We start from the raw sequence: 133,643 nt of genomic DNA, 5'->3' as shown, positions 1-133,643 counted from the left end.
ATAGGTCACGCGTTGGTGTGCGGGTGGCGTGACTTGGCTGCTGGGAAGGCAGGCGCTCTAGTGCGCCTGCGTTTCTGGTCGAAGAGGCGCCGGAGTTGGTGGTCGACGCTCCAAGAAACAAGGGAGGGAGAGGAACAGGGGAGAGAAAATGCAAAAAAATAAATAAATAAATAAATTCTGCTGCAGACTGAGGAACAGGGGAGGGAAGGGGGAAGGGGAAGGGAGAAGAAGCTGGAAGGGAGGAAAGAAAAGAAAAAAGAAAAAAGAAAAAAGAAAAAGGAAAAGGAAAAAAAAATTTGCATCTTACAAACACCCAAAGTTTTTCTTACAAAAGTTTTTCTATAACTTTTACAGTGATCTAAAGTAAAGTTTTATACCAACACCAAAAAAACTCGCCTTCCAAACAGGCCCGTAAGTTCCAGATTTCATCTTGTACGTCATTTTTCACACTATATATGTGAGGGCCACAAAATTTTGTTTTATAGTTATACTGTTATACGTTGTACAAAATGAGTTATATCGTGTGCAAAGTAAATTACATTGTATGCAAATTTGTATGCAAATTGAGTTATGTTTTATGCAAAATACATAAACGAATCCGAACGATTTTTCTGTTGGCTGTTCCTGCCCCAAATCCCTTGTCCAAACACATCCATATCTCATCACCATCTTTTCTTTTAATTTTTTTTTAACAGAGAAGAAAAAGAGAATTTGAACCCACCACTTATATTCCTGTAGCCTGACCGTATATTTTGCTGTTTGCTTCATTATCCTGACAAAGCTACAAATTCTTCTAGAAAACGGTAAAAGACAAGAGAAAGATGTGGAAGTCGTTTCTGCATATTAACAAATAACAAGTAGTAATTTCGACGAGTTATGCACTTTTTAGTGCACGGGAAACACGTCATCATGGGGTCGAGCTGAATATGAGAGTTATCGGACATGTTACCTTTAATCTATTTTACATTATAAACGCAAGTCGCGCTAGCTTGTCAACTTAGGTATTGTTCTTAATTATTTTAGATTTTATAAAATCTGATTAAGGAAATTGATTATAAATAATAATTAGAATTAGAAAAAATTATTTATGGGTGATTATAAATTTTAAATTTTTTTTATCACTAAAAAAATTTACAATCAAAATTCAAAGATAACTTAAAGCATTACAAAAATTGATTATCTAAAATAAGAATCTGCAGTCAGTCAGTGAAGATAATCAATCGAGAACAAGTTTTAAAGGTGGTATTTAAAGGTGTAAGATTTGGGAAAAATGCCGAAACTTTTAACATCAATTGAGCACTAGAAAAAGAAACCACATTAAGAATTCCAAATTCAAAACTCATGCAAAGGTTAATGTTAATTGTACAAGATATTAATGCATTAAATCAAATGTACCATTTTAGGAAAAAAATATATAGTAACAGAATTCAGGCAGGAATGTCAACGCACTAAAATGGTCCCCACGATTCTGACCCTCTTTATAGTCTCTTGCCTTCTTTTTTTCCCCTCTCGTCAAGAAAGGAACGGTGCCATGGATATGTGTTTCATTTCATTTCTAAATTTGTCCTCCAACGATGGGCAGTTGTGTTGTGGACCTGTGGTTGTCCATTTAGTACTGTATATTTCGGCTGTCTGCATTTGAGTTTTTTAAGAAAAAGAATTGTAGAACTTTTACGCCTTCCGCACGTTTGCAGCGGCTAGATTCAATTTATTCAACTGCGAAGCCGCAGGACCTGTTTAGTTGGGGCCTGAATCTTCATGGAATGGGACAAACTTTTGAACTAACGAACAATAGGTAAACAATAGAAAGTTTCATCAATTGAAAGCGGACCATTCACGTGCTTCACAATGTAAGCTGCCCTTAATCAATGTGCTTTTCAAGTTCTAAAGTGAGATTATAAAGCAAATGCCAACTTTTTGGCTATTTTTAATCTTTTCTCCTCCACAAATTCATTCCTTGGTTCGGATTTTTTTTCTTTTTTTTTGTCACAACAATAACATTTGTATAATCTACATTGATTTGGATTTCGAGGAAGAAAGGAATTCTTGTCATACAATAGTAACAGGCATACCTGGCAATTGGGCGGGTTGAGCGGGTTTTGAGCGAGTTAATATTAGGTTTTCACTTAAATGGATTGTACCCAACCCACCCAACTTTAGATTGGGTTGATTTGGGGTTAGGTCATATTGGGTTATCTCAAACACCTGACTCATCATATTAATTAATACATTTTAATACATAAACTTTTTCACATACATTTTAACATACAAAAATGATTTTTTTTCACACATATAAACACATTTTCACATACATAAATGTATTTTCACACACACACTCTTCTTAAGTTCCTTGAAAACACATCATAAATAGAATAATATTTTATATTGCTTGTATTGTGAATTTTAGATAATAAATTGTACAGTTAAATAGATTAGCTTAAAAAATTGTTTACTTTATACTTTTTAATACTACTAATTGATTGAAACTTATTAAATGACTGGAGACATTACTGTATTTTGTTTTTTGGACTCAGTAATTAAGAGGAAAAATTAATTATCTTGTTGATTCCAAACTTCTCATGAAGTTGAAGATTGGAAGTATTTGCTTCAGACGAAATGAAATCGTTGGATTAGCCATGCTCAAGTTGCCATAATTAATCAAAACAAAATAAAATCCACAAGTCAACTATATTGATTCAAAGTTAATATCATGATCTATATACATATAATATATATTAGAAGGCATTTTTTTTATTGATTTGATATAGTTAGATAATTCATCACCTGATTAATTAGAATCATCTAGGATCATACTTGATGCTATGGTCATATTAATCTTTTAGAATTACCACAACTCTGATATAAAGCAGAAAATATTTATATGATTGTAAAACTGGTATTGGTCCCCAAAAAATTGTTAAGGAAAATCCCAAACTTTTTAAGAAATAAATGAGAGGAGAATTCATGAACTATTCTGACATTTTTACCACATCGGGATCGCATTATTTTGAATTATTGAAAAATTAGGATGACACAAAGTAAGCTTTTGTTTGTAAATTTGAAGAATCCGAAATTATATAATGCTAAAAGGTTAAAAAAGAAATTTGTACAATATTATACGTACACGAAATATTAACAAACAAAAGTAAGTAGCAACTCGAGAACAATCAAAAAAAAGGGGGAAGAAAACAACATACTCTTAAAAGGCATAATAAATTATTATAAAAGTTGAGCAAGTTTAACTACTGTTATAAAAGTAAAATAAGCATGAGTTTTTATTTCAAGTTTCTTTTTTCTTTTAAATAAAAATTAAAAAATTGATTAATATATATATATATATATATGAGAATTTTGAATACAAATTAATGAATGAATTATTAACACATGTCCAAATGCAAATAATTGGACATATGTGTATTAAATCTTGTATTTATTATTTTGAATTACTTTTAAACAAGTTGGGTATTGGGTACTCAAATAAAAAATTCAACCCGCCCAAGGAATAAATTGGGTTGTTCTTACCCAACCCAACAAAACCAATAATCCAATTGACCCAACCCATTATTTAAAATTAACGGGCAAATTGGGCGGGTTTTTGGGTTTTGGGCTTGTTTGCCAGCTCTAGGTTGGAGCTTGGGGGTGGAGAATGCGAGGGAGAAGATAAACTGCTAGTCTGCTACTGTCAAAGTTTTGTATAATTAATTGTTAGCCCTCTGTTTTTCAGCTAAATGATTGTTGCCTCCAGCTTTGACTACTTTGAAAACTCTTCACAATTATTTTGTTAATTTTCTCTAATAGTGGCCTACTAAGAAAGCATTTTTTGTTAGGGTATCAGGCCAATTATTTGAAAAAGAAAAGACCAACAATTTAATAGAAAATAATATCTAACATGAACGATGAATAACGCAGAAGAATTAACGTGGTTCGGCTTAATCACCAAGCCTACGTCCACGGAGAGAAATACTTGTTCTTACTATGAGAGAAAAACACCACAAGATTACAACTTGATTCCGAAACTCCAACTCTTGTATAACCCTCTCACCCACTAAGAACTCTCTCACTCCTTTCTTGTGTGTCTTTGTAGTATGACAACCTACCTATTTATAGAAAATATTACTGCCAAAAAATCAAATAACAATTGGAAACTAATATTATTTTCTAAACTCATATAGAGTAGGAAATAGCTAGGCCTGTCAACGGGCCGGGTCCGAGCCGGAATTCATTATTCCAGACCCGGACCCGGCACACTATATCAGATCCGGATCCGACCAGTTCATCCGACAGGTCTTTTACATTATGTTACATATATTTATAAACTAATTTCTAACTAATACAAAAAAAATCAAATAAGAAAAGAAATCAAATTAACCTTACTCAAATACATCACCCTAATCAAATTATATTGATTAGGATCCAGGTCCAATTATATTGATTATTCAAATACATCATTCTAATCAAATTATATTAATAAATATATATTTTTAAAATTATTAATCCATTTATATCCAGATCCGGGTCCAATACGGGCCAGAATACTATATTCCGTATTCGACCAATTTTTTGTTTGACAAAACGGACCCGGATCCGAATCCGGGTAACGGAACTAAATCCCTACCCATACCCGGATAAATTTAACGGATCCGGTCCGGGTCCGGGTCTAGACCCGGACCGTTGACAGCCCTAGAAATAGCATTTAATTCTAGCTAAATAGGGCTTTACTTGACTACTATTTCAAGTAACTAAATCCAATTAAGAAACTAGTTACTTCCCACACCAAATAAGAATCTTAACTAAAAGAAATTAAGCCAATTTCCTAACAAATCTCCACCTTGGCGAATATTTCTTTTAGCGAACACAGCAAACCAACCAAAAAAAAAAACTCCATTTGTCTTTTCCCACCAAGTACCTTGATGCCTAACTACACACCCGAATCAAGACAGTCTTGTTTTCAACTGATTCAATCGGCAAATGAACGTGTGTAGCTAATCGAGTCCAACATCTAGTTGACTCGTGAGAGGGGTCTCAATTCACCCTCTCCCATAGCAAGACTTTTTCTCTCACCACCATTTGTAATTTGAGAGCATTCCTGGATCCCCTTCATCTCCCAATCCATTGAGGTATTCAAATGGTACAAATTACCATACTTCTTCCCCATCAACAAGACCGTCTCGTCATGTGTGATTTTCAAGACTCCACCTGCAGCGAAAAAATGGTAACCCTCGGAGTCTAACTGGCTCAAAGAAATTAAATTCCTTTGTAACTTTGGGACATAAGTCACACCACCCAAAGAACGAATCTCTCCATTCAACATTTTGATTTTCACCACTCCAACACCTTTGACTTGACAAGTAGATCCATCACCCAAGGACATAAAACCTACCTTCTTTCTTTGGAGAGTATCAAAATAGTATAACCTGGAGCAAACATGTGAAACACATCCAGAATCTAAAATCTAACCATCACGAGAAGAAGTATTATTACCTTTGGAGATTGTGAGAATATCTCCACCCGATGCATATCCAGCAACACCATCATAGTCATTCTCATCATTTTTCTTTTGATGAGGGCAATATGTTTTGATATGGCCAAACTCATGACAACCAAAGCACTGGATTTCACCCTTTTTCTTGGCCTTTGAACCACCTGCCTTAGATTCACCGCCAAATTATTTTCCTCTTTTATTCTCACCTCGAGCAAATAACGCAACTTCTTATGTCATATCCTGGTTTGCCTTCATTTGTTTTTCATGATCCAATAAAGAAGACTGCACATTCTCAAACTGTATAGTGTCCTTCCCATACAACAGGGTTGGCACGACACTTTCGTAAGAATCAGAGACTGAGGTAAGAAGTAAAAGGGCCTTATCTTCTTCCTCAATATCTACGCCAACCTTTTGGAGTTGATCCAAAATTCCGTTGAACGTATTCATGTGATCCATGAGCCTGCCACCCTCCACCATCTTTAGTGCATAAAGTTGCCGCTTTAGATGCAATTTATTGGATAAGTTTTTAGCCAGATAAAGCTTTTCCAATTTTTTCCAGAGGTCTGCTACAGAATCTTTCTCATCTATCACATTATTTATGATGTTGTCCACCACATAGAGTCAAATCGTGCTCGCACACCTTGTGTCCAACTCCTCAAACTCATCATCCTTTATGCTCTCTGGCTTCTTGTTCTTTCCATTCAACGCTTTTGCCAAGCCTTGTTGAACTAGAACATCCTTCACTCTTCTTTGCCAAAGAGTGAACTTGTAGTTCCATTAAACGGTTGAATTGGAAACTGTATAGTTCCAAACCCCATGGTATATAACCACCCACTCAATTTCAAATAATTAATCAAAATCCCAACGGAGCTCTGATACCACTTGTTAGGGTATCAGGCCAATTATTTGAAAAAGAAAAGACCAACAATTTAATATAAAATAATATCTAGCATGAACGATGAGTAACGCAGAAGAATTAATGTGGTTCGACTTAATCACCAAGCCTACGTCCACGGAGAGAAATACTTGTTCTTACTATGAGAGAAAAACACCACAAGATTACAACTTGATTCCCAAACCCCAACTCTTGTATAACCCTCTCACCCACTAAGAACTCTCTCACTCCTTTCTTGTGTGTCTTTGTAGTATGTCAACCTACCTATTTATAGAGAACATTACTGCCAAAAAATCAAATGACAATTGGAAACTAATATTATTTCCTAAACTCATATAGAGTAGGAAATAGCATCAATTCTAACTAAATAGGGTTTTATTTGACTACTATTTCAAATAACTAAATCCAATTAGGAAACTAGTTACTTTTCACACCAAATAAGAATCTTAACTAAAAGAAATTAAGCTAATTTCCTAACACATTTGTATTGAGTTTCGTACATAATTAGAGCAATTCTATCATTTTTATACCTTCTTTTATTTTTTTTTGAATTTCAGGATTACATTTGCAAGTTTTTAATCTTCTTGCACAAACCAAAAAAAAAAGTTTTTGCTTTTCTTTTTAGTTTCAAAATTTTGCCATCCCATGATCATAAAGTAAGGAACTCTATTACTCTTTGTTGTGATTATATTACTGTAATTTCAAATGCTATAATATTTAACTTCGCTCACATAAGAAAAAGATACATTCACAAACCAATTATGATTAAATTGTCAAATCATCTAATGTATTTTTTTTCATTACAAAAGAGATAATATTCGTTACAGTCTTCTTAAAAGTGTTTGTTTTCTCTTCTTTTATGCCTATTACTTAAAATCTATTACCTTAATGAAGTTATGATCCCAATCCTTTATGGCAAGTATTTGCCATGGTCTTTTTTTTTTAACAAACAATTATTTTTTAAATGTATAAATGAGAATTGGAATGATATAAATTTGAAACTCTACATTTACACTCTTTTCTTTTATATACCACCAAACTCATTTCTCCTCCAATATTATCATAGTCTAAATTTTATTTTCACAATAATTTTGATTAAAAGATAAAACTATTTTTTTGGAGTCCATCTTGTATTTTGGCTTGAGAGGTGTGAGTTTGAACATTTAAATGCAAGAACGATCGTGAAAATAGAATTTGGACCATGACATTGGCTACGGCCATCTTTTATTCTTACCCACATATGTACTAATCTTCTTTTTGTTCTGGCCAAAAAAATAAAAAATAAAAAAACCTTTTGCTTTTGTATATGGGATAATTGCAGAAACCTCCCTTAAGGTTTCTAACACTAGCACTCATCTCCCCTAAATTTCTAAAATTGCACTAACCTCCCCAAGTTAATCTCGTTCTCCAATTTTTTTTTTAGCTTAAAATTTATTTACCTAACCTATAGCTGCTTACAGACAAGATTCTAGTTTTTCAAAATTCCAAGACAAGATTTTCTTGATATTTATGGTGTGTTTAATAAAACTGAAGTTTGAAAATTAAAATCTAAAGTTTAAATTTATTAAGTTATTGAATTGTTAAGTATTACATGTAAGGCCCGGTGCAACCCAATGAGTACAAACAATTTCACAAAGATGCACAGAGATATATCAAATTTAAGCACAATAAAGAAAACTTAATTAAAGAGAAAATATAAGAAATGCAAACCAAATATCAATCCAATAGCCTCTTCAATAGATGGCGATGCTAACCAAGATGTACAAGTGAAGGCTCACTCTTTCCTCACCCCAAACACTCTTTGGTTGAGCCAAGGAGTTTTACAACTATTCTAGTTAACCCTCAACAACCTACACTTGAAAGATCACTCACCCAATTAAGAACTATTTTATACAAATGAGGCAACCTTCACCAAGGTTTTACCACTCCAAGTGATAGGTTCACCTTCACCAAGGTTTTACTCCACCTAGAGAGTAACCTTCACTTGAGCAACCTCACAACCCAACTTTTCCAACCCCTTATACAACCAACAAAGAATCTTTCTACTCAAAAATCTCACTTGTAAGCTTGTATTTTGTGTTGGCAAAAGTCCTTTGTCTTCTTGTGTTTTGGGGTATTTATAGAAGGTGAGAAATGGCTCCAAAAGGCTCTCCAACGGTCAAATATTAAATGCTGTCGAAACTAGCCGTTGGCCTGTCGGACGTTCGACAGCTTAGTCATCGTCCGATCCCATCGTCCGAAAATCAGTCAAGTTGTTGTTCGGACGTCCGATGAGATTTTATCGTCCGAGTTTCAGTGTCCGAACGTCGTCCAGAGAGTTATCAAATCTTCGTGGAAATTTTAGGACGTCCGATGAGATTGATGTGCGTCCGAAGCATGCGTCCGATCCATCCGGACGTCCGATGCTTCCTCACGAGCGTCCGACAGAATTTCCTTCTTGATGTTCTTCATCCTTTCGGACGTCCGATAGCTTCCTTTCGGACGTCCCACATGAGTGCCCTGTTTTTACTTTTTCTTTTGTGCCACAAGAATCTGTTCTAACAAATTACTCACATAAAAACATTAGCCCAAATCTACATTTTGGTTTGTTAATCATCAAAACCAAGGACTGATCAACCAAGGTCAACATTACATCTAATATATTTGAATATATATCACATTCAGTAATAAGTGAATAACTTATCACTTAGTTTTAAGAGCAAATTTTGCATGAGAAATTCAGTATCAATTAATTAATTAACATGTTCAATTTTTTATTATCAAACGCATCTGAACACGTTAAGATCTGAATCCATTAAATTTAAATGTTGAATTACGTTATCAAACAAAACCTTAAGCTTATTATCAGTCACCGTACCATCATACCAAAAATCTTGTCATAATATATAATTTGCAGAGAGGGAACCCAAAAACAAAGGTGAGGATATTTGGCAAGTGCGTGTTGAGGCTCTCCTTTTTCTTTTCATTTCAAACCCAAAGCGTTTTCAACTCAAGCCAAGAAATTACTACGAGTTTATAACCCATTAATGGGCAAACAAAATCGTGATCTTTTCCTTTCCATCTACAAGGAAAAAGGGGCAAAGTAATGTGACTCAATCAGGGCATGGCCTAACGTGGTTGGACCCTTCAAAATACAAACTCTTCCTCACCAGCAGCTGCATTTCCATTTGGCAGTGCTCTATCCTTCATTGCTCATAAAGCTTCTGCTGTTGAATCACTTATGTTCAGTAGATACTGTAATCTGGATAACTTTTCTGGTGGTGGATCATTTTTCAGGTATATGACGTACAGATCAACCAATTCCTCTGGTACCTCCCATGTTAATGAGGTAGAAGGAACAGCCTTGTCACAAGCTAACAAGTCGTTCAGTGAGGATACCTAAAACAGTAGGAAGAAGCATTAAATCTAAGACATATCGAGAGCAAATACATTAGAAAACCAGTCAAAGAGATTCCAAGAATAAGCTTCCTTACCACCCCAGCATGATTTCTCTGTCGAAGAAGTGCCACGGCTTGAATAAGTGAATTTGACAATCTACTCCGTGCAAGATCGTGAACAACTCGTTTAGCTTTCTCCACATTGATGTTTAGATCTTTAGAGATTTCATACACTTCCTCTTCATCAAACTCTCCAGACCGGATGAGAAAATACTATTGACAGTTTTTTTGAAAAGATTCTTGTCGCGCTCCATTTTTCGCGATGAAAATAAGTATTTATAAAAGATGTGATTTTATCTTAAAATAAGCGAAAAAGGACCTCGAATGGAACTTTAAAGAATGCGACAGTTTGGGTCCAAAATTTAGTCTAAAATGATTTTTAAGAAAAATTGGAGTCGTCACTTGGTATTGAGTTTGAGTGTACCAAGTCACCCAAAAATATTTTTGATAAAAATAAAATAAAATAAAACCCTTTTGGTCAACTGCAGGTCTTTGAAAAACAAGAGAAAATGAGTTCGAGAGTCACGGTTGAAGAAAATGAAGGCAAAGGTTTGATTAATTTGAACCTAAAACACCCTTTCAACCTAGTCTAAGCTAATTGCCTGGTTTAGTCAAAATTTCTCTAATCTAACTCTTAAATTTATCGCGTTTGGATGTTTCCTATATGGATGCAAATCTAAATAAAATATCGAAAGGGACAAAATGCTCATTCAAGGGTTTAATTGATATCAATCGCATTAATTGCGAAGGCTAAAATAATTCCTTAAATGTGTCACGAATATGCAAATGATGAAATTAAAAAAAATAAATTATATACATAGGTATAAGTGATCAAAGAAAATGGAATGCAACATAATAGGTACGGGAGGCAAAAACTCGTGACATAATTTTCTTACATAAGAATCGATGGGGTATTTAAACTAAAGAATTATAATAACTCATTTCCCATGTTCAAAGAATAATTTTCTAATATGAACAAGCAAATGAACTAACTTTTTTTACAATTTCTTAAATGAGATACAATTTTAAATGATATGATTAATACATATGAAGGGTAGGAGGATAGAGAATAATATAATAGAAAATATCATGCAAATGACAAAAAATTCTAAAAATAAAAATATGCATGAAAATGTAATAAATATCACACAAAAGATGAATCTAATGCATAAACAATCTAAGAGTCTAGCGTTGGACTAACCCATTTCTAAAAGTCCATACTAGCGTTGGACTAGCAAATAAACGGAGGGAAAAGCCACAACTAGCGTTGGACTAGTGTGGTGACGTCACGCATTAATAATACATAGTAAGACAAATAGGCATAAATTAAAACAAATAAACATATAAGAGCACGTAGCACATAACACATAAACATAATATCTAAATACAAAAATTCTAAGAAAAGCGGATAAAGCACATAACACATAAGCCACATAAACACGCAATGACCTATCTATTTTAGGGGTATCTCCCTTTTGCAATGGTGACTAAATGGAAGTCAAATTGCCTATTTGTACTCAAAATGAGCAAAAGAATCATGACACCAATTTAATTGAAAATAATAATAATGATAAAAATACTAAATTCACATTAATATGTCAAATATAAAGAAACTTACGAACATCTAAAAATTACAAGTTAAATATATTCAAAAGTAATATAATTAGCTATTAAAGAAAAGAAACAATCATAGTAAAAAGAGTCAAAATTCACAAGGGACTAAATTGCAAAATTGAAAAAACTTTTGAGGTAAAAACATAATTTTTTCAAAGTTTAGGGGTCAAAATTGAATGAAAGATAAAGTGCAGGGACCAAAGTAAAATTATTTTAAGGCCTAAGTGAAAGAAATTTAAATTTTTAGGGCCACAGTAAAACTACTCCAAAAATCAGGGATTAAAGTGAAAATTTTGATTTCTGATTTGGGCAAGAAAAAGCTATCGGGCCTTTCTTGTATTTTTGTCGGGCCAAAGGCCATCTGACCCATAAAAAACCCAGTGTTAAAAGATACGGGCCAACCCACTAAATTTACTAAGCTAAACCTGGTGAAAAGGGGTTGGGTTTGAATCACAAGCCCAAATACAAGTCCAATCGAAACCCAACACAAAAAAAAAATTCTTGGCCCAACCGAAAATAAAACATTAGCCCAACACTTTTTTTTTCTTTTTCCTTATTCATTTTTTTCTTTCTTTTATGTTTTTTTTCTTCTCCTCTTCTTTCCCTCGTTCTTTTTCCCTCCACTTCCGTTTCTTCTGAAACTCCAGCCACCGGCTGCCATGGCGGCCGCCGATGAATTTTTCGATCGCTAAATTTTCTCAAAATACACCCCTCACTCGATTTTTCACGTAGATTCCATTTTTGAGCTTAGTTTTTACAAAACATGAACCAAAAGTGGCGAAATGGCCAAAACAAAACCCAATTTTTATTTTTTAAAAACTACTATAGTCACCACTAAAAATCATAAAATTCATACTACAACACTCATTGTGATTTTTACAACATAAATCTGAACTGAAATCAATAGAAGCAACAACAAATATGACAAAATTAAATCAAAACAGTCCTAAAAATTTAAAAAAACTTTCAATACTTTTAAGACTCAAAACTCGAGAAAACTTGGATAACCGAATGTCCTTCAGGCCACACATTAGTTATAATCATCTATTTCACTACTTTAATTCTTTTTTTTTTTTTCATTTCGGCATTTTATCAAACATTTAGCATGCATACACAAAAATCATCTTTCTTTTCCTCAACCTAATCTTGGACTTGCCCAACAACACCACAACAATAAATCCAGCAAGAGAAAGGGACAAATCAGCAACTAAACATGCTTTAAATATAACTAAAAAAAGGAAAGAAAAAGAAAAGAAGAAAAAAAATTGGAAAAAGAAAGGAAAAAATACCTCAACTAGAATTATGTTCCGTTGGCTAAAGTTTTTTTTGACTAAATTCCCAAACTCCAATTGTCCAACCGGTTGCTACCTCCCATTTTGTGTTTTGATTTTGTGGAAGAAAATGTGTAGAGGGAGCCGAGAGGTTCAAAAGAAGAAATGAATGGAGCTTTTGTCGTTGTGTGTGTTTGTCTAGTTGAGAGAAAACAGAGAGGCGAGAGTGACCTGGGAGGAGTATGTTGATTTTTGTCTTCCTTATTGTGTCTGACTTCCAAGCAAAAAGAAGAGCAAGGCCGAGAGATATATATTGGGAGCCAAAAAGTGGAGTTTGTGTGTTAGTTTTGCCAAAATGATGATTTTCTCAGCTAATGAAAAGAAAGGTGCATGGCAATTAAGTGTAAAATGGGTTAATAGTTGTTTTGGCAGGGAAAATGATGAAAATGTGTAAGTTTAGTTTGATTTTTGATTTTTGCTTTTGCTTTTGACTTTTCTCTTTTTTTTTCTTAAGATAAAACTACAAAAATGAGAAAAAAAAAACACATTAAAATACAAGACAATAAATAACTTATTAAATAAAAAAATTCAAAAAAATATTAAAATTTGACAAAAATTTGACGTTTACAACTTGCCCCTCTTTGTCTAGAGTTTTGAAGAAACTGAAGACAAAGGCGTGAACACCAAATTGCTTACCTATCTCTTTTAATTGCACCTGAGTTAAAATAACAAGCCAACATTTGGCTAAAATTATTGGACAAAAATGATACAATAACATTGCAAAAGACGTGACCGAACTCGTGTAAAGTTGCCTACGTATCCCGCCATGAGAATAAGGTCAAACGTAGTTCGAATACAAGTGAGCCACAAGTGCATTGACCATCTGTGATCTTTGCAAAGTTGAAGAAGTCTGAGCTCTAAAACTCCTAAACATGAAATATAAAATGAATAAGAAAGCACAATTATTAATCAAAACAATCAAAATAAGTAAATTGTCATAATTTAGGAAAAGATACACGGAGAGACGCGGTTACTCTCCAAGAAGGGGGATAGAAAGGTTCGCGACGGACGCTGAGATTCACCAACAGGAAATTAAATTTGATTGTCAATAAGGAAGGTAGAAGGGTGCGCGGTGGACGCTGAAACTCACCAACAGAAAATTAAATTTGATCTTTTGATCTGTCAAGAAGGAGGGTAGAAGGGTACGCGGTGGACGCTGAGACTCACCAATAGAAAATTAAATTATCAAGATAGAGGGGTGGACGCTGAAACTTACCAACAGAAAATTAAATTATCAAGAAGAGGGTAGAAGGGTGCGCGACAGACGCTGAGACTCACCAACAAGAAATTAAATTTGATCTTTTGATCTGTCAATAAGGGAATAGAAGGGTGCACTGTGGACACTGAGACTCACCAACAGAAAATGAAATTATCAAGAAGGAGGGTAGAAGGGTGCGCAGTGGACGTTGAGACTGACCAGCAAGAAATTAAATTTGATTTTTTATCTGTCAAGAAGGGGGGATAGAAGGGTGCGCGGTAAACGTTGAGACTCACCAACAAAAAATTAAATTATCAAGAAGGGGGGTAGAAGAGTGCCCGTTGGACGTTGAGACTCACCAATAAAAAATTAAATTATCAAGAAGGGGGTAGCAGGGTGCGCGGTGGACGTTGAGACTCACCAATAAAAAATTAAATTTGATCTTTTGACTTGTCAAGAAGGAGGTAGAAAGGTGCGCGGTGGACACTGAGACTTACCCACAGAAAATTAAATTTGCATCTAGATTGTTCAATGGAGCTGAATCCAAACCCATATACCTATCAAGAGAATGAAAATATGATCGAAACCTAGATAATAGGTGGGATTAAACTCGAGTCAAAATAACTAGTGGAAGATATGGAAACACAATTGCTATCGAACTGAAAGATCATAATGCATGTTGCTTAAAAGGTAATAAACCAAGACAAACTTGGTGGACTTACAACTTTTCTTGATTTTTTGAACTTTAAAAGAAAGAAAATAATGATTTTTCTTTTCTTTCTTCAGAAATGTACAGCGAAACCTGGAACTCAATCATTCTACCATTTGTCCCAGTTTGAATCATGCTCAACTAAATCAGTATTGTGCCACATAATTTTTCCTGCAAAAAGGAAAAAAAAAGAAGAAACAACTGTGATGAAAACACCGCAGCCACCATGTCATCCCTGTGCCTTGAGAACCATGTAAACATGAGTTTCAACATCAACAAATCACTCCTTTAGGTTCGGTCGACAACCCCTTCAGAATCTTTGCAATTGTCAAATGTCAATTATCCATACTTTATTATCATAAGACCTTCAATTTCATGACTCCTTTGGGATAAATTATAAGGGATTGTCTTTTGAATGAGACCCAATAAATGAGCGATATAAACAATTGAATATGAATTATTTATTATGCAATAATGCTGATATGAAATAAACAATGATACCTAATAAATAAAATAGTAAATAGAATAGCAAAACAAAATTGTTGGATTTATGAACACGAGTCCAAGGGTCAAAAATTGGACACATACTTAGAGGACAGCCATTGATGAAGAAAAGTGCTTCATCTAACCCTTTTGACGTCATCCATTTTGAAATTCATTGTCGGCAAAAGAACAACAGTATGAAAGAGACCCAAATCAACATAGTCACCAGCTTTCAGACCTCAGCCTCTTGTTCTGCGTTCACGATCCTCTTGTATTCCAAAACCCTACCTTAGCGCCCTTTCGGGTTTTTACTAAAATTACCCCCACCCTTTTTCTTTTCTTTTTCCTTTATTTTGTTTTTTTTCATTTTTCAATTTGTTCTTCTTTTTTTTTTAGAAGATGCCCTTTCAAATTTTCACCTTGAGACATAGACAAGATGATTTTAATCCCTACTGTATCAATCCAGTCATATTTTGGGAATTTGTGGCGTCAATGAGATAATTTTCTTTGACATATTTCAGAAAAGTTATATTTACATCATTTGTCAATTGATTAAAAAAAATTTTCCTCAAACTACTGCAAAACATGAAAGTCGGCAACTTTGGACTCTTGTAACTAGGATCGGATGAAATAGTGAAAGAAATATTGAGGTTTGAAAGTGGATCATATGATGGGTTTGCAATCATTTGAGATAGCATTCTTTCGAAAAACTTGCTTTGGTCTAGGGTTGGAAAGAGATAAAATTAGCCGCTGTTTAATTCTAACCAATTTTCTCTATTTTTTTCTTTTCTTTTCTCTTTTTCTCTTTTTTTTTTCTTTTTTTTGAAACAAATTTGCCCCAGTATAGGGTTAATCATCTTAAGGGACTACCAAGCGAAAAGGAGGTGGTTCTGAAAAGTCAAAAGAAAAAAATTAGGGATAGGATATCGAGATGGAAAAATGAGAAAGAGTCTGCCTTAAATCCGTCTCTTGCAGTAATTTTAAAGAAAAATTTTTATAATCAAATGAAAATTTTTTTACACATGTCTGCATTAATTGGTTGGAAAAAAACTTGATCGTCCATTTCCATAAAGATAAGCTCTCCTTGGGATAACATTTTCTTAACAATCAATGATTCTTGTCAATTGGGAGCAAACTTTTCATTAGCCTCCTCTTGCATTGGAAGAATTTGTTTCAAGACCTTATCTCTGACTTAAAACAAACTAGGCTTAACTTTCTTGTTATAAGCACGAGTCATTCTTCGCTTATAACATTGTCCATAACAGACGGCATTCAACCTCTTTTCATCAATTAGATACAACTACTCATGACGTTCTCTGATCCATTCAACTTCTTCTATCTGAGCTTCGATCAAAATGCGTAAGGAAGGAATTTCAAATTCTGCAGGCAATTTTGCTTCCATTCCATACATAAGAGAGTAAGGAGTTGCACCGGTAGAAGTCCTGATCGTAGTTCTGTACGCCATCAATTCATAAGGCAGTTTCTCATGCCAATCCCGCTGTACTTCAGTCATCTTACGAATGATCATTTTCAAATTCTTATTTGCAGTTTCAACGGCTCCATTCATCTGAGGCCTGTAAATGGCAAAATTTTGATGTCTAATCTTGAACTGTTCATATAATTCATCAACCATATCATTATTGAGGTTTTTGACATTATCAGTGATCAATGTTTTCGGCACCCAAAAACGACAAATGATATTATTTTTCAAGAAATTTGACACTACTTTTTTAGTCACCTGCTTATAGAATGCGGCTTCAACCCATTTGGTGAAATATTTAATCGCCACTAAAATTAATCGATACCCATTCCAAGCAGGAAGGTCAATAGTTCCGATCACATCTATTCCCCAGATCGAACATGGTCACGGAGCAGTCATACTGTGCAATTCTGTAGGAGGAGCACGTATAACATCACCATACATTTGACACTTGACACACTTTCTAACAAAATCTACACAGTCATGCTCCATGGTAACCAACAATACCCTATTCTCATGATCTTCTTAGCCAATAGATGCCCATTTATGTGTGGCCCATAAACCCCATTATGCAGTTCCTTCATCATATAATTGGCTTTCTCTTCATTGATACATCTCAGAAGGCCCAAATCAGATATTTTTTTGTATAGCACTTCTCTGTTCAAGAAGAATCTTGATGACATTTTGCGTAAGAAATTTTTTACAACGAAATCAGCATCAGGAGGGTAGGATTCCGTTTTTATGAATTCCTTAATATCATTGTACTAGGGGCGAACATCAGAGTCCATTTCCATAACCAGAGAATGCGCTGGCCTATCCTGAAGTTGAATGTGTATAGGTTCAATCACCAACCCATCTGGATGTTGGATCATCGAAGACAGAGTAGCTAAAGTATCGGCAAAGTCGTTACAAGTGCGGGGAATACGTCTAAGTTCTAAAATTCTGAATTTGCTGGCCAAACTAAACAAGTTACAATGATACATCATAATTTTTGAATCCTGAGTTACCCACTGCTTAAGCGTCTGGTGTACAAGTAAATCGAAATCACTAAATGCTATCAGGTCCTTGATCTCCATGTCCAATATCATCTTCAATCCAAAAATACAAGCTTTACTCGGTCATGTTGTTGGTACAAGGAAACAGTAATTTGACAGTAGCAGGATAGAGTTTCCCTTCAGACAACACTAAAACTGCTCAATTCAAACTTCAAAAGAATTTGACGCACCGTCGAAAAATAACCTCCATCTAGGATACTGCTCACTCATGTTCTCAACTGTTTCAATGAACAGAATTTCTTCATCAGGAAAGTAGGTATGCAATGGCTGGTAATCATCATCTCTTGAATTTTCTGCCAAATAATCTGCTATGGCCTGTCCCTTGACTGCCTTTTGTGTTGTGAAGACGATGTTGAATTCAGAAAGAATCATTTGCCACTTAGCCATACGTCCCGTGGACATCGACTTTTCCAATAAGTATTTTGGACAATCAGAACGAGAAATTAGGTAAATGGTATAATCGAGCAAATAATGTCTCAATTTCTGAACTGCCCATGCTAAAACACAATAACTTCTCTCAAGAAAAGAATAGTTGGGCTCATAAACTGTAAATTTCTTACTCAGATAGTAGATGACTTGTTCATTTCTCTCAGATTCGTCATGCTGTCCCAGAACGCATACAACAGCCTCATCAAGAACAGACAAATACATAATCAGAGGTCTTCCTGACTGAGGTGGCACTAAAATCGGAGGATTTAACAAATAATTCTTGATTTTATCAAAAACTTGCTGACAGTTTGCATTCCAATTCATCGACGCATTCTTTTTCAATAATTTGAATAAAAGCTCACAGGTAAAGGTTAACTGTGCAATGAATCGGACAATGAAATTGATCTTTTCAAAAAAATTCTTCACATTTTTTTGAGTTTTGGAATGGGCATATCTCGAACTACTTTTATTTTCGTAGAATCTATCTCTATACTCTTTTTGCTGACAATAAAACCCAATAATTAGCCAGCTGGGGCTTCAAAAGCACATTTCGCAGGGTTCAACTTCAAATTATATCTTCTAAACCTTTCAAACAGCTTCTTTAAATCAACCAAATGGTCCTCGACCTTCTTTGATTTAATTATGATGTCATACACATAAACCTCCATTTCTTTGTAGATCATGTCATGAAACAGGATAGTCATGATCTTCTGATAAGTAACTCCAGTATTCTTCAACCCGAAAAACATCATTCGATAACAAAAGGTTCCCTATGAGGTGATAAAAGAAATTTTCTCTCTGTTTTCTTCTGCTATTAAGATTTGATGATATCCAACAAAATAATCACCAAAAGATTCAATTTCGTGTTCAACAGTATTGTCTAAAAGAATATGAATATTTGGCAAAGAAAAATTATTTTTTGGACTGGCCTTATTCAGATCTTTGTAATCAACACATACTCGCACCTCCCCAGATTTCTTAAGCACTGGCACAGGATTCGAAAGTCAAATGGGATAATGAGACACCACGATTATCTTGACATTGAGTTGTTTCACAATTTATTCCTTTATCTTAAGGCTCATTTTCGATTTAAATTTTCGTGGCTTCTGCTTTACAGGTGAAAAATTTGAATCAGTTGGCAACCTGTGAACCACTATTTTCACAGAGACCCCTGGCATATCATCGTATGACCATGCAAACACATTTTGAAATAATTTTAAGAATTCAATCATTTCCTCCTTCTGTTTCTTATTCAAATGAATGCTGACTTTAATTTCTTTAACCTAGTTTTAGTGCCAATATTGATGATTTCTATTTCTTCTAAATTGGATTTGTGTTTCTCTTCATACTGTTTTAATTCGCTTGAAATGGACTCAAATTTTTCCTCAGCATCGCTCTCGTTTTGAATTTCAGATTGCGTGATTTAAATTCATGGGAGATATCGAGGTTGCAACCATCAAATTCCAAAATGGTGACATCCAAAGGGTCAGAGGGCTTTATTTGTGACCATCTGAAAATAGAATAGATCATACATAATAAATAAATAGAAAATATAGGAGAAGTCTTCTATTTCATTAAATTCAAAATGCATCGAGACTTCACAAAAAGATAAATATACAGACATGATTGCTATTTAAAGACATATCTAGCCCAACCTTTATTTTCGTTTCAGCAATTTTCTTGAACAAAACAAACTATATTAATTGAAATGAGAAAAAAGGTTTAAAAAATGAAAATAATTTTTTTTAACAAAAGATCCAGACTACCATCCTATCTGGATATGATCTAGACAAAAGACAATTCTCCTAAATTTATCAAAATTTTTTTAAAGAGAAGATGATCAGCAGTCCAATTTTGGATAACTCCTTCGATAATTGAAAAAAATTCTGAATTCTCTGATGGCTCCTCCCCACAAATAGCCTCGACAAATAATTGAGATAAGTCCACATCAACTTTTTCAACAGGAACCTTCTTCTGACAGAATCACTTCTGACTGGCGAGAAAAGATGTGATATAGCGGTAGGACATTTAAAACAGTTTGTCTACCCTCCTTTTCAGCTTGTTTTCTAGTTTGCATTTCTCTTCTATCCTTTGCAGTTGAATGAAATTCCAGTCCAAATGTATCTTTTTGCATCGGGATCTCTATTGGTTTCAAAATTTCTTGCAATTCCCATTCTAGATCTTTTCTAATTTCATATCCGCCTCGAATCATCTTCCTAACTATCATAATACTGGCCTCTGGCAAATCTAATATAGTCAGCGACTTATCTTTGGATATCCATCGCACAGAAACGATGTCAGCGACATGATGAGATGAGATTGGAGTCCTTTTTCTGCCTTCACCTTTGAATTTTGCATCAACAATCATGGTACAGTCATCCTTGGCAAACACAGTATGAGCTGATCATTCACAATAAATCTCAACATTTAATGCAGAGAAAATGGCACTGAATTGGAAGCATGTATCCAAGATCTTTCAAGCAAAATATTGTAAACACTGGAGAAATTCATGACTTGACAAGTAACTTGAAATTGAGCAGAGTTTATCTCCAATACCAGATCTGTTTCACCCATAGATTCTCTTCTTGAACCATCGAATCCTCGAATCACAGTTACAGACGGGCGGAGTTTGATATCAACAAATCCAAGTTTAGTGAGAGTGTTTCATGGACAGATATTCAACGCTGACCCATTATCCACTAAGACCCTCGGCAACAGCTTTTCATTGCAACGGACTGATATATATAAGGCTTTGTTAAGCACAATCCCTTCTGTGGTCAGATCGTTATCGAAAAATGCGATATGATTAGCAGCAAGTACATTCCCCACACTATTAGAAAATTTATCCATCGAGATATCTTAGGCACTTGAGCCTCATTCAAGATTTTGAGTAATGTTTCTCTATGTAATTCGGAGGTCAAGAGAAGATTCAGAAAAGAAATCTGAGCAGGCATCCCATCCAACTATTCTACTATTTTATACTCACTTCTCTTCAACATCTTTAAAAAATCCATTACTTCATTTTCATATACAAGAGGCTTGGGCGTCGGAGATTTAACCTTGGCTCTAGACTGAACATTAATTTCGGAGTTTCCCACAATTCTCCCAGACATGGTAATAGTAGATACCTCTTCCTTTAAGCATTTTTTATCTCCAATCAACAGAATAGGTTCCTCATAGTTCCATGGCACCACTTGCAAGTTATTAACAGGCATTTGTTCTGAAAATTTGAGAATGACTGGCTCTGATATATCCCATTCAAAAGATGATAGATCGAAAATAAACGAAACTTTAGAATTGTCAACCTCGAAAGGCCCTCCTTCCACTATAAATGGCTCCTTTTTTTCACACACAAAAGATTTCAACTGTTCCTCAACATTATCATTAGTTGTGGACTCTTCAACAGACGACAGTTTTCTCATTTTCGCATGGTCAGCCTCCATTACCCCAAACACCTCAATTTCATCTACAATGTATTGAGTGGGATCGATAAAATCTTCATGAGCGATGATAACCCCCATATTACTCCCATGCTCAGGTAAAAGATTATGACTGATATTCGGTCCATGTTCTCCCTTTCTTCTAAGAAAAATATCTCCAGAATCAATTATGTCCTGAACCTTATGTTTTAGAGTCCAAAAATTACCAGTGGTATGACCTGGACTTCCAAAATGATAAGCACAGATTGCTTGAGAATCATAACCGGCAGGAGGACTTCTGGAATAGAGTTTGGGAGAAACGGTGCCAATTTTTCCAACTGCCTTTAGTTGCTCATACAATTGATCAATAGGTCGGTCCAAATTGGTGAAGGTTCGAAATTGCTTCTGAGTTTGAATTCCGCTGGTTTCAAAAAGATTTTGAGAAGGGTTATTGTTTTGCAAGGTTGGTCTGGATTGGTAAACGGGATGAGAGTGATTTTGAATGATAGATTGTGGGGTTGGAGGTAACGGTGAGGTATTCAAGTGACTTGGTCGGGAATGATAAAATTGGATAGTAGTGTGGTAGACTGGTTGAGAGTTAGGGTAATGTGGGTAATGAACAGAATAGGTGGGATGGTTTCAGATTCTGGATCTGAAAGACAGGCCTTGATCCTATATAAAAGCAGTTTCTCCTTTTTTCTTCTTGAATGGGGGTTTTTTCCCATTGTTGCTTTGATTCTGTAGAGCATCCAATTGCAACTTTAATGCCGATACATTAACAATCTTCCATGTTTTGACAAACTCATCGTATTCCTCCAACTTGTTAATAATAGCAGCAAACGAACTTTCAATCATGCGAAAGATCTCTTCAAAGTAGGATGGATCATAAGTCTTGATGAAAGTACGAACAATCTCCTCAGTCATAGGAGGCTCCACCTTAGCAGCTAACTTTCTCCATCGCTTTGCGTAGGTCTTGTGATCTTCCGACGGCTTTCTTTTCGTGCTCTCCAATGTTGTACGTATTGGTGCCAACTTACAGTTAAATTCATATTGCTTCACAAAAGCTGTTAACAGATCCAACCCGGTTTTGATCTTCTCAGACTTCAAATTTGAATACCAATCTAGAGCATCTCCCTCTAAACTTTTCGAAAATAGACACATAGGCAAACTTTCATCATCCACCGGCTTACCTAACTTGTTGGCAAACATCTTGAGATGCGTCTTAGAATTTTCAGTTCCGTCATACTTGTTGAATTTAGGGGTTTTAAATCCCAACGGTAGTTGAATATTTGGAAAAAAACATAATTCATTGTAGTCCAATCCATCATGCTTGCTCAATCCTTGATTTTTTTCATAAATTCATTGAATCGATCCAACCTTCTCAACAGGTCCTTGTCAATAGGTGCGGGTTGTTCTTCTATCGTTGCCTTTCATTGAGATGCAATATCCCGTGCAAAAGGCTCTGTAATATGGTGGTGGAGTCCCTGAGGGTTGGGGGGAATGTTCAGATTGGTTTGTGGATGGATTTGAAGGATTTAACTATTAGTTGGGTTCATCAATGTATAATTTGGATGCATATAGAAAAGGTCTGAACTTAGTAGGGTAAAGTTATTTTCAAGAGGATTAGCGAAAGGAGGAATGAAAGTTGTTTGGGTATTAGATGTGTGGGGTAGTTGATGGTCTTGTGCAGATGAGTGATTGTCGACAGGTTCTTGATCGTTCGGGACACCATCACCATTATTGCTTGCAACCAACTGATCAATTACACGCCTTTGTGCGGCTATTTCAGCACTTTAACTCATTGAACTTACCAAGTACTTCACTTAATTGAGCTCCCAATGCTGTGAAATCCGGTGACGTAACTATAGCAGATCTTTCCAAAGTTTCTGGCACTGAACTCATGTTACAGGCTGACTCAAGGCTCTACTTCGGGACCTGGTGATGATGGGGTTTCTTTGAGCAACTATTGTGAAAAATACCTGATAGTGGAGAAAAGAAACTGATTTAGGAATGGATTTTGTGTCAAATTGCTGTAATTTATTCAAGAAAAAGGAAAAAAAAATGAGTTAGTAGATATTTAAACAATTCGGATGCATGTCTTATGGGGAAGCACTTTTTATGTCAGGATCGACCTAACATGATGCAATACCTTCGGAGTAAAATCCTAATTTCAAACCTGCAAGTGAATGTAGAAATTAAAGTGAAAATCCTCATTAAATACTGACAAATTTAATCATTTTGTACAGCTTTATTGATGATTCGGCTGACCATTTTTATAGCTTTTGTGTGTGTTTTTGTCTAGTTGAGAGAAAACAGAGAGTCGAGAGTGACCTGGGAGGAGTAAGTTGGTTCTCGTCTTCCTTGTTATGGCTTGACTTCCAAGCAAAAAGAAGAGCAAGGCCGAGAGATGTATATTGGGAGCCAAAAAATGGAGTTTGTGTGTTAGTTTTGCCAAAATGATGATTTTCTCAATTAATGAAAAGAAAGGTGCATAGCAATTAAGTGCAAAATGGGTTAATAGTTATTTTGACAGGAAAAATGATGAAAATGTGTAAATTTAGTTTGATTTTTTATTTTTGCTTTTGATTTTGACTTTTTTCTTTTTTTTTTTCCTTAAGATAAAACTGCAAAAATGAGAAAAAGAAAACATTAAAATACAAGACAATAAATAATCATTAAATAAAAAAAATTCAAGAAAACATTAAAATTTGACAAAAATTTGGCGTTTACAATTCTCTCTTAAGCTCTTGGAAATCATGGTATCCAATTCAAACACCAGCCTCTCTCAGTTCCCTAATTTCCTTTATGCTAAGCCTCCCCTGTGCAACAGCCGTTTCGAGAGCTGCTGCCATTTTGGTTGTTGTAATGCCCTTTATAATCTTTTGTGCATACTGAGGCGGCAGGCCAACATCCTTCTGCAACTCGTTGAGCTGCTCAATTCGGGCTTTTGTCAATTGTCCATCTGCTAAAATCACCTCTGCTTTTTGCCTAAAGGCCTGCTCCGCTAAGCTTCTATGTACTTCAACAATCTCCTTAGAAGTCAAGCCAAGTATGCCTCCCAGTTGGTTCAGCAATGCATATTCAGAATCACCCTTCTTTGTGGTGAATTGGGTACCCAGAGGGATATTCACTACTCCAGTCATACAATAAAGCAGATATGTCTTATAAAGATCAGTTCTGTCCCTTTCTGGTAGGTCATCTTTAAGGTTTATCTCAGTCTGGCCTTTCTTTGCCAAACTTTCTTTACCAGGTCTTACTTTCCTAAGTGACTGCAACGACTCCCATTCCTCATCCTCGCCCTCATCAACCACTTTTTCTCCCTTTTCCACAGGGGGCTCTGCAGGTGGAGTATCAGATGACTCGCCTTTAATATCTGCCACTAATTCTGTCACAACCAAGCTGTTGAAAGCTATCATCTTTTTGAGCTCTTTTGCAGATTCCGTGCGGCTACCAGCTGCTCGTGCTCTTTGGATGTAACTAATAAAGATCTTACGGACCTGAACATACGCAGTGCAAATGGGAGGGCAATTATTACTGGTATTACCGTGATTGACACCAGAAGAACACGGGGCTTGTTCAATAAAACAAAAGGTTCTGAAGCAACAAGTAAAGTGAAATGTAGCCAGGATCTGATACTTACTGCCTTGCTAGCTATATTCATAGCAACCTCTCTAGGTAAGCATAAACCAAATGCAGCCTTTCTCACAGCTTTCTTGATTTCAGCATCATATCCATCGACTCCAGCGGCAATTGCTTCCTTAACAACCTGGAAAAAGAATCAGGCCAGTATAACTGTAGACATTGCAACTATATAGAAAAAAATCTTCGATTCAAGACAATAGGGCCTATATCTGGAACATGAATACAATACACTAGAAGTTCTTAAAGCTACACATTCTGAAAATTTTAATACCATTTTGAGAAAGCCACAAGTAAGCATTTTGTTGGAAAACAAGCTGGCAGTGTTTCTCCCAATAAGCACACAAAGGGCATCACTACCTTAGTCATAACATGTTGGTACTTTATGACTCCATCATTCATCAGAAATCTCAGTGACTATCATCTCTAATCAAGGTTGTAAAGATTGAAAAACACTTTACCAGTTATGAACATCAATATGTATTTTAAACGCTTGCCAGATGCACACTATATCTATTCTACCAATTTAGCAGCCAAGCCATGTACAATTAATGGAAGATCAGGTAGTTTAATCCCTGATGGAAATGGCCTTCCATCTGTTTTCCGTACTTCCAATCTGATCACAGAGAACGACACCAATGGAATTCAAACAGTGGTTACCTTCTCAAATAAGCTACCACAGATGTCTGCATGAGCTGCTTCAACTGTTTCCCTTGGAATGCAGAACATAATCTGTAACTTTTCCAACACTTTAACATCCTCGTCACTTAGTGCTCCATCAGCTACAGCTTGCTGAAGCTTTTGCCGGTAGATTTCTGTAAATCAAAAACATGATCTTGACAAGTTGCTCAACTATTATATTAGGAAATATACATTTAAGAGAACTTTCTGCAAATTGTTAATTGCGACCTATACCATAGAGCATACAGTCACTAAAGTAAAAGCATGTCATGATAGAGTTTTAAAGGAAATAGTAGAATATTTATATTTAACCAGCCCGTGCAAGTTGCAAAGACAGGAGAGCTGCCACTTATTTGAACCACTATTACCTTCATGGATCTCAACAGCCTTCTCCGCATCAAACTGCAACTCTTCACAGAGGTTCTGAAGATAAGCTGCTTTACTATCAGCAGCAGCTAAGTCACCACTAGATACAGCTTGAGCAAGTTGCCTGCGATACACTTTTGAGGTAACCTCCAGTTTAATGGATTCTGCTTCTCGCATACCTAAACCGAAAATATTCCTCAACTGGTTCAGTGCAGTGAGCTACAGTAGAAAAGAAAGTCAATGTCAATAGACACAAAAAAAAATAAAAAACAATAACATGTAATAGTGACAAACAACGTCCAGCAAAAGCTATCTTTCACTCTATCTTCCTTTCTTTTTTTCAATACTCTCCATTTGATGTTTCAACCCCAAGGGTTCTTGTCATTTCTGTGAAGGTTTGACTTCCAAATGGAAGTATACCACTCAAATAAAGTACGTTTTGACTGATATTTTACATCTGACAATTGATGTGGCCACTGACTAAATAAAATCTTGTTTCCTGAGCACCAACAGTCTTACATCTCCAGAAATAAAGCCTTCCTTTGCACCCAATCTTTAAACTATTTATGTACACAAAATATCATTGAATGTGCTCTAGCTTTGGCCAGCATTTTTGCAACATCTTACACACAGTTATGAGCTTTAATGTGCAATCCACAATTTTGTCATACATGAGCTCTGATAGTCAGCAACAAGCTTGCCAATTACCAAATGTCATGAAAGAAATTCTGGATTGTCTCAGTTGTAAATTTAACAGGTCCCCATACCCGAACATACATTTTATACTCAAGAATCTTGAGCAGAAAAGTATTTGCGCTACAAAGCAAAGGAAAGAAGATCAAAAAGAAAGAGGCAAGGATTGCAGGGGTCAGGTGGGAGACAAGCATGCAACTCGTGTTTCATTAGCAGTCAAAAATTGTTCATGAAACAAACTAGCGCCAATGCGAGGCCACATGTGAGAAATCTGTTCCGGGCATGCATGATAATGATAGTCCTCACTCCATGAGGCAGGGCATAAAGCATCATTCCGTAAAACTCAGAACTCTTAACACTACCAGGAGTTATACAAACAAAAGAATGCAGGTATGAACCATTGCAGTTTGAGTATAACAATTTATGGGTTAATCTGCATATTTTGTCTCTGTACTTACACACACACACACACATATATACAGGTTGCATGTGTTTGCAAAGGAATGAGGTTACTTAAGCACCTTATCTTCTTCCATCCGACCGCTTGATAATGAGTCCCAGACATAGGCTCTGTATAGGAGCTTTAGGTCATCTATTTTTCTGTCAGAGTCATACTCCCCACCTAGGCAATAATGTCACATTAACTTCAGCTGAAAGTTTAAACAGTATACATTGAAAGAACCAAGGTCCAAAATTGCAATCGATTACAAAACAAAAATAACAACGAAAACAAGGAAAAAGAAGAAAGCCACATTATCATTTGCGCAGACAAGTGGAAAGCAGTTAGCATCCTCGTTACCTAACAAAGAAACTGGCCCAACTCCCCGAGCAAAACGGTTGGCTTCAGGATGGTTCTTCAGCGAAATAAGCAAGTTATTAAATTTCAGCACCTTATTCAGCTCTTCAACAATACGAGTTGCTTCCCTGCAGGTACCCAAATAGGTTTTCGTGAAAATGATTCTACAAGCTGACACAAGGAAAAGAAAAACAGTGAAAGATATCACCACTGATAACCATAGTTGGCCAAACCCACATTTTCTTACTGACTTGTTCCATAAAAGTTTGAAAACTCATCTTCACTAAAAACTAGGGATTCTTAAAAGTGTGTTAAAAGGATGCCTATCAAGTCTAACTTTCTGCATAGATGCAAGTTTACCTCCTACAGACTATCTAGTTCTGACCATGCGCTTCTCATCCTTTCTATTACCAAGAATCAAGAAGGAAAAAAAATACATACGATGCTCTTGTCCTGGATTTTAATATGTTAAGAGCAGTTGATATATTCTCATCTACAGGCTTCCTTGTAAGCTCTTTAAACATATTCTCAGCAAGCTGCAAAAGAAGGGTAAGCGATGAGCCAAAAAAAGATATCAACATTCATGTGAAATACTACATGTCTTGTTTTTGTAACATGCCAGACAATTGCAGATAAGATCAAATATACAGATGGCAGTACCTCATCTGAAAGGCGATATGCAAGCTGTGCTTCTCGGAGGCCAACCAGCTGGTCAACATTAATATCTAACAAAAATTCCAACTCTTGTTAATACAGAAGAGCAGCAAGTGCAATTTGTCTAAATTACAGTATGGCAAGACAACTTGAAAAACCCAGCGGCTCATCCAATGACTCTAAAAACAAGCAGCAAAATGGAAATAACCAGACCCAAAAGCGGATAAGCAAAACTCTTAAGAAAGTAAAATTAGAGAATATATCTTGAAATAAGTCTGGATACTAGCAAACCGATCAGAGTTCAAAAAAGACCAGTCCATCATGAAAGCCAAGGACTTACAAATACAAAAGACGTGATCAAAACATTTGCATGTTTTCCAAGCCATTTCCATATGAATATGGAAGGAAATCAATCATTTTAGAATGAAACAAGAAAATACAAAGTAAATTAACCTTTTGATCCTTCCAAGCTTAGATGGCAGCCTTTGATTTCATAAGGATCAAAAGCCAGACCTTGCATTTGAAGTTGAAACAGCTTCAATTATTAGAAATTCAAAGTTTAACACAAAATATTGCATTGAAGATTATGCTAAAGCATAAAATTTTGCTTTTCTGAGCTGATTATTCACTACAGTTTGTATACACATGAAAATGAAAGGAATACACCAGTGAAGTTTACTGTATATTTCTGCTTGGGCAATGTTTGTTATACAAAGTGAAAAACATGTCGATTTGGGACATTCCCTGCCACAAATATATGTCAAATATTACAAAAGTAAAGGTACATCAAACAAGCAGGAGAAACTCAGCAGTTACCTTGACCAATTGATTTAACCTTGAAGCCATACAACCGCTGTGCATTGTCTCTAACAGCAAGTTCAACCTAATGAACAAGAACATTAAAGACATTAAAACATGGCAAATAAATTCAACCTTAGGCATGCCAGCTCTGTTCACAGTGCCTTCAGAAGACCAAATGATGCTTAATAGTAAAGCATATTGCATGAGAAAAATAGCAAAGATCAAAACTTTGCAAGTTAACAGGAATAGAACTCCGCGGAAAAACATGAACAAACTAGATACCTGTGCATCAGTGACTTTGAAAACTCGTTTCCAAGGTAAAAGGAAAGAAGATGCCTCCCCAAACACAAGAGTTGAAACATATATCAACTTCTGAAATTCCTGCACTGGAAACACTGAGAACGGTCAAGTTCCAAACCTTGTTTTATAGACCTGACCACCTGCTAACTAACTGTCTTAGTAGATGTATCAAAGCAACAACATACCCGACGCTGCTCCAGATCAGCATCACGGTCTGCAGCTTCAAGCCTTTGTCTGAAAATTCGCCTACCAATCTGAGAAATTAACAGTTAAATTAGTTCCAAGCAAAAGGAAATATGACCTCTCCATTCAAACTTAGCAATGGAAAGATTCACATCCTTCATAATAAAATCAAAAGAACAAACATACTTACCTGCATGTGCATAGCTGCTGCATCTGGATCATCGATACCCAATGCATTCTTAAACTTGATGATTGTTTCAACTTCGTCACCTTTGAGATCTTCATTTCCCGGAGGAAGGATGGAAGATACATATCTGAAAAGTTTGAATTGCATAATGCAAATCCAAATATATACTTCCATTATTTTCATATCAAAGCGACAGGTTAAGATCAAAGAGAACCCGAAGAACATACAGACCATTACAATCACTAATAGTAGTAATACAGTTTTCTCTTTCCTAACAGAAATTAATCCAAACTGACAACAGGCAAGAATACTAATCATTAGGAGAAATGACTCGAAAAGATTAATTATCACAGCTACTTTTATAGAATGAATTTCTATACTCACCTGCAATATATATCACAAAGCTCTGTATTGAAGGCTTCATTTTGTTTGCTAATACCATATCTGAAAAGATGTGCGAAATTAGAAATAAAACAAAGAACATACTATTGGGTGACTAACTAATACTAGTGACAGCACAATGTCAAAAACTGAAAAAGTGCAAAATATGCAACCAAGACAAGATAAAATTAACTAAAAAACCAAGATGAAAATAAAACACAGCTCATACATAGCACATCAGCACATGCTTTCTGCATTCCCTGAGCAAACATGACACCAGTTCGTTTCCGGCAAGGAAAGTGGATGCCAGACAGAAAGTCAAAGCAGCCTAATCTGGCCTATAAAATGCACAAGCAGCTAAGCTAATACACTCTAGCAGGGCAGCCAAAGTGCCAAACCAATGGGATAGAATACGGCTAAGCATAGCAAGGCGATGAGTACTTTCAAGCTGACCTAATTGCTGTATCTCGGCGAATTCTCTGATCTAAAATGACGGTGATTAGCAAAATGAAATCAAAAACCATTCTCAATTGCAAAACAAACTTGTGTTCTTCAGAAAAGCCTCCTTGGTTCAACTCAATCCTAACTAAAAGTAAGAAACTTTTAGAACAAATTCACCGTTCCCATTATCAGCTTTTGGTACCCCTGAAGTATTTCAATTCACAATATCTACCAGTGTACGAGTGTTCAATCACCAGATATTGTGAATTTATCATGATGTAGAACCTAAATAAACAAGTATTACTCCACAATACGAACAAAAGAAATATCAAAACTTGAGGCGACCCTTCCACAGACTGATACTTTGAATTTCTTTATACACAATTTTTGAAATAGAAATAGCTAAACCAAGGAAACAAGCAAACAAGACCATTCAAAACAAAATTTTGAACCGTCCCAACTTACCTATTTGCTATTGCTTCAATATCTTCCTTGTTCAAGACAGCAGGGTCATCAAAATCAGCCACATAATTATGCAAATTGACAGCAGCAACTTCAGGAACGCAAGAATTCAATGCGTAGGCCACTCCAGCACCAGCAGTGCCAAGAGCCACGGCCCCACCCATGGCCACGTTGCGGGACCCACCAAACTTGGACCCAAGTCCATATCCAGCAGCAATAGCACCAGCAAATATAAGGGCTGAGCTTGCAATTCTCACGGTCGGCGACATTGCATCCACCAGGGCTTGGAAGCCCGTGAGCTCTTTCTTTCCCCCAAATACATCCGGCTCAATGGCCTTGATGGGCTGGTCTGAAGATGATGACGCGGACAGTGAGGTGGGTATGCTGGCGGAGCGGATTGTGGATATACGGTAACGGCGGCGGCGGCGGCGACGGCTCTGGTGGTAAGCTAGTGTGGTGGAAAGGCGGAGTGGGTTTGGGGGAAGAAACGGGGAGAAGAGTACTTTCGGTTGGGCAACGGATGGGCTAACTGTGAGGAAAATGGATGTGTCCATTTTTTTGTTAAAATAAAAATCCTCTTTCTGTCTCTTTTCCCTCTATTTCTCGGTGGTGGAGGGTGTACGCGATAAAATTTCAAGTCTGCAAAAACAAGAAATATACATGACAAATATGTAATATATAAATTTAAAAAAAATATGTGAATACAATCTCTGGGATTTTCTCGAACTTGTGGAGAGTTTCCCTCGATTCTTCTCCTCGAACACCGATCCAAGGGCTTCGCAGCTTGTTCTTGGATCCGCCACCGATTTATTCAAATCTTGATATGGAAGATTTGAAGGACTTGGAAATATTTGGAGGCTCAAGTCTTGATATATGGAAGACTTGAAGAGCTTGAAGACCCAAACCTTTGTAGCTTGGAACGTCACCACTTTGAGTGTATGAGATGCCTCCTGGCGTGTGTCTCTGTATGTGTGTGTCCCTGATTTGGTTGAGAGACCCCTATTTATAGTTGTAGCAAGAGGTAGAGATTGAAGACATGTGTATCACTATACTTGTCTTGCAAGACATGCAGTCATATTAGAACTGTGCTAGTCAAATATTATCCCTTCATTTTATATTTATTAATAAAGAGATAAGTAATTTCTCAATTGGCCAAACTCGTGGGGACACGTGACGTGGCGCCGTTTGACTGGCCAAGCTATTGCAGTATATAAGAAATATACTTGGATTAAATAACTCTAAATATTATCCCTTTAATAAGAAATAAATATTTAGATATTTATCCAATAGACATGTGACATGATATGATTTGGTCGGTGGAGATATCCCTGCAATTTGAATTGATCTGAAACACCTCGCCTTGACACGTGGCAAAATATAATTGGCCATTTAATAACCAATTTTTCCAAGTGTACATGCCATATGGCAATATCCGATTGAATAAAAATATTTTATAGACCAATGGTAATTTTTAGAATTTAATTAAAATTCCATTGTCTACAGAGGGTTTGGAAGAGAGAAAGGGAACTGAGTGTTGGAAGGCGGGGTTAGGCAAACTGGCGGCAGTGGGGTTTTATAGGGTTTAAAGATTGTTTTGTCCGAAAGCAGCCGGGAGAAGATAAGTGAGGGGTTGGAGTATGCCTAGCAATTGGGCGGGTTGGGCGGATTTTGAGTGGGTTACTATTGGATTTTCATTTAAATGGATTATCTCCAATCCGTCCAACTTTAGATTGGGTTAATTTTGGGTTAAATCATGTTGGATTCTCTCGAACACATGACCCAAAATATTAATTAATATATTTTAATACATAAACTTTTTAACATACATTTTAACATACAAAAATGATTTTTTTAACACATATAAACACATTTTCACATACATAAATGTATTTTCACACACACTCACTTCTTAAGTTCCTTGAAAACACATCATAAATAGAATAATATTTTATATTATTTGTATTGTGAATTTTAGATAATAAATTGTACATTTAAATAGATTAGCTAAAAAAATTGTCTACTTTGTACTTTTTAATGCTACTAATTGATTGAAACTTATTAAATGACTGAAGACATTACTGTATTTTGGTTTTTGGACTCGGTAATTAAGAGGAAAGAATAATTGTCTTGCCGATTCCAAACCTCTCATAAAGTTGAAGATTGGAGGTATTTGCTTGAAATGAAATCGTTTGACTAGCCATACCCAAGTTGCCATAATTAATCAAAACAAAATAGAATCCGCAAGTCAACTATATTGATTCAAAGTTAATATCATGATCTATATACATATAATATATATTAGAAGGTATTTTTTTATTGATTTGATATAGTTAGATAATTCATCACCTGATTAATTAGAATCATCTAGGATCATACTTGATGCTATGGTCATATTAATCTTTTAGAATTACCACAGCTCTGATATAAAACAGAAAATATTTATATGATTGTAAACTGGTATTGGTCTCCAATAAATTGTTAAGGAAAATCCCAAACTTTTTAAGAAATAAATGAGAGGAGAATTCATGAACTATCCTGACATTTTTACCACATCGGGATCGCATTATTTTGAATTATTGAAAAATTAGGCTAATACAAAATAAGCTTTTGTTTGTAAATTTGAAGAATCCGAAATTATATAATCCTAAAAGGTTAAAAAAGAAATTTGTACAATATTATACGTACACGAAATATTAACAAATAAAAGCAAGTAGCAACTTGAGAACAATAAAAAAAAGGGGGGGGAGGAAAACAACATATTCTTAAAAGGCATAATAAATTATTATAAAAGTTGAGCAAGTTTAACTACTGTTATAAAAGTAAAATAAGCATGAGCTTTTATTTCAAGTTTCTTTTTTCTTTTAAACAAAAATAAAAAATTGATTAATATATATGAGAATTTTGAATACAAATTAATGAATGAATTATTAATACATGTCCAAATGCAAATAGTTGGACATATGTGTATTGAATTTTATATTTATTATTTTGAATTACTTTTAAACAAGTTGGATATTTGGTACTCAAATAAAAAATTCAACCCGCCCAAGGAATAAATTGGATTGTTCTTATCCAACCTAACAAAACCCATAATCCAATTGACCCAACCCATCATTTAAAATTAATGGGCAGATTATTGGGTTTTGGACTTTTTTGCCAGCTCTAGTAACAGGACTGAATCTTTTGACTTTGTTTCAGCTCATCAATTTTTTATTATTATTATTTTTTTGCCTAAGGAACGTCGAAATTGTGAATTCATGCAAAAGCAACTTTTCTCATCCACAACAGATTGTGGTTGTTGAATGCACTTCATTGTCTACAAGTAAGTCCTTAAACCCAATTTTATGAAATTTGCGAGATAAACATATCGCTTTAAACAAATAATAGAATCTGTTGTAATTTTCTTTTAGAAAAAAATCTAATAAAATCAAAAGTTTGTGAACTTCGAACTGTATGATTCCTAAGGGCAAATAAGGTTCTCTATTGAGGATTAATAGGAACACCTTCCGAAGGTTTCTAGGGTAGTCTGCCATGGCGGCCGCTTGGCCGCCGAACATTGGTGCTAGCACGGGCACCGTGCCGGCAAAATCCTTTGCCGTAGTGGTAGGGAATCCATGCAGCGCGTTGACGAGCCCAGACCTAGGTGGGTTGGGTGCATATCGCGGCGAGCCGGCGCTGCTCCTGTCCAGAAGCGAACTGTCGTTGCTGGCGGAGCCGCCGCCCATCCATGGAGGTGATTAGGAAGTTCTTTGTGACCCTTGGTCTGAAGGGGGAGTGCTCGGTGGGATTATTGGATACGAACCACGTGCTGATTCAACCTTCAACAGAGGAGGACTACACACGGCTCTTTGTACGGCGGACCTGGTTCATTCACAACGCTCCAATGACTGTTTCTAAATGGACGCTAGATTTCAAGTCCAACAAAGACTCCTCTATAGCACCTGTATGGGTCTGCTTCCTGGGCCTTCTCTTACCACTCTTCAATATGAAGTACCTGATGAAACTGGGGTCGCTGTTGGATCGCCTCTTGCAAGCAGATTTCGCGACTTCCTCCTTCAAGCGGCCGTCGGTGGCTCGGGTTTTGGTTGAAGTAGATTTGGCGATGGAACCGGTCAAGGGTATATGGATAGGAGATGACACCTATGGGCACTGGCAGCAGGTCGACTACAAGAGCTGGCCTGCATTCTGTTCCTTTTGCCAGCGCGCCGGCCACGCGGAAGCGGAATGCTTTAGGAAGAACCCTGCACTCAAACCAGCGAAGGTTGCCAGAACTCATGGGCTGAAACCCACTGCTACGAGCAACAAGGAGGGTACGACAATAGCTATCGAGGAGACAAACGGCAGTGAGGAGATGGGAGATGCTGTGACTCCCACGGAGAGGCCTGGGGTTCCTACTCTGACTCTGGAGGTGCAGCAACTTGGGGGCAATGCCTTAGAGGAAGCTCTGGAAAGCGCGCAGGAAGAGGGCGAGTTGCGGGTTGAGCATACATCGGTAGGGACTGTCCCATCGCCTGGGGTGCAGCAGGTGATGGATGGTGGATACTCTCCAGCGGCGCCCCCCTCGCCCCAACCCCAGCAGCCTGGGTTGTTTGTCGCTGCGTTAGTAAAGGAGACCATTGTTTCTATCGCAGGTGAAATCATTCATAAGTTGGCTGATCAAGCGTTTCGGGAAATCGAAGAGATGCGTTCGGTAAAACCTCAAGCTACGAACCAACTTGATGAGGGAGAATTCACTGATTCGGAGTCTGAGAATGGCCATTCACCAGCTAATGGAACATTCACAGAGGCTGCATCGAAAGAGAAGGCGATGAATACTAGCGACTCTTCGCAGCAACGTAAGCAAATTACGTCTAAAGTGGGAAACGATGCACTTGAGAAGGTAGACAAAAGTCATGATCCACATAATGTGGTATTAGTTGGAGACACACCCCTTGTGGGTACAAGTACAAGAACAGAAACGGAAAATTCCCGATTTGAAGATGTGCCACAGTTTAAAGATGTGTTCGAAGAGTTTCAATGGGAGAAATTACATGGTAAGATTCCTCTCATTCATCTAAAACCTTTTATTCATTCAAGTACAAAATGCAATGATAACAAAAATGAAGAGGGAAAGGATGATTCACAACGTGATAAAGACAAATATCACGACCAGAAACTAGTTTACGAGCAATTTACCCAAGTGATGTCAAAGAAAACGAGGAAGCAGCTCTCAAAAAAAGGCCAAATTTCCATGCTCGCTCACAATCCCACAAATGTGGGGCACCCTCATGTGGATGATTTCGTTCGATTGATCTGTTAATCATATATATATATTTTTTTCATATGTTTAATCCATAATTGTCTTTCTTTTTTACTTCAACAGAGGTCAGGTTTGGCCCCCCTCTAATTCGCTGTATTTTTTTTTCGATATAAATAAATTAGGGGATGGCATCCCTACCCCAATTTGGGGCTTTGCCCAAAAAAAAAAAAGAAAGAAAAAAGAACTGTATGATTCCTTAGTAAAGGCTTTGTATACATGTATTGTCACATTGTTAAGTATTTCTTTATTTAAGGTCTTTTCTTTTTGAGAAGTGAAATAAAATAACCTCATTAAAACGTAGTGATCATATGTTTGCAGTGCATTCATCAAGTGGACAATAACTCTACAATTTTAGCATTTTGGTTCCTCGTTTTATAGCAACATTGCTGGTTCGATTGTTGTTATCCCCATCGTCCATCCGTTTGTTCTTCCCCCATTCCAAAATGATCATCAAAGGCAGAGGATTTAAGACTTAAATAAAGGATCCAAAAGTTGTTAATAACGTCTTTGCTGAATTGAATATCTGTTTCTTCATTCATCTTCTGGCTGAAGCCCACAAATGTACTCGCAAGTCTCGAGGGTTTTCGGCCCATAGCAGCTCAGCCCAAGATGGAGGGATTTGCTGAGGGGGCCCCACACCTTAACGGCTACGAATGGCCGGCCTAACCGCCTTTGAAAAATTTCATTCCCGTTTTACCATCAAAGCCCGTTCCAATTTACAAAATTTCGCCCATTTCTGGCGCGCCATCACAACCTCTTTAATCTTTTCTTTTCTTTTTTTTTTTTTTTTGTTTCTACATTTCTTTGCTACGACTCAATTGCATTGCATGAAGGCTTCCATGGAAACAACAGCAACGAAGCCAAACCTCGTGAGCAATATTCTGGTACGCCTGCTTTCCTTTGGCGTTCTGGTGCTCCTGGCGCGCTCCGCTTACATCATCACCGTCAAAGGCAGAGCTTGCGACTTCGCCGGTGACTTCTGTTTCTTCCCTCATACCCCAAAGGACACGACCCCTTCCTCTGCGGCGTCCGCCACCCGTCTCCGCAATTATTACTCCTCCGTCTTTCAAGATTTGATATCCGAAGGCTTCCTTTCCCCTGACTCCAAATCTCTCTGCATCGAAACCCTAACAGGTCAGGACGTTGTCGCATTGCAAGATATTGGAGTCATTAACTCCGTCGGAATTTCAAAGAAAGCATCTCCGCCGTTGGTTCGTTATGGTCCAGCTTTTCGTCAACCGTTCCCTGATAACACCTTTGATTTTGAGTTTTCCGGCGATTCCGTCCTGGACCGCACTGTTAAACCCGTCGAATTTGCTTCTGAAGTTTCAAGAACGCTCAAACCCGGGGGCTTCTTTGTCGTCCACACCTCGTCAAAAGATCAGTATAGTCTCAATTCCTTGCTTGAATTATTCAATTCTTGTAGATTAATTCGATCACGCGAAATTAACGCTGTAGATTCATCTTCCCCTTGGATTCGTGAAGTTGTCTTAAGGAAAGAGGATGGAGTAGTTGTTAATGGAAAGAAAGAACAATTCATTCGTGGATCATCTGTAAATAGGTGCAATGTGCCAGGGTATATACATGAATTAATCTCGAATGCTGAGCCCTTGCTTGTGGAAGAGCCGTTGAAACCTTGGCTAACATTGAAAAAGAATATGAAGAATGCAAAATATCTGTCCTCACTAGTCGATATTCGCTTCAAGAATAGGCATGTGTATGTAGACGTTGGAGCTAGGAACTATGGTTCAAGCATTGGCAGTTGGTTTAAGAAGCAGTATCCCAAGCAGAATAAGACGTTTGAAATCTACGCCATTGAGGCGGATAGGGCTTTTCATGAAGAGTACAGGTCAAAAAAAGGGGTGAAACTTTTGCCTTATGCAGCTTGGGTGAGGAATGAGACCCTGTTTTTTGAGATAAACCGGGAACCACGTAAGATGAACGTGGAGAGAGGAAGAGGGATGGGGAGGATTCAAGGTGTGCAATCCTCAAGTAATTTTCTAGGTGATTCTGATAAGATTCAGGGGTTTGATTTTGCTGGTTGGTTGAAGAGTACAGTATCAGAGAGGGACTATGTGGTGGTGAAAATGGATGTAGAAGGAACTGAATTTCATCTGATCCCTAGGTTATTTGAGACTGGAGCAATTTGTTTGATTGATGAGATGTTTCTTGAGTGCCATTATAGTAGATGGCAGAGGTGTTGCCCTGGAGTGAGGAGCTCTAAGTATCAGAAGACATATTCTCAATGCCTGGACCTGTTTTATTCTCTGAGGAAGAGTGGAGTTCTGGTGCATCAATGGTGGTGACAGGCAGCGGCGCACCCTCCCCTCCGGCTGGCTACACCCCTCATATGTTCTCGTGTTTGTACATCCTTGCTACTGAAGAATTTTGTTTCTCTGCAGCTAGTCCACTAACCAGATAGCCTTGATATCAATTCTTTTATTTTACATTCATATCCATTCTTTCGAATGATTCTTTCCCTCAAATTGTTTCCTCGTCTAGTTGTTCTTCAGCTGAAAGTTTTGAGTAGAGAATATTGTTCATTCTACTTGGACCTTGGTTTTGAGCTGAGAATATTTTCCTTTTAGCTCGACCTTGGTGTAACTGTGGATGAGGTATATAGATTCTAACAATGAAATACCGAGGCATTAATAGATGGGTAGCACAACATCTGATTGACTTATCTATAAAAGAACGATGACTGGACATGCTCTTCAGCGTGCAGCATCCTGATCAAGGTATCTCCAACGGAGAACAAGATGCTAATAATTCAATTGACCCATCATGAACGTTTATTATTGTGCATTGACATTCCGTATTGTCCTTTTTGCAGCTTTTAGATATTAATGGGAATTTCTTATAGCTTTTTATGAGTTCTTTGTTAATGAAGCTGAAATTTTAAGGAAAACATTAGGAAAGCAAGGTAGGTAGCGTGCTGCTGCTCAGTTCGACCTGGTGGATATGCTGTAAAAGTGTGACGATCAATTTAAAGAGCTGTAAATACTGAACTAGTAGCAAGTTTTCCATAGGTATTGCAGATTGCATCTTTTGAACATATTCCTTTCTGCAATCGCTTGAACTGGCAAGAGAGGATCTATTTCTTGTTGTTTAACGGCACATTTGGAGATGAAGGAAAAGTAGAAACAGCAAGGGAAGCTTATACCCCTGGGTACAAGGGTTTCTTGTTTAGGTGAGAACTTTCTGCTGTGAAGTTGCCGTGCAAGACTAATCACTTTACTCTCTTCTTAAATACTTGCCCGCCGGTTCAAGTAAACATGTTTATAACCATTTTATAAAACCCGGGTCGGCCTGATAGTCAAACCGATCAACCTGGCAAACCGGTCATAGGATCGAGCTGGATTGCTAATTAAACTAGTTAAATAGACGATTCAACCAATGAATCGAAAAGAAAATATCGATTGAATTGCTAATTTAAAAATTTTATTATTTTTATAATTTAAAATAAAATTATAACTATTGTGCAATTTACGATTAAATTGTTCAACTCAATGATTCGGTCACCTCTCCACATTAAACTCCGAATTTAATAACTATGATTCTCTCTAGCATCTACTCGTGTGATGGGAAAATTGCAAAGCGAACTTCATTCGGTATTGGAATCTAAACAACCACCGTAAGACAAAAAAAGAAGTGTCCCAAGTCTAAACTCAGAAGGAACTATGGAAATAAGAAAATTATTGCCTAATCAAGTTAAACGAGAAGGTTTCACAACTGGCGTTTGATCTCTACCCTGATGTTACTGCATTAAAGTCTCGTTTACATTTGACCTTACAGATACTAATCCTGACGAGAAATTAGCTTGAAGTCCCGTTTACATCAAAGGAAGGAATTACAAGTGCAAATTGCAAAGATAATTGTAGAAAATTTTCACAGTATATTAATCGGTGCATAGTTTCTCCATCGTGATAGAAATATCTCAGCATGGTCTATGAGTTGTTATTAAATTTTTTTTTTGGGAAAGAGAGTCTGGCTATATTCACCTAACAATAGGGAAAATAATGGCCATTGTAATTAGACGTTGTCAACATAATATGAGCAAATTATCTTTTCTAGGAAAAAGATTGTTTTGATTAAGAGAAGTAGTTGTTTGTATTCGAAAGGGCTGATATATATATATATATTTAGGGCAAAAAATCTCAATAGTTTTAATTGTCCGTTTCAGCTTTTGACCATCAAATAATTGTTTGAGGGTCAAAAAATTATTTCGTCAATTAATTAGCCACTAAACTAATTAATCAACTCAACTGTGGTCATTTCGTCAATTATTGCTTTAAATCTACAAAATAATTGGAGCAAGTGTCAATATACAAGGGTGTATTTGTTTACCATGGTTATTTTTTTGTTAAAATGCGATTTTGATTATTTAATAGATTAGGAGCAATAATCAATGAAATGGCTATGGGTATGATATTACTTAATTTAGTGACTAATTTATGACAAAATTTTTTTTGATAATCAAAAATCGATACAAATAATAATTTAATAATCGCTGAAATTTTTTACCCTCTTAAAAAAAATCAAGAGGGACATCCAAATAACTTATGACAAAAGGTGAAATAGTTTGCCCTTGTGACAGTTGAAACGTAAGTAGCACTAGTATTTTATTTAGCCTAGGAGCTGCCTGAGCTTCTGTCTCCTCACATGTTCATGTAATTCCAATTCTAGTGCTCGTCCATCCATCTCTGATCTCCCAAGTTCTCGCTCTAGCTGGCTCGGGGACAGGAAAAAAATGACGTATCTTTTTACCCAGATTTAACTTTTCAATCCCTTTTCTTTTCTCCTTTCGATGCTGCAAATTAGAGCTTCAACAATATTCCAGATACTCGCAACATTAGAATAATTATGATTGCAGACTCAAATGGTGGTGGTTCTGGAATCGATGATGACAATTTTGGAGGTTTCAAGACATCCTTCCTCTGCCATTTTGTGAATCAGATCAATTCCAGGGGTGTAATCCTGGGTGGTGATCCTCTTAGCTACTCAATTCCCTTGTTACTATTGCAGCTTTCCCTCATTTCCATCATCACCCGTGTTGTTCAGTTTCTTCTTAAGCCTTTTGGCCAACCCTTTATTGTTTCTCAGATTCTTGTAAGCCTCGTTCTATCCCTTCTCTGTCTTTGTTGCTTATTTTTCATTCACTTTTGTTTCTGCCGAATTTCATGCTATGAGATGGTACTAGTATTTTCCCCTGGTCAAAAAAGATATGTCACTTTTGGTCAAACAGTCAGTTTCTTAAGAGCTTATTTTTACCATTTCTAGTATTCGAATTTCTATGCAGTACTTCTTGGTAAAAATTCAAACGGTATCATCTCAAAGTACTTCCCAGGACTAAAATGTTTTAGTGTTGAATTTTATGTACTAAGTAATCAAGTTCCTTAGACCAAGGGCACCATTTTTTATGCTACAGAAAGAGTAGATATGTTTTTCTGATACTAAGCATGAATCATACATATATAGCTGATATACTGTGGTTGGATTACTTATTTTGACCAGGGTGGTGTAATACTAGGTCCTTCAATTCTTGGGCAGAATGTTACATTCTTGGAGAGAGTGTTTCCAGCTAAAGGGAGAGTGGTTATTGATACATTATCAATTTTTGGTCTAATGCTCTTCATTTTCCTAATAGGAGTGAAAGTGGATCCAACCATGGTTCTAAGATCGGGTAAAAAAGCTATAGCAGTAGGAATTCTGGGATTCTTCATACCTTATGGACTGGCCAGTTTAGTTGCTTGTCTTCTTGATCAGTTTTTATCATTGGACACTGGAATAGCGAAGGCACTTCCTCATCTAGTAGTGATGCAATCAATGACAGCATTTCCTGTCATTACTTGCTTTCTTGACGAGCTCAACATCCTTAATTCAGAGATTGGAAGATTAGCTTCTTCTTCTTCAATTATCTGTGATGTTTGCCTCTGGTCCGTCATGTCTATACAGTTCGCTGTAAAGATATACAATACCAAACCACTGAGAGTAACTATAGGGTTATTTCTATCAAGCATTTTTTTCTCTATCTTTATAGTGTTTGGAGTTCGTCCTGCAGCTAGTTGGGCTATTCGACGTACCCCAGAAGGAAAACCTATTAAGGAGATTTATGTTTTTATGGTCCTTGTAGTGCTGATGGCCTGTGGATTCGCAGGAGAAGTTATTGGTATTAATGCTCTTGTTGCATCTCTTGCTTTTGGCCTGGTGATACCGGATGGACCACCATTAGGAGCTGCTTTAGTGGAAAGACTTGATTGCTTTGTTTCTGCATTGCTCATGCCTCTGTTTTTCACTATTTGTGGGTTACATATGGACATTTTCTGTGTTCAGAAGTTGAAAGATGTAGGTGTACTGCAGTTGATTGTTTTTGTCGCTTTCGTTGGCAAGATTATGGGGACTATGTTGCCCCTTCTATTCTGCAGAATGCCATTCCGGGATGCTCTTTCCTTTGCTCTCATCATGAACTCCAAAGGCATTGTTGAACTTGCCTTCTTAAACGATTTCCGCATATCTGCAGTAAGCCACAAAAGTTTATTCTTTCAGTTCTTGAACCAGCTCACTATATTATATTAGTTTGCACCTACTATGTTAATCAATTGGGAGGTCTCCTTTACTTCCTGTCCTTTTCCCTCAATGAAGCATTAGAAAGTTGGGCATATCTTGTTGCAAACAGAAACTTGGAATTTAATCTATAAACTAAGCTTAACAAGTGTAGCTTCTCAATGCAGGTTATTACTCGAGAATGCTATGCCATTTCAATCATCTCTGTGGTGGGCATAACTGGGGTAATAGCGCCTCTTGTGAAAGTCCTCTATGACCCTTCAAAAAGATATGTTGCTTACAAGAGGAGAACTTTACTCCATAGCAGAAATGATGAAGAACTCCGCATACTTGCTTGCGTGCATAGTCAAGAAAATGTTCCAGCAATCCTTGGTCTGCTTCAAGTCTCAAATCCCACAAAAGACAGTCCTATAAACTTGGTTGTCCTCCATCTGAATAAACTCATGGGCCGCGCTTCCTCGGTACTTGTTGCTCATCGGGAACGTGACAAGCCCTTAAATCCCACCCAATCTGAACGGATCTTTAATGCATTTAAGAAATTTGAAGAGCAATATCAGGGCCTTGTATTGATGCAATGCTACAAAGCCATCTCACCTTATGCAACTATGCACGATGATGTATGCTTACTTGCATTGGAGAAGAGAACCATTCTCATTATTATCCCATTCCATAAGCAGTGGATCCTTGGGCAAAGAGTTGAAACATCTTATGCATATAGGCATCTGAATAAGAATGTGCTGGAGAAAGCTCCTTGCTCTGTTGGCATACTCATCAACCGCGGAAACCAGAAGAAATCTCGATATGTAGCAACACAACCCTCCTTATTTCATGTGGCAGTGCTCTTTTTGGGAGGTGCAGATGATAGGGAGGCGCTGGCATATGCATGTCGAATGGCGGATAAGTCCAATGTAATGCTGACTGTAGTACGATATAGGGGCTCAAATTCGACAGGCATAGTAGGAGGTACCGAAAGGAGCAAGATGCTTGATGCTGAAATTTTAGGTGGCATCAAGCTTAAAATGCAGATCAAGAGGCAAATTTTGTCCCAAGAGTATGTGGCAACAAGTGGAGAGGATGTGCTGTCTATAACCAGAAGGGTGGGTAGTTCCTATGACCTGGTTATGGTCGGAAGGCGCCATGGGAACTCACCGATCATGTCTGAACTCAGAAAATGGAACCAATGCGGAGAGTTGGGGGCAATAGGAGAAATACTTGCTGCCCCAGATTTCAGGGGTGAAGCTTCTCTGCTGGTGGTGCAACAGCAGACCAAATTATGGGGTCTCAAGGATCCTGAGGAATCAACACATTTAAGAAGAATCAAGTTATAGGCCATGCCTCTGCTACCGCATTTGCAAGAGCAAGGACGATGCAGCATTAGAGATTGCGAATCTTTCATCTTTGGCTCGTGGGTTTTTGTCCTCCCAGAAAAGCCTTTCTGCCATGCCAGAGGAACATGCACTGTTGAACTGATGTAAAAAGAGTAGTTTTGGTAGAAAAGCAAAAAAGAGGGAAGGTCCTCACTTCCTTTTACCCTCCTCCTCTTGCCTTTCTAACGTCAAGTTGATCTGGGATGCTGTAAATTCAGCTAAAAAGCGAAAGCAAATGGATATGCAAGGGGCACCGGAGCAGCAAGAATCCCATATTTCACCTACAAGGCTACAACTGAAATGAGGAAATACTACTAGTCTATTACAAAGGCAAAACTTTTTGTATCACAGGTCCAAAAATGGACCAAAAAGCAACTTTATGCGTATCAATTATGTTCTGAATATTCCAAGAAATTGGTCTGCAATGTAAAACCCAACCTTAGTAAAAAGAATGGCTACTTGGATGAAAATTTTATGGATATCAAGCTTATTTAAATTACCATTTTACTGTCATCACAAACACGCTTTTTAATCACTTTTTTTTTTAATCTTTTAATCAACTTTTTAAAGCTTGCGGAATGGAGGCTCTTCCATGCTGGAGTCGAGTGCTACAAATTACTGAGAGGTACTAGTACTGCTGTACAATAGCCTTGAGCCAACAGAACAGTGATGGAAAAAAGAGGCCAAGAGGGAGGAAGATACTCGCGGGGTGCAGCACTTTTCGGAAAATTATCCATTTTGCATGGCTAACGCAATATATGTTGCCCATAAAATTTTAATTAAACATGTTAAGTTGTTGTTATTGTTGTTTTTGTTATTATAGTTGTGCTTAATATTTCATCTTAATTCCTGGTATTTGTGGTCAAACTATAACGTTCAATAGTAAACAATTTTCAGAAAGAATTAGTCTCGAAGTCCAAGCAAGTTTTCAACTGAAAAAAAAAATACTATATTATTGTGAATTTACATCTGAAATAATTATTTGATAATACAAAAAAGAAGAAGATATAAAAAGAGACTTACTACTGGGGATTACTAACAAACTTCCCCGTTCTTACGCTCCTCCAATATTTCCTTCATTTCCATCTTGCTCACCTTCCTCTCACTCTTTAACAAATTTCTTTCTTTCTTTTTCTCTCATTTTGATCCTCTTAATTCCTCGAATTCTCGTGTAGGAATTGTTCACTGGATTCATAGTTAAAAAAAAAATAAAATGGCACCAAGAATAGTGTCCTCCGTTTCAGGATCGGTCCCTGGAAGCTATCGTCAAGAACTGTTGGTTTGCCAGTTTACAGATATGATGAATTCTAAGGGGCTTGTGTGGTCTGGCGGTAATCCATTTTCGTTCACCTTACCGGTCCTTTTAGCCCAACTCTCTGTTGCATTCCTGCTTTCAAGAACAGTTTACATCCTCCTGGAACCATTTAAACAAAGTATGCTCAGTGCCCAACTTATTGTAAGCTCAAGCCTCTGTTCATTTCTGGCAGATGCACATTGTGTGTTTTTGCTTGATTCACGTAATTAGAATTAATGTTTCTTGACATGAAATTCTTTGCCCACCATGCGTTTGTTGGTCCAAGAGTTGAGTCTCATATATTGTCATTGTCAGCACTTGACAAATTTTTTGGCCACCCCAATAGGAGACACTCCTGAGCATTGATCCCGGTATAGGTGCTGTTGGGTGTTCCCAGATACAAAACAGGTGATGGAATATGAGCACACTGTTTTTTTTTTTTTTTTTTTCAATGTACCTTGATATCTACCAGCCCATCCCATTTTATTTACCAAACATGTGGTAACTCTGATAAAGATTACTACTAACATACTGCGTTGGCCTAAATGACTATCACCATTGGACAAAAAGTTTGACATGCATAGAATGGTCCTACGTAGATACATAGGAGGCAATTTACCCGATTAATTGTATTGTTCTGATCAATCTTTGTTTTCGATCAGTATTCGCATCTCTCTCTCTTTTTTTTTCAATGAATTTTGACTGTTTTGAATGAAATTCAGGTGCCAAGCTTTAATGTATATATTTTTTTTGTTTGATTGAATGCCAACAGGCTGGAATTATACTGGGGCAGTCATTTTTTGGACGGTCAAACCTCTCAAAGCAGCTTTTTCCTCCGGGTGGTAGATTACCTCTTGAGACTCTGGCAGATTTTGCGCTACTTTTTCATTTGTTTCTACTAGGAATACGCGTTGATCCGAGTATGGTGAAAAAGACAGGAAGAGATGCAGTAGCAATTGGGCTTACAGGTTTCGTATTGCCTTTCACATTAGGGATAATAGCGGCTTTTGTCGTTCCGCATATGATGGAGTTCGATGGATCAATTCAAGAGTCCATCTTGCGAATAGTAACCATCAATTCGCTGTCTTCTTTCCCGGTGATTACTAGCCTTCTTGCGGACCTCAACATTCTCAATTCAGATGTCGGAAGAACTGCAACCTTAGCATGTTCGGTCAACGAATGCTGCAACTATACTGTGTATGCGTTGCTTACCGTGATGAGCTCGATCATACGGCACAAACAATGGTATGCAATGTATTATGTTGCATGGGCCACGAGTCTTTTTGTGCTCTATCGATATATTGCTAGGCCATGGATGTTACATGTGGCTAGGCATATGCCGGATGGGCAACCATTGAAAGAGATCCAGTTCTTAAGTATCATGATAACAACCCTGATGTGCGGTTTTTTCACGGAGCTGATTGGTGTGCCTGCTGGGATTGGGGCTTTTATTTTCGGCATGGCGATACCCGACGGGCCACCTGTGGGATCATATTTGGTACAGAAGATTGACACAATCTGCACCGGCTTGTTACTTCCAGCGAAGTTTGCAGTTACTGGTTTGAATACGGACTTCTTCTCAATAGCAGCAAATAATTCAGCCCTCATTTACTCGGCAGTCATCATTCTGGGCTACTTGGGGAAGTTCACTGGTGTCCTACTTTCAGCTCTCTACTTTCAAACGCCCTTAAGGGATGCTGTGAGTCTTGCTTTGGTCATGTGTTGCAAAGGGATCATTGAGGTTGCCATATATATCATACTGAAGGAAGATCAGGTTTGCTTTCTCTTCACTGTTCACTGCACTTCTTTTCGGTTCCTTAGATGAAAGTTCTTTTCTAGTACCAAATGAAGAATGTCTAACCTGAATTATTGTCATGTCCACAAAAAAAAAAAAAAAAAAAAATTTGATTGCTGTTAGTATAAGAGTACTCCTGACTCAGTTAACTAATTTGAGCAACGAATAATACTTCTCCTACCGGTGACTGCAATTACAGGGAAGTCGAAATTGCCCAATTTAGGAAACTAAAGGATCCCAAGCGTCACTTGTCTCGCGGGGATTCATTGATGATCTTCTAATATTCCCTAATTAATCATCAATCCTGTCAACATCTTACTCGCTTGAGATGTGGCGCGCCAATAGGTTGGGTAGGGTTTGGATTAGATAATTTTGATCCACATTTAAATTTAGTTAAACTCAAATCTAAACTTTTATGGGTTTGAAAAAGTAAACTAGATTCGGACCTTCATGTTTTTAGGTATCCATTGGGTATTGGTGGATTTTTTTGAACATACGGTAAAGAACTAATGTAAGAATATTTTAAAATTATATAAAGTTCAAAAATAACATATACCATCCAATTTTTATTTTCAAATAATAAAATTAACATTTAAGAAGTTGAATGTAATATTGTGAACTCAAAGAACAATTTTATCAACTATTCCTAATTGTCATGAAGTTTTATTATATTCAATCCAATATCCATAGAATATTAGATTATTTTATAAATGTATTGTATATATGTGTGTGTAATTTTATACATGAATATGTATAGCAGTATAGGGTCTAGTTTAAATCTGAATTTGAATATGAATCGTAGAAAATCAAACTCTACCCAAACGCATGATTCTCTTACAAAGCACGAGTCTAGACAGGGAATGAGTTCAAAAAATTAAACCCAAACCCTATCCAACTACACTGAGTCAGTCTGAATGAGCTCTAGGTAAAATCCTACCGGTTGACCTATCTACTTAACGTGTTTAGAGTTTCCAGTATGCTGTCTCTCTAGACTTAGCTTATGGGTTGATCTGGTTGCTTATATTTTGGGACGGCATGTGCGCTACAGCCTAAGGTGCACAACTCGGAAGGCATATTTAATTAAAATTACAGTTATCATCTTGATTGTAGCTAACATTCCCAACATCACATAAGAGTTGCATTCTTTTCATCCACGAATGGTTATAACATATATTTTCCTTTTTGTGCAGATGATAGACCAGGAAGCATATGGACTTCTGTTGATTTCAATGATAGTTACAACAGGAATTGCCAGACCTTTGCTATCTTTCCTTTATGACCCATCAAGAAGGTACTCTTCATACCAGACAAACAGCGTTTTGTACTCAAATCCTAAAAATGATCTGCGGATACTCGTATGTGTCCACAGTCAAGACAACGTCCCAACGATAATAAGCCTTCTCGAATCCTCAAACCCATCGAGAAGCATGCCCATCTCCGTTTTCGTCCTAAACCTCATGGAGCTAAGTGGCAGGGCAGCAGCAGTTCTTGAGCGAAATGTGTACAGGGGCAGACTCACTTCCATGCGCAGTAGATCGGAACATATAGCTAAAGCCTTCAGCTATTTCGCGCAGAAAAATGAAGGTGTAATGAGTCTGCAGCATTTTACTTCCATTGCACCGTATGCAAGCATGCATATGGACATATGCACGATTGCCTCGGATGTAATGGCGAACATTTTGATCCTGCCTTTCCACCGGGTATGGGAAATTGATGGAACTATTGGGAGCAACTTACCTGCAATTAGGACAGTGAACCAGAACGTCATCACGAAAGCTCCTTGTTCAGTTGGCATCCTGGTCGATCGTGGCCACATAGCTGGGAATCTGAGCATCTTACCTGGGAATACCTTGTTTCGTATCACCGTGCTTTTCCTTGGTGGCGCAGATGATCGCGAGGCGCTTGCGTATGGTAGCCGTATGGTTGGACATCCGCAGATTGGGCTCACCTTGGTCTGGCTCAGATTGTGGGACCACAGGAAAGGCTTTGAGGAAGCACCGGTGAACAATGTTGAGAGCAGCATAGACAGTGATATGATTAGTCACTTCAGGGCTAATACCATTGGGTACGAAAGCGTGACGTACAAGGAAGAGATGGCAAAAGATGCCGTCGGAACAACAAGAGTACTCCGATCTCTGGAGGAAGCTTGTGATTTGTGCATAGTCGGCAGACAACATGCACCTGACTCTCCTCTCACGCTAGGGCTTACAGACTGGAGCGAATGCCCTGAGCTCGGGGATATTGGAGATATGCTAGCCACTTCCGATTTCCAGTTTTCACTGCTGGTGGTCCGACAACGACCTCCCGCCGGGACTGGCTTTTCAAATCGGTACACCCTTCAGCCCCTTGCCAGTAGTCATGGTGTAGTTACTAATTGATTAGGGAGGTTCTTCTTTGGGATGGATAAGATATATAGTATTACGATTGTCTTGCTAGGAATCTGGAAATGGATGTACATGCAGAATTTTCGCTTAGTCTCGGGGATGCGAACAAGAAGAAAAGATTCGCATATAAACATCACAACCCCCTGGTTACATGTATATACTTACTTGCAACTATTATTTTGCTCACCATCAAAGGGCTGGTTACTGCTGTTTCCTTTGCACCATTGTGGCCCCTAGTTCCTTAGAACAACAAACATCGAATCCTTGGGCATAAAGTCCAAGCCTATTTTAGTCTAGCCCAATTTCCTTCACCGGTTTATGGAGATCATGCTTGTCTTGGCTTAGCCCATAATTAAACCACGCGGGCGCCCACGCGTACACACAAAAGAAATAAATAAAAGGAAAGAGGTGGCCGTTGGTGTAAATATTTTGTGTCATTTTTTGAACTTTCAATTTTGCTCTTAAAAAAATTAATTTTTATCCTAACCACATAATCACATTTGTTAATATAATTTTCCATAACTCTCTTAAATATTGTAACTACCAAATTAACTATAACTGTATTAAAGAAAAAATTACTAATAAATTGAAATTTTTTTTTTAAGAATTTCTATAAAATTTATTTTTATAAAAATAAAATTAGTATATTTATAAAAATTAATAATTATTGCTAAAATACACACGCATTGGGTGTGCCCTAAATACTAGTATATATAAAGCGAGAATGAGGAGTTTGGTGTAAATAAGTTATATCATATAATGTATCACCTAATCTACTCTTATTCCTAAAGATAATTATATCATTTCAACTATTCACCCCTTACAAGTTACAATCACTTTTACATCCAATTGAATTAATTAGCACTTCTCTAATAAAAAAACTGAAACTTCACTAGAATACTACAATAGTTCACCTCTTTTAAACTATTACTTTCTCACAAAAAATAATTTCAATATTTTTTAATAATTGCACACACATTGAGTGTCTCCAAGTACTAGTGTATATAAAAGCAAAACCAACTCAATTGATGGGCTCAGGTAACTACGAGTGATTCGACTCCGAGCTCCCTTCTTTTTCCCTTCCCTTCCGTATGTAAGATTTAGAAATTCATCTCCGAGATCTTCCCTTTCTTTCCTTCCCCTCCATGTAAAATTTAAAGTCTCTCTTAAATCCTAATAATATATATGTATATATATATATATATATATGATGGAGTGTCTGAATATAATATTCTTACAATTCTCCAACAAATGACAAGAACTTGATAGTTTTGTTCTTCAAAACCTAGCATCAGCCAAAGATCCTACAAATACAAATCTGAATGACAATACTCAGGATGATACTGCGTTCTTAAACCAATTATCCAAGAAGACAACTAATAAAGATTATTTGATCCAAGTTCGGTTACTAATTAGTAATAATTATGTGTGTGTATATATAGGCATATATAAATATGTATCTTATTATTCTCTTCAGAGTAAAGCCTAATTAGAATTTGCTTTCTATATCTATTTCCCTCCAAACGACTCCGAGTCCTATACTTTCTTGAAGGCCAAAGCCATATCACTAATACATCAATTCTATTTATTCGACAAGGAATCCATTATATTTTCTCCATGTAATGTAGCTAGTGAAGTTTTTTTCTACTATTGAAAAAAGAAGTGATGCATCAACTTAAAACATAATGTCATAAATCCCACTTAAAACGTAAAGCCTTTTTCCAATGTTGAATGATCATTTTGACATAATTTTGGCAGGGTCCGTAGTTTCAATTTCTTCGGCTGTAGAGTTGGTAGCTTTACCATCTGATTACAAGTTGATTGTTGATGCTAATTCTTCGACCTTACAAAAATATCTTCGTGTTCTTTCATCACGAATAGTTAATTGAATGCTTGCACTAGTAGTTTTTGTCGGACAACTGTTGGTACAAAAAAAAAAAAAGTGCACACACAACGGAAGTAGTTTTAACACATATAAAAATATGTAGGAAGAGGAGTAGAACAAACACGCAATAAATACTCAATAATTTATTTAACTTAAAACTCAACAATAACAAATATCAAGTGATAGCCTTTTGTTCACAATGACTCACAAATCTCAACTAAGAAATTTTCTCTCAAAACCTATTTTTCAAGATTCAACTCAATTCTTTAAATAGTAATCTACTTGATTGGTAATATTTATAGACTCTAAAACTTTTTAAAATAAATACAATTGTAAATCAAAACTTACTTGAAAATTGACTTGAGATTTCCTAATATAATATGGAAACTAAACAAACAAGATACCAAAATGAATTAGGAAACTAAATACTAAAATAGTTTTGTTTAATTTCCTTCATTGCCTCCCTTAAATCAAACTCTTCATTGTAGTCACCTCCAGTGCCATCTCGAGTTTGAATTTTCATGAATAATTTAGTCACTATATAAACAACGTAAAACACCAACTTGTAATGAATTTTTAATTTCATCTTCACGCGTGGTAGTGGACGATATTTGTACTTCTCGAATAATTTTTTTGCTTGACCACTCTTATCAAAATATTCGAATATATTTGCCCATTCTTCTTCGCATACTACATAATTTAATTTATCCACATTACTAAGAAAACTTTCAAAAATCAGAAAATCATAATTTTTATCACCGAGGTTTTCAACATCACCATATTTTTTCTTTGATTTTTTAACACTAATAGTTGGATTAACTTTAACAATATCACAACCTTCAACTAATTCATCTACTTCATAATTGATATCAATCAATTCTATTACTTGTTTTTTCTTTTAAAAAAATTCATCAATTTCGACAAAAGTAACAATTTTTACATTGTTTCGATTTTTAATCACCTCTTAACTTTGACCAATGGTTTCACTTTCTTTCTCAATCACTTGTGAAATTTTTTCTTGAGTCACAAAATTTTCATCTTCAAGTGCATCCACAATTTCTGCAAATTTCTTCTTTCTTTGGCTCATCAAAAACTTCTTTTTCTTCTTCCTCGTCACAAATTTCTTCTCCACCTTGACTACAATAAGAATTTATCAAAAATTTTCAAGCCTTTTTTTACGTCTTTGCATGTATGAATTTATTTGCTACATGCTACTAAACTTAGGCACTGAGATAGTGGAATACCTTGCAATCCAATTGTCTATTTTTCTCTAACTCTTTAATCGTGTGCATTCCGTGAACCCCTTCTCAACAATATCCCAAATTTCAATAATTCAAAAAAATCTTTTCATCATCCAAATCCAAATTTTAAAATCATTTTTACCATCAAAGATAAAAACACCCCAACGTAGTAAATAATAAAAATCCATACTTTAATTTTACGAACAACACCCAAACCCCAATTTTGCGAACAAGCCCGAAGATCAAAACTTAGAGTTTCGATACCACTTGTTGGCACAAAAAAAAATGCGCACACATAGTAAAAGCAGTTTTAACACATATAAAAATATGTGGGAAAAGGAGGAAAACAAACACACAAGAAATATTCAATAATTTATTTAACTCAAAACCCAACAATAACAAATATTAAGTCGTAACCTTTCGCTCATGACAACTCACAAATCTTAACTATAAGATTTTCTCTCAAATCTATTTTTCAAAATCCAACTCAACTTTTCGAATAATAATCTACTAGACTGATAGTATTTATAGACTCTAAAACTTCATAAAACAAATATAATTGTAAATCAAAACTTACTTAAAAACTGACTTGAGATTTCCTAATCTAATATAGAAACTAAACAAATAAGACACAAAAAAGAATTAGGAAACTAAATACTAAAATAGCTTGCTTTAATTTTCTTCAACAACTATCATTTGCAAAATCCCTTTTTATTAATTTGTTCTAAATGATTGGTCCCGTAAAGTTTAAAATATCTCGTTTAGTCCCTTTTATTCCTATTTTCATACAGTAAAGTACTAATTTTGCTAGTTGAGAAAACGGCGTTTTGCGAGAGGGACAAGATGGAATCCATGTGAGCTCTGTAGGATAGGAAATATGTTAAAGGGGAAATGCCAGCTTGCCCCATCATTTGTTTTTGTGTGTTGCGTGCATAGGTCGGTCTTTGAGTACTCTGGATCCAAGCCATAAAACCAGCCTCTCAATGCTACTATTAAACTAATTAGTTTGAGCTCTTGTCGCCCTGCCCCGGCCCCGGCCATTAGCTTCCTTTGTTTTATTATGGCTTATCAAACCTTTACTTATCCGTACTATACATATGGTTGCAAGTGAACAGGCAATTACAGCAGCGTAATATACAAGATTATACAAGAAATATATGACATTTAGGACAAATTTTTATTTTTTATTTTTACGAACAGAAGAGATCTAGAGAGTGATAGTGTGATGCCAGGGTTGTTTTGCGAACTTTTTATATAAGCAAATAAATGGTTGTGGAAAAACTTTTACTATTTACTGATCCTGCAGGTTAATAAATAATGCACCAATTCATTTACTAGAGTTCATCAGCTTTTTTGTTTTTTTCGTGGATGAGTATGTTGCAAAATAAGTTCATGACTAACTTTCTTGGGCGAATAAAAGTCAAATGATTTCATAATTAAACAACTCTTCAACTCTCATGTTTTGAATGCAAGAACCATCTGTAGTGCTGTTAAGTTGCTTCAGTATTTACCACTGTAAAAAAAAAAAAATAAATAAAGAGGTTCTAATCGAGGACAGTAACCATTTGATCCAGTGCATCCATATGATTGGACAAATAAAACCACGAAACTATTCACTAGATTGAGCAAGTTCTGGCCTAAATTACTAAATCCAACAGCTCAGATTCCTGAAAATGATCACTTAGAAGCCACATGCATTTGAAGGGGAAAGAACGTAGGTATGCTCATCATTTATGCAGCAGTCATGACGCTGGTTTAGAGAACTAAAACGTTAGCTAGCTGGCTGGCTTGTTGCATGAGAATTATAATAGAATATACTACTAATTGCAGCCAGGAGGCAGGAGCATTATATATTTTTCTTGTTCTTTTTGGGTAATCATAAACAATGGAGGAGCAGCACAGGTTAGCACAGCTGGTTATCACAGTGTGACTGCCATCGCATCGCATTTTCTTGCTTGTTAGATTGGTGAATTCTGCTTCCACGATTGCCCTATATAATACATATGCGTCTTGTAGAAAATTATTAGTAGTAACTAATTTCTGGAATAAAAATTGTTAATTAGCAGAATTCCAAGTCAAAACTCGAGCCTACACCTAAAAGTTAAAACTAACAACCAACCCAATCATTAACATAAATGTTTTTTGCAAATAGAGATGACAACTAATATTGATACCCATAACTACTAAACTATTTGTGCGATTTTTGTGGTAAGAGAGAAACAACACTTTCTTCGTTATGAATGGATGTAGCAACCATATATATTTACCGTGTTCAAGACTAAACAATGAAATTAACTGTTGCTTAACCGATGAAAGGAGTACCGCTCAAACTGACTCGAAGAAAATAATAAAAGGAGATTACGAGATCAATCTATACGGTCGAGATTTCATTAACTATTCATTGATTATTGTTTCGAGGACATAGATCGCAAAACCATGCCGGTCAAGAACTTTACAAGAAGGTCGGTCATCAATTACAACTTGATCAGCTGACTGTAAAACAAAAAGAAATTTCTTTGTAAGGTCGACCAAATCTTGTAGTAGGATCCCTTGTGGCAAACAGACGACTATGCCATAAAAGTTTCCGGTTCTGCTATATTACATGCAGACGGAAGTAGACTACTCCTTTCTTCTTTCCATAAAGAAAAAGAAAAAGAAAAAGAAAATTATGCACAAAATCAATCACTCCGTCTAAAGGGAGGAAAAAGATATGGGTTGAACCCAATTGGAGGGAGAAAAAAAAAAAGGACTTTAGTCCTCAGAAATGCTCTCGAGATGGGGCCTCCAGACTCCAACTCTACCTCTCCGGCGATCTCGGCAGGAGGACTTTTTATCGGACGAGACTTCCGTTAAATGTTGATGGCAATCCGCCGCAGTCATAGTGGCGGCGCTCTTGCTCTTCTTGGAAGGCTTCTTAGGCAAACTGCGGATTTTGTTTTTCTCTGGCAGCGAGGACGAGCGTATCAAGAAATATATGCTGCCTCTTTTGAGCTCTGACTCCGGTGAGAGGATTAGAATCCGGCGAACCATGCCTTGAGAGCAAGGTTTACTCAAGACATGATTCGGGTGGTTCTTTAAGACTTCTCCGGCCGTCAGAGGGCCTGTTAATTCTTCTACGTACCCATTCGAGTGTACTATACGGATCAGGTCTAAGGCGCCACACGGAAGAACGCATGCCAAACAGCACCTTAGACTGTTTCCCATGTTCTTCAATCCAACCTCCCTTTCTTTCCCTTCTTTCTTCTTCTGCCTATGATGAATCTATGGTGTTTTCAATGGGATTTGAAATGGGGAAGACTTGGTTATATATACAGGAACAAGCTAGTCCGTACCATTTTGAAACAAATGCATTATACTACTAATGTACTGTCATGCTTCGATCAAAATGACACAAAGACCCCGGGATTATTTTCAACTCTTTGTTTAACTACTATTAATATACCCTTCCTTGTGACTAGGTTTTGACTTAATTAATCCGAGTGCAGGAGTATCTTGTACAGTTGGACGTACTACTGGCTGGTATAATTAAAGCTGGGCTTGGTAGCTTGGTGCCTTGTGCATGCCTTATGGAATGTTAAGCATTTCTTTTTCTTTTGAATGTTAATTAGGCATTTTTTCATTGTTTTCCACATTTCATTTAGAAAATATGCTATATTTTTTAGAATAGCATAGGAAAATTGAAACATGAGCATATTATCTTAGAAATTTTTGATGCGTGTCCAATAAATAGATACTCGTTAACATATCTAAATTATACTCAACTTACAATCTAAATACACACACATCGATATTCGATATTTATTATCTGCACTCCAATTATATGCTTTCTTAATTAACTATACTAATTTGAAACTTGAACACTTGAAGTAATTGCTCATTTGCTCTTATTTGGTGCTTGGGTTGCACCCAATTAATGCAAAAATAACTGTTGCTTCTTATATATATATATATGGATTTTTCTTTCTGGTGCTCTTAGAGCACTCTTTAATATACCTAATATTTACCTAATTTATAATATATATATTAACAATTATTATTCTCTTTTACATTTATATGCTTTTCCTATTTAATCTTGTCTATCCACATTCTTATATTTATTTATTTTTCCTAATTAATCTTATATTTTTAAAAATATAACACCTGAAATATATTTTAACGGAGGTCCATTGTATATACACACATACATACATGTATATGTATGTATGCGGGTCCCGCAACATGTAGCATAAGGAGCGATCGAGAATACAGGCAAGACAGTAGCTATAGAGACGAAGCGAAGCTAATTAAATAATAGTTTAGACCCGTATTAGGAGATTAGGTACGGACCTCAAATTCATCCATAATTAATGAAATGTCCACCGCCTAACGAAACTATCATCTATTCTCTCATCTCTATGAAAGTATCATCCATCCTCTTTTCTCTAAACTCATCTCAGGGCTAGGCTGATTATAATGTATTGGACACCTCATGCGTCTAGATTTCAAGTTTAGACTTTAGATGGCACCTACTTCTTCATATCTATAATAGTCATTTCCTTTTTCATTTTTCTGACAACACTATATAATCCACCATCAAATAGTAGAACTTCTTGACTTTCTTTAAGCTTTAAAGCTTCTCCTTTCTTGTAGGGATCATGAATTCTAATTGCAAAATATGGCAATATTATTATTAAAATGCAATAGTACAATTCATTCAAGCTTTTTATAGGTCTGTGACAGAAGACAAGCAAACCTCGGGTGAGAAATAAGTTTCCAAAATCTTGATTGCTAAATTCCAAAGAGTCCAGCTGTCTTGATCTCGGGGTAAACGAGTATTAATAGATTGAGTGTTTCTTATACTTAATTAACATTTTTTTTGCCGTGAAGCATTCCAAGGGGGATCGTGCCTAGATGCATGCGACGTACACTAGTAGTAACTATTGGTAAAATATTAATCTCTTCGTCCATCCATCCACTTTGATAGTCCTTTTTCACGTAATTTAAGAAAAATTAGTTAATTTTGTTGAAAAATAAATCTAGTCACCTGTTTCTCTAAAATCTCTTTAGAGATAATATGAGGTGTATGACTAATCATGATCTATTTACATTAATTACAAAAGCAATACTATGAAAAGTTGTATCATTCAACGTATGAATGAAAGCAATTATTAAATAAGATAGGTTATACTTACTGATAATAGAGTATATTAAATAACGATAATTTAGAGAAATTAAAAGTTAACTACACTTTTCAATTGAAAATTATAAATTGGGACGAATGAAAAGAAAAATAAAATTATCAAAATGGAACAGAAGGATTACCATAGTTTAGAAATCATATGGTATTTTCTCCTATCCAATGACCACGAGAATCGCTATATATGCACGAAGAAGAAGATCATGCAACTAACTACTACTAATTAAGGATTCTTTGTTGGTCAGTGTCAGCAAACAAGTTCTTCAATTTACTTCTGCATAGTTTAGCGTTGTCTCTTTCATTTATGTCGTTGACTTTCTTATTAGTGTTTTCATTTCATTTCATTTTATTTTATCAAAATTTATGTTCGTTTACCCAAAACGTGAAATGGCAAAGTGTCTTGTGAGCCAAATTGCAGGCTTCGCTTCTGAGCTAAAAAAGGGTTAAACTCAGCCCGATCAAAAGGTCTAAACAGGCTAAAGTACGTATTACATCATCATGACTCCACATAGATGAAACTTTTAAAAACAAAAAGAAAGTAAAACAAAAGACTTCTTCTTTACCCTTTTTTCTCCTTCTACACTCTATTCTAATATACTATGATTCTTTCCACTCGCAAGTAATTCCCAAGTGTTAAATATTTAGTAAAACAAGTGACTATGCATTTTCAAGTCAAAATCGACTATTGCTTACTTACTTTATAAGCACTTTTAAGCATTTGCTGACCGGGGTATAAGAATAGTTAATATCGTGTAAGAAATTTTTTTTTTTTTTCCAAACGGTAACATGGTGTAAGAAATTGATTGGGCAAAATACTAAAAGGTGGCTAAATAAACTACACTCATATATACATATATACATACATACATATACAAATATACGTAAATCGCATGCACTCATATATGTATGCATGTATGTATATATATATATATATATATATATATGTAAACGGCATGTACTTATCATAAATTTTTGTTTCCTTAAATTCCATTAACTGATCCCATTAATGATGAGTCTACTTTATAGCCATCTTTGCATATCTTGTTAATCTGCTCGTGTGGTTGAATGATTACAATCAATGAAATGTCTAATAACTACAAGAAGACAAAAAGATGGAGGAAGCAAATGAAGCTTCGTTGCACGTATATTATATATAGGCTTTGTACTTCGAGCATTCAAAGACCTAAAAGGGTATTTGCCAAATTTAGTTCCCAATTAACTTAACTAAAATTGACACCATTAAAGTTAAACACTTAAGTTCTGTCCTAGGAACTCAACTCACGAGGTCGATCTGTTGCACGCACGTAAAAGATTCTTCATGTAAGATTGAAACTAAATAAACCATACACCAAATGATTGCAAACTATTCATTTACCATCAGCTAACATGTTATGTTGCCAACCGGCTTCCTTTAATTTTGCCTTCCATTAAAAGTTGCCACTTAATGTGATTTCGTTTAAGATTCATATGGGTGCTCTGCACTCGTATGATCCGATGGTGGTTCAATCTCCGTGATCCTGATGATCACCCTATAATATAGGTTATAGTAGGAATAGGAGTAAGAGTAGACGCACTGTATTTCCCCTCCAACTCGAAAATTTAATTCACCAGTTCCATGATTAGGCATTTGTCGTCATCTTAGCGTTTATTTTGTCGTCAATGTTGGCATGATTATGAGGTTTGTGGTATTAAAACTCAATACGTCCAAAAGGCACTGGTTCAGTGAACGTGCCGGATCCAAATCGTTCATGTCCTTGATATTTGTACTAGTACTACGACTACGAATGTACATGCTATACTATCATGCTTAATTAGTATCCAGTACTTCACAGTTATTAAATCAGCTGGAACTGAATCAAAGTTTTGAACTCGGTTTGATTTCCGAGAATAAAATTGGCTCTGTCGGATTTCAAGATGATGAATCAGTGAATTTATATAGCGAATGACAAAAGAAGTACTAGCACAAAAACGTAAATACACCACTCATTTTTTATAAGTGGTGGATCTGTAAATTAATGAAACCCACCTATTTTCATTCTCTTTTTGCAAATTCAGTGAACTCCTCAGCGAAAATCTTAATGGGTTTCATACAGATTTGTATCTATAGTACTAAATGATATAACAGGGTTGGTCGTGGTGGTGGAGGCCGAAAGGGGTCCAGCAATCGTCTTGACCCTTACCAAACAAAATTCCTATTGTTCTTGGAATTCCATATCCATCACACGTACTTATTGATATACCCCCAATAATTCACCAATAATTTCGTAGATGGGGCCGATATAGTGGCAATTTCCAAACACCGTCCACGAACATCAATGTCTTATGGTATGGTCACCTTCCCAATTTTGCTTGGTTGCAGATGAATGCAGACTTCAAATTCCTACCTCGACTTCCTTACTTTATTTTACATATGTGTCATGTATTCAATCGTAATAATACATATATTGTCAGCCAGTATATATAAGATTTTTGCTTAAAGAAAATTGTTCAAATTCCATCGTCACGAAGAATTAGGATAAGCAAACATTCAACAAAAGGATCTCAGCCATGAGAAAATCGTTGGTAGGTGAGGTTTGTAAATCTTGTAGTCAATGGTATTGCATGGTGGTAACCAAAAACATATATTTGTATAGGTTGAAGTTAGAACATGTATTTGTTTGAAACCACCCCCCCCCCCCCCCCACAGCCCAAAAAAAAAAAAAAACCCAATACTGAACATGGTGCTTCATGTTTCCGGACATCAAGCAAGATTGCTTGTTGCAACCCAAAAAATAATTACTTCATGAAAAGAAATAATATAACCCAAGGTGTATCAGATTAATATTACATTCATCCATATACAGATACGATCGTATCTCTGAAAAATATGTCAAAAGATTTGAATCAAACTGTAGTAATTGTTAATGCTAGAATGAAAAATAGATGTGGTAGTATTATACAGCTTGTCTCACCAGGCAGTCACCATCAACCAAATCAATAATGCCTTTTTATGATGGACAGAACCAGAAGGTAACAGAAGACGCCAACTGGCTTGAAAAGAGCCTCTAGATGGAAATTTTCTTCCGCCAGCTGCTCCTGTGATCCAGTGCACCATCATTGGGCTTTCTGGGGAAATTGACATTACTATAGCCCAGCTCTAAAGAATTAAAAGCCACGTTTTCTACGGACAATTTCTTTTCTCATAGTACGTTGCTAGCTTTGGACTTCAGTGAGAGTGGGATATATGGGCTAGTCTGGTCTCCAAGGAGCAGACTTGCACCATGCATGAAGTGTACTTGGACCTCTTAACATGGCCCGCAGGCCACGACATCAACTAAAACTTAAGTTTTCCTTATTCATGGGTTGTTTACTTTTTATTAGCCCTGTTTACTTTTTATTAGTGGTATAACATGAATAGTAATACATATGTGCTTAAACTTTTATGTCGGTTTAGAGCAATTGTTCCCTGACCAATGAAAGAGTTTCACGTGAAGATAAATTCCATGTGGACATATAAGGGCTCCACTTGATTTCATTTAACATGTTAAATGGGGCATTTGTATGTCTACATGAATTTTTTTTTATTGATTCTGAATTAACTACTAGGCATATTGCTCCTGAGTGACATAAAATTTAGCATTCGTATTTTGATATAAAAAAATAAAAAATAAAAGCATTGCTAAATTTACTTCAAAAATAGCCTCTTTCTCCCGCAATAGCTTTTATTAAGAAAGAGAAAAAGATTGACAGGCTCCTTCATCAATGTGTATCTAATGCACTTAAAAGGAGGAGAGTTTCCGCATAAATATATGCTTCTTGTTGTATATGATCCTTTACTTCTCATTCTCATGTGTTCTGATGAAAAACGCATCAGAATACAATAAAACATCATTCAATGTGACTGCTTCCAAATTATCAAGAGTATTAACGCATCCAAATTTATTCTTCTGAGACGAAACTCACATAAATTGAATGAAGATGTGTGTAGTGTAGTCTTACTTACTGAACTAGTAGAGACATATAATTCTCTCTCTCTTTTTCTCATCAAAGAACGTAAATCCCCATCTAAATGTCTCATTTAATCTGCCATCTTAATAGTCTCATGCAAGTTACTACTACACCGAGTTCAATTGAACTCTCATCTTGATATCCCCCCGCGCAACTTATATAATATACGTGCATTCGTTCCATAAGTGGCTAAACCCGCGAAGAAAACAAGCTCACTCAAATATGGCACCATCCCCCCGCGTACTCTTCACAATATTGGTGCATCTTTGCACTGTTGCTAGCTGCCTCTGCCATAACCAGCCAAGATTCACCGCCATATACGCTTTCGGTGATTCTTTTGCGGATACGGGCAATAACAATTTCCTTGTCACGCTACTAAAAGCCAACCATGCCCCGTATGGGCAATGCTTTCCCGGTCGAGTAGCAACAGGAAGGTTTTCTGATGGAAAACTCATTCCAGATATTTTGGCTTCAGCACTTGGGATCAAAGAGTTCGTTCCACCTTTTCTGGATCCAAGTTTGTCGCCTCAAGAACTCCGGACAGGCGTCTCCTTTGCCTCGGCGGGGTCCGGGTACGATGAGCTGACAACCGTCTTGACTAACGTAATCCCTGTTTCGAAACAGGCCGAACACTTCGAGCATTACATAGGGAGGCTGAACCAGGCTGTAGGAGAAGTTGCTGCTAGAAATATAGTTAGAGGCTCCCTGTTGGTGCTCCTGGCGGGAACCTCTGACTTTCTAATAAACTTTTATGACACCCCTACCAGACAGATTCATTACAACCTCACTGGATATCAAGATTTTCTGCAGCACAAAATTCAACAATTTATCAGGGTCAGTCAATATAGCACATCTCTCTATTACTCGTCAATTAATCATATGGCCACCTCTACCGCTCTACGCCTAAAGTTTAATGAGCTTTTTTTTTCGGAAAAAACATGAAAGATGAAAAATGTTAAGAGGAGCGAAAGGAGGAGTATACAAGAATCTTGAATGCTGTGATAGATTTTGATGCTTTATTTTGTGACTATTGCAGACGCTATACGATCAGGGGGTTCGAAAATTTTTGATAGCCGGGCTGCCTCCAGTTGGTTGTTTCCCAATACAAATAACAACAAAATTGAAGTTTCAGTTGTCGTGCGCGGACGACGAGAACGGGGATGCCCAGTCTTATAATCAGAAGCTCATTTCCCTCTTAGCTAAAATCGAACCAACTCTACCAGGGGCTAAGCTTGTCTATGCCGACATATTCTCGCCGTTAATTGACTCGATCATCTACCCTGCAAAATATGGTACTAACTCAAACCCATTATATTTGACAGAAAAAAGAAAAGAAAAGAAAGAAAATCATTCCAAACCAAAATGGAGCTCAAAATTGAACTCAAACTTCTTGATTGAACTCAAACTTTTCATTCTCTTACGCTTCTCAAACAGTTTTTCCTTTTCCTATGGAATGGATAGACAAATGTTAGTCCAGAAACTTATAGCCTAGGTAATCAGAAGATGGTAGTAAAATTTTGTGTTTTTTTGTGGCACTAATTTAATATCGTGATTTTGGTTGGTGTCAGGATTGGCCATAACTAACAGAGGTTGCTGCGGGACCGGATTGCTGGAAGCAGCGTTTCTGTGTAAAGAATTCAGTCCAGTTTGCCCAAATCCAGCCCAATTCCTGTTCTGGGATTCAACTAATCCTTCAGAAGTGGCCTATAAGAACATAGCCCAATTCTTACTGCAGCATGCTCTGCCTCAACTCGCGTAAGCGATCAACAGGATGAAGCATTAATAACCATCTCCAGTCCGCCCTTTGATTCATATTTTCCGTCCATTCAACTTTAGAGCCTGCTTCTCCAAATATTGAGATTAGTGGCCTAGATATTGTTATAAATCTGATCTGTGTTGCCCTTTCAATTTTCACCGTAGTTGGTGAGCCGAAAAAAAAAAAAAAAACATTTTCGCAATATGGTCAGTTGAAACTTTGTGGATTTTATCTGACACTTCCCTTTTTCAGCATATAATGAACTGTTTGAGTTTGCCATTTTCTTTCTTTACCACATTAGGCTTTGCACCATGTAACTAAGACGTAACTAAGGCAGCAATTCTTGTCTGCAATCGAAAGCCCTTGCAAATGAAGGGATGATATGGCGCTTTCCGAGTTGGGTAGAAGTGAAGGTGGCCTTTGTATTTTTCTTTCTCAGCACTGCAAATTTCCGAGTTCCCAAGCATTCAGAGCCTAAGCTCAGAAGCATGCCACATGCTACCAATAATTAAGCCTAAGAATTGAATCAAAGTATTCACATTAATTACTTTCCGTTTAATTTTTTCTTCTTTACACATTAACACATCATCATAACCTCGCACCTAAGTCATTTATTTTTTGGGTATTTTTTGACCTCAATGTTTCTATTTCACGTAATACATAAGCCCCCAAGTCTGCATATAAGTGTTTGGCTTGTTAAACCGCAAAGACGTGATAAACTTCAATTGGCAATAAATAACTAGACATGAATAGCATCGTTTTCCTTTTCATCCTAGGCCTGGTACAATTTCTCAGCAGCACAACTGCTAGTAGTACTACAAGCGATGGCAAACCCTTTCCCCATAAATTCCCTGCCATTCTGATATTTGGAGATTCCACTGTCGATCCAGGGAATAACAACTACATATTGACAGCATTTAAAGGAAATCATCCACCATATGGGATTGACTTTCCAGGGCAGATTCCGACTGGGAGGTTTTCCAACGGGAAACTCGTCCCAGACTTGTTGGCCTCCATGCTAGGCCTCAAGGAATCCGTCCCTCCTTTCCTGCAGCCAAGTATATCAGACAGGGAATTGCTGACAGGGGTCAGCTTTGCTTCAGGAGGGTCAGGGTTTGACGAGCTAACAACTGCTGTTTCTGGGGTGATCTCAATGTCAAGGCAAATTGAATATCTTAAGGAATATATAGAGAGGCTGATCAAGATAGTGGGAGAAATAGAGGCTCAAAAAATAGTTGGTGGAGCCTTAGTCATAGTAAGTGCAGGAACCAACGATTTTATCTTCAACTTCTATGACATACCCACCAGAAGGCTTGAATTCAGCGTCAGCGGCTATCAAGATTTCCTGCAAAATAAATTGCACGACTTTATTAAGGTTCTCATTACAACAAGCCCTCTCTTTACTTTTTGCTGTCTCATCTGAACTTCTCTAATCATTTCTGAACTTTTCGTCCAGTACCAAAAGCAAACATCAGAATAACATGTAGCTTAAGTTGCCGTATCATGGCATGTTTATGGACGTTTGTCGTGGTCTAGAGGATTAATTCACTAAAGGACTACCCTCCAGCGCCCTGTCTTTTATAAGCGTAATCCTTACAATTTAAATGAATCTCATTCATTCTGGATTTTGCCCTTAAACATGCCTACCGGGTGATATTCAATTTGGCAGGAACTATACGATCTTGGATGCCGGAAAATTATTGTTTCAGGGCTTCCCCCAATTGGATGTCTGCCGATTCAGTTGACGGCGAAGCATTCCATTTTGAGAAGATGTGTCGATAAGGAAAACTTGGACTCTCAAACTTATAATGACAAGCTCCAAAAGCTGCTCCCCAGAGTACAGGAAACTCTCCCAACAACCAAAATCCTTTATGCAGACGCGTACACTCAACTAATGGACATGATAAAAAATCCTCAAGAATATGGTAACAATTCTGATTATCTTTTGAAATGTTTCTTGTTCAGCCCTTTCTTTTTTCCCACTTTTTGGTTAATAATAAGCAAGCTTGTGTGGCTCTGGTTTTCAGGATTTGTGGAAACAACGAGGGGGTGCTGTGGCACTGGAATACTGGAAGCAGGACCTTTGTGCAATGTGGGCACTCCAATTTGTCCCAACCATTCTCAGCACATGTTCTGGGACAGCATTCATCCTAGTGAATCAACTTACCGCTACATTTCAGAGCAATTGCTGAAGGAACTCCTTCCCAAGTTATCGCAAACAGAAGACAGCTGTTGAATTGTATCTGATTCTCATTTCTTTCAACTTTTCTGTTCCTTCTTTCTCTTTCGAGTAATGTTGATACTGTTGTGGCTGTTAGAACTTAAATAATCATCGAATTGAAGGGTTAATTCCACTTTGTCCCCCCAAACTTTGGACGATTATCCACTTAAGTCCCTAAACTTCAAAATGGGACACTTAAGTCCCTAAACTTATAAATACCTCCCACTTAAGGAAAATTGTTAACAAATCCTGAATGCCGTTGGTGGTCGAAGTGTCCCATTTTATAAGGGTTTAGGGATTTAAGTGTCCCATTTTATAAGTTCAGGGACTTAAGTGGAAGGTATTTATAAGTTTAGGGACTTAAGTGTCCCATTTTGAAGTTTAGGGACTTAAGTGGATAATCGTCCAAAGTTTGGGGGGACAAAGTGAAATTAACCCTCGAATTGGCTAATAACAACATCTACAGACCCGAAGCTGGATGGCAACTGCGACGACTTACCTGCAAAATGAGAATCAAGGGGCCATCGCTGGAATTAAAATTGTACACAAAGAATACAAATGTGTTTGCCTTTATTAATATACTACTGTTTATGTTGCTATAATGCAATGAGGAATAACAATTTCTTTTTCATTCAACTTGTTATTTTTTATCCCTGCCCCATTCCGTAGAAAATACGGTACCTGATCAAGCTCGCTATACTTCAATTTCTCCAACTAAGGGTCTGTTTGGTTAGAAGTAAAATGTTTTCCTTGGGAAAATATTTTCCGTGGAAGTAATTTTCCATGAAAATCATTTCCCTTTCATCATTTTCAGGTGTTTGGTTAACTTATTGAAAATATTTTTTTACTTCATTTTTCTGGTGTTTGTTTAACTTTTGAAATATTTTCACTTTTATCTCTATCTTTACTTTCTACACATTATAACTACATACTTCTTCCCATGCAAAATAAGAAAATTTATCTCATTGTTTAACTTTAAAAAATCTTGGAGAAATGTATATATGAATAAAAAATATCTCCTTAAGCAATAAACAAATTGCTGGCTATTTAGTGTCAAATATCAATCACATGCAATGCTTATTGTGACATATATCTTGCACTTTCACTGCTGAAAGTTTCTCTAAAAAAGAATGTCCCTATTATACATAATTAATTATTAGCATAGAATGAGCAGGATGAGATTTTTTTTATATATTTTGAATATACTAGGGGGAGGGTTGGGTTGGGTGGTACGAGGGAGGGAGTGTAAGGAAGAGGTCTTGGGTTCGAATCCTCCTGTTTGCACTAAAAAAAAAAAGAACATACTACAAGATGTTTTCAGTAAGTTTGAAACATACTACAGGCGGGATGCATGCATTTCGGAAAACAACTTCAGTAAGTTTGGAAGGGAAGTTGTTTTTCATAAGATGAGTGAAAATATTTTACATAGAAAAATGTTTTCAGTAACTTTTGTGCAACCAAACACGGGAAATTAGGAAAATATTTTCCTGGAAAACATTTTCACCCGAAACAAACGGACCCTAAAATTTGTACAAACACAGCTTTGAGGACCTTGATCTCAAATTTTACTAGGAAAGAGTAAATTTTGCTTGGAATTGAAATACTAGCTCATCTGGTTTATAATATAGGACACCTACCAAAGAATGAGATATGTACAATTAACACGAGAAACCTAACTCATAATGCGATGCGAGCAATTAACAGAAGATGCCTGCCCAATTCATAATGAGACGTACTATAATATATGCCCAATTAGGTGTACATGAGACTACCAATTACTCTGGAGTACAACTCTATTCGAATTCCAATTTTAACAGCTAGACATTAATTGTTTTTTATAAGTTGGGTTTATCCGTGTAACAAGGAAAAGAAGAAATAAAATATATATGTCTCAATCCAGTCCTTTAATTTCTTTTTCACAGGAGAATTCCCTTTCCATCCTATAGACTACTACCGCATTATAATGGCAATTGAACGATTCATGGTTTGCTGGATACATTGATTGAATATACATTTTCACGGTTCAGTTCTGCTGCATAGCAAGAAATGAAACGTTTGTATTGTATACAGGAATGTCAACATTTGAACATCATAACTAATTTCACAGCCAAAATTTTTTTTCTTAATCGTCAATTCTTGGCACCTCTGAGACTCCTTTGGATGCTTTTAGTACTATTCTGCACCACATTATCTTGAACACAAGTTCAGGCCAAACTTTCAGGGAGCCAAATTCTCTACACAGATGCCTACAATCCTTTAATGGACATGATAAAAAATCCCAATAGATATGGTAATAACAACATTGATGCTACCGCTACATAACTGATGCATCCCAGAATGCCACAACCAAGTCTCTCAGTCTATACTGTTCTCCAAAGTGCAATAGACCAAAGTGCAATAGATGCAGCAAGAGAGATTAGACGTCGAGAGATTAGACGTCGTGAGATTATCTAACATAGCGAACCATTCAAAACTAATCACTCCAGGGAAATGTCCAGACGCAGATTACGGCTCTAGTCAAAACCACAGTATTAACTTCACTACAGTCATACAAAATAAACTCTTTTAAGTTATCACAATGTCTGCAACTCTCATTGATCTCTGCTAAAACGCCAATATATTGTCTGTATACAAACAGATGACAGCAGAATAATCATTACAAATAACCAATTTTACATGCACATACAACGTATAGTTTTGTTGACTACACTTGCATACATACATTTCACCAGTTACAACAAAGCAAACTACTACTTGCTTACTATGGCATGCTCTCATTTCCTGCCACCGCCTGATCCACCATTTCCATTAAACAAATCATTAATCCGAGCCTCAATGTCTTCATCGCTGTACTTAATGTGTCTATCTGCATGCTTTCCAAACTCCAGGCTACTCCGCAACCTTCCAAGGAAGCTGCGGTAAGCTGGCAACAGATTCCCTGCAACAGATTCCCTTAGTTCGTCTCTCAACTGATCATCAAAAATCACCCAACTGGATTGAACCCTACAAGTCTCCTCAAAGTACGTATTGAACAACTTGAGCTTTTCCTTCAAGCTCTTTGATGCTCCATTCGGAGACGACGCACTGTTATCAATCTTCAAAACTCCCAAAACCTTGTTCCATGAACTCCTCTGGTAATTCCCATGACACTGCCTAACTTTTGTACTGTGTTTGCGAATCCAATCATCCCCTAAAAGCGATCCTAACTCACTATCTTTCACCTTCTGAACAATGTATCTCCCATTATTCATCATAAAAACAGAACACAAAGCAGAGTCCCTATAAATCTTCGACTTGGCCTCCAAATTACTCTCTAACAACTCCATAATCCACGCCATCTGTACTGCCAGCGACGAAGACGCAGATAACCCTCTCTCATCCCCTTTCATATAATCCCCACTAGCCCCCAGGGGAGCAAGACTGTCCTCAAAAACTTGCTCCAAAGTAATCCGGGATCGACACGCTGCACGGAGATAATTCATCACATACCGCGTGATTGGATGAAGTCCGCCACCAGGGACGGCAGCCTTTGCCGGATCACGACGAATCAAATTCTCCAATTCCATAAATATGCCTCTTATAGCCTCACCAAGCCTCTTCCAGATAGTAACCGCCTCATTTCTCAACAACGCGCAATACTGATCTGAAAATATCAATTCGAATTCAGGCATTAAGTCCCTAATAGTTTCATAAACATCAAGAACCTTGAACAATCTCTCTGGGGCACGGCTCCCAATAGCAACCGCATCCGCGAAATTCAACAGCTGAATAGCGGATCCTCTGCAGACCTCCATATATGAGAGGTCAGCAGCAGAGGATAATCCAAAGAATACGCGGTCACAGAGGCGGCGTTCACTCGGGAAAAGTATCCTTAGCGCTACATTGATGGCCTTAATCCATTTATCAATCTCATCTTCGATCTCACTCCACTGCATTTTATGAATCTCATCGATGCTAAACTTCTGCAACTGCAATCTCGAGAAGCTCTCCTCCAAGAATTCTCTCCGGCACGTGCTGTAAACGTGGGAGCACTCTTTTCCGTACCCGGCAGCCACCATCCGTTTAACGATCTCGTGTAGGTCGTCGATTGTTCCGCCCGGGAGCGCGTCGATGACGATATCGTAGTCGGAGACCGGATGGGCAACTGGGATTTCACTCCCTTCGCCGTCAAATTCTTCTTCGTCGGTGTCAGATGCGTAGTTGGGGTTTGCTGACTCACCGTCCCGGAGCCGAGTCACGTCAAACGACTCAGTCCCCAGTTCCATTAGGGTTTTAAACTCATCCTCAAGCCGATACATAGCTTGCTGGAGCAAGTCATCAGCCCGGTCGAGGAAGGAGGAGACGGACTTATCGTGACCCATGGGAGACCATTCACGAGTTAGGGCGGTTAATTCGTCAACAGCGCCAAGGAAAGAAGCAGCGTCGCTGGAGTCAGCCCAAATGGGGTGGTCGGCAGCCACGTAACTGGAGATCTGACGGTGGAGGGGCTTGAGGATGTGCTCAAATTTAGCAGAAGCGGTGGGGTCCTCGCCAGGGAGGTTATCAGTTAATTTCTCGCGCAACCTTCCGTCGAAGTTGGAGAAGATTTTGAGGATATCATCGTCAGTCATATTATCAGTATGACCACCCAGAGTCTTAGCTATGTGGCGCGCCACCGCTATCAACTTCTCTTCCCCGTTGTCCGCCATAGAAAACCAAAACTTTTTTTTTTCACTCAGCTGGAGCAGAGTAGGCTTCGCTTCTTTTTTTTTTTTTTGGTCTTTTTGTTTTTACCCCTTTAAGGGGCTTTTTCCTTTCGTGGGTTTATATGTATATTTAGCAAGAGCCTTACATTTAAGATTCTGGGGGGAGGGTTAGATTGAAGTGAGGAGGAGTGGATAGATTTGTCGGGTCTAAACGATTGCAGAAGCTTTTTTCCAAGCCAGTGAATGACTTTTGTTAATTTACAAACGATTGCAGAAGCTGAGAAAGGGAAAAAAAGGAAAGGAAGGAAAGTGGGGTCCAGAAGAAAGGTCTTGGAAAACGCGGTTTATGTGACTATGGGTGAGAATTGAGATTTTTGGTGAGGATAATAAATAAATTAGTAGAAGAAAGAGAAAGGGGAAGACGAGGATAAAGCAGGAGGAACGCGGTAGGAAGGAACGAAGAAGACAACCGGATTTGTATACTTGGACTAATGGTACTTCACTAATAGAGGGGAGGACAACAAGTGAAAAGGCACTGCATAGCGGTTTGTAAACTCTAGACCGTGCAGAGTACGTGAAATTTCTGTTTTGTGATTCTGTGTATTTTTTGGACCCACGGTACCCCTTTATTTTATAATTCTTATTCTAGGAAAATTCTTAATTTACTCTAACTTTTAGTCTAAACTAAGAGGAAGGAATAGACTTAAAAGAGAGATTAAATCACCGTCGGACGGATGAGTGCCTGAACATCTGCTAAAGAAATTTTTCAGAAAATCTTGGAGAAAAATGCAAATTAAGAGATTTAATTCCTTGACCTGTATCCAGAGAATTTTAAATCTGGTGGTGGATTTGGTTTTTACCTATGGTCTTAGTAATATGGAAAGCAAAAACTTTAATAGATCTGATTCATTAAATCTAACTATCCAAATTTTGTCATATTTTTATTAGAGTATATCTTATATACACTGATACTAACAATGTATATACCATCACCGTTTGATTCATGACATGTGTGCAAATATTGAATTTCAAATTCAAATTTTACATTATTATCATTCATCCAATGTTGATAATGTATATACTGACGTCAGTGTAGTGTAGGAAAAATTAATCCTTTTTATTATGCATTTAATGATTGAATTGGTAAGATGGTGTAATAAACTTTAAGCCACTCCATCTACGAACGAGACCCGTAAATGGAGATTATTTGCGTTTGGACGGGAGATTATTTGCTCAAATATATTTGCTTACATCACCATTACAATTTTCAATATACCTTTTTATCTTCCCAATTACCTTTTTATCTCACATACATCACATCACAAAAAATGCTACAATAAAAATATCTCAAATAATTTACAATCCAAATATATTAAATTGCCAATACGAAAATACTTAGAAACATAATACTTAAATTATTGCGTAGTACCATATATGACTGGTTTTCAGTCATAGAGGTATTTGGATGAGTTCGGTTCGTGACCACTAGATGCCCTTGAAATCTCGCACACCAATTATCTGCGTTCTTGTGTGTAACTTTTAATTTAACTTGTGTGTAACTTCTTCATCGTTTGAAAAAAAATTGTTTGCGTTCTTACAAATCCACCATTAACACAGTCCACCTCGCGGGTGATGATAAGTTGTAATGGTTTAGTACCAACGTACACTTTACAATCAAAGATGAGACCAGCGAAACAAGTTTGAACAACAATGGCCCGTATTTATTTGGTAAATCCTATAATGAAAAGGTAGGAGGGGTTAAATTCACACTCTTTCATACTAATTTCACACCTTATATGTTTATTATACATTAATGTTCTTAGTTTCTATACATTAAACCGAAACTTTTTGTAATATTTAATAGATGAGGGTATTGGTGTCTAATTAACACATAGGGTGTGGATTTAACCCCGTCATAAAAGTATAGGTCCACAATATAATTGTTGTATGTCTAATTTCCTACAAGCTTGTATCTCCCATTTAAGAACTAAACCAACAAAGAATTTTAAGATGTTGGGATAGTTACATATGCCTATTTGTTAGGAAAATGTTTGAATAGTTACATAAGTAATTTTTAGTCATGCCCATGTTTTCTAAATAATCAACATCGCAATTAGAATTGAAAAATAAACCAAGTTAATTAATACTCAAATTAAGCTCAAAGAACTCGTTTGAACTTGGTTCGTTAACTAGCTAAACTAAGTTTCAATAGTATATTGTGTTGGATAACTTACAAATTCGATAAAATATTTGTTCAAATTCGGTTCAACGAATTAAACAAGTTAAACTCGAATAAAATTTTAAAATCGGGGCTTATTTATACCTGAATCGCAGTTACCTGGGCAGATGCTGTGCTGTAATTAAAGCAGAGAAGTTTTTGCCTACTTGTAATCGCAACTTCTAGGAAGGATCTCGCCACTGCCCATTTGGTACAGTGGTCATCCCCTTCTTTGGGGATGCTGGAGGTCAGGGGTTCAACCCCTGTCTTCCACAACTTGCCACTCTACGTGGCTGGTCTTTGGCCCCACGGGATAACTCGAGCGGTCCGCTCCCCCTCCTTAGGGTATGACGACCTTCCTGACTTGTCCAGGGTTCGAGTCCCGCTGTTAACGTGTTTGGTGTGGAGTGGGACTTCCTCTCCCGGGCCGCAGGGGATTAGTCGGGCCCCGTAAAAATTGATCCGGACACCCTTTGTGTCGACAAAAAAAAAAAGAAAAAAGGAAGGATCTCGGCGTGCAAGCGTGTGGGGAATTTAAGAATGATTTGTCCCTTTTGTGGTAGGAGACAGTGAAGAGTTGACTGTAGAGGTGGTTAGATAGATCAAGCATCCTTCCATTTGGATTAAAGATTTTGGTCGCTTAGATCAAGAAGGTTTTGTTGGTGAAGCATATTCATTCCCAGCAGTGGTTTCGAAATACTTATTAATTGACCTGGTTTATTAAATTGTTTCTTTAGTGTTAAATTGATAAATTTCATAGTATTTTTTGTCCAAATCAAAGAAACAATAATAATAATAGCTTGCAAAGATTTAAACGAACACTGGTGACTGCGTGATCTATAGTGTTCAAAAATCACCAAAGCAAAACAGGGACCGCCCTCGGGATTAAAGATCAGTTTCTTGATTCTAGCTTTTACTTTTAATACTCAAACAAGTTGCAGGTGTGAAAAGTGACGACGCTGTATTGAACCAATCATCCACTTGTGTGTTGTGAAGCCTCCTCCTCCACCCCCTCCCTTTGGATTGGATTCTCTCTTCTTTTTGTTTTATTATTACTGCACTGCACTGCATTATAGTTCTCCCCCTCTATTTTGCGTAATCCCTCAAATTTCAATCAGACACTACCATCAGAAAGCATCTCTTGATTATGGTGTATAATAATATCTCTGATTCTACTTTTTTTTTTATATAAAAAAAAGAGGGTCTTCTACATAAGATCGTGGCGGCTAGTTCAAAGCAGCACATGACTAGGGAACGTGGCCACCCTAACCCAATAATTAAACAATAAGTTGCTTTTTAGAATGCATGCAGTCGTCATACGGGTTGCTCAATTTCTTGCAAAAGATTCAATAATAATCATCTTGCTTTCCAACCAGAGAGCAAACACGAGAAGATGTTGATTAATGATCAATGAATGAATACTAAGCACTACCCTAATTCAAACGAAAGAAATTAACCACAACACAACTGGAAAAGTTGCTCACATCACATCCTGGTGGGCCCATATCCTCCCGGGTGTAGGCCCCTACATATAAAACCATCGCAAGGCACTGGGCAGCCAGCTTTGCTTCCTCCCACTGTTACAACAAATTACTACTAATTTTTTTTTTTTTTGTTTTTGTCAAAGGTCAAACAAATTACTACTACTACTACTTAACAGAGAGTACTGTCTCATTCTAACTGGGCAGTGGGCGCCTACCCGGGGAACTGACAAAACAAGCCGACTCTCACATGCTTTCACGCAAACCAATCAGCACCGTCAATTCCCACCATCAGCGGCTATGAAACTCCTAATCTTCCCCGCGCCGCGAAATGCAGCGTACATATCAATGGAGATAAAAGGTTCCAGTTCTCTCCAGTCTCAGTCAAAGGAATAAAATTCCCCATTGACCTGACCCATTCAAACTAAGGAAAACTCGCGTTTCAATGTCCTCTTCCCACCCTCTCCCCATCTCCAACCCTAAGGCCCAGACCAATGCCTTAACGGGCCCATCCTTCCTCACGCGCCTCTCCGACTCTCTCCGCCGCTTGAGCTCCCGCCGCCGTCCCTGGCTCGAGCTAGTCGACCGCTCCGCCTTCTCACGCCCGACCGCACTCTCCGATGCCACCACCCGCATCCGCAAGAACATCTCCTACTTCCGGGTGAATTACCTCACGGTTTTCGGATCCGTTCTCGCCTTCTCGCTCCTATCGCACCCTTTCTCTCTTCTCACCCTACTATCGCTCCTCGCCGCCTGGCTATTTCTCTACCTCCTCCGCCCATCCGACCAGCCGCTGGTGGCGCTGAACCGGACGTTCTCGAAGGGCGAAACCCTAAGCATTCTCATTGTAGTCTCGCTGTTCGTGATCTTTCTCACGAATGTTGGGTCGTTGCTGATGTCAGCAAGCCTGATAGGGGCGGGGATTGTGTGCGTTCACGGAGCATTTAGAGATCCGGAGGATTTGTTCCTCGACGATCACGAATTGCCTGGTTCTGGATTGTTCTCGTTGATCAGTGGCGCTGCGTCCTCCGCTCCCGTCTCAGCCGCCGCGGCAAGCATTGTTGTTTCCCACGTATGATTCCTTCCTTCCTGCATCATGATGTGGATGTAGGTAGAGACCCTTTTTTTCTTTTTCTTGTTTTGGAGGAAAGAAGCAATTGGAAATTCGCGCACGCCGGGATGGCATTATGGGCGGTTGAGTTGTATTCTTTAATTAATATTCGTTGGCATTAGTAATTCTCTGTTGTTTCAGGAAACTCAGAGCACAAGTTTTATATGCAAATACGCTCTTTTCTATGCTCGAGTATTCTTCGTCCATCTGGGTTGTTTATGTGGAACTCAATTTTAAATGTCAATGCCAACTTAAGCACAAATTGACCCAGACGAAGGTTAACAATTTTGTTGCAAACAACCTTCATGCTCATCAGCTCATGCTTTGAGTTCATCTTATGAAAAAGCTAAGTGCTGTAGGTAAAAAAGTTGCATGCAAAATCATCAATCCTCTGCATGTTGTGTGTCATAAAACACAGGCAAAGTTTCGGCATCACTTCTTGCAGCAACAAATGTTGGGGCAAAATGAAGTTTTGTCCGTGAAAAATGTTCCGAATTCGTCCATCAACTTAGGCAATAATGCAGTTAACTGAGTCATTGTTAGACTTGAGCCAAGTTGACCATGAGGGCATTCATGATGTTTAAGCTTAGACATTTAACACCCAGAAGAAATTTATCTTGGACCCTTTCCAATTTACGTGTTGAAACTCCGACTTCAGATATACTAACACCCGGCCCCGAAATAAAAACATCATAGTCACAAATCTGCTTCGAAATATAGTACTAGTTATAAAAAGAAACTCCAATAATATCAAAGGTTTTATGATGTTGAGGGAGAATAATTTCATTTCCCATAGCTATTCGTCAGCAGAACCAACACCAGCTACTACATGGTTTTCCTGTTTAAGTAATGGTTTTTCCCATGTCCCAATTATCATTTTTAAGCTAACTAGTCTACTTGGGTTTGATATTGTAACAAAGCTCTTTTAACAAATCCTTGTTTTTGCTTGGTTTGCTATTACTATCAAAATGAGTCTGTATTTCCTCCTTGACATCATTTAGCGTTCTTGATGGCTTTTGGTGTTTTATTTACTTGTTTTATTTGTCCGTATGTCCATTTTATATTGGGTTTTGAAATGCATAATTGTTGTGACTCCCATCTTTTTCTCCTTTTGTGTTAAGGCCTCTCCAATAAACAATCACTTTCCCCGGCGAGACATTTTATAGAGACTGCCCACTCCTGGCTGATTATGGTGGAGATTACGGGAATCCCAGAATTTATGGCGCCTTTGGATCACACAACCCGAAAATGATGGACCACCAAACACTGTGCAGCCTGAGAAATCGTTTCATGGATCTGTCCATGGGTCGACAGGCCTAGTTGATTCAGTGGCCTGGAGGACAGTTTGACCCGAGACAGGAGGGACTTTGGAGAGACTGGTCCGTGGGGATGAAGTGGGGAATCTGTCTGATCAACCTTTCTAGTTTCTACTCTATCAGGAAAGCATATGGACTTGGAGGCCAAGACGAGAAAAATACCTTCAAGTTGAGCCTTCGCCCTCTGGGAGCTTTTGGATGAAAAAGATTAATCAGGTCAGTGGGGGTTCAATGTTTGATGAGATAACGCTGGTTCATCCATTTTGTCATGTTACATGAGGATGGTTTGCAAGTGTTTGACCCATTTTTACTGCTAGACATTGAGCAAAATACCAAAAGGAGAACCTACACTCTGTCATATACATGTCTGGTTACTTTGCTTTGAAAATCAACAATCAACCTGCATGGAGTTGTACTTTTCAGTTCTTCCATCGTTATGATAATAGAGAACCTGGAAATTGATAAGTCCAGGAGCTAAACTTGTATCTCTGCAGCGTATTAGCCTTTCGTGCAACTAGCATTTTCTTGCCCCGTCATGGGGACATAAGCATATGTTTCTATCATAAACTCTGAGGTGGCTTGTAACCATTACTTATCGACCTCAATCCTCCGCAAACCTGAATGCAATTATCACAGGCAAGAAAAATACTCCCGCTGGTATTATTGCATATGTAATTTTAACGAATGGACTAGTTAGTTGCAGTATCTTCTTTGTGTACTCTTTTTAACTCTTTCCGACTAGGGAACTTGACCGTTAACATTGTGCTAAAAGAGGACAAAAATGCCAAAAGAAAACATAATAGTAAGCTGGACCCAATTCATGCAGTCTCCTTTGCGTATCTATTGGTCTCCTCTGCAACTTTTGTCCACTCGATTCCAATTTTCTCCATATAAGTAACCTGTCATGTTCGTAGCACACCATCCATCAGGGACTAATAAGCACTCTACACTAACTACAATATACTAGGCCTTCAGCATGTCCAAGATTGAGTGCATCTTAAAGCGACTAGTAAAAAGCAGACTAGCAATGGCATGACGAGAAGACGATGATGACTCGCAAAAAGTAATGAAAAATGTAAAGAAAGAAAAGCAAAAATGGCAACGAAATTTAAGTTTCATTAGGTCATACCCCAAAGGTAAAACATTTCCAACTTTAACCAGATCTAATCATATTTGTGAAGAAACACTGCACTTATTGTGTCAAAATTCAGCTCCTGCCAAGATACCATCATCTATGGGGCAAAAGAAAGGCCGCTTTTCGCTTCTGGGAAGGTGACAGAAATGAGTTGGACCACTTTCACAAAATTTTGCAAAATGACTAGTTGTGGGAACAAAATGCGATGACTACTTCTTCGTCTCTCTCTCTCTCTCTTTTGTGGAAAGGGCGCCCCGGGGGGGGGGGGGGGGGACAACAACATTAACAAGCAAATGTAGCAGTTGAGTTGTGTCAATCCCGACCAGCTACTTCAGCTCTCAGTGGTAAATTCGCAATGCTCAAACTCACCAAATTCAACGTAACAACTTGAACTTCATGTAAGCCACGACATAGTTTTTGGTTGCGTATGATCTCCAATCAAGTTGAAGCACTAACCAAGGGATTTTGGGATCCATTATCAAGTTTGATATTCAAAGAAATACCATGAGATCGTGTACGTCCACAATTAGGTGCTTCCAATTTTGACAGTGAGCACCATATAATCATCATTCAACCAATCAAAAAATTAATTCACAAAATCCAGAACAAAATTTCACAAAACCTTAGTGAGAAAATACAAGTTATTCATGCCACACAAATTATTTTCAGAATATGTAAGTGGACAAAACAAAGAAGAAATAGCACAGAGATCTCTTTTTTTTTTTTTTGGGAAGGGGGGGGGGTGCATGATCTGTATTTTGAACAGAGAGAACAGAATACCTGATTGGTCACGAATCCTTTCAACATATTTACAAAGTCGGTCCTCCTTTCACTGTCTAGCCTTTCAATTTCGCATCTGTTATTTTCCTGCAGGGACAATTACCAAGTAATGTTGTAAGCGAAAGCTTCAAGCATGTTCAAGAGCAACTCAGCATTTAAAACCATATCCATCCATCTTTCAAGAAGTTGATGCTACAAAAACGTGCAAACAGGGAAACAGATCAAAAAATAATTTTCAGGGATATCCCTCAGCGCCAGTTGGCGCTTCCACAACAGGTAGCACTAGAAGAAAGATAACATATTTGCACAACTAATAAAACACCTCCTAGCTGACCATCAACCTTTCAGCAATAAAAGCTTCCATGAAGTCTAAATATGAAACTTTGTCAGAGTAGGAAAGACAGACAGATAACATCATACATACACTACTGGATGCCTGGGGAGTCAAAGGCGGCAGCAATCAGCTTATTCTCAATATTTTGAAAGATTCCTCTTACCACTTAAAAGCTTGTTCTTAGAGAGATCCTCAAAAAAAATTGTGTCTGAATAAGTTATGGTCCACCATTTAAGTTGAATCCAATAATGACCATCCATTACATGAGAAAAAGACTATACCTTCGTCCCGGCCCTAAGGTAAAGAAATAAACCTCCAAAAATAAGATTCCCCTTCTGTTCAAGGACGAAGCGGGAGAATGGGAAGACTAACATTTTCTAGCTATCTCAAACTCTTATTTCTAAGGGAGAAGAAAGCAACAATCAATCACTGAAGCTGTCACTTCGAGCAACTCTAGAGATGCCGAGAACACAAAAAATAAATAAATAAATAAATAAATTGATGTTTACTAATGGTAGAAGACCAATTCCAAAGCACAACTACCATGAGAGTATGTATACTAAATCACATCACAATCATAACCACTTAATTTATATTCTGAAAAATATCTCCACCACATACCAGGTAGCCACTACATGGATAACTTTGTCATCTAACAATTCCACATCATTCAAGTTAATTTGAACCATGTCTTCATATTTTATGATCACATATTAACTGATTTATGGGGAGAAAAACATTCTGCAGCAACACTAAAACAATGTGGTTCTGTACTACATACATCTAAAAAATATGGAGCAAGATGAATTGAGCATAATGCAAATTGGCAAAGCTCCAACATGTACAAACTTTTGTAAAGGAAAAAAAAAAATAGCACCTTAGCTTGTGGTACCAAAATCACCATCTTGACAGTGTTAAAACTTTAAAACAACAAGAAAGCCCAAAAGGATCATTTTCTAATCACCTGACACTCAACATTAGTTAACACAACAAGAAACAAGAATGAGAAGACAGCCTGCCATTCTCAGGATCTTTCTAGCCACCAATAAAATAACCTAAGTGCAAAGAAACAAAAACTGTAGCCACCTTTGATTTTCTGAGTAGTCAATGCCAAATATGTTTGTAACTGCCCATTCATCTATGAAGCAAACACTAGACTTGATAGCAGATGGAGGCAAATTTATAAGAAAGAAATTATACAGAAGAGAAGGTAAGAGGATAGTGCTGCAGCATATCATGAAAAAACCAATAATATGAATGTGCTATAATTGGTTCCATTTGCTCAGGGAGTAGTCTGGATACCTTGATGCGCTCGTATTCTCTGATTGCACAGCCTTTAGCATCCTCAGTGACTCTAATAGTGTCCTTCAACTCTGTTTTGCGGATTCTTAACTTGTCACCACCAAATATTTTGGATGATGCAGTTTCAAGTTTTTCCGCTCTCGAGTGCAAAGAAGATAATTCTGAAAGAAGGGTTTGCACCGTCAATAAAGCACTTGAACGATCAGAGAATGCATTGTGCACAGCTAACATTAGCACCAGATATTCATGAAGAGTATCCTGCAAAAACAGAGAGACATAGGTCATCGTAACCTGATTACATGAAATCATCACGTAACTGCAAGCCAAGAACTTTGCATTTACCAAGTGCTTCACAGTCTGTGCATTTAATCCTCGATGATATCTACTCGCTCTAACAGCTGTAGTTGCTAGACTTTTCATATCAGCAGCACGAACTCTTTGAGTATTCAATACAGCCTCCTCATTCTCAAACTTTGTCAACTTAATAAATGCTAGCCCTAATTCACCCATTGTGTCAGCTAAACCTTGTTGTGCTTTAACAAGTGCTTCAGCCTAAAAGAAAAATGGAGAAATTAAACAAATAAAATACAGTCTCAAAAAAAATCAACTAAAACAATGGCACCAGTCGAAAGCTCTATGCAGATGCAAAGTCAATAAAGAAAAAATAGATAAAAGGGGAAAATAAAGGTCAAATAACAAAACCAACATAGTCAAAATCTCCACGCAATCACAAAGGATTTGCAGATATGACACTCAGTATCAACATATAAGGCTCTGTAACAGGTGGGTTCACCTAGATGCAGGCTCTACATTTGTAGTTACTAAAATGAGTCTTACCATTTTTATAAGCTTGGGATTGTGGAGGATGCATAAAAGGTACGGGTCTTAAATCCCCGTCCTCTGCGCCCCAAAAAAAAAAAAAAAAGCCCCGTCCTCTATGCTATAAGTATGTCTAACCGTTGTAAACAATATTTTCGCAGCTAATAGCTCATCAGCTTGAAACTACATTAAGAAAAAACAATAGTGCCAAAAAAAAGAATTGCCTCTAAATATCTTTTTTATGATGCCCAACGCTCAAAAATTTCAAGCATACAAGCAAGTGCAGAATACCACTTGATATTTCCACGAAAACAAAAAAGATTAAGCATATAACAGAAGAAATTTCAAAAACATTATCGCATAAGACCTGTTTCGAGGCATTAGTGAGATGCTGCTCAAGATCATGCAACCATTGTTTCTTATCTAAAAATTCCTTATCCTCCTCCTCAGCAGGAGGCCTCGAAGCACCCCAATCATTTGCCACAGACTGCTTCAACTCCTTAAACAATCTCAACAAATCTCTCCCACCTTTAGCAGGCTGCACCACATCCTGGGGACCCATCACACTCCTCGAATCGCCCAACAACTGCTTTGGCAGCTTCCCCGCGCCATCCAGCATCCTTGACGCAACATCTACACTTGTGGGCAACGGAAGCCTCCCTTGCACCTGCAGAAACACCCTCAATTCATCACTCTTCTTGATAACAGGATGCGCGGCGAGTCTCCTCAAGTATTTCTGCAATGCTACTCTCCTCTGCTCCACAAATTCCTGCTTCTGCATCACTTGGCTCTCAACTACGCTCTTCTCCGGCCTCGGAGGAATAATAAATCCTCTATAAGCTTCACTCAACCGATCGGATAAAGTGACCACATCCCTAAATCTTCTTCTAACGCTAAACTGGGATCCCCCGTAGTCGGAAATATTCGTTTTTGTGGTAATTAAATAGGTAACGTAAGCATTATTGCCGGGGACGATCGAATTCTTTGACGATTCCGCCTCCTTTTGTGGATTGGAAACCACAATTTCCAAGTAATCAGAGCTGGAAAAGGGAGATCTCGAGAAAGATGAAGTCGAGTTTTCCGAGTGTTGGCTGGGACTTTCGGAGCCGCCGTTGGCCTCAATGTTATCGTCGAGGGGGTTGGAAACGACATCTGCGTAGGAGGGAGGATCGAGGTGATGGGGGTCGTCGGTGGCGGTAGTCCTGGGTTTAGGGGAATTGGGGGATTTGAGGAGTGGTGGCTGAGGAGAAGGAGGGGAAAGAAGAGGATCAGAGTCGGCGGGGGTAGGGAAGGAGAGAGGATGGTGAGAGGCGGCGAAGGAGGAGGAGAGGGTGGTCATGGCACTCCTGTAATTAGCGTAGGATTGGGAGGTTATACTGTTACCAATGTGGTCACGGCCGTCGTCGCCGTCGAGGACTAGGCTTTCCATCTCTTCTCTGGACGCTTGGAGATGGGCTTCTCCTCCTTCTTGATTCTCCGAGCCCATCATCTTTATGCCGAAAATTTACTCCTCCTGCAATCAATTTTATCCCAAAGAAGCAAAAAAATGTATGCTTTTTCTTCTTTCTTGAAGAAAACTCAAGTACGAGTGTCAATATGATGCCGAATAGGAGGGGAAAAGAGAAGAAGGTAGTTCCTGCAGTTAAGGCTGCCGTAAGAGTGGGTGGCAGTCAGTGCAGGTTGGATGAGGATAGAATGATTAATTACTCCTGATATGGTACCAGTGCTGAATGGTACTAATTACAAAAACACCAAAAAGATGAATTATTGGGAAGGAATCGTGATTCATGAGGGATTTTATGAAGGTGGGGCACTCTGATGTTTTTGTTTGCTCTGTGGGACGAGGCTTCTGGGGAGGGCACAGAAAATTGGATGCTGCGGAGACTTTGAGTTTGTAAAAGTCAGCAAAGTAAAAAGCTGAGAAGGATTGTGATATTGGTGGTTGGTTGGTGGTTATAGCCGTAATATGCAATTTGCTGCAAGCGGAAATCTTTCTGGGTTTTTACTTATTAGTGTATGGCCTCGCTTACTTGTTAGCCCAAGAGGATGGAAACAGGCTTGTCGTGTCTTGGGCTGGTCAACAATTCGAGATTTGAACCAAATTTAACTCAACAAATTTCTTCTTTTAATGATCTACCTTATATAAATTTCTATTAATTGTACATTCTTTTTTTTTTGTCAATCAATTCATATATTTTCTTTTCTAATCATCTTCAATCACATTCTTTATTTCTAATATTGGTTTAATTATTTATTGCTCTATATATATATGTATGTATATACATACATACACGTATATATATATTTTATGACTTCGCTATTGTTGTTCGCTTTCCATTATGATAAGTTGTTGAATTAGTTGTATTTTTTACCATTACTAAAATTTGGAAACACTTTCATTTTGTTCGACACTTACTTATTTATAGTAAATTACATTGATTATTTATTGCCATTACTAAAATATGAACAAACTTTTGTTTCATTTTATCATTCTATACTTCTTTATTTGTAGCAAATTTCAATCTATTAATTCCCTACTTTATACATGTTTACATTGATTATATCTTTCATGATTTTTTTTATCAATCAATGTACATTTTCTCTTTTTCTAATTTTCTTTAATTACATCCAAACTATCTTTATTATTGCAATTGATTATTTCTTTGTAATTTGTTTTGACAAATTTCATTTTTTAATGAATACTTATTACACAATTTTAGCGCATTACTCATATAAGTCCATTTTAATTAAAAAAAGTCCATTTAAATTGTGTAACTAGTCATTCTTTCCTAGAATATTCTATTAATTTTTATACTCTTTCCATTTAAATTTGATCTACACTTAAGTAGTATTCATATAAACACGAAAATCATAAAAGTTCTCCCAAATTATTTTTCTTAATTTTTAACCCTTCTGAAATTTTATAATTTGAGCAAATAATAAGTTCATTTTCTATTAGTTTGATTTTAATTTTTTTTATTTGTGAAAGAATCAAATATTTAATTACACTTATTCCTAATATGTCTCCTTCACTATATGTTGACTTGCGAGAATAAACATAATTGAATCATGGAATAAGATTCAATTAAAACTAATTATTAATATCAACCATTTTTAGCATGTTTAATTTTAATATATGTCTTATAATTAGTATATTAAATTGTATAAGATAGCATTTTAAGTTCTTTTATAACAATTTGTGTTAAAAAAAATAAAATTTATATAATATAAGTTGCACGGGAAAGAAACTAGTGTATATATATATTATATGTTACCATTAGGTATTTAAGCGTTATTAGCAATGGCTTTATTTTTATTTTTTAAATCAATTTTCAAGGTACACTAGCGTAGGACTGTAGGTAGGGCTTCACAATTCAGGTGCACCCCTAAAGACAAAAGAATTGAGCCACATTGGCACGGAGAGACGGAGCCCTCCGGCCCGGACACAAAAACCCTTTGTTGAAAAACTCCAATCCCACCGTTTCGCTTCCTCCCGTCTTCTCAGTTCTCACCTCAGTCCTCTCCCCGCCTTCACCCACTTCATTGACATCCCAACCACCATCCCTCACCTCTGCCGCTCTCTTCATCAATGCTACAAAACTCTAAAGGTTTTCCCCGCAGCCCCGTCACAGCCACCGCAAATCCTCGTAACATCACCATTTTTTGAGAGTAACACGACGTAGTGCTTGTAAGTTTAGAGGCGGAAAACTAATAAGATTTCTTTCTTTCTTTCTTTCTTTTTTTGGGTAAGTTTTAAGTTGCATAACTATTGAATGGCCTCGAAATTCGGGTTGGCGGGTGGTATACCGGAGCGTCGAGTTCGACCCATATGGGATGCCATCGACTCTCGCCAGTTCAAGAATGCCCTCAAGCATTGCACTGCTCTGCTCTCCAAATACCCCAATTCTCCCTACGCTCTTGTAAGTCTCTTTTTGCTTTATCGTTAGTCATCCCAGTTCAAATTTATCTGACTATCTATTTTATATCCACAAAAATGTTTAAAACGTTGCCAATTGATTTTTTGATTGAATTATGCTGTCCCTAGTCAAAATTTGAATCTTGCTGTTTTAGAAGTGTGATTGAGCTACGTTTCTTGGAGTGCTTTTTAGTTTGTGCAGCATTGGAATAGAGATTTGCGAAGGTTTTGGTTTCCTCAAGTATGAAATTAGAGTGACTGGAGGGTGGTGTACTTGTAATTTTGGTGCAGGCACTCAAGGCTCTGATTTTGGAAAGGATGGGTAAAGCTGAGGAAGCACTTTCAGTTTGTCTGAATGCCAAAGACCAACTATATACCAATGACTCTGTTTTGATTGACGATCTTACGCTGAGCACCTTGCAAATTGTTTTCCAGCGTCTTGATCATTGTAAGTCTCAAAAGGCTTATTCTCTCATTTGTTTGGCACTTGATATTTAATTGCGCCAACCTGATGAAGGTTTTATCTTTTATTTTTGTCTTCTTTGGATGGGTAACAGTGGATATGGCAACTAGTTGCTATGAATATGCATGTGGTAAATTTCCCAACAGCTTGGAACTCATGATGGGCCTTTTCAATTGCTATGTACGTGAATACTCGTTTGTCAAGCAGCAACAGGTTGGTACTTTATTTACTGTTTTCTTTGCCTTTATTGGTATTCTTCAAAAGTTTGTCGGGTTGTATCTTGCCATTTCTGCTTTTGTTCTTCACAGATAGCTATTAAGATGTACAAGGTTGTTGGTGAAGAAAGGTTTTTGCTTTGGGCTGTTTGCAGCATCCAGTTGCAGGTTCTTTCAGTTTACTATTCTTTTTGTTTATTGGTTTTGTTCCGACGTGGTCTCTTCCTTGTTTCTATAAATAGTTTCCTATGCTTAGATCTCTTGGGAGTATTTGTTCACTAGGAATCATATATAAATGGAAGGAAAACACTTAAGTTATGGTCTCTAACTCTGACTAGAGTTACGGACGTATCTCATCCTTACAATTATCAACTAATTTCGAAAGTAAATAAGTTACCGGCTTGTCCAGTTATTAGTGTTTTCTAATTCTCATCTGTCATCTCCCTAGCTTAACCCAAAACTTCTTCTCCCTTCCTTTTCCACTAGCACCACCACTCTCCACCTCCTCCACCCCCAAGCCCTCACCCATTACTCCAATATTCCTTCTCTTCTCCGCCATGGCCAAATCACTCCGCACCTCTTTCCCTTCATCTCCTGCAAATGCTGCCCATCTAGTTTTTATGCCAAACTCGGTAGTATCATAATAAATTTCCCTCTTGTATTAATTTTCATGTACCCAAATCTTCCTTCTCCACATAAAATTTTCCACTGGAACTTTGTTCTCCTAAGATGGAACTTTCAGGTGCTTATTATATAAAACTTGGTCTATTGATTAGATTACTAGGCTTGAAAATGTAACATAGCTAAATTGGAAGATGTCTAACCTGTTTTTCATCTTTCGTTGGAGTAATTGAAAGTGCAAACAGGTGTGAAAAAGATCTGGTAAAGATAGCTTGAGGTGAGAAAAAGATCTATAACATATTGGTGCTGATTTAATTGTTGGGTGTGATTATGCAGCCACTTATGTGGTGGTTTGCCATCGACGACTTGAGTTTCCGATGAATTTTAAGCTAAAGGTAGAATCTGTGTTGCAGGGGAGGAATTTTAAAAAAGGGGACTTTTTCATGATTTTGTCAGAGGCGACCGGAGTGTAGAGTTTTTCTGGTTGGACGCAGGAGTGTAATTTTTTTTGGTTGGACAGTAATGAGCTGTTGCATAAATTTTGATATTTTGAGGATTACTTTCCAATAGAAAAGTTTCAGTAGCAACCGGTTGTATTGATGTCTGTAAGTTTGAGACTTACAATGTCTGTCACCTAAATATTGTCCTAAATGGAATTGCTGAGCAGAACCTACTAAATAAGTACTGTAGATTCACATAGAAGCTGACAATTTTTCACAGAGAATACTCTGAACAGTGTAAATAATAAAATTGGCTCGTTATCTCTCTGCTTTTGATTTCAAAAGGTTTTTTGTGGCAATGGGGGAGAAAAGCTGCTACTTTTAGCTGAAGGTTTGCTCAAGAAGCACATTGCATCACACAGTTTGCATGAGCCTGAAGGTGACTTCTGTTCCTTTTGAACCAGAGTTTCTTCCTTTTTTTTTTCTCCTTTTCTGCTGAAGAACCTTTTAATTGTTTCAGCCCTCAGTGTGTACATCTCTTTATTGGAACGACAATCTAAGTTTGGGGATGCATTAGAAATTCTCGCTGGAAAGTTAGGGTCTCTTATAATGATTGAAGTTGATAGACTACGCTTACAGGTATAGCCTGAACTTTACTCATGTCTTTTGCCATTGTCTTTAATAATTGGGATAAAATATCAAGTGTATATTGTCTTTAATAATTAGGGGCAATTGACTTTCCTTCTTTTCAACTGTATATTGTCTTTGCTTATGTTAAAGGGGAATATAAAGTAGAAAAATTGTATAAGCATGCCTATAGGTCGTTGAGAATCTGTTTTCTGGCCTTCTCAAATTAAGTTGCTGCATGCTCTCTCCCTCCCTGAATATGATGCATACCTTCATGCCTTTTCTTTTTAAATATTCTTGTAACAAATTATTTGTACCTTCCTGTATTATGTCTTGACTATGAAATTTAGTGAAGAGACACTAGTCTCTTCAGGCTTTGCAAGATCAAGATTAACGCTCTTCTCTATGACAGTGTTCTTGCCGAGCCTTAAACTCGATACTTCAGCTCTTTGTATATTTTTTTTATATGCTGATTTGCATACACCGTTGTTCGTAAAGTTGTACTCTGTAACTTCAAGTTGACAGGGGAGGCTTCTTGCTAGGGCAGGTGATTATTCTGCAGCAGCTGATATTCTCCAAAAAGTTCTAGAGCTATGGTATGTTTTGAAGTTTTGAATTGAATGAATTCATTTTCTTTTGTTTGAATTGACTAGAGGTTGGCTTATTTTGTTTGTAATTTTTCATCTAATTTTCCATTATTCACTTATAAGGAACTGCGTGCATCTTTGAATATCATAAGTATCACATGAAAACAGCTTATCAGTAACCCAAAAAAAAAATCTATAGAACATTTAAAAAATAATACCACATTGGTTTTCATGTGAAAATAGTTAACTCATTTTAGAAAAATTGCACGTGTATAAGGTGGCCTGCATATCCTTTTTCGTTGGTGTTAATTGTCTTTCCAAAGACAACATTAATATCTCTTCCTCTCTCTCTCTCTCTCACACACACACACACACAGAGCAAGTTACTCTATCTCTGCAGTTTTTAGAACAGGTTATTATATCGCTTGATTTGAGTAATTCGCACGTGTCTCTGCAGTTTCTTCCTTTGTTGTGTCCTAAATAGTTTTCTGTCTTTTTTCCTGCTGGTATTTGCTATTTGCCCTCTGTATCCTCTACAATTTATTTTATTTTGTTCTTGTTTTTGGACAGCCCTGATGATTGGGAATATTTCTTGCATTATCTTGGCTGTCTGTTAGATGATGGAAGTAGCTTCTTCTTGGGTAATGGCGGTAATTCAATATATCCTCCAAAGCATGTGGGCTGCAAGAACTTGGATTTGCCTGATGAAGTGGTGTGTGCATATGGCTCTTACATACAGTCGATTCTTATTGTCATTAGTTTAAAAAGTGCTGCACTATTTGTGCTTTGTTCATAGATTACCTTGTGGATCACTTGACTCATACGTTGTTGCATTGGCAGTTTGATACTCGCATATCCAGGGCATCAGTTTTTGTAGAGAAGTTAATGGCTGAATGCGATAATGCTTCGATAAGGTCTCCACACTTGGCAAATCTTGAAATTCAAAAGAGGAAACTTATATATGGAAAGGGAGATCCTGGCAAGTTAGTTGAAGAACTAATGCAATATTTTTCTAGGTTTGTTGCCATCTCGGTATTAGCTTGTTAATTTTAGATGATATCTCTAACGTTGACCTTATCCTTTCTGACTGTCGTCATCATTTGCTCTGTGCTATTGAATAGACTGAGAAAAGGGGAGAACAATGTGCTTCTTACATGTGTGCCAAGAATAGCAGTTACTTATATACTTAAATTCAGCATTTAGTGAAAAGTGTTTCTCTAACATGTTTTTTCATGCTACAGTTGGTCCCTTGATTGAGTCATCCATGCTAGGCAGTTGGATCTCATTGCAGAAATTTTGTGATTGTGCTGTTTATATCTGCTTCTTGCACTTGATAGAAATTTCTGTCACTTTCATTTTGTGAAACAGGTTTGGTCATTTGGCTTGTTTTACATCCGATGTTGAAGCTTTTCTGTTATTCTTGGATGATCCTAACAAGAGTGAGGTTTTGGAGAAGTTGAAAGGATGTGAATTGACCAGCAGTTCACAAACAAAGGCTCTTGGTCAAGCCATTACCATCTTCAAAGTTGAAAATTTAATCGGCAACATGTTTTCCCTTCCTGTTTGTGGTATGGCTCTTATATATGAATCTTGGTTATGGTAGATACTAGTTTATACTATCTGGTTGTAGCATGCTTAAATCTCTACAGCATTTAGTAGATCATGGTAATCAACCTCTCCCCTTGAACAAAAAAATGAGGAAAATGAAGATCGACAGAAATCTTGATGCTTATGCTTATATGCTAACGACTAACTTATTTCCAACTAATAAATTGCTAGGATGGTTGTTATAAGATTTGAATTGACATGTTCCCTTTTATGGTATTTGAAGATGACCTGCTGGGGAAGGGTGTTAATCATGGATAGGATTTTATTTCAGCTTAAAATATGCAATAAACCCAAGCTTGATGCCTTTAGCTTCATCTGTCATAAATTTTTAGGTGAGAATTGAAATTTAGATCATTTCAAGAGCGATGGATGTGTGGGATAAAGGCATATGTTACTTGGAATATAATGACAAAAAAGCTATGTTCCTTGGGCACCATACTTTTCTTCCCTTGTGTGACTGTGTGAGGGATCTGAAGAGTGATGATACTTATACTTGGAACATCCATTTGACCTTTCAAATGAGACAACCATATAGGGAAAGTTACTATTTTTGGGATTGATGAAGAACGAATGTAAAACATTCATTATAGGATTAAATATTGTGTTACTACTATTGTTGCAGATATGCAGTCTGCAGCTTGTTTATGCTACGTATACAAATAGTGACCCCTTAAGACTGTATGCCTTACTCTATGCCTTACTCTTTGACAAAATAATTGAGGATTTATGTAGTGTGTTTATTTATTAATATGTAACCTTCTGTTGCTTAAGATTTACTTATGTCTTAATGTATTACATGGAAAAAATCCAATGTGGAATTGCTATTGCTGGAGAAGTTTGTTTTTTGAGTCTGATGATATTAACCCAAAAGAGAGAAGGGTTGTCTCAAGCATCTCTGTTGACTGCTTTGTTGCTGCCAGTGGGTTGCTTGACAATGGACAAGTGTGTTTAGGGTAGTGGGTTTGTTGTCATGCTGTTTCTCAGTGCATTTTTCAAATCACTGGGACAAAGTTATACCTTTTCTCTGTTTCTACTTATTTTAATTATTCGATAAACCAGCTATTTACATATGCATAAAACAGTTTCTGCCTTCACTTCTCTAGTTTGATAAGTTGCACTCAGCTGTTGTAATGCCTTTGAATTGGATATTTACATTGATCTAATTTTTCCAGAACTTGAAGGTTTAGCAGTGCGAATGGCAGATATGTATTGTAAAAATCTTCCCGTATCAAAAGATTTGGACTTGCAGGAAAATATGCATGGGGAAGAGCTTCTATCTATGGCTTGCAACGTGTTGGTTCAGGTATGATGCTTCCCATGTTTTTTGTTTTTTACCTCCTTTCAGGAGGTCTTATGTTTTGGTGTTTAATCACTGTACTGTTGTAGGTGCTTTGATTTCTTTTTGTTTACAATTTTAAATTGTGTTTTTTCTGTTCGGTAACAAAAGATGATTGTTTACATTTTTTCTGTCTATAGCTTTTCTGGCGGACAAGGAATGTTGGTTATTTGCTGGAGTCCATTATGATTCTGGAGTTTGGATTAACTATTCGGAGGTTAGGAAGCCAACTCTTACTGCTTATATTGTCTTTCTTTTTCAGGTATTAAATGGCTACTTATAAAAAGGAATAACATTGCACTGTACTTATCACGAGCCATGCATTTGGTTTGGCACTAATTTTTTGCTAGATGCTAAATTCTCTGTTAATGGGGTCTCAATTAGTTGATATTAATAATGACTAGTATTTGCAGTCACAAGCTCATCTGTTATCTTTTACCTTGATGTAAGTTGTCGAACATGCGTTTATGTAGTTTGACTCTAAACTAGATTGACCGGATGTTTGTGTTTGTTCATTTTGTTATTGTTTAAGCTTGAGCTCAGCTTTTTTTTGGTAGCATAACCAAGCTTGAGTCACTTTATAACCTACGAACTACAAAGTCAATTTTTTTGGCTCTTTGAATGGATGAACAGGTCTATACATTGTGGTCTATTGTTGATTTAGCTTGCGCTTCTACTCATCTAATAAACTTTGTGACCTGTTAATTATTTTGACTAATATTACTGTATTTGTAAGAAGACATTAAGTGTGGCCTGTCAATGGATCAGTTCGTCATTTAGAAGTTCTGCTACAAATGAGCAAGCTTTTGAGATCATGTTATGTTTGCTGACTTAATAAATGATAAGGGGCAAGAGATGACAACTTGCACTTGAGCTGTTCACAAATGGCTGGAAACTTTGAAACTTAACAGAGGTTAACATTTGATTGGTTGTTTTTTCAACTTCTTAATGTGTCTAGTAGCTGGATAAGTTGCATATGGTGTTTGAGATTTTCTGTAGTATAAGCAGTTTCTAATATGGTATAATTATTATTTTCCATGGTGCGTTCATTATGAATGCTCCAATTTTCCTTTCCTTTTTTGTTTTTTATTTCTTCATTTTATTCTGGAAACATTTTAATTGACTATGTGGAAGTTCTTAATCTTCTGTAGTAACACGTGTCTGTATTTTATGTCTGGCAGATACACATGGCAGTATAAGATTTTGTTGCTTCACCTGTATTCTTACTGGAATTGTCTTCCTGTTGCCTATGACTGGTAAGTGTTAATTACAGCTTAATATTCTTAAGCTTAAGAAGTTGTAGTATGTATTTTAATATTCACTAACTGATTTTAGCATGGATTGCTGATTTATTAACAGTTTTCATTTTCTGAAGACCATGTGGCATATTTTTCTGTTGTCTGGGCATTGTCACAATCCTTCTTTCCTGTATAGGTACAAATCTTTGGATGTGAAAAATATTTTGCTGGAAACTGTATCACATCACATCTTACCGCAGATGTTGGCATCTCCGCTTTGGTCAGATTTGAATGATCTTTTGAGGGATTATCTAAAATTCATGGACGATCACTTTAGGGAATCTGCAGATCTTACATTTCTTGCTTATCGCCACAGGAATTATTCAAAGGTACTTGACACATTTTGTCTGATTAGATATGTTGACTGAGACTTGATGATGATGTTGAAAACCTTTTCCAACTCGTGTATTGTTCTCATACCAAATACTGTGTGTTAGATATGGTGATAGAACAGCGGATGTTCTTACTTTCTTGTGTTTAAGTCAATGGGCACTGACCTTATGATTTTTTTTCAATTACCTGGAGACCAGCACTTTTAAAAAATTTCTCTGCAAGTCTTTTTTGTAGTGACTGATTTCTTGAAAGTAAATAGTTTTTATGTGCTCAAGCTAAGTGGGCTGCAAAGAGTATTAAATTTGCTTTTCCCATATTGCCTGTAACTGATAAAAAAAAGTCTGATGAACATTCAACTCTGGTCTCTGGGGTATTGATGCTTAACTGGTAAAGATGCAATGAAGCAGGATAAGATGTGGATGTAAGTTTAAATTCAAAAATTCAGTCTAAACAGGGGGAAAAATGTTGTAGTGAAACTCATTTGGTTGAGGTTGATTCTGTATTTCAGTGATTTAAAAGGACTTTTTTGGGATATTTTCAATATCTCTGCAAGGCATGGCTCTCATTGTACTTCCTTCTTAGGTAGAGGGAATTAAATATCTTCTGTCTGGTGAAGTATTAATAATAACTAAAAATACATTTTGGATTGTGGTCTTTCCTTTTACTTATTTCTAAGTTTGTTTCTAGCCTATCTTTTTTTCTTTTTCCACTCAATCTTCTATTTGCATCAATAGTATAACAGGAATCTTCACCCTCTTTAGTTTATCTCCAGGTCATTGAATTTGTACAATTTAAGGAACGCCTGCAGCGATCAAGCCAGTATTTGGTTGCAAAGATTGAAGCACCTATCTTACAGCTAAAGCAGAATGCAAATAGCATCCAAGAAGAGGAGGTACTTGGGTTCTTTTTATTATTTATTTTTTTATATTTTATGTAGCTTGAGATGCCTTTTTTTTAAAAAAAATTTTATGTAGCTTGAACTAAATCTTTGTTTTTTCTAGTGTATTTTGGAAAGCTTGAAAAATGGAAACCATTTCGTAGAGCTATCTAATGAGATCGGGAATAAATTGTTGACCTTCAATGAAGACTTGCAGCTACGACCTTGGTGGACACCAACATTTGATAAGAATTATCTTTTAGGTCAGTCTAAAAGAGTTTTCTTAATTGAAAACAGAACTAAGAAATGATAAAGGTTCTCTTTGCATTGTTTTGGATCTTCCTAGATTGTTTGTCAAGCACGTAAGAGTTGAATAGTAGGTTGCTCTTTCTAGTTTGATTATTTAACTTGGTCTCATTTACTAACAGGACCATTTGAAGGAGTATCCTACTACCCTAGGGAGAACCTGGTATGAAATCTCTAGAACTATCTTGATATCTTCACTGTGAAGTTTGGACATATAATGGAAGCATAACACTGTACATTTTGCCATATTTGGGCACGATATGGTATCATAAACTTGTCCAAGGAAAAATGATATTTTCATAAATGTATATCTTCAACGGTGTAGTGAACTGAACTTTCTTTGAAATTAGCCATTGTATTCAAGGATCAAATTTTTATTTGTGGTCACTTCTACAGAAAAATTAATCACCCAGTATAATATCTTTGGTTGCATATTCAGATCAAACAAACAGAAGAAAATGTACTTAAAAACATTGAGAAGAGATCTCTACTTCCACGGATGATCTATCTGTCCATCCATTGTGCTTCTTCGTCATTGAAGGAACATACTGAAGCCAATGGTTCAGCATTTGATCCTAAATTGTCATTGGAGCTTAAAGTTCTGCTCGAGCGCTATGCCAGGATCTTAGGCTTTCCCTTTCAGGATGCAATAGAACTGGTTTTGGGGGTTTCAAGTGGGCAAAAGCCTTCAGAGGTATGTGCTCATATAATTTGACGTCATAATTGGTTGCTTTATAAGCTAATATTCACATAATTTTTCTTCGTCCATAGTTTCTGTTGCAAATGTGTTTCTGCATGAGGTTTTGGGTGCTAGAAATTTCTTCGACATATTTTAATGCCGTATTTTACTGAATTGTCTGATAATCTACGGGAAAACTTAGTTGTCCAGGTTTCTACCCATACATGCTACATCAAAAATCTTCTTTGAACTTTCTAAAGTATAATTGAGAAAATACTGGACATTATATGAAGTTTGCTGTTCAAAAGTAGTATATGACTAGGAACAATTTCACTGTTGACTGACTGCTTTATTTAGTTATTAATTTTGTCCGTTCAGATCTCCTTGGAGAAAGAAGGATCTAATAGTATAAACACGTTTAGTAACAAAAGAACTGCAATAAGATTTAAGCATGGATGACAACATCCAACAAATAACATAAATGCATCTATAGGTGACTGACTAATTCTGGCTACAGTTGTGCGAACCTACACAATTGCTATCTGGATATAAATGTATTTAGTGCTGGATTCAAGAGGCAATAAACGTGATTGGCTATTGTGGGTAAATGATGGTAAATTCTCTGAACTGTCAGTGCATCTTGGTTTGAGTTGGCTATAGCTAGATTTACTTCTTGATATATGTTTTAAAATGCAGGCATTGAGCTCAGACCTGATTGGCTGGATTAATTTTGTTGTGTTCCTAAATGCTTGGAATCTGAACTCTCGAGAGATAGGGTTTTCAAATAATGACAAGCCAAGGCCTAGTACTTGGCATCTAGTGAATTCTTTGCTGAAGAAGTATATTATTGAGAAGATGAGATCCACAGGACCCCTATTGTCTTCTCCTGGTGGTGATCTTCCTATGTTGGTGCAGTTGGTAACTGAACCCTTATCTTGGCATAGTCTGATAATCCAGTCCTCTGTCCGGTCTTCTCTTCCTTCTGGGAAAAAGAAGAAGAAAGGTGGGGTTACAGAGCAGGCAAACTCTCACCACTCTCATGAAATACAAGACTCTATCCAGAGTTTATGTGATGCAATAAAGGAGGTCACAGAATGGTTGAGTGCACAAATAAACAAGTTAGACGATGTAAAGTTTGAAACCATATTTTCCCTGCTCCAAGTAAATGGGGAAGGTCAAGGGCCTGGGAGAATTCTCCATATGTTTGAAAATCTGATTTCATCTGTGGATAATACGGCGCTGGGTGATCGGATCTCCCAAGCTTTGCAGTCGTGGGATGCTGTTGAAGTTGCAAGGAAAGTTGGGGCTGGGCAGAGCAGTGTACTGTCTCAGTTTCTTAGGATTTGTGAATCAAAAATTAAATCGCTGCAAGCATTGAGGACGCATTTGTAGCACAGCCTGGGCTGCAGCGGCCTTCGATATTGCCGAGCTGGAAATTTTGTAATTGTTACTGATTTTTTGACCACTAGATTATTCTCATTGATGTACAAGAATAAAAGTTTTCTGAGTTGAGATTTTACACGCTTGTAACGGTAATTCTTTAAGATGAGCTTTGGAATGTAAATTTTGATGGTGATCTTTTTCTAAGTTAATACCTTTGACCTCCACGCAAAAGGCTAAGAATGGAGCATTATTGTCTAGCTCCCGAGTCTGAAATCTAATGCAGCGATGGTATCTCAAATCAAAGTGCCGTTTTCTGCAGAGAGTCCGAAATCTGATGCTCCTACTCATCAAAACTTCTTGGATTTGCTTTGGCTGCAACTTTTAGTAAAAATGTTTATGCTTGTACATTTTTATGGTGTGATGTATGCAAGATTAAAATGTGATTGAAAAAATAAAAATGGAGGATTGCGGTCTTGTCCAGCGTTCTGTTGGCAGTGTTGCCTAACTCTCTCCATCCTATTTGTGGGTTTTTGTTTTTTGGGGTGCGATGGGTGTTGAGCTTGTTGGACAGCATTTCAACAAGAAGATATGAAGGGGAGAAGTAAAAGGAAGAAACACTCTGGAGAAATTAAAGAATCTTGCATCAAAGTTCTTGCATGACCCTCAGGGTACCACTAATTTGTGCCATGATTGAAGCTAATCCATACAATAATATTCCCTCCAAGGGTTGCAAGTGTGGAACAGTTCTGATCCTTTTATTTCTTGCAGTCAAACTTGTGATATTTCCTTTCTTTTTCCCAGTCTATTAATCTCTTTCTTTTGCATCCTCTTTGTTTCCTTGCATGATTAAAAAATGTAGACGAGGAACTCTCAGAAAATGAGAAGTCCGAGTACTATTGCTGAGAAGCCGAGGTCAAATAAAGCTAATAAAGTTGCAGCTTACAAAATATTTTCTTGACTCACCAAATCTCCTGGGAAATTCAACCTCACCGATCAAAGTTTCCAGCACTCCCTGAATTTTTAAGTGCTCTGCATTAAATAAACAAGAAGTCCATTCTGTCACTTTTTCCTCCTCTGTTGACTTTTTGACATAAAACTCTCAAGATCAGTTGCAAAATTTGATGCATTGCATTAGATGCTCGATCAGGATTGGTTTTGCACTTTGGTACTGATTGTTTGGCTAACGAACTGCTCCACTCTTAACTCAGACAAACTGCATTATGTGTCCCTTAATGAAAGCTATGTCATCAACTAACTCTAGTAAATTAGTCGAAACCAGTGGCTCACAAGTCCTTCCCCCAACTAATCGTGGCGGATATTCAACCCTGTTTGACCTTTTCCTTTTTTCTCTTTTCTTTTTTTTTTTTCTTTTGCTCTTCAGTGATATGACAATCTACTGGCTCACAGTAGAGACGGGTTCGTTCCCATTGTTGCTTTGAAACTGTTAGCATAACGTGTCAGTAGGAGTAAAATTGTTTAGACAAACTCCTCCTAGTTTTGGAAGTACGATTGCGTCCTTGATTTACTCAAGAAAACAATAATATATTATACTTACTAGCATCATTTGTTAATTCCCAGATTCCATTATTCTAGCAGCAATTCATAATCTGAAAGGACTAAGGAAACTGGTTACGTTCTTCTGAGTCTTGATTTAACCAGCAAGGAATTATTAAGTTCTTGAAGGCTTGGGCTGAGGGTTCATGCAGCACTTTTGTGTTCAAGCATCTCTCGGTGAATTGCTAAAAAATAATAATAATATTCAAGTTCCTTGCCTTCCACTGGAATCATCAGGCCACCAGAAATAGGAAGGAATCTGTTGATTATATGTGGAAGGGGGAGTTGATCTACTGGTTCATTCCAATGCGAGGGCGAGCTTAGTTTAGCAATTGATAGAACAAGTGGGTGCACCAAATCCTTCATGCGGCTGCTGGACCACGTTGCCAAATTAGATTTTCAGTCCTCGGCTAACTAATCTGCCCAATAGCCATAGGCCCTTTTTTCCTTTTTTTATAAACAAAATTGTGATTTTCCCTCCTCAATGCACTATTATAAATACCTGTATGCAATTATACATCCTACAAATTTCCGTCGAGCAAAAGCTTATTAGGAATGGAGGCTCTTAGCCCCCTCAGTACTACTAAGCCATGGTCGAGTGGTTTTCTCCTGGCCTTTTTAGCCATTCTTGCTACCGTAGCTTCTCATCCGAACGGAGACATTCACTACCATGAATTTGTTGTACGTCTTTCTTGTTGCCTCCTATTTTTGTTATATTTCCCTTTTTTTTTTTTAAGATGACTTTGGTGGTGTCTTCACAACACACTATGTAATCTTCTGCATGTCATTGGGTTGGAAACAGGTACAAGCTAAGTCGGTGACCAGGCTGTGCAGTACTCACAGCATAATTACAGTTAACGGGCAGTTTCCAGGGCCAACTCTAGCTGTACGAAATGGCGATACACTGGTTATAAGGGTCCTAAACAGGGCTCGTTACAATGTCACCCTCCACTGGTAACTAATGACAAAGTTTATAGAGTATATATATTTGAAGTTTCGAACCATAATGACAAAAAAGTTAACCGAGTACACATTATCTCCTCCAGGCATGGAGTTCGTCAAATGAGAACCCCCTGGGCAGATGGTCCTGAATATGTTACTCAATGCCCGATCCAACCTGGAGGAACTTACACTTACCGCTTCACCATTGAAAATCAGGAGGGTACTCTATGGTGGCACGCTCACAGCAGATGGCTCAGAGCTACCGTCTACGGAGCACTTGTCATCTTCCCTAAGCAAGGATTCGCATATCCCTTTGCGAAACCCAAGCTAGATGTCCCCATTATTCTTGGTAAACTTGCCCACGCCTCACTTCCACTGACCTAATTTTACTCGCAGTTGAAATCTGAATAAAATTTACAATTATGTAAAAAAAAAAAAATGAGCAGGAGAATGGTGGAAGAGGGACATCATCAGTGTCATGAGACAGGCTCTCTTTACCGGGGCAGCCCCAAATGTTTCTGATGCCTATACAATCAATGGTCAACCTGGTGACCTCTACAGATGCTCCAACCGAGGTTACAGTTGCCACTTCTCTGGATGAGTCAATAATAATAATAAAGTACTGAACAAATATTTTCTTCCTGATTTGGATTACAACAGGTACTTTCAAGGTCTATGCGAACTCAGGGGATACAGTTCTCCTGAGAGTCATCAACGCTGCACTCAATCAACAACTCTTCTTCACCATCGCCAACCATCAACTCACTGTTGTTGGTGCTGATGCCTCCTACCACAAACCCTTTTCAACCAGAGTCATCATGCTCGGACCTGGACAGACCACCGATGTCCTCCTGAATGCTAATCAGCGAGCGGGGCGGTACTATATGGCTGCACGCGCCTACGCCACCGCTAGAGGTGCCCCGTTTGATAACACCACCACTACAGCCATCCTTGAATACAGAAATTCCAGAACCGGGTCATTCTCGAGACCTATTTTGCCTCAGCTTCCAGCCTTCAATGATACAGCCACCACGACCGCATTCACCAGCCAGTTGAGGAGCATTCCTTCCAATTATAAAGTTCCCACTCAGATTGATGACAGCTTGTTCTTTACTGTAGGATTAGGCTTTGTCAACTGCAACCCTGGGCCTACATGCCAAGGGCCTAACAATACACGCTTTGCGGCTAGCATGAACAATGTCTCCTTTGTGCTCCCCAGGAGAACCTCCCTCCTGCAAGCCTATTACCAAAACATACCCGGAATTTACACCTTAGATTTCCCACCAGTTCCGCCTGTCCAATTCAACTATACAGGAACTGTACCGCGATCCCAGTGGCAGCCTGTTTTTGGGACTAAGCTATATAAGCTGAAATTTGGTGCAAATGTACAGATCGTGTTGCAAGACACGGGAATCTTCTCAACAGAGGACCACCCTATTCATCTTCACGGCTACCATTTCTTCGTTGTGGGACAAGGTTTTGGCAACTTCAATCCTCAGACAGATACTGGAAATTTCAACCTTGTTGATCCGCCATCGCGCAATACAATTGATGTACCCGTTGGTGGATGGGCAGTCATCCGCTTCGTGGCCGATAATCCAGGTTTGGAAATATCAAATTTTTTCATTCCGTCAGAATGAGAACTACCTTGAAAAAATCTCATTAATCTGAATTTCTTGACCTGATTGAAAGCAGGGGTTTGGCTATTCCACTGTCACATTGATTCCCATCTGGCTTGGGGCCTGGCTATGTCATTCATCGTTGAGAATGGAAGAGGAGAATTACAGACCGTAGAGCCACCACCAGCTGATCTGCCACGATGCTGAGATGATTATGCATAGATCAGATACATGCTAATATTGAATCTTTTTTCCTGTTTGCAATAATTCATCAGAAGTCTAGTCGTCCGGCATTCATTGTCCTTGGCTTCGTCCATTACGCTCAATCATTGCAATACCAAGTCCGAATTGTTTTAGCTAAGCAGAAAAGTCTACGAGTCTTAGTTTGAGTCATTTCTTTGGACCCTTGATCTAGGGAAGAGTTCTGCGTCAACACTCAGTCCATGTACCCTTCTCGTGGAACTTTGCATTCCATTAATTGAAGTTGAATATTTTGAACGAAATTCTCTCATATGAATATAGATTGCTTGGGAAATTAACCCTCTCATTTGTTTTTCTTATTACAAAAACACCGTACGACTTATTGAAAAATGCAAGACTATCGATTTGCTAGAAAGTGTACACCTAAAATAGCATTAAAAAAGAAAAAAAAAAAAACCAAGATCTCCCAAAAATGCATGTCGACAGGCATCCTGAGTTGACTAAAACTAAAATCACCACGACAGAGGAGAGGGTTACCATGACTCAAAAAGTTAAAGCTCTGTTTCTCTAAAAGCTTGGCAGCAGTGCCAGTGGTTTACCAAATAATGCTTTGCGGTTAGACGAATACGTTTTCTACCATTTTGGTTTCCCTCTCAAGACAACCTACTCGATCGAAAGTCCCATATTCCCATAACATCTTTCTCCCTTTTCCCTTATTTGGCGTCTTTCATTTCCTGTTTACCAAATCAAGCTTTCTGCTCTGTCTTTTACTATAAGATACAAATAAAACGGCAATGCATCATCGAAGCTCTCTTTACCCACAACTCGTTCGTGCGGAAAGTAACAAACTTGCACGAATTGTCCATCCAGTGATATGATACCACGATCCACAACTGCCATACTAAGTCTCTCTGTCACCTTCATCTTTGCAGCATGGCTTGCAAACTCGGAGACTCATTATCTCGAGTTCGTGGTATGTCCAACGTATTCTCTGATACTGCTACTTATACGTTAGAATCCTCAATCCTATGCTTGTCTTTGATGATAAGAAACACGTAATTCATTGACAGGTTCAATCGACACCGATAAAGAGGCTTTGTACAAGTCGCAGCATACTAACGGTGAACGGCCAATTCCCGGGGCCAACCATTGAAGTCAGAGACGGAGATTCCCTGGTTATCAAAGTCATCAACAGGGCTCTCTACAACGTCACAATCCATTGGTAACTCAAAAGCTACCTAAGACGCTCTTCCTTCCTTCCTTCCTTCCTTGCTCAATAATTTGCTCGTTAATTAATGAGTAGTGTTTGCGATCCATTAGCTTACCTGCTACAATATAAATTAAAGAAACATGCATAGAGATGATCGCGACAGCTGCATGTATTTTAGTTTCTCATCAGGATTAAAGAAAGCTGGAAAATAGTTTGCAGCACTGAGTTTGACATTTGTTGACTCTGACGAATACTTTAAAATGCTGTCTTTTGCACCCACTGTTGGTAACTGCTATGCTACAGCTGAATTTTTTGCATTTGACTTTCCAACTTTATTTGTCCCAAATGTGGCATCCAAAAATTAGCTAACCGACTGAGTTGGGCTGGTGATCGAAGGTGGAGTCGCTGTTAGCCCTTCGATTGTAGATCTGCAGCCTAAATAACTTGAGCTGAGCAACTGATGGCCCAATATTTGTTTACCCAAACACCAAGGTAGATTGGGCCAATAAACTAGGCGGGAGACTGCAATCATCGCTCAAACTCTCAAAATGTCGTAGTGATGGGTGACCGAGACTGATGAAGTTGACATGATGTATTGTTTATGGTCCAGGCATGGAATCCGACAGAGAGGAACGCAGTGGGCAGATGGGCCGGAATATGTGACCCAATGTCCAATTCAACCGGGGGCTGCCTACACCTACCGCTTCTCCATTCAGGATCAGGACGGCACCCTCTGGTGGCATGCTCATAGCCGATGGATCAGGGCTACTGTCTACGGGGCACTCGTCATCTATCCCAAATTGGGTGTCCCCTACCCTTTTCAAAACCACCCCGATAAAGACTTCCCTGTAATCCTGGGTGAGTGCGTATTCATCATTCATCACTACCAAACCTACCTTCGTGTAGCAGCATCTAATGAAATGATGATGTTGATCAGCTTTATAAAAATGAACGTTTTCAGCTTATCTTTGAATAACAACAGGAGAATGGTGGGACACCGACATTCTTAGCATCATGCGACAGGCTTTGTTTAGCGGTGCTGCTCCAAATGTGTCTGATGCATGTACCATCAATGGCCAACCTGGTGATTTCTACAGATGCTCTAGCCTAGGTCTGCTCCAAATGTGCTCCTTTTACGATTGTCAATTACTGCTTGTTTAGACGTGTTTGCATCTACAAACAATTCGATCCTGACCACTAGAAGTGGCAAAATGGACTCGTATCCACCAATCCATCATCCATATAAACCAACCTTACGTGCTAACCTTAAATAGATTTGGTTGGATGATCCATACATATGTATTCAATGATTTTAAATGGATAATCATCTAAATCCAATTATGATGATAGATTTAAATGGATTATCTATGTCATTCATATATATATCTATTTAACTTGAAAAAAGAGAAAACACAATAATATTGTGATTGCAAATATTTATTAGAAAAAGCGGGATGGAATTTTGTGAGACCGCCTTCATAATTTGCTCATGTGACAAGTTGTCAATAGCATTAATTGCATTTTATTCTCTTCTAGTTCCTAGATTTCTTCCATTCTTTTTAAAATTATATTTTAGTCTCTACTTTTTTTAAAAAATTAAACTCTCATATAGCAATGACTGCAAACTTGCACATTCTTAAGGAAAGAAAAAGCGAGAATGCATCACACACTGTCAAAGTAATTTTTTATTCTTTTATTCATTTATTTATAAAAAAAAAAAATTTCTAACGAGCGTCCCGCGGCCTGTAACACCGGCTAAGATACATAAATGATACCTTCTTCTTTTTTTTTTTTTAATAAATGGACGTTTTTTAATCCAAAATCTCCTACTTACAATCCATGTTCCCTTATCACCTAACCCAACCCTAAAAAAAAAAAGACACATAATTTATTAAGTAGATATAAGGTAGCTTGTATATTCATGGTATAATAAGGAGTTTCATACATTTCTAGGTACTATGTGCTCATGTGATGAAAGTATTTTACTTGTCAAATAACATAAGAATTCTTATTGGAACTCCATTTTCTTTCAAGACATCCCTCTTGAACAGGAGTGCAAAAAATTGGAAAAGTAAACTTCTTTCCACCATAAAACTGTATTTAATTCATCCAAAAGTTATAATAATGTAGCTAAACTCTTAATTCTTTGTTACTTGACAAGATGATACTTAAAGCAATGATGAAGAATTGAAATAGAGTAATAGCGCGAGCATTTGTTAGTACAAAAAGGTTTTTTAAGTGATTTAAGGATAGAACTTTGGGGATCTATATTTTTTTGGAAAAAACCATTTGAATCTTAAATTTAGCACTTGGGTGAGTAAATGGATAAATGAATGGATCACGGTTTTACACTATCCATTTAAATGGCATCCATTTATTAAATGATTTTAATTATATTGGATCAATTTGATCCATTATCCATTTAACTAAAATCATTTATCAACCATATATTCAATTTGCCTCTTCTGGTGGCAACGAATATCTGTCACATCACACCAGAAGAAATCCCACATGTTAATGATCCTAGAATATGAAGTACTGCTACTTAACAATTGTTTTTCATTTTATTAACTTAGCAAAACACCAAACCACAATGCAGATACGGCAACATTTTACGTGGAGGCGGGCGACACAGTTCTGTTGAGAGTCATCAATGCTGCACTGAATCAGCAACTTTTCTTTACCGTGGCTAACCACATGCTCACTGTTGTTGGAGCTGACGCTGCTTATAACAAGCCTTTCACCACCAGAGTGATCATGGTTGGACCAGGTCAGACAACTAATGTACTCCTTACTGCTGATCAGCCTCCGGCCCGTTATTACATGGCGACGAGGGCCTACGCTACTGCCCAAGGTGCACCATTTGACAACACAACCGCCACGGCAATCTTAGAGTACAACTCTGTTCCGTGTCATTCCAGAAAGGGCTCCTTATATACACCAGTCTTGCCACGTTTACCACCTTACAATGGCACAGCAACAGTTGCTTCCTTCACTAGCCAATTCAGGAGCCTTTCTTCCTCCAATGCCCAAATTCCCACTGATATTGATGAGAACCTGTTCATTACAGTGGGATTAGGATTCTACAACTGCCTTCCTAGCCCTACTTGTCAGGGACCTAATGCTACTCGTTTTGCTTCAAGCATGAATAATGTCTCATTTGTTCTGCCCAGACGGGCATCTTTATTGCAAGCCTACTACCAAAGCATTCCAGGCGTCTATACCACAGACTTTCCTCCTGTTCCTCCTATTCAGTTTGACTATACCGGAAATGTGCCTCGTGCATTGTGGCAGCCCGTTAGAGGGACTAAGCTGTACAAGCTGAAGTATGGTTCTAAGGTCCAAATTGTGTTCCAAGATACGGGAATATTCTCAACTGAGGATCATCCGATCCATCTTCACGGGCACCAGTTTTATGTAGTTGGACAGGGTTTTGGAAACTTCAATCCAAGTAGAGATTCTACCAATTTCAACCTAATTGATCCGCCAGAAAGGAATACCATCGGTGTGCCGGTTGGTGGGTGGGCAGCTATCCGTTTTGTGGCTGACAATCCAGGTGAATCCAGTATCATTCGATTCGAGGGTCCGTCATTTGTGAAATAAGCAGGCCATATATTTAATTAATTTGCTTTTTCTGCAGGAGTTTGGTTGATGCATTGTCACATAGATGCCCATCTCACCTGGGGCTTGGCTATGGCTTTCTTGGTTGATAATGGCCCTGGATTGCTGCAGTCAGTGGATAGACCTCCATTAGACCTGCCTCAATGCTAACACAATCGCTAGATGGAGACTATTGAATAGATTCTTTCATCCTGTGGAACTAATTTCTCCAACCTCGACTCAAAGTCTTTGTTTCTTCTATATATATATATATATATACACACACACTCTTGCTTCTTGTATATGTCGCAGTCCACTTTCTGGAAGTTAGTCATAGATTTTGTCTTTGCTGTTCGATTTTAAGTGCCCCCAGACTAGAAAGATAATCTCTTGTAACTTAGGAAAAACATTTTATGTCCTTGCTATTTAATTTCTCTTGACAGTTTAACTGGTAATACATATATCCAATGCTTTTAGAATTTCTCCATTTCAGTAAATTAGGACTGACTGCTATTTCTAAGACTTATTTAAGTTACTAGCAATACATTGCTCAGATGAAGGCAGCTAAGAAAAAATACTTTAGCATTTGCTAAGTTTAATACAATGTTTTAAAAACCGGACCGTTAATTGAACCGGTGAAGTGAAAGGGTCGAGGTTTAACCGGTCAGATCGGTTCAACCTTCGTTCAATGAATTTTTTTAAAAATAATTTATATAAATATATATGCACAAAATAAGACATGTAATGGACTAATTTAATACTTTACATAATGAAAAATTTACTATTTTTGAATAACTTGGATTTTTAAAAATAAATTATTTATTTTTGAATTATAAGTTAAAACAAATAAATTTCATCTCAATTTCAATTATATCTACCAAAAAATCTTAAATCCAACCCAAAAATATCACAATATTTTGAAATTATACAAAATTCACGTCTATGAGAATTTAGACATTGTGAACTTAAATTTTAATTTACGTTTTGGATTTAGAGATTGCAATTTAAAAAAGAAAGTTTGGAGTTCGAAAGAAGTCAAGAGAATCGAAAATAGAAATGCAAACTTGATAAGAAACAAAAAATGAGATAAAAGTAAGTGGTTGTGGCATTAAATAATTTGGGTTAAAAAAATAATTCTTTTTTAATTTTTTTAATTTCATGGACAAAAATAAAATTAAAAGATGTAAGAAAACATCAATAAATTAAAAATAAAGATGTTTGATTAAAAAGGGAGTGACAAAAGAAGAGAGAGAGAGAGAGAGTTGAAGATTAAAAAGAAAGAGTCATGAGAAAATGAGATTTTGTAAGAAAAATGGAAAAAAAAAAATATGAGTGTTTGTTTTATATAAATAAATTATAAAAAATTAATAAGATGTGATAGTGCAACGGTTATTATATTGATTTTCTATTACAAAGGTCATGAGTTCGAATCTTGAAAGTTACATTTTGCAAAACGTTAAAAAAAAAAAAAAAAAAAAGAAGAGGAAAACTAGAAAACCAATTCAATCCGGTTTCGACGGTTTCACAGTTGGACCGATTTTTGATCGATTTTCTAGCGTGGTCAATCCTAACATGGAATCGGATCGGTACCCTGGCCGGTTCGCGGTTCAACCGGTCGAATCTGCCGATCCGGTCCGATTTTCAAAACATTGATTTAATATTATTGTTAGACATAAAGCTATAGCTATGAAAGAACTTTTAGGTTTAGGTTGCACTAGTAAACCAGAAAAATAAACGTAAAGCACACGGCATTGCTGCTTATGATGAATTAACTTGACTTAGATAACTTTTTTTGCATTAAAGACAGTCGGTGATAGGACCTGCTTCCTGAAATCAAGGAGTAATTTGGGTCTTCTCAAAGTCTTTTGGACGGAAACTAATTGATCTTTTCTTTGGTTAGTTTGGAAGATCGGATTTGACAAGAAAATAAAGGAAAGGAGAACAAAAGACTTTCTTTATGTCGTTTGGAACTTTTTGAGAGATAGAAAAGAAAGGAAATCCAAGGATTTGGATGGCCGGTATGTTGCTGCTGTGGTTGTTATGCTTTTCTGCCCAAATCAAATGTGCCCAGAAAGCAAAGGAAAGTTGAGAAAGCCTAACAAAATTTTTTAAAGTATCTATTTCATCCTCAAATGTGTATTGAACTAATTTTTATTGATATATATATATATATATCCCAAATCATCTAATTTCTTACCTACACTCCCAAATAACATTAAAATCTCTTTTCTTCTTTTCTTTCATAACTTAACATTTCTCTTCTTTTACTTCCTATTCTAAACTCCCAAACTAGCTATAAAGAACGGGAATTTTATTTTATTATCATTATTATTATTTCTACACGTGAGTTTCTGAGTTCTTCCGACTAAATTGGTTCAATCATGGAAAATGTGCTTTTTGTTCCGATATTGTGCTATAGACGTGTTTACATAAATGGGAAATTAGCTTGCATAATTTTTATTAATGAATAACCGCTGATTGCATTTCTTTTAGAAAATTGCTTTGCTTTTTGGATTTATTACTTTGGTGCCCCTGAAGTCAGAAGGATACATTTCATTGCAACCAACTTTCACTTCGTTGTTTTATGATATTCGGGTAGAAAATTTTCCGTAATGGATTACTCTGAAGATCTTCAGTTTAATTTCTGGTGTTATAAAATCGATTTTTTGGGGTCTTATAAACTGTTAGAACACCATAGCATCATTAGGCTTCAAAATCTGCAGACTAGTTGGTGGATGGATATGACTGCTTTTCTAATATTGCTACTATATTATCATATGTACAGAGAAAAACTTTGCTGAATTGGCACGAGAGAGCCCTTTCCTACCCTCTCAAAATCTGTTGTTGCACCACTAAGATAGAAGCTCTGCTACCTAAATCCGAACAGAAAAGATAATCTCCTATTAATCCTAGTTCAGTGTGCTTACTCCAGTCTGCTAAACCTTGTATTATTACTGGATTTATCCCATGCATCCTCCCCACAATCCAGAGATCGTAATTATTGTTGCTCATTCCCCTAATTGCAGCAAGAGTTTCTTCACCATTTCTAACTACTACCTCCCGGTAAATAACATGATTATTCCCCTCATGCTTCACCCAAAACCATGTTACAAGTCCATCGTCAAGTTTCTTTTCCATCCTATTATCCCCCAGGCTATCATTTGAGAGAAATCGAATAACGGTAACTAACACATTAAGATTCCCAGCCATCCTATCGGCATAAACAAGTGCTTCCCTAGCATCTGCTCCACCCAAGAACAGAACAGTGAAGTGGTATACAGAAGTTATCGAGGGAGTACCGAGAAGATGCGTATTGGAAGAGCCCCTATGCACAAAAATCCCTACCGAGCAAGGAGCGTGCGCTAATACATCGCAGTTGATTGATGGAACCCCTTCTGTTTCGAGGTTGTTATCCAATTGCTCTCCGTGATAAGGCAAGATAATAAGAGAAGCTTTCTTCTCAAGAGCAAGTCCACAAATGTCCTGGTACATGCTTCTCTTGGCGGTAATTGATGTATAGCAATGTAACTTTATCTGTTCCCTTCTGGCTTCCTCAAAATGTTTTAGGGCCTTGTGAACTGAACTTAGGTTGGTGTGCTCGGAGTCCATCCCCTCTTTCTCGTGGTCTATAAAAATAGGAACAGCACGGGCAATGAGCTCGACAAGGTGCACAGCAAAGACTGAGAAGGGGCTGTTACAAGTTGGATTTGATACTTCTAGCAGATTTATGATCCCAGCAACATTTTCTTCACTGTGAATGAGAGCTACAATTCGCAGTTCCGTGTTTGGAGGGTTATGTTGAATGTTTCTTCGCTTGTTAACCATATAAGGCCTTGTGGGATCATATAGTATGCTGAATAGGGGAATTGCCACAGCCGTCACTGCAGTCGTAAACAGCACCAGCATTGTAAAATACGGGATTGTTATCATCTGCAGCAGTACTTGAAAAAAAAGAGTTAAGAGGTTGATATCGGACAAGAAGAATACTAACTAATACTTGCATTCGAATGTGGAAAATTTTCAACATAAAGTAGCACCTTAAAATCCATCCAGTGGATGAACAACAATAGTTCCACCTGACCTCTTGCATTCAGCAGTAGGCTAAATGCGAGGCTCTCCTTAAGTGACATACCACAGAAGCGAGAGGCCAGCCAAGTTGAAATGACTTTGGCTATGCACCCTATAAAAGCCACGAGAAAAATTGGCTGCAGAATCGACCAGTTACCGCTCATTGAAGACACATCGGTGAGCAAACCAACAAATGTGTACGAAAATGGGAGGAGAAGGTCCATGACAATCGTCTCGCTCTTATCCACGAGGACTGCTCCCAATGGAGGGCCATCTGGGACAGCCAATCCCAGCCATAGCGGTCCATTAGCGATGGCTATGCCAAACATATCTGTAAGAAAACCCGCAACCACGACACCGAGCAATATGGCAATGACATAGATTTGGTCCACTTGTTTCCCCTCGGGTGTGGTCTTGACAATCCAAAGCATAGCTTGGCGAAGGCCACCAAATATTGAAATCATAAAAACAATCAAGGAAATAAAATACCACAAGCCAGCCATACTGTTTCCTTCTTCTTGTTTGGCTGCCTCAAATGCAATGACGCAATTAATTCCTATTATGTCACTGATCACTGCTATTAACAAGGCCAAGCGTCCAATTTCAGAGCTCAAAAGGTTCAACTCTTTGATTATAAGCTGAAGAACAGGAAACGTCGACAGAGCAAATAAGGTGGAAGTTCCCAAAATGGATGAAGGTTTAGCAAGTTCTTTCTCCATGGACTTCCGAAGGGGAATTGCCACTGCTAGCGTACATATCATTGGAACCAAGGTACTAATTAGCGCTATGCACCAATGTTTCCTTCCTGCCTTTTTGACCACCGTGAGATCCGTTTTCACTCCAGATATAAAAAGGAAATACATGAAACCCAGGATTCCAATATTTTTCAACACAAAGTCGGCGGTATCCGGGAAGAAATATGAACGGAACTTCTTACTTCTGCTTAAAACAGACGGCCCCATTATTATACCGCCCTTTCCAAGAAGCAGAAGAAAAAAGAAACAAATCAATAAATAAATCAGAGATCATACACTGCTATTGACACAAAATCAAATTCAACTCAGCACCTATTAAACCACAAACTGAATCTATAAAAAGAAAAAAAAAGGTCCAGATTTTGTTCATTAAACAGGAAAAGTTTTTTTTTTTTTTTTTTTAAAGAAGAAAGAATGAATGGGAAGGAGAACTTACAAGGATCTCAGAGACGACTCTAGGTTGTCGAAGCGGCTTGAGGATAAATCGTAAAATTCGAGTAATCACCATCAACATAGAAACCTCTAGTAACATGATAGGGACAGAGTATTGCAAGGGATTCTCTCCATAGAAAACCCCAAAGGAATGGCTCCCGCGTATATGGCGACATATTGGTTGGGCTTCTTTGGGCAGCGGCATAGGGGTCTCGAGAACGCTTTTCACCATTTCTCAAATATTTCCCAAATTAAAGCACATTTGTTGCAATAAGAGGCTCTGTGATCAGAGCTTGGAATGCTAACTGATGAATTAGTGGTGGGGAGTTAGCAGTGAGGGTGAATACAACAGTCCTGAACAATAGATATTGAAGGGGTGGAGATGCGTTCAATTCACAGAGTGAGAGAGAGAGAGGAAAAACAGTTCGTTTATGGATAGATACTACGTGGTATAGTTCTTTTCGACGGTTCATATTTTAAGAGTCAGTTGCTTTTAGCGGACTTCTAGATTTCCTGTTTCTGTAGCCCAGCACTGCATGGCCAGATTCCATTCCACCCATTTTCCAAATTTAGTTTGTGGGTTCATCTTTCTTGAATACAAATTTAGTTAGTGGGTTCATCTTTCTTGAATACCGTATTATGGGCACTAGAGATTGTCCCGTCCTTGAACCAACTCTGCTGTAGGAATCCAGCAAGGAATTCCAGTTATTTATGTTTGTATGCATTGTTCAAAGATTTTTTGAACAGCACAGCATAGCGTTCAAGGATTATATGCACCAGAAAACACCGGTGGTGGACGCTGGGTGACCGAGGCGCGGAGGGGAGGGGACGGGCTGACGTCCCCAAGACTTCAGGAATTTTTAAATACTTCTTTCTCGCCCAATTGAAATTGAAAGTGTCATACTTTTTTTTTTAAATTTTGAAATATTCCAAAATGATGATGAAAAAGTTAAAACATTTTTCAGTACCCTTTTTTTAATATAGTCCATCCCTCTAATTAATCATATACATGTTGTCATTCAAATTCAAATTTATTAATTCGTAGGAATAGTATTAAAAAGAGAAACACGAGCATGACAATCAAATCACACTATTTTCAAAATAATTAGGATGGAGTGAGTATTTTTTAAAAAAAAAAATAATCAAAATTACTTGTTTTTTAATCTTTATAAAATTAGACTTTGTCCCCCTAATATTTTAAGAATCGCTTTATATTCCTTTGATGTTTTCTAGTTTTTCACTCATGTCCTTGAAAATATTAAACTTTGCCCATGGAATCTTTTACACAAAAATATACAGAAAAGGAAGTGGTTCCGATTCATCTTACGTGAAGGATGTTAATTAATAGTCCAAACAAAAGCTGACATTGGCCAAATACCGTGAGAGTCAGTCACACTCTCAATCGTATTTATTTTCCCCTTAATGGTACTATTTTTAAAAAAAAAAAAAAAAGAAAAAAGAAAAATGATATCCACACCCTCCCACTATAAAAGGTGACTTAAAATGTCAAGAAAATGTTAGGTGTGGATACCAAATACTACTCGAATAGATAGAACTTGGTTGTGGCTACATCAGCTAATTCAGGCTTTCACTGCCGCAGAATGAGTATGGACAGCTTCATCAATACGAATGCAATTTGATGCAGACCTAATCAAAGTAATGGGGGACCAATACCATTGTTGGAGCTTCTTCTCCTCCTTCTTTCTCTTCTTCTAATGGTACATACAGCGTAGAAGAATTAAGGCGCATCAGCGAAATTCCAGCCGCCATCTTGCAGTTTGCAGGCCTCCATTCTCGCTCCTCAGTCCACATGGTACATTAAAACTGGACGCCAGATGACAGCTGAGCCCACCCATTTATGGTTCTCATGCATGCTTGGAGTTGGAGGACCACTCTTGATTCATAGGAATATTTCCCAGTGAATGTTCTTTAGATCATATGCCCCCCCAATTTAATTTTAATTTAAATCATCTCACATCATCTACTCCGCTATCGTATGAGTATCAATTAAGTTGCTGATTCTTGTTAACATCAATTGGAAATCTCCCTTAACATTGTGCCTGAGCATTTTGGAACGATATTTCGCTTTATTTATCCTTAATTTGCGACATAACTTTTCAAGAACAAAGCAAAAAAAAAAAAAAAAACAGAGTTACTATTTCCTAAGAGCTTTTCATTTTGTCTGAGTGACAATTAAGGAGTCCATTTTAGAAGTAACCAGTCACGTTTTCAAGTATTGTTCCTTTCCAAGAGGAAAATTATAATGATTTCAAGTATTGTAATAATTAATCGTTTTTGGTCCTTGCGAGATCGATCTTATTGACAAAAAGGGACATATTTTCGAGTACTTGGGGGCGATTGTAACTTAGAAGTACTGAAATTACTTTTTACTATAGACCATTTCACGGCCAAACAAGCTTGATATCATGCAACTTTAATGGCTTCACAACATTTTTTAACAAGTGGGTGTGTTTGGATTGCATTTTTCTGGACTTTTTTGTAAAAAAATTACTCTAGCGATCTGATACATGTGAGACAAAAAGATAATTGAAAAATGTGTTCACGAAAAACGTAACAATTTTTCTTTGAAAATCTGCAATCCAAACACACTTGACACACTTGAAGTTTAAGAGGAGATATTGCTAAACTTAGTAGTATATATAGACATATTTCATTTGTATCACTAAAATAGTCCAACTTGCTCTTCTTTTACATGGCCTCGGGGGGAAAAAAGGACGATATTGTTGATAATAATGCAACGATGACATTGTTGATAAGCAATTATACTACTATTATGAGTTTTTTTTTTTCTTTTAATTATTGTTTGGAAGAACCATAAAATGGACATGACAGCAAGTCGCAGCACACATTACGTGCTCGACCATCCTATATAGTATACTACTAGTAATTGCAAACACTACTAAATAGTAAATACGTTCCCGATTAGGAAATTGGGTTCAACAAATTGGGCAAACTAGCCAGGAGATTAGAACGTACGTGTGCACAGATTAAAGACTTTTTTGGTCGGAGGTAATAAAACTCAATCTCTAAAATCAAAATTCTTCATTCTTCTTTTGTTTCAATATGTGCGTGTGAATCCAACTTAAAAGAAGAAGAAGAAGAAAAAAGGAAAAAGAAAAAACTCAACATTAATTAAGGAACTAATGATCCCGTAAACATTTTTTTTGTTTTCCCAAAACGGCCACCCCTAGTGGTTCTACGAGCTGTCAATATACATATACACACACCTTCTAAAGTCCCAAAAAGGCCTAGTGCGACATTAAATCAACAACAACAGAAGAAAGTGACTGCTAATTCAGCACAAGCTTCGTGGAATTCCAGAACTTCCTCCATGTAATGATTACAATTAACAGTCATCTGAAAAGTTAACTTGTCCCAACAATTTTTCCAAATGGCTTCATTCATTCAGTCTGTGCTAGTATTGTATTACGCACACCAGCTTGAGCACGTGCAATGATCGATCGTTTAGTAGTAGTAGTAGTAGTATCCAGCACTGCAGTATCATGATCAGGATTGTGGATCAAGAGCCAGAAATTCAGGTCGAAAAATAGAGAGCGAACATCTATCTATCTCTCAGGCGGAGCGATGAATGAGTAGTAGTAGTAGTAGTAGTAGTGGGGGTTTCTGTTGAAGCACATTGTGCGCTATCTTCAGATGCAAAGAGATCTTTAAAATATTTTGCAGTGAAATGATCACAACGGTGGGAGATGTGCAACAGGTAATCTGGTTTCTTTGTCCCCATATAGTAAGACACGCAATGCACCCTAAAGTGACATCAAAATTTTCAAAAAACTTGCATCTCAATAATTTTCTCTAAAATCCCAAGCCTACATGTGGCCGATATAATGGCCAACCAGACCTTCCAATATTGCCTCTCATTAGCAGGAGGAGGGGAGGGGAGGGGAGGGGATAAGAGTGTTGGCATTAAAATAAGTCACTTCGTCAATTGTTTGCGCAAGTCCTCATCACGAGTCTATCTCTGGTATCATGGTATTTTGGAATGAGAAAGGTCCTTTGCTTTTGGCCATCATTTTCGTTGTACAGTTTGTGTTAACGCAATGTGCATGGAAAATAAAAAAATGTGAATGATTTCGGAAAATAAGATAAAATACTAGTACCAGTAGAAGAGAGATGATGATATTATTGAATGGACCATGAAGTAGCAATAGCAGCAGCAGCAAAGCTAACAGTAGTATAGCAGTAAAAGAAAAAGAAGAAGAAGAAGAAGAAGAAGCAGAAGAAAAGGGACGGGATGGGGAGATAGTGACCTAATCGAAGGAGTCAACATCCCACAGTTGCCCTCATACCCATAAATAAAAAAGCCTGCCACCAAATTTAAGTCAAAAGCATGTAAACCCTAAGCCCATAACTCCCTCTTAAAGGCGCCTTCTGAAGAGTACTGCTCACAACTCATACCCCCTCAGACTCAGACTGCATTTATTCCCCACACTCGAAGCCCCTTCTATTGCCACCTGCAAAAGCTTAATTCAAGTCTTCCCTTTTGACCCAGTTTGGTGCATCAAGGATCCCTTGAGAGAAAAAGTTAAAAAATGATAAGATCTAGAAAGCAATTCATGACCAACAGAAAAAAGCCTAGTTCTTTAACAACAAAGAAAGGAAGGAGGGCATATAATTAAGATTTTCCTTTTCAAGTTTCAAGAGGAAGAATGAACCAGCTGTGGCCTACGTAAGCATTGAGCATGGATGTTCAAACAGCAAAGTAAGTACCAAGGAAAAAGAATAGTTCATCACACAGTTGTAGTCCTGTCTTTTCTGCAGAAGCTATACATCTATTTTACAGGCGAAGTGGTTACCTGATCAGAAGCCCAGTTTTGGGCTGAAAAGAAAAGACGAATCATCTTACTGACCCTCATAATATTCAATATCTGGTAGTACTACTAAGATAAGTCTGAAAGACCTATGAGAGGGAAAGATCCTTCGTCCTTGAATTTGACTCCCGAAAGATTGTCCCTACAAATCAACTAGGGAAATCAAACAAAGACCAGAACTTCGTGTTGAACTATGCCCTCTCCGGGTGGAAGTGGATGGAATCAAATCTCGAGTGAAGCCGTAGCCGATTCACATGTTTAAAGAATCTGATAGTACGACTTCATGACGGTAAATGGTTAAAAATCTATGACTTCAGATCATGCTCAAACAGAACTAAACACAGTACAATAATCAAATTCAGTTAGTAGGTAGTTTGCTTCTATGGTTGATTATAAAAAAGAAAAGGAAAAGAAAAAAAAAAGGAACATTAAAGTACTCAAAAAGAACCAGATTACATAATTAACGTGGAAACTACATGATGTTGTCTCAAGTTGACTGCTCAGAGAAGCATCGCTGCTCGGCTATTATGATTACAACAAATCTAGCATTACACTAGAGAGAAAACACATGATTTTTAGTAAGGGGGTACAAAACAGATTTAGTACTGATATTTTAAGAAGCTGACAGAACATACCAAGGTTTCAAGACGGAGGATTTGTGTGAGAAGTAGCGAAGAGTGAAGCAGAGCGAGCGAGCAAGAGGGACCCGTAAAACTCAGGATGGATAGCGCCAAAGCAATGATGAGAGAAGAAGCTGCGGTCACAATATTCACAAATCACAACCACGGCCATCATCATCACTTTACTCTCTATGGCGCTATCCCTCCTGAGCTTTACCGATCCTCCCATGCTGTTTATCAACCTGATCATCAAGATCATCTCTTCGCCTTTTTATTAAAGACAGACGAGAGGGGAGGGGGGGGGGGGAGAGAGAGAGACTGAGAGAGAGCTCACTTCAATGGTGAGGGGAGCTCAAATATGGTGCTTCTAATTTATAGGCGAAGAGTGAAAGTACGTGGCATTGGGGCTCAGAAGACCAATCAAAAGTATGGGGGGATTGGGTTGGCTGATGGGAGGACGGACTTTCCTTGGGGGTCTTATTGACTACTTATAGGAAAATATTTGGTCCTTCTCCATAAGCTATGCGTTTTACATTTATTTTTTCTTCCTCTCTACGCTGCCGACTACGTTAACTTCCAACGTTGCACTTGTTTACATACGTATCTACGATTTTATCTTATTTTCTCCACTAAGGCGGCATACTTGTAATTTTTTTTTTTTTTGTTTTGACTTTTGGAACTCGAAGAAAACATGAAGCGAGCAAATATGGCGGTCGAGACATAATAGTTGTTAGGAATATTTATCCAATGCAGTCAAATCCAAATTCCAATTTGTAAAGATGTCAATGCAATATCTAATTATGGCCCTTGTACACTCTAATTTCAACCTTAAAGTCATGCTTGTACTAGTTACCTCCCCTTTAACCCAACGTCATTTTAGGTTCAACATTAATAAATTTTTGTACTAATTTCCAAGTAAATAATTGCATTTGGGAATAAAATGGCTATGGAGATCATAGAAATTTTTTCTAACTGTTCCTTCACTCATCTAAACCACCTAAAAGATGCCACCCTTTAGAATTCTTTTGGAGTAAGCTCGTTTTCATGTAATTATCTCTATGTATTAGCAATTGAAAGCAATAGAGAATATGTTATCCCCATATAAGCAAATGGTGATGCAAATGAATAAGCACAACATTTTAAAGTAAAGAAGTTGAAATGATCCCAATTTGCCAATTAATTGGTGCGTTTCATTGTTTGTACAGGAGATTATTTGAATTAATTCTTGTAATATTTTCGCGATGTAGTGTATGTGAAATAAAAATGTAATTCAAAAGATTAAAAAATGTATGTGTGATGCAGATAAATAATTTTTTGACAAATAACTCCTATCATCGTGACCAATAGAGAAGATAAAACTTAGCCTTTCATTCATAAGAAATAATTAATTAAGAAGATATTCGGGAAACATGTATGGACAAATTGAGAAGATGATATAACTTCAACTTCAAGGGGCAGACCTCATGATTATCAGAAAGATATCACAAGTGCGATGATTTGAAGATATGGTTTGAAATTAGTTAGAACACAAAGTTTTACAAAAACTTTTCTTTTTGTCTTGTGGGCATCTCAAACACAATCCTTCTAGCCTACTAATTGGTGATCTAGTTAGGATTCTTAGACTATCATGAATTTACAAATACTGCAAAACAGTCTGTCGGACGCATAATGTTCCACAGTTATATTCTGTACAAGCAGCGGCAGAGTCACAACCTCAAGGTCAAGAAGTTCAATTTTCGACACCACATCAAATATAATCATAATGAATTTACAATCAAAAGATATTTATATTAAATATTTTTTTTTTCTATTATACCAATTATATTTTGACACTATAATACAGTGATAGTTTAGAAACGTCAAAAGAGTTTGTGAAGCATTAAAGTTATTGTGAAGCATAAAAATTAAGGATTTTTAATTTATTAAGGGAGGCAAATCCAAATAAGAAAGAGACGTTAAAAAATTTTAGAGGGACCAATATAGATAAGTAAGAGAATTTCAAAAACATCGGCATGTAAAGTCGATAAGAATGAGAATTTTAAACATTTCAAGGGCTGCAGATAAAAGAGTAACTTAAACATTTTCAAAAATTCTATACCTAGAATAAAATTTTCTCAAAGTTGAGGGGGGGAGGGGCAATTGCCACCCGCAAATTCATTTGGCTGCGTCCATGTGTACGAGTCTTTACTGGTAGGAAATTCTTATTTAGATTGCTGGACGGATGAAACCTAGCTCTGAAGCTTAGGCTTCTATTGAGCTGCAGAGATCAAATATTTTACGCGGCCTATGGACGGTAGGAGAAAGTACTCGTGTTGTAGATCCCCTCAACGCGAATATGCTGAGGAAGGGAGACACTTTCACATTCAAGATTACAGGCCAGCAAATATAAATATTAATGATAAAGATTTCAGCTCAAAAAGGTGTCATCGACCAATGGATGAGAGACATGGTGCATGACTGCAGGAGGAGGGTTTTCCTTAATTAGCCTCTTTTCAGATTTTGATGAAGTACGAAAATGATTTGTTTAGTGTTGTTTGTACCATGGGTCAAATAACACTAAATCATGGCTCCATTTGTTGTCCATCACCACCCGAACATCACTTGTGGAGTCATACTTTAGAAAGCCCACCCTCCCGGGGCGGATTTTCGTCAAAGTAATGATAATGAGTTAATAATAATCTCATGTAGAGTCGGCAAGCATCAATTTTGTGGCTCTCCTCTACGCATTCTACCTTTATTCTACAAATGTCTAAGTTTACGTACGCCCTCCAAACGTAGAAATCCATGTTCCCGACGTCCATGCTTTGTACTCTCCTCTCTCTCTCTCTCTCTCTGTCTTTTTTTTTTTTAATATTTTCTATCGTGGTTATGATTACCATACCATTTGTAATTACTGCAATTAGAAATTTTTGTTCTCTTTTGTGCATCTCGTGTGAGATGTGAGGATCTCCGCAGTGAAAGAGGGGAAACTAGTGTTTGGATTGCAATTTTCTAAAATTTTTTGTAGAAAATATACTACAATGATTTGATATATATAAAATAAAAAAATAATTACGAAATATATTCACAGAAAAACACAGAAATTTTTTAATAGAAAATCCCTTTCCAAACAAGAAATCGCCTGGCGGAAATTGATGGCAGCATCTTAGACGAAGATTTGCTTCAAGTTCCAAGCCATTAATGTCAAAGAAAGTTGCGCAAGGTTTCTGCTTTCTAATCTACCAAGTAGCAGACCGTGGTGTAGCATGCCAACAGACAGCAATTTCCATTTCCCATACCTTGAAATCCCTAATATTAGAAGGGTTTTCCTAATATTTATTTATTTCAATTATTACCTTCTTTTAAATTTATGTACATTCTTTATTTAATCTTACCTACCCTCCCTTGCATATATTTACTTTTCTTAACTAATCTTACATTTTAAAAAAATATGACACTTAAAATATATCTTAATGCGTGTCCAATGAACGCCTGTTAGAGAGACCCATAATATAATACAGTTTTGACTTATAGGTATCCAATGAGCACTTGTTGTGAAAGATGTCAAGTGTTAGTTTCTAAAAAATCATAGGCTGCGTTTGGATTGAGTGTTTTTGCACCTGTTTTTGAAAAACTGTTTTTCACATTCCAAATGCTACAGTAATGTGTATTTCAAAAACAACTTCAAAAACACCATATCCAAACAATATATCAAAAACAACTCCAAATATATTTCAATTACGTATATTTAATTTGTATATTTTAATTATGTATTTTAATATGTATATTTCAATTATATTTTAATATATTTTAATATGTATATTTCAATTATGTATTTTAATATGTATATTTCAATTATGTATATTATATATATATTATATTAATATAAATATATTTATTTCAATTATGTATAATATTATATATATTATATCAATTGAAATAAATATTATATATTTATATAAATACATTTATTTATATATAAATTTATAAATATATTTATTCAATTTTGTTTTATAATATATATTAATATATATTAATATGTATATTTCAATTATGTATATTATACATAAATTATATTAATAATAATGTATATTATATATAATATACATTTCTAATATTATATATTTATACATACATATTATAAATATTTTATTTTATTTATAATATATTTTTATATATTTATAATATATTTACATAAATATTATATGTTATATAAATTATATATAATATAATGTATAATATATTATACATTTATATAAATGTACATTTATACATAATATATAAATATTTATGTATATTTATAATATACATTTATATTATGTATAATATATAATATAATACATTTATACATTTGTATTAATATACATAATATTAATTTTACATTTATTCATAATATTAATACATGTATACATTTATATTAATTATATTAATACATTTCTACATAATATTAATATATATTTATAATTTATTAATTTATACATTTATATAATATTCATTTATAATTTATACATTTTTAATAATATACACTTATACATTTAAATATACATGTATATTATGTATTATATATATTAATACATTTATACATTTATATTAATATACATAATATTAATTTTACATTTATACATAATATCAATACATATATACATTTATATTAATTATATAAATACATTTCTACATAATATTAATATATATTTATAGTATAATATATTAATTTATACATTTATAATAATATACACTTATAATTTATAATATATTTATAATATTCATTTATAATTTATACATTTATAATAATATACACTTATACATTTATAAATATATTTATATTATGTATTATATATAATATAATACATTTATATATTTTTATATGAATATATAAATAGATTTATTTATAAATATCTATAAATGTATTATAAATGCATAAATGCATATTTATATAAAAATATAAAATTTATACATTTATACATTTATACATTTATATAATATTTATTTATAATTTATTCATTTATAATAATATACATGTATACATTTGTAAATATAAATGGATTATAAATGCATAAATGTATATTTATATAAAAATATAAAAATTATAATATTCTAAAAATACTCGAAAATATGTTTCAAAAATGCCTCTAAAAATAATCCAAAAAAATCTACGGTAAAAGTTTTTCATATAGTTTTTGAAAAACAACCCAAAAAACAACTAATCCAAACGGAGCCATAGTTAATTTGGAAAAAATCTAAATCCAAGGGTTGCAATAAATTGTGATTGTGTATATTCGCATGGTAAGTAAGTTTAGATATAATTTAGATGTATTAACAAGTGTCCATTGGACATCCGTTAAAAAAAATCCTACTATTACATAGACGTAATTTATTTTAATTTGTTGCTTCCCTAGCTTATAGACGTCATCAATTTTAATTTGTTGATTCCCTTTCCTAGATGACGGGTTTGATTGTAAACCTTAATTTAAGTCCAGAAACAAGCGTGTTTGAATAATTGAAGTACGCTAGACTTCAGAAAAGAATTTCTGTTTGAATTACTATTTCTTGAAGTTTTTGTAGAAAAAATATATTGTATCGATTTGATATATGTAAATAAAAAGATGATTGAAAAATGTACTTATAAAAAACGTAAAAAATTTTTAGTAGAAAACTACAATCCAAATACCACATAAGTTTTCTCTTACAGAAGCACGTTCATACACAGGTTGGGGGGTTGGGGAGGGGGGACAGGAGGTTGTACAAAATCTACACTAAACGAGTTCATTTGGCATAACTAGTGATTGATTTTTCTTCTTTTAATTCCAACGAATCATGGAAAAATTGACCAAATAATTCATACCTATAAAAAGTTAAAAAAAGGAAAAATAATTATGGAACAATCGACAATATTTGATATGGGAAAATATTGAAGTATTTTGCTACTAATTTAGTTCCTTCTGTCGTGTATAATTGAGGAAAAAAAGGATGCATCGTATCATTGTGTCACAAGCTTCATTGAGTTAAGCTCAATGGACGTGCTTTAGAATTATTCGAGTGATGTTCATTTTGTGTCACTGAAGCTTTAATAAATAATAATAAAGACCTCCTGGCATATGTCTTGGCATAAACTTTTTGTCTGATCCATACTTAAATCATATACATTCATGAAACACACAGTGCTTATGCCATCTATCTTAATTATACCGAAGGCTGAAAATCTCCATGATGTCCTTCTAAGCATGGTTCGCAGTCTTAGGTTGCGGTCGCAATCGCGACTGTTCCACATTCGTAGATGTATAACGGTTGGATATCAAGTGATGCGCACATTATAACACATAAAATTTTCAAAAAATCTGAAAAATTATTAAAAATAAAAAAATCATAAAAAGGCATAATTTGAAATATATATATATATTCGAATCGACTCCGAATTTATTCGAAAATTTTGACCGATTTCATACATCACGGATTTGAATCGACCAAGTTAGAGTGAGTCATCGAAAATATGAAATTATCGACGATTCAAGAATCAGTATTGTACCAGTCGCCTCCGTTCTGGTTATGACTCGACTAAGATGGATAACCATGCTTTCTAGGAGGTAGAGTGCAGATGCATCATCAAGGTTTTTTTTTTTTTTTTTTGAAAAAAAAAACTAATCACAAACTTCAATGCTGCTACAATTGGATAAATATAAAAGGATGACTTAGTCTTTCTATTTTATATATATATACTCTGGCATGCCTGACTATATTTTCTGTGCAAATTGCTGGCTAAATAAAGAAAGATTGAGCAGTAAGAAGTTGCTTGATTGAATTAATATCTACTGTGTTTTTCCGGCGGAAAAGGATTATTAAATTGAAGACAAAAAGAAAAATCCAAATAAACTGTAATTTTTGTCTTGACATTGGGGGTCAACGAGTATGGTATTTAAAATTTCAGGTGATTGTATCAAATTATGATGGCGAAGTATAAATTAAAATAGTAGAAGATTAGGCCATTTGGTGCTTGGTCAAACTCTAGGGAAATGCGCATAGATATATATATATATATATATATATATATATATATATATAATATGCACACAAGTTTAATCAAAAGTAGTAAAATCTTTAGCTTTATTCAGCAGGCATAAATAATCCCATATTAATGGCAAAATGGACATAGAAAGGAAAGGGCCCTGGGCCTGGCTACGTTTTCATATCCACGTTTCTCGACCAATTTGCGACAGGGAGAAGCCATTTACTTTTCGTCTCTCTCTCCCTTGTCGGTACTCGGGACGGACATAAAGAAAACCTCTCCGCATCTCCGGCGAGCAGCTTAACCAATATCCGGATAACTTGATACTCCTCCTATTTTCTAGCTCGACAATTAGTATTAGTTTCCTGATTATAAGTGGAAAACGTTTTCTTGTTAAACCCTTGCGGGTCTATTATGGGTTTTCTTGTATACAACTAATTATTGCTAGATTGGAACCTGAAACGCGTGATAAAATTTCTTACCAAAAAATTTCTTGAAAAATTATCATCCTGCTAAAGTGGCAAGACTTCTCTTAAGGTTTTCTTTCCTGTTTTTTTTTCAAAAAAAGATTTTCTTTCCTTAATTTGTCATTTTCTGTTTGTTCCTTTCTTATGTTGCTTAGTACAAATGAAAGGATACGGATGAATAAGTTTTGGTTCCATGTGCAGGAAACGTTAACCCGCTCATCCATTTGGGAAAATAATGGTTCAATTACTTTATACTAACATTTTTTTTTTGGGAATCATAACAATTGTATAATCTATTCTATCCTAATCTACAGGGAAGAGGAAGTCTAAAGAGGCTTGTGTGTTAGAAACTAGTAGATATATAGACCTAATTAAATCAAAAGAATACTATGACACCACGTTTAGATTTTTTTAGGCTGCAGGTGGGATTTGAACCCCCACCTACAATCCAAAAAAGGACTTAAAGTCCCTCTTGGTGGCCGCTCAGTGGTTATTTACTTTATACTAACAACAGTAACATAAATGATGCTATTCATATTTTCAGGATGGAAAATAGGAATGTCACAGACATCATCGTAACTTCATTATTTTTTATATAGAAAAAGACAAAGAATGTTATAGATGCCGTAGCTTTCAAAATCACATACAACTCATAACTACTAAGTAATTTTTTCTATGTTTATCGTCATTCTATGTCCCTATATTTTAAGTATTTCTTCCCTCTGATTTGTACAGATTTTTTGGGGTACAAGAAGAACGTAATTGCAAAATTGAGTCGATTACTTTGTTGGCCGATTTTCAGTATAGTGGGATTAGGTTATTTTGCAGGTGACATCAAACTGGAGCAGAATCATTGCAAGGAAGTCATTGGGTATAATTCCGAAACCACTTTAATTGAATGTGCATGTTTCGAAGGAAAGCCCCTAAATTTGTGAAAATTTTTGGGCCAATTGTTTGTTTATATGTAAAGAAATAACCAAAGGCAAAAAAGTGTGAAACAGTTTGAGAAAAATAGCTCCCTTTGTTCTGCCAATGTGAATGACTGAGCAGATAGTTCATCTGCCCAGTCCTCCAAACACCATCTCAATTCCTACCAAATTTCAAGAGAGAAGAAAATAGGAAACATTAGCGAATGAATTTTTGACTGGTTTTAGGAACTCACTCGAACTCAAGCTGAGATTGATCCAATCTGAAGAACACCGCCACTGGATAACGTATCGTGCTGTCTCTTTTGCTCAACGAAAAGCAAAATATAGGGAACTAGTATAGCTAAGCTCTTACTACTGCAGATGACCAAGAAATCTCTGTTCTTTTTTTTTTTTTGGGTTGTCCGTAATGAAATTCTAATCAATTTACAAAGCGATTTGATAGATGTACAGGTGTAATCCGTCGTCGTGACTCTAACAGAGTACACCAGCTGACTGAGAATGGAGCAACAATAATTCAGGGATGGTTGATTTTGTAAACGTAGAGACAAAGAACGTAAAACGTGCCCCGTCCGGTCCGGTCATTATATTCCTCTTTTATCTCTGACTCGGAGGGACGCCTCGGCACTTGAACCATACCCATACGATGGCTCAGCTGACCCCCGGGACTCACCACTCACCACCCAATCACGAAGCTGGAGTGGAGGCTCCATTCATTCATGAGAGTATAAAAGTCTTTTGCACAAGAGGACAAGGGGTGTCAGGTCAGCAGCTAATTTCTTTCTCCTCCTCCTCCTCCTGCTCCAGTCCTCCTCCTCCTCCTGCTCCTCCTCCTCCATCAATATCATGGACTGGCACGGAGTACCAGACGAGCGTCTCCCTCTAAGTAAAGTACTTACAAAGTATATTCACGGAAATCGAAGGAGCCCCCTTTGCCATGGTATTTTATGTTTGGGACACTGTTCAAATGACATGATTGCCCTTACAACCTCTGTAACATCAACTCATTCAATCCCCATTCGTATCTACAGATTTTGGCCGCTTTCTCCTTAAGGAAACCCGAATCCTAGGGCAATTTAGTCATGCCAGTTTCTTTATTCCTGCAACCACTAGCTTCTTCCTCTTCTTTCTTCTTTTTCGCATGCTGCTATGCTACTGCAATCTTATTTTATCCTCTCAGTTCCTGGCCCATCCAATCCAACAACTCTGCCCAAAAGGTGAAATTCATCTGCCATGGTTTTATATACCTAGGGGAGAGTTGGGGCCTGCTCCTTGCATTTAAAGATTTTTGGCACTTTTTCAGCTTTTCTTCCCGAAGTCATACTTGCTACTGAAGCACTGCTACAATTATAATGCCCTACGTGACATGAGTGGGAAGAAAATGAGATGCTCGTATCTGAGTTCTTTGACCTCTCTGCATAATAATGGGTAGTCACAGCAATATACCAGAATCATATACTACAATAATCTGATCTGATTAAATGGTAACTAATTTTAGGGTTAGTTGCATAGTTATTAAAACCAACCCAGCAGAAGGACGGGTTGGTGGATCAATGGTTCAATCGATGGGTCACGGATTGAATCATTGGTGTCACACTATATAATAAAAATATATATAATATAATTAAATATAAATATAAATTATAATATAAGTACAAAAATTCTTAAATGTTAACAAGTTATAACTCATTCATATTTCATAGTTCATACACACAAGTCATACACATACGTGTTTCTTAGTTCATGAATTCATATTAATATTATATACAAATGTAAATGATAAATCTAAGTGTTAAAAAAAAAAAGAAACCATAATTTTCAAATTTCTTTTTAATTTTTCTTATCTAATGGTCAAAAAAATGACAATGCCCATGTTGGTGTGGCTGGTCAAATTTAAAAATTGTGTAAAAAGGTAATTTTAAAAAAAAATTTCAAAAACCGCCGAGTTTAATGGATCACCAATTCGACCGTCCGAGTCAAACGGTTCAAAACGAGTTATCTGCAACTTTGATCCAATTGTTAAACCGACCCGGTTCCATGGCGGGTCCACCGATTTGATCGGTCCAACTATCAAGTTGGATCGAGTTTAATAACTATGGTTAGTTGTGCTGAAACCCTCGTACAGCGTCCTCTTGAACTTCAAATAGGCAACTTGCAACTCATTCTTAGACGAAAATACCATCAAAATGTGGATTTTTCTGACCTTAACAACTTAGTATTCTTTTATTTTTCCCCCGTTCTTACAACTGTCAATGGGGCTAAGACAACCTTAACTCAACATAATCAACCCGTAAAATTTGGCTCATGATATCTGTGCTCCAAAATCATCCTTCGACGCTTCAATATTTCACTCAATAAAACACAAGATCAGAGCACCAAGAGCTGATGTTGGAGCGCGAATATCAATTGCCTAAATTTTGGGAGAAAACCTTAGGTTCAACCATACCGAGTAGAGCTTGAGCTTATAGGCTCGATTCGATTAAAGTTTGACCCAGATAATTTTGTATATAAGTATATATATTATATGTATTATAGTGAAAATAATATGTAATTATATTTATTACAATGCCAAAAAAAAATTAGTATAACTCTATAATAAAATATAAATGTTAAACATATAATTATATATTATTATATCTTAATTGTGAGATTGGGCCAAACCTATACTAGGTCTGAAATCCTAATTCTTATGTAACCCAACTATGAATTTCATATAATATGTCCAAAGTCCAAATCTCGAAAAATAAAAAAAAAATTCATTAATTTTTCAAGCCGAGTTTGGACTTATTAAAATCCAACCCAATGTAGACAACCCAAGCTATTCCTTCCATCTCTTTTTGACATTTTCTTATAGGAGTAAGAATTTACGCAAATAAACCTAATCCCCACAGGAACTTCAAAAGCCGGCAACTTTTGAAGTCCTATGAGGGACTTATCTATCCAAACCCCAACCTCCCAATACCGATGTGGGATAGAAAACCCCACAGGGTGCCCCGCTGCTAAGAGATAAAGACCCCCCAAGCTCCTGAGAATGAGTTTTCTTTCTGACATTTTCTTACAGAAGTAAAAAATTACGCAAATAAACCTAATTTCCACAGAAACTTCAAAAGCCGGCAACTTTTGAAGTCCTGTGAGGGACTTATTCCTTCCATCTCATGCCCTTTATTTTTTAATGTTTGCTTACAAAGTTGCAGGTGAGAAAGTACAAATCGCCCCAGAATCCAACTTTTTAAATTTTTCTTGGGCAAAGTACTCTAAAACCCAACTTAAAGAATACAATTCCAATCAAACTTGAAAAAAATTAGTGTTGTACTTTTCTTAGCGCACATGAATTTTTCATGTTTCTAGGCATTACCACTAAGTTTGTATATAATAACAAAAATCAACTTCAATGATTCCATTTCTTCTTTTGGCAGGCTTTGTCAATCAACTCGATCGCCAAAATAAATGCATTTCTTAATTTCTTTATTTTTTTCCCCTAGTAGAAAGAGCTTTTTTTTTTTTTGTGTGTAATTCTAGGAATCCATCTATCAAATATTACTCGACAGATATTCCACGGTCCGCCGAGAATAGTATCATACGTACTCCTCCCAAGTCCCAACGCATTGATTATTGATCCATTGAGAAAGCATAGGAACAGAAACAAAGCACTATATACTACTACTACTTTGGTAGTATAATCAAGAAGAAAGAAAATACTAAAGAAATACCATGGTGTACCGTATCAGGAAAGTGGAGCCAATCCCGAGAGAGATCACGTTGGTTTTTTAAGGTGGCTTTCAGAAAGGTCAAATAGTCACAACAATCATCAACCTTGGATTTGGTACAATAGTCAAATCAAGATTTTCTCATTGGGCCAAGCTTGTAAAGATTCTCGGAAGAAAAAGAGAATGATTTGGCAGAGGATTAGGGTCTAGAATGTGTGTTTAAATAAATCAAATTAAGGAAGAGAAAATATTTATGGGGATTGCAAATTAAGAAGAGAAATGCTTTCGTCTCATATCTTGAATGACAGGAGTTAAAATCATCTCTCTTTTTTTTTACTCCATTTTTTGTGCTTGCTTTGCCAAAGAGTAGACTGTAACATGCATTTGGTATATTTAGCATTTTACAAAAGTTAGCCATAAAGGTCTTGTTTAGTAGCCTCCTCTTTTCCCATGAGTGCACAGTACATGCATAGCAAACACTAAAGAAAGACGAGGGATGAAAAATTACGTCACCGTTCCATTCTAGTGACATTCCTTTTCTCTTTTCGGCCTGAGAACTTGTAACTTGATGGTAAGTTTACTTTTCTAATTCACCATTTTTTATCCTAAAAGTACGAATCTACTACTCTAGCAAGAATGATTCTAGATTAGGACTTCCAAGGGACCGGGTGGGTCAGAACCCATTTAGCAGGGTATAAATTTACACAAAACCCAGAATGGCATGAGTATGAAACTATGAATGTACTGTCGTGGGTTACGTGCAGTCATCCGTAATATTGGTTAGATATGAATTTCCAACATTTATCCATTTATATTTACCCTATTATTAATATTATGGGATTCAATCGTAATCTTGTACTCTAAACAATATAAAAGAAGAAGCTCCTTTAGATTGCCGGTTTTTACAGTTTTTGTCAAAAATATATATATATATTGTAATGGTGTGATTATATGTGAAGCAAAAAAAATAATTAAAAATGTGTTAAAAGAATTTTTTTTTTTTTGGCAAAACTTGCAATCCAAACAACTCCTTAATACTGAATTGAAATCCTTATATCATCTAAGAATGAGTTGTGATCAAAGTGGGGTTTGAATTTCAACTGCATGGACAGAGACTTTTTGGGAATATGAAATGTTGTGTAAGATTTTTAAAGCTTTTGATACAATTGGGGGAGCATGTGTTTAGGTATATTTATCGAAATACCCTCATTTCAGTATATTTAAAGTTTTGATTTATGGAGACATCCGTGTATATCTAAAATATGGAATTAGTTTGCAACCGTTTTTGCATCGAATACAACTCATATAAGCTTATGTGTCGGTGTAATTACTGAAATGGTGTTATACACACATTAATTGAAGTGTAGCTTTTGATTTTCAACTCACATCTGTAGGAATCTTTTGAGAATGATAAAATTGTAAAAGCATTAATAAAGAAAGTATACAAGTGTATGTTGTAATTAGAATGTACTATTATTAGTTTTATCACATTTGATGACTATTTCTTTTCAGAATATATAATTATTTATCCAATAAAAATTCTCCTTAATCACAGGCATCAAATACCCACGCCATACGCAGGCACTCGCCCCTAATAGTAGTATATGAAGGAGTAGCATATATCAGCAGGTGAATTAAGTAACAGGATATTGGACCCCATGCCGACACATGAAGCGATGGTGCAGACCAAGTTGTCCCAGCACAGATAATACAGCTTGCTCAAGACCCGGATCGGGCGCTTGGCCATGGGAGTCCCCGGCCTCTTCCCCCAGGCCCTGCCCTCTATTACTCTATGTTGTTGGGAGAAGATGAAGCACAAACCTCTGCTTCATCAACTACTTCGTGCCTACGGATTCTGCTGTCTTCTTGTAAGTAATTCACATGATTCTACTGTGTTACTTGGTATCATTGTATGCTAGGCTGCTAGCTACAACCAAACCCCCCCACGCTCTTTCCCAAAACAAGAAACAAATACCAATGCCCATTTTTTCCTAGTCCTTCCACAACATGGTACTGCCCACTAGCTTCTTTGTTTGACTTCACTGTTAAATTATGTCATTCGTTCCTAAATTAATAAATAAATCAATGAAAATGATTACGAATCAAAAAGAAAACAAGTAATCGAAGAAAAGAGAAATGGATCCTAGTCCTCGTATAGCTCTGGTTCTGCGAAGATTTTTTGAATATATATATATATATGTAACGTTGAATACACGCATGCATGCGCAGCTTTATGGTGTCTGATACACGCAGTCTGATACATACATGTATATGTGGGCTGGAGGAGGAGGAGGATAGGGAGAGCAGGTAGGACTAGAGAATCATGCATCACAAGTTCACAAGTGACTTCTCCCTTTTTTTTTTCTCGGGTGTTTTGTCCTCATTATGTGACCGCTGATCATACGAATGGGTTCCACGATATGATGGTCAAATGCATCAAGTTTGAAGCGTGGACTCAAAGGACCATCCCAAAATTTTCTACCCACAATCACAAATGGAACCGTTTCAAGTTTCCATTTCGCTCTTGGCCAGACGCCTGAGTTCCTTCCGTTTTCACTTCTTGTTTCTTAAAAAAAAAAAAAGAGTATATTTTAATCGTGGAGGTGAGGACATAGCAGAACTATTTTTTAATTATATCTTGGCGAGAATTCATGAAACATATTTTGAGGGGACATGCATTTGAGTGGTATCCGGTATGTATGAATGGCTATATGATGTTCATACTGATCATATATTAATTCGTGCTTTGGTTTGTGGGGTGTCAGCATTAGCGGTCGTGTTTGAATAACAAGCATCATATTTATTAGTAGTTGGTTTCTGGGCAACTTGCATTAGTGGAATTTAGTTAAAGGTGGATACTTCAAATCTTTTGTTATCATAAAGTATTTCAAAGATCCAATGATGCCGCAATGGTTTGTCATTTCGAGAAATTAGATTCATCAGGGCTACATGCATTGAACAGCTTTTGGGCAATTATGATGGTGTTTAATTTTATTATGTGGCCTCTAGTACGGAACAAGGAGCCTGGACTGCCATGGGATGGCGCTCTCTCTTGATCTACAAATTGGTTTTGTTTCGATTATAATTTTCTAGGGTTTTTTTTTTTAAAAAAATGTACTGTTACGATTTGATACATGTGAGATAAAAAAATAATAAAAAAAATGTGTTCACAAAAAAATATAATCATTTTTTGTTAAAGAATTGCTTTCCTAGTTCTTTCTCCTCAAGAGAACAAAATAAATAGGAGGAAAATTTTTTATTTCTGTGTCATCAATCCATCAAAAATAAAATACATATTTCTTAATATGAATTTAAAGTATAGTGGTGAATAAGTCGTATTCACAAAGATTGGGCTGATTTATTTCATTTCAAAATAAAGAATTAAATATACGATTTTAGATAATTAATTAATTCTAATATAGGAAAACATACAAAATTTAATCAATAATAATAGAACTCTGACCAAAGGAATAATATCATAATTGGTTCATGCAATTGATCCTTGATGCAAAGATAATTCAAACACTTATGAATAAATTCGTTATCGTTGTTAACAAGTTTTGACAATTTGTCTTTCCTTACTGTTTTGACAACCAATGAATGACCATCAGTTACTTATGTAATTAAAAGACTACCCTATGTACGATTGTAGCATTTAATTCTTTCAACATCGGTAAGAATTAGAAAAGATGTCAATTCTAATCAACAAACTCATTGCGATGGTTCATATAAATTGGACCATATATTTTTCTGACATAAAATCCAATTATGCCAATCACTACAAATATCAAAATAGCCAAATTATTATAGATTTGATGTTTCAATTGGCAATGCATTGTCGTGAACAGTCAAATATTAGCTACCTATTTAATTACACACAACAATCATCACGCATGTAATGTAGAAAATATATAAATACCCATGAATAGATGAAATAGTAAAATTAAATTAGACATTACAATTATCACAGAACCAAATTTTCAATTGTCCTTTGACTAAAAAAGGGTTTAGCCACCCCTCAATCCTCATGGAGAGAACACAGCCAAAAAGAACAGAAAAAATATTATCTACTTTTCCGGAAAGAGCAAGAGAGCCTGCCTAGAACAAGGGAGGAAGAATAGACTCCTCGGTCTCCAAGAAAAATCTATCTAATATCATCATTCTTCCACTTTCCAGAAAATTCTCTGAATGGAAAGGAATTCTACTTAATTAAAACCCAATCTGAAAAGGAATAAGACAAAGTAGTAAACTAATTTGTTTCTCCAAAAGCTTAGATTCCTATAATAATAAGATTCTTGTTCCGTCTTCAAAATTAGAAAGTCGGTCATCGAGTCCCCTTTTATTGCTGGAATTGATCTCAAGCCCCGTATCTTTTGAACTTCGGAAATTCTATGCACCCATACTTTGTAGAAAATATTATTTTTTCCAGAAACTCCTTTAAGTTCTTTTTCACCCCAATTTCCTGCACACAGCACCAAATATAAAATATAACCATATATAATTCACTAATTAACACGATATATGATCAAAATCAAGAGAAAGTTCACACAAAATTTGTACCTACTGGCATTTCCCCAAAATAACCAAATACACAAATAAGGGATCTTGTTAGACCAAGAAGTGCCAGGGTGGTGGTGGTGGTTAATTAGGGATTCCATCTTCATTGCCCCTTTCTTTTCCTGCTTCTTTAGAAAGATCAATTTCAATTCATCATTCCTTGTTCAAATTGTCACAGAAGCATCATCAGTCAAGGTTCAGCTGAATTATTCTTTTGTTAATTATGTACCTAAAAGATTGGCTAAGGAAAAGAAATCAGTAGCCATAATCTACTAAAGATGGCATGGCAAATTAGACAAGACAGTTCGTTGGATGTATGCTCTTAGTGATCTTTTCAGATACAGAAAATTTCATTTGGCCTTCAATTGCTTCATGAATAGAGCCCTTCAAGTAGTATTTAGCGTTCAATCTTAGAATATATTTGACGTCTGATAATATGATGGTCTGGATAGCTGAAAACCGTCGGCTGAGGGACCTCTCCGCGAATGAGCCTATCATCTTGACACTGAAACTTTAGTGGGTGTTTTGTGATATCCACATCAGTTGGAGGGCAAACAGTGAAATAAACAGCGTACTCCACCAGGCATAACCGATTTTTCTGGCAACCTTCGATAGGCTTACAATTTGGGCCGACAGACACGACAATGCAAAATCTTATCGAACTTGCCCAGATCAGAGGTCCAGTAAAGACAAGGTTTAGAAAACAGTAGCCCACAAACTAAAATTCGTCGTTTAAACGAATCCCAAAAGGCAAACAATTAAAAGAGTGAATCTAATTCAGGGTCCAAATCTATTAAATTTAGTTAGATCCCGACCTTCATGAATTTGGATATCCAATCGGTATCTATGAATATTTTTCTAAACATATAATGAAACACTAGAGTAAAAACATTTTTGAAAATATATAGAGTTCAAGATTAACATAAATACCATCCAATTTCTATCTTCAAATAATAATAATTAACATTTAAAGTGTTGAATGCAATATTATAAACTCAAAGAAAAAACTATTATCAAGTAAAATTATTTATTTTCAAAACTTTATTTGCATCTACATTCGATCTTTTATTTATTTGCTTTTACTTTTTCTCTTTTTCCTAAAAAGATTTGTACCAATTACAATGACATAGAATATTAAACTATTTTACGAATTTATTAATATATATATATTATTTATGCATGGGTCTGAATAGGATTTGAT

At 36.7% G+C, this 133,643-nt stretch overlaps 16 protein-coding genes and 1 long non-coding RNA gene across 23 annotated transcripts; 9 read left to right on the top strand and 8 right to left on the bottom strand.

The window, feature by feature from the left end:
* Window positions 1-9,301: 9,301 nt before the first annotated feature.
* LOC140012867 (uncharacterized) lies at window positions 9,302-13,061 on the bottom strand. Its single transcript, XR_011819835.1, has 2 exons — window positions 9,851-13,061; window positions 9,302-9,755 (listed from the first exon to the last, which is right to left on the bottom strand). It is a non-coding gene; the product is annotated as an uncharacterized lncRNA (long non-coding RNA).
* Window positions 13,062-16,449: 3,388 nt separating this feature from the next.
* LOC140019744 (uncharacterized) lies at window positions 16,450-17,312 on the bottom strand. The gene is made up of 3 exons (XM_072071543.1): window positions 17,132-17,312; window positions 16,888-16,991; window positions 16,450-16,758 (listed from the first exon to the last, which is right to left on the bottom strand). Exons 1-3 carry the CDS (start codon window positions 17,310-17,312, stop codon window positions 16,450-16,452), a joined length of 594 nt encoding a protein of 197 aa, XP_071927644.1.
* Window positions 17,313-17,393: 81 nt separating this feature from the next.
* Window positions 17,394-17,705, bottom strand: LOC113695976 (uncharacterized). Its single transcript, XM_027215240.1, has one exon. The coding sequence runs from the start codon at window positions 17,703-17,705 to the stop codon at window positions 17,394-17,396; it is 312 nt and encodes a 103-aa protein (XP_027071041.1).
* A 6,476-nt stretch (window positions 17,706-24,181) lies between these two features.
* On the bottom strand, window positions 24,182-32,091 carry LOC113711839 (protein TIC110, chloroplastic-like). Of its 2 annotated transcripts, XM_027235066.2 has the most exons (16): window positions 31,844-32,091; window positions 31,120-31,755; window positions 30,217-30,276; window positions 29,836-29,959; window positions 29,648-29,716; window positions 29,445-29,543; window positions 29,178-29,244; window positions 28,815-28,874; window positions 28,368-28,432; window positions 28,149-28,243; window positions 27,711-27,835; window positions 27,433-27,533; window positions 26,221-26,437; window positions 25,832-25,986; window positions 25,173-25,298; window positions 24,182-25,029 (listed from the first exon to the last, which is right to left on the bottom strand). In XM_027235066.2, the coding sequence occupies exons 2-16, from the start codon at window positions 31,668-31,670 to the stop codon at window positions 24,301-24,303; spliced, it is 2,643 nt and encodes an 880-aa protein (XP_027090867.1). In that variant the 5' UTR covers window positions 31,671-31,755; window positions 31,844-32,091; the 3' UTR covers window positions 24,182-24,300. The 2 variants fall into 2 exon arrangements, with proteins under 2 accessions (XP_027090867.1, XP_027090876.1); XM_027235075.2 differs by lacking the exon at window positions 28,815-28,874 and having other exon boundaries at window positions 31,844-32,078.
* Window positions 32,092-37,168: 5,077 nt separating this feature from the next.
* LOC113689836 (uncharacterized) lies at window positions 37,169-38,868 on the top strand. The gene has a single exon (XM_027207634.2). It carries the CDS (start codon window positions 37,243-37,245, stop codon window positions 38,719-38,721), a length of 1,479 nt encoding a protein of 492 aa, XP_027063435.2. The 5' UTR covers window positions 37,169-37,242; the 3' UTR covers window positions 38,722-38,868.
* A 2,151-nt stretch (window positions 38,869-41,019) lies between these two features.
* On the top strand, window positions 41,020-44,816 carry LOC113711819 (cation/H(+) antiporter 15). Of its 2 annotated transcripts, none has more exons than XM_027235039.2 (3): window positions 41,020-41,524; window positions 41,930-42,934; window positions 43,147-44,816. In XM_027235039.2, the coding sequence occupies exons 1-3, from the start codon at window positions 41,279-41,281 to the stop codon at window positions 44,305-44,307; spliced, it is 2,412 nt and encodes an 803-aa protein (XP_027090840.2). In that variant the 5' UTR covers window positions 41,020-41,278; the 3' UTR covers window positions 44,308-44,816. The 2 variants fall into 2 exon arrangements, with proteins under 2 accessions (XP_027090840.2, XP_027090855.2); XM_027235054.2 differs by having other exon boundaries at window positions 41,408-41,524; window positions 42,063-42,934.
* Window positions 44,817-45,559: 743 nt separating this feature from the next.
* On the top strand, window positions 45,560-49,813 carry LOC113695965 (cation/H(+) antiporter 14). The gene is made up of 3 exons (XM_027215216.1): window positions 45,560-45,802; window positions 46,413-47,414; window positions 48,626-49,813. Exons 1-3 carry the CDS (start codon window positions 45,560-45,562, stop codon window positions 49,811-49,813), a joined length of 2,433 nt encoding a protein of 810 aa, XP_027071017.1.
* A 5,477-nt stretch (window positions 49,814-55,290) lies between these two features.
* LOC113711812 (uncharacterized) lies at window positions 55,291-56,340 on the bottom strand. Its single transcript, XM_027235026.2, has one exon. The coding sequence runs from the start codon at window positions 56,147-56,149 to the stop codon at window positions 55,697-55,699; it is 453 nt and encodes a 150-aa protein (XP_027090827.1). The 5' UTR covers window positions 56,150-56,340; the 3' UTR covers window positions 55,291-55,696.
* A 5,990-nt stretch (window positions 56,341-62,330) lies between these two features.
* Window positions 62,331-63,920, top strand: LOC113695960 (GDSL esterase/lipase At2g30220-like). The gene is made up of 3 exons (XM_027215203.2): window positions 62,331-62,942; window positions 63,145-63,400; window positions 63,677-63,920. Exons 1-3 carry the CDS (start codon window positions 62,331-62,333, stop codon window positions 63,865-63,867), a joined length of 1,059 nt encoding a protein of 352 aa, XP_027071004.1. The 3' UTR covers window positions 63,868-63,920.
* Window positions 63,921-64,742: 822 nt separating this feature from the next.
* LOC113695949 (GDSL esterase/lipase At2g30310-like) lies at window positions 64,743-66,321 on the top strand. The gene is made up of 3 exons (XM_027215192.2): window positions 64,743-65,239; window positions 65,534-65,789; window positions 65,892-66,321. Exons 1-3 carry the CDS (start codon window positions 64,880-64,882, stop codon window positions 66,098-66,100), a joined length of 825 nt encoding a protein of 274 aa, XP_027070993.2. The 5' UTR covers window positions 64,743-64,879; the 3' UTR covers window positions 66,101-66,321.
* A 2,334-nt stretch (window positions 66,322-68,655) lies between these two features.
* LOC113711783 (exocyst complex component EXO70B1-like) lies at window positions 68,656-71,285 on the bottom strand. The gene has a single exon (XM_027234986.2). The coding sequence runs from the start codon at window positions 70,771-70,773 to the stop codon at window positions 68,860-68,862; it is 1,914 nt and encodes a 637-aa protein (XP_027090787.1). The 5' UTR covers window positions 70,774-71,285; the 3' UTR covers window positions 68,656-68,859.
* Window positions 71,286-74,693: 3,408 nt separating this feature from the next.
* LOC113711803 (PRA1 family protein B3-like) lies at window positions 74,694-77,383 on the top strand. Of its 2 annotated transcripts, XM_072061225.1 has the most exons (2): window positions 74,694-75,541; window positions 76,702-77,383. In XM_072061225.1, exons 1-2 carry the CDS (start codon window positions 74,915-74,917, stop codon window positions 76,744-76,746), a joined length of 672 nt encoding a protein of 223 aa, XP_071917326.1. In that variant the 5' UTR covers window positions 74,694-74,914; the 3' UTR covers window positions 76,747-77,383. The 2 variants fall into 2 exon arrangements, with proteins under 2 accessions (XP_071917326.1, XP_027090815.1); XM_027235014.2 differs by lacking the exon at window positions 76,702-77,383 and having other exon boundaries at window positions 74,699-75,765.
* Window positions 77,384-77,531: 148 nt separating this feature from the next.
* LOC113711790 (sorting nexin 2B) lies at window positions 77,532-83,204 on the bottom strand. Of its 2 annotated transcripts, none has more exons than XM_027234996.2 (5): window positions 81,634-83,202; window positions 80,790-80,999; window positions 80,448-80,705; window positions 78,812-78,898; window positions 77,532-77,795 (listed from the first exon to the last, which is right to left on the bottom strand). In XM_027234996.2, exons 1-5 carry the CDS (start codon window positions 82,753-82,755, stop codon window positions 77,715-77,717), a joined length of 1,758 nt encoding a protein of 585 aa, XP_027090797.1. In that variant the 5' UTR covers window positions 82,756-83,202; the 3' UTR covers window positions 77,532-77,714. The 2 variants fall into 2 exon arrangements, with proteins under 2 accessions (XP_027090797.1, XP_027090804.1); XM_027235003.2 differs by having other exon boundaries at window positions 77,728-78,482; window positions 81,634-83,204.
* Window positions 83,205-84,670: 1,466 nt separating this feature from the next.
* Window positions 84,671-96,164, top strand: LOC113711774 (N-terminal acetyltransferase B complex auxiliary subunit NAA25). Of its 3 annotated transcripts, none has more exons than XM_027234975.2 (19): window positions 84,671-85,186; window positions 85,474-85,630; window positions 85,740-85,858; window positions 85,954-86,028; window positions 87,267-87,360; window positions 87,442-87,560; window positions 88,074-88,144; window positions 88,706-88,847; window positions 88,976-89,151; window positions 89,504-89,703; window positions 90,916-91,046; window positions 91,220-91,296; window positions 92,261-92,335; window positions 92,514-92,706; window positions 93,483-93,602; window positions 93,712-93,850; window positions 94,016-94,056; window positions 94,333-94,587; window positions 95,269-96,164. In XM_027234975.2, the coding sequence occupies exons 1-19, from the start codon at window positions 85,040-85,042 to the stop codon at window positions 95,962-95,964; spliced, it is 3,027 nt and encodes a 1,008-aa protein (XP_027090776.1). In that variant the 5' UTR covers window positions 84,671-85,039; the 3' UTR covers window positions 95,965-96,164. The 3 variants fall into 3 exon arrangements, with proteins under 3 accessions (XP_027090776.1, XP_071917307.1, XP_071917304.1); XM_072061203.1 differs by having other exon boundaries at window positions 85,048-85,186; window positions 85,376-85,630; XM_072061206.1 differs by lacking the exons at window positions 93,712-93,850; window positions 94,016-94,056.
* A 1,886-nt stretch (window positions 96,165-98,050) lies between these two features.
* On the top strand, window positions 98,051-100,617 carry LOC113711765 (laccase-3-like). Its single transcript, XM_027234965.2, has 6 exons — window positions 98,051-98,190; window positions 98,312-98,463; window positions 98,556-98,800; window positions 98,898-99,026; window positions 99,112-100,053; window positions 100,147-100,617. Exons 1-6 carry the CDS (start codon window positions 98,065-98,067, stop codon window positions 100,275-100,277), a joined length of 1,725 nt encoding a protein of 574 aa, XP_027090766.1. The 5' UTR covers window positions 98,051-98,064; the 3' UTR covers window positions 100,278-100,617.
* A 210-nt stretch (window positions 100,618-100,827) lies between these two features.
* Window positions 100,828-105,536, top strand: LOC113689828 (laccase-3-like). Its single transcript, XM_027207624.2, has 6 exons — window positions 100,828-101,244; window positions 101,342-101,493; window positions 102,092-102,339; window positions 102,464-102,592; window positions 104,081-105,037; window positions 105,122-105,536. Exons 1-6 carry the CDS (start codon window positions 101,146-101,148, stop codon window positions 105,250-105,252), a joined length of 1,716 nt encoding a protein of 571 aa, XP_027063425.1. The 5' UTR covers window positions 100,828-101,145; the 3' UTR covers window positions 105,253-105,536.
* Window positions 105,537-107,806: 2,270 nt separating this feature from the next.
* LOC113711757 (cation/H(+) antiporter 24) lies at window positions 107,807-110,951 on the bottom strand. The gene is made up of 3 exons (XM_027234953.2): window positions 110,341-110,951; window positions 109,119-110,123; window positions 107,807-109,011 (listed from the first exon to the last, which is right to left on the bottom strand). The coding sequence occupies exons 1-3, from the start codon at window positions 110,566-110,568 to the stop codon at window positions 107,905-107,907; spliced, it is 2,340 nt and encodes a 779-aa protein (XP_027090754.1). The 5' UTR covers window positions 110,569-110,951; the 3' UTR covers window positions 107,807-107,904.
* Window positions 110,952-133,643: the final 22,692 nt, after the last annotated feature.

Source organism: Coffea arabica, chromosome 1e, assembly GCF_036785885.1.
Source record: "Coffea arabica cultivar ET-39 chromosome 1e, Coffea Arabica ET-39 HiFi, whole genome shotgun sequence".
Classification (NCBI taxonomy): Eukaryota; Viridiplantae; Streptophyta; class Magnoliopsida; order Gentianales; family Rubiaceae; genus Coffea; species Coffea arabica.
Note: the sequence above shows the minus strand (reverse complement) of the source record. Positions and strands in the feature narration are given on the sequence as shown.

Coding starts and splice junctions, on each gene's coding strand:
- LOC140019744 (XM_072071543.1), bottom strand. CDS start 17,312: ATGTCATCAAGATTCTTCTTGAACAGAGAAGTGCTATACAAAAAAATA. Junction 16,992..17,131: donor GATCATGAGAATAGGGTATT/GTTGGTTACCAT, acceptor TCTGGGGAATAG/ATGTGATCGGAACTATTGAC. Junction 16,759..16,887: donor AAGCCGCATTCTATAAGCAG/GTGACTAAAAAA, acceptor TTATATGAACAG/TTCAAGATTAGACATCAAAA.
- LOC113711839 (XM_027235066.2), bottom strand. CDS start 31,670: ATGGACACATCCATTTTCCTCACAGTTAGCCCATCCGTTGCCCAACCG. Junction 30,277..31,119: donor ATTGAAGCAATAGCAAATAG/GTAAGTTGGGAC, acceptor ACATCTTTTCAG/ATATGGTATTAGCAAACAAA. Junction 25,987..26,220: donor GGCTGTTGAGATCCATGAAG/GTAATAGTGGTT, acceptor TTTGATTTACAG/AAATCTACCGGCAAAAGCTT.
- LOC113695949 (XM_027215192.2), top strand. CDS start 64,880: ATGCTAGGCCTCAAGGAATCCGTCCCTCCTTTCCTGCAGCCAAGTATA. Junction 65,240..65,533: donor AATTGCACGACTTTATTAAG/GTTCTCATTACA, acceptor TCAATTTGGCAG/GAACTATACGATCTTGGATG. Junction 65,790..65,891: donor AAAAAATCCTCAAGAATATG/GTAACAATTCTG, acceptor TCTGGTTTTCAG/GATTTGTGGAAACAACGAGG.
- LOC113689828 (XM_027207624.2), top strand. CDS start 101,146: ATGATACCACGATCCACAACTGCCATACTAAGTCTCTCTGTCACCTTC. Junction 101,245..101,341: donor CTCATTATCTCGAGTTCGTG/GTATGTCCAACG, acceptor ATTCATTGACAG/GTTCAATCGACACCGATAAA. Junction 102,593..104,080: donor CTACAGATGCTCTAGCCTAG/GTCTGCTCCAAA, acceptor ACCACAATGCAG/ATACGGCAACATTTTACGTG.
- LOC113689836 (XM_027207634.2), top strand. CDS start 37,243: ATGAAGGCTTCCATGGAAACAACAGCAACGAAGCCAAACCTCGTGAGC.
- LOC113711774 (XM_027234975.2), top strand. CDS start 85,040: ATGGCCTCGAAATTCGGGTTGGCGGGTGGTATACCGGAGCGTCGAGTT. Junction 88,145..88,705: donor CAAAAAGTTCTAGAGCTATG/GTATGTTTTGAA, acceptor GTTTTTGGACAG/CCCTGATGATTGGGAATATT. Junction 91,047..91,219: donor CTTGCAACGTGTTGGTTCAG/GTATGATGCTTC, acceptor TTCTGTCTATAG/CTTTTCTGGCGGACAAGGAA.
- LOC113711765 (XM_027234965.2), top strand. CDS start 98,065: ATGGAGGCTCTTAGCCCCCTCAGTACTACTAAGCCATGGTCGAGTGGT. Junction 98,191..98,311: donor TTCACTACCATGAATTTGTT/GTACGTCTTTCT, acceptor GGTTGGAAACAG/GTACAAGCTAAGTCGGTGAC. Junction 98,801..98,897: donor AGATGTCCCCATTATTCTTG/GTAAACTTGCCC, acceptor AAAAATGAGCAG/GAGAATGGTGGAAGAGGGAC.
- LOC113711819 (XM_027235039.2), top strand. CDS start 41,279: ATGATTGCAGACTCAAATGGTGGTGGTTCTGGAATCGATGATGACAAT. Junction 41,525..41,929: donor TTATTGTTTCTCAGATTCTT/GTAAGCCTCGTT, acceptor TATTTTGACCAG/GGTGGTGTAATACTAGGTCC. Junction 42,935..43,146: donor ACGATTTCCGCATATCTGCA/GTAAGCCACAAA, acceptor TTCTCAATGCAG/GTTATTACTCGAGAATGCTA.
- LOC113695965 (XM_027215216.1), top strand. CDS start 45,560: ATGGCACCAAGAATAGTGTCCTCCGTTTCAGGATCGGTCCCTGGAAGC. Junction 45,803..46,412: donor TGCTCAGTGCCCAACTTATT/GTAAGCTCAAGC, acceptor GAATGCCAACAG/GCTGGAATTATACTGGGGCA. Junction 47,415..48,625: donor TCATACTGAAGGAAGATCAG/GTTTGCTTTCTC, acceptor CTTTTTGTGCAG/ATGATAGACCAGGAAGCATA.
- LOC113711757 (XM_027234953.2), bottom strand. CDS start 110,568: ATGGTGAAAAGCGTTCTCGAGACCCCTATGCCGCTGCCCAAAGAAGCC. Junction 110,124..110,340: donor GAGTCGTCTCTGAGATCCTT/GTAAGTTCTCCT, acceptor CTTCTTGGAAAG/GGCGGTATAATAATGGGGCC. Junction 109,012..109,118: donor TCCACTGGATGGATTTTAAG/GTGCTACTTTAT, acceptor GTACTGCTGCAG/ATGATAACAATCCCGTATTT.
- LOC113711783 (XM_027234986.2), bottom strand. CDS start 70,773: ATGGCGGACAACGGGGAAGAGAAGTTGATAGCGGTGGCGCGCCACATA.
- LOC113695976 (XM_027215240.1), bottom strand. CDS start 17,705: ATGGAGATCAAGGACCTGATAGCATTTAGTGATTTCGATTTACTTGTA.
- LOC113711803 (XM_072061225.1), top strand. CDS start 74,915: ATGTCCTCTTCCCACCCTCTCCCCATCTCCAACCCTAAGGCCCAGACC. Junction 75,542..76,701: donor CAAGCATTGTTGTTTCCCAC/GTATGATTCCTT, acceptor TTTTGTGTTAAG/GCCTCTCCAATAAACAATCA.
- LOC113695960 (XM_027215203.2), top strand. CDS start 62,331: ATGGCACCATCCCCCCGCGTACTCTTCACAATATTGGTGCATCTTTGC. Junction 62,943..63,144: donor AAATTCAACAATTTATCAGG/GTCAGTCAATAT, acceptor TGACTATTGCAG/ACGCTATACGATCAGGGGGT. Junction 63,401..63,676: donor CATCTACCCTGCAAAATATG/GTACTAACTCAA, acceptor GGTTGGTGTCAG/GATTGGCCATAACTAACAGA.
- LOC113711812 (XM_027235026.2), bottom strand. CDS start 56,149: ATGGGAAACAGTCTAAGGTGCTGTTTGGCATGCGTTCTTCCGTGTGGC.
- LOC113711790 (XM_027234996.2), bottom strand. CDS start 82,755: ATGATGGGCTCGGAGAATCAAGAAGGAGGAGAAGCCCATCTCCAAGCG. Junction 81,000..81,633: donor TCACTAATGCCTCGAAACAG/GTCTTATGCGAT, acceptor TTTTTCTTTTAG/GCTGAAGCACTTGTTAAAGC. Junction 80,706..80,789: donor CACAGACTGTGAAGCACTTG/GTAAATGCAAAG, acceptor CTGTTTTTGCAG/GATACTCTTCATGAATATCT.